This window comes from Phyllostomus hastatus, unplaced genomic scaffold (assembly GCF_019186645.2).
Source record: "Phyllostomus hastatus isolate PE091 unplaced genomic scaffold, TTU_PhHast_1.1 phas_contig_150, whole genome shotgun sequence".
NCBI classification, from domain to species: Eukaryota; Metazoa; Chordata; class Mammalia; order Chiroptera; family Phyllostomidae; genus Phyllostomus; species Phyllostomus hastatus.
In genome coordinates, this window is record NW_025333611.1 from 34,247,457 (window position 1) to 34,361,931 (window position 114,475).

Sequence of the window (114,475 nt, forward strand, 5' to 3'; positions counted from 1 at the left end):
AAAAACCCTTTTATTTTAAGAAATATCAGTTGGGTGTCAGAAAACACTCCTGAAAGGGTTTGAAAATAATTCAACAGTCTTCCAAAAAACAAGCAGATCTTAAGGAAAAGAAACGAAAACTGTCATTCATGGCTTGTCCCCTTGCACAAAACAGGGCACCCTGGGAGGGGGCCTTCCAGTTCTTGGTGGGGCAGTAATTACTACATATCTGAATGGTATTGTTATTTAAATCACATCTTGTAAAAGAGAGATTGAACTCTGAATCTGAGAGAATCGGGTTACCTGAGGCCCTTTAACCTTCAAGATTCTAAATTAGGATGCTCTTATTTTACATGTAAGAGAAAATAAAACATAAATATGGCAGAGAGCAGATCCAGGGTTAGAACCCTGGAATAAATGGAGTAGAACTCCGCAGATGGGGTAGCCAGTCTTGAAGGTAGCACCCAATGATCCTGGTGTTCACACCATGTTGTAGGTTCTTCCCATTTGTACCTGGGTTGGTGACCATTGGCATATAGCAGAAGGGATGTTTGGTCACTTTAGTGATTATATTTTAAAAGATCTCCATCTTGAATGCCCCCTCCCCGCCCCACACACTTTTCTCTTTGTTTCTTTGGGAGAAGCGAGCTGCTGTGTTGTAAGAGGCCTAGGTAGTGGCAAGAAATGAAGAATCCTGCCAACAGCCAGTGCAGAACTGAGCTGACCGTCAAGTAGGCGAGACTATCAGTGGCCACTTCAGCATCAGCTGAGTCACTAGATGACCACGGCCCCAGCCAGCAGCTTGACTGCGACCCCGTGAGAGCCCCTGAGCCAGAACCGCCAGCTAAGGGGCTCCCCACTTCCGAACCTCAGGAGTTTTGAGGCATAATAAACGTTTGTTGTCCTGCGCTACTAAATTTGGGGCTTTTTATGCAGCAATAAATCACTAATATACAGATGGTTAGACAATATGTTGAATTAATAGTGATTATAATTAGTTTTATTTTGATTATTGAGCCCAAAGGAGCACTGTGTGAACTCAGTGTTCTCCATAGATTTGGATGTGCCCATAGGTTATGTGGGCTGCAGCCGTCAGCACCTACTTGCCCGAGGAAGAGAAAACTTCTGCAGAGGAAGAACTCCCACTCTGGGAGAAGGGCAGAGGGTCCAGACTAAGTCCAATACTATAGCTTCTGCATCACAGTGGAGGATGATGCCGAGGGTCTGGTCTGCCCAGTCCCTGCTGTTGATCTCACAGATTTTACAGAAAGGGAGCCTTGAGTACAATCTGAAATAGCTATTTTTGCTAGGATCTCTGTGAGACACTGTTTGTCTTGGCCCTGGAACATTGGGGAGTGGCCTGAGCATGGAGGAAATGGAGTCTATCCGCACCTCATCTGACGACATTTCTAGTGGTATGTCATCACCCACGCCCAGTAGCACTCGGGGCACAGAGCACGGCTGCAGCTAAGCTCGGCACGGCAGGGCTTCCCTCACTGGGTGTGCAGCCCTTTCGTGTTCCTTCCCACACGACTGCTGCAGTCATATCTCAAAAAAAAAAAATGGACAGAAAGGTCTGTATTCATGAGCCCAACTGTGGTTTTAGGTTTGACTTGGAGGGAGATTGGGGTTGCACAGACACAAGGGCCAGAGAAATTGAGTTTGTACTGTTCTGTGATCCCACATTTGAGCGCCAGTCTGTCTGGTCCTGGATGCATGAAGAGAGTGGACCTTGACACTTTGCAGACTAGAAAAGGTAGGTAATCAAATACTCTGAACAATTTTTTAAGGACTTAGATGTGCAGGCTTGTACTTTGAATAGGTGTAATATCCAATGTGAAGACCCACAGTTTGGCTTCAAGAGATACAGGAGAGTTTTAAAATTCCATATAAATAATTAGATGTTGCTACCAGCTAGAGCAGCAGCGGGAATTCATACCTTGAAGGGAGTGTAAGCCAAGGTATTAAGAGCCAAGAAGAGAGAAAAGAGGATGATGGTATAAAGAACGACAGTGGGTGGCTAATTTAGGTTGAAGACAAGTGGATACTTTTCTAAGACGGTAGCATCTGTGTTGAGATGCAAGGGTTGGTAAGAATCCTATTACTTGAAAATCTGGGAAAAGAGTGTGCCAAGCAGAGGAGCGGTAAGTGCAAAGGCTGTGAAGTAAGGACAAGTGCATGGTGCGGTCAAGCTGCAGAGGAAAGGCCAGAGCGACTAGGACATAGTGATCAAAGAGAACAGCAATGGGACATAAGGTTAGAGAGACACTGGCGGACTAGATTATGCAGTGCCTTGTCGACAGTGGGAAGATTCTTTGGTTTGTTTGTTTTTTTGTTCACGTATATTTGAATCACAAGTGGAAAGGAGTTTGAATTAGATTCCAGGTGCAGTGAGAAACTATCAGAGTACATTTAAGCCGAGGCAGGATACAGTGTGATTTCTCTCATAAAAGGAGCATTCAGCTGCTGTGTGGAGAATTAACTGAAAAGGACACAAACAGGTCAATTGGCCAGAGCTAGAGTAGTCTCTGTGGAAGACATAAAGGGATGAATTCAGAATACACTTTGAAAGCAAAAGGTGATGTGACATTCTGCTGCATATGGGCATAAGGAGAAGGAAAAAGTGAGGATAACTCCTGGATTTGGGGACAAGACAACTTGGTGGCTTTGGTGCCAGCATTTAAAAGGAGGAAATTGGGAGGAGTGGGGGTTTGGGATGTTAAATTTTTCCTTTAATGAAAAAAAACACATGATATAAAAGTTGTGGTCTTGCCTGTTTCTGAGTGTGCCACTCAGTAGCATGGAGCACACGCGCCCTGTTGCGCGGCCATCACCGCCGTCCCTCTCCGCAACTCTTCATCTTGCAGAACCGAAGCCCTGTCCCTGTGGAACAGTAACTCTGCACTTCCCACTCTCTCCCCACCCCGAGCAGTCACCCTGCTGCTGTCCTGAGGAATCTGACGGCTCTGGGTACCTTCTACGCACGGGGCCACACAGCATTTGTCCTTTTGTGGCTGGTCTAGTTCCTCAGCAGAGTGTTACCCAGGTTCATCTGTGCCGTAGCACGGTCAGAATCCCCTTCCTGAGTAATAGCCCCTAGGGATGTTGCACGGTGTCCACACACCAGCTTGTTTTTCCATTCATCGGTTGTTTTATTGTGGAGGATGTTGCTGTGAACATGAGCATACAAATATCTCTTCAAGACCCTGCTTTCAGTTCTTTTGGGTATGTACCCAGGAGAATTGCTGCATCATATGGTAATTCTGTGTTGAATTTGTTGAGGAACTGCCATGGTATTTTTTGTTGGGACAGTACCATTTTATATTTCCAGAGGCAGTACACAAAGGTTCCCGTTTCTCCACATCTTCACTAACACTTGCTATTTTCTATGTTTTTATAGCGGCCATCCTGATGAATGGAAGGGGCAATCTCATTGTGGTTTTTATTTCTACTTTCCTAATAATAGTGATGTTGAAGATCATTTCATGAGCTTCTTGGCAATTTGTGTGTGTGAGTGTGTGTGTGTGTGTGTAATTATATATATAAAATTATATATATATAATTATATATATAATTTTTTTCTCAACTCAGGTTGTTTGGTTGTTGTTACTGAGTTGTAGGAGTTCTTTACTCTGGATATTGACCTCAGCAGCTGTGTGAGCTGTAAGTGTTTCCTCCCACTCCATGGGCTGCGTTTTCACTGTATTGACTGTGCCCCTTTTCATGCAAAAGTTTTAAATTTTCATGTAGTTCAATTTATTTTTTCTTTTGTTGCCTGTATGAGAGCTTAAAATAAACTTATATTTAAATATATTGCTATTTTAAACTTATTTTACAATATAAATTTGGAGGCAGCTGGGTATATGAGACTGAAGTTCATAGGAGGGGCCAGCATAAAATATGAATTAGGGATTAGCCACAGGTGGATGACACAGGGGCCACATTCCAATGCTGACAAGCTTGGGGGAGGCCTGCATGGTGGGCCTTAAAAATCAGAGACCAAGAGTAAGCATATAGGATGGTCTGAACATAAAAATTCTTAACTCAAAGCAGATCCTAGGCTGGTAGCTTCCTTGACAAAGGTCATTCTTTACCTTCTATGCGCCTGTCTACTGTTTTTTTTTTTTTTTTGTATCTGAGATAAAGTACCTGTGGGATGTCAGAGTCGTCTTCTTTCCAGACCCCTCAGGGCACCATCGCCCACCAGGGCACAGACCACAGAACTCTCATTGTCATCTTGTTCCCCAAATACCGTGTCCACGTGCTGTGAACGTTAACAGTCCTGTACCCCCAATGAAGAAGAGGCATGTGTCTCTCCACTTTACATTTTATCCAGTTCCAGAGATGTCCCTGCTTTGCTTTCTCCCCCCTTCCTAATCTACCACTAATGTAGCTCATGTAACCCCCCACCCCTTATGTCTCTGCCTCTGATTCTAATGTATAAAATAAGCTGCAAAACTGCCATTTTCCAGATCCTTTTCTCAATCCATTCAGATTTTGCTTCCTGGCAATTGTCAGCTCAAATGCACTCATAAAAATTCTCTATAGGTTTGGATGTTTCTTATGTTGATGCACGTGTGGATGGCATTTAAAGTCACGTTGTAGATGGAGTCACCCAAGGGAGAAGATACATAGGAACTAGGTCACCCTATGAGACAGTCATCTTAGAGTAAGATTCCATTGGAAGATATCGAGTAGCTTCAACTGAGTTAAATTTGGATACTTTAAGTTATTGATGATCTTAATTCACTCTTCTAAGCTAGATGCCAGATTAGGGTGGAAATGAGAAAGCCCTAGATGAGTAGTAAACCTGCTTGCCATTGTATTATTGCAATAATAACACTAACAATAGCCCGAGGCATGTCTGAGTTCTCACAACAGCTCGTGGGATACATATTTGTATTGTCCTCACTTTATAGACAAAGAAACCCAAAAGAAGTTAAATAATTTATGCAGGCGCTATAGTTAGTATGTAGTAGGTCTAAATGAGAACCCTGGCTGATCTGCCTCCAAGCCTGTACTCTTCATTGTGCACACTACACCTCCTTATCCTTAAAAAATGAAGGCTAGCCCTCAGCCCTTACCAGCTGACAATGTTTGATCTCCTTGGGCTTCATATCAGCACAGCCACGCCTTTGTGGTGGGGAATCTTCCGGGACAAATGGCACTGCCTTGGTTATCTTAGTTAGGCTGACCTGCAGTCCTTTTTTGAACACTCTGGATCTTTGCATTGTGCCAAATTCTCCTACATCACAAGTAAAAGAAAAGAAGGTAGATGGAGGTAGTATACGGGGATCGACAGAAGTCATCATGTTTTATTCCTCTTTCTCTTCAATCTGGATACTACAGTTTTTTGCTTCAATCTCACTTCCTCCATTTTCCTGTCATTCTGCTTGCCTGGATGGCAAAACCCCCAATCCGACCAGGAGTACACGTCATTTCTACCCTGGGACACTGGAGAAAATCATGCTACCACGTGACTTGGTGTCTCTATAAATTTACATTTCCAGCCACGGTTAGACCCTCAACCCATTTGACTCTCTGACAACACACATGTTTCTCCAACCCATGACGATTTCCCTTCTCTCCTGGACCTTAAGTCATCAGCTTCCATTGAGAGTGAGGAGTCAAATGCAAATAGCTCTCTGAGATTCTGCTTTGAATTATTTTTGATATATACCCAGAAGTGGAGTTGCTGATCACATAGCAATTCTATCTTTAATTTTGGGGGAAACCTCCATCCTATTTTCCATAGTAGTTGCCCCATTTTGCAGTTCCACCAACAGTGCACAAAGGTCCCAGTTTCTCCACGTCCTTGCCGACATTATGTTTCAAGTTTGAGATGGTATATATCTCACTGTTGTTTTGACTTGCATTTCTCTCGTGAGTAGTGCAGTTAAGCGATGCTTCATACGCTTGTTGGGCATTTGTGTATCTTGTTTGGAGAACTGTCTATTCAGATCCTTTGCTCATTTAAAACCAGGTTGTTTATTGTTGAGTTCTGAAAGTTCCTTTTATAATCTGGGCACTAATCCTGTGTCAGATATATAATTTGCAAATATTTTCTCTCATTCTGTGTGTTGCTTTTTCACTCTGAGGCTTTCTCTGACACTCAGAAGTTTTTACGTTTGGTGCAGTCCTATTGGTCTATTTTTGCTTTTGTTACCCACTGGTTTGGTGTCCCATGCAGAAAGTCATTGTCAAACTCGATGTCCTGAAGCGTTTCTTCTCAGAGTTTTATAGTTTCAGGTCTTCAATCTTTGAGTTAATTTTTATATATGGTATAAGGTGTAAATCTAAACTCACTCTTTTGCATGTGCATATCCAGTTTTAACACAACCATTTGTTGAAGAGAGTGATCTTTCCCCACTGTGTAGTCTTGGCACCCTTGTTGGAAATCATTAGGCCATATATGCGCAGGTTTACTCCTGGGCTCTTTATTCTGTCCCCTTGGTCTCTATGCCTTTCTTTATGCCAGTACCACACTGTCTTGATTACTGTTGCTTTGCAGTATGTTTTGAAATCATAAGGTATGAGGCCTCCAACTCTGTTCTTTTTTAAGATTGTTTTGGCTATTTGGGGTCCCTTGAGATTCCATATAAATTTTAGGATTTTTTCCTACTTCTGCAAAAGTTCCATTGGGATTTTGAGAGAGTGGACAATGAATCTCTAGATCACGTCAGTTACCATAGGCATTTCCATGACATTTGAGGCTTCCAATCCATGAGCATGGGAGGTCTTTCCATTTATTTGTATCTTTTTTGATTTCTTTTAGCAGTGTTTTGTATTTTAAGTGTACAAGTCTTTCACTTTCTTTTCTAGGTCCTACTTAGTTGTGTGTGTTTTTTTAATCCTCACCTGAGGACATTTTTTTTTGTTGTTGTTGCTTTTAGAGAGAGAGTAAGGGAGAGAGAGAAACATCAATTGGTCACCAGCACACACCCAGACAGGAGATCTTAAATCCCTAAACCAGGGATCAAATCTGCAATTTAGGTACGTGCCCTGATGGGGAATCAAACCTGCAAACTTCTGATAATGGGACGACACTCCAACCAACTGAGCCACACTGGCCAAGTCTAGGCCATACTCTGTTTTTTTTTTTTAAATTGCAAATAATTCTGTGATAAACATCTATGTGCATAAATATTTCATATATCTCTGATTATTTCCTAGTTGTAGAGTTAATACCTCAAAAAAAATCCAAACATTTTAAGGTTCTGAAACACTCTGCCAATTTGTTTTCCAAAAAACTAAAATAATTTACATTCCCACCAGAAGAATATTAGAGTGCACTTAATCATACCCCCATCAATATCGAATAGGGTCATTTTGTAATCTTTGTGGTGTGTGAGTTGAAAAATGGCATCGCATTGTCACATCAGTTAGTATTCTTTTGGTTACTTGTGAAGCAGAACACTGTTTTTTTGCACGTTTATTGACCAATATTTTCTTGTTTGAAAAACTCATCATTTCTTTTGCTCTTTTAACTATAATAATGATAATAATAATACTCATTTTTTCAACAAATATTTATTGAGCATCTACTATGCGACAAGCACTGTTTTAACTAGGATACAGAAGTGGTCTTCAGGGCATGCAGGGAAGCACTTCAATGAGGAAACGCAATGAAGAAGAAAACTAGCTAGGACGTCAAAGGGTAACAAGAACTATGGAGAACAATGAAGCAGGGATGGGTAAGGTTAGGACAGAGAAAGAACAGGACACAATTTAAAATAAAGTGGTCAGGTAAGGATGTATTAAACAGGCAACATGTGAGCAAAGACATACAGGAAGTAAGAGCGAGCTATGCAGATACCTGGGAAGAGCATTCCAGTAAGAGGGAACTTACAGAAGCACAGGTAGCATGTCACAGAGAGCAAGACCTGGGCAGCGGGACTACAGAAAGCAGTGGGGAGAGTAACAGGAGATGAGTCCGAGAGCTAAACAGTGGGGCAGATGGCAGAGGGCCCTGTTACTTAGGTGAGCATGCATTCATTCTCCCCACTCAGCACCACGGCATGTTTCTGGTCCAGCCTTAATACAATGGAATGATTTCTCCACTTCGTTTTTACACATTTCTTATTAACATTATTTCTGGGTATTTTACATCTATATGATTGTTGTGAATGGAATCTAGTTTTTTTCCAGAATATTTTCTAGCTGGTTCTATCTAGTACATAAAAAGTGGATACTTCTTACATGCCTCCACTTGAACGGAACCTATTTCAGTGTAAGAATTTTTAGTTAAATCTCTTGGATTTTAAAAACAGAATATCATGACTACAGTAAAACTCACTCAGAAGCGTTGGAAAGGGTGAGCACTAAAACACACGTCCATGAAGTTTCTGCTGACGGGACGCCTCTCGCACCTCACTCTAGTCTGCAGTGTGACGTTGGCTGTGAGCCTGAGACTGATATTCACGAGAAGCTTAGGAATTTGCTTTGTAGGCCAGCTTTTAAAGTAGTTTTAAAAATCAGGGACATACCTTGAATTAAACTAAATATTATTTGGGCATGTACCGATCAACTTGGCCTTTGAACCACCAAAGAGATAATCAGCTTGGTGCTTGCTGCCTTTCTATAAACAGATTTATAAAAGTCATCTCTTCGAAGCTATTGTAAAATATAAAGCACCCATACCAACAGCAATAAAAGGTAATTATCACATCCTTTTTATATTTACAAAAAGAGCATTTCTATTTAGGTGTTTAAATATTCAAACATCTATGTATCAAAAATAACATTGTTATCAAGCTAGAGTTATAAAGTGTTTTAATTAAATATTTATCAAAAGATAAGCAGGGCAAGGTCCCGGGCCTCCAAGAGGCTGACAGCCACGTGGAGATGGGGGTGGGGGATGATAAGAAAGGAGCCCACCTGATGAGGGCAACAAGCACCAGAAGAACACAGCAGAGTGAGCAGTCACTGCTGGTGGGACAACTTGTTGGGAGTCAGCATGACCTCCCTTTTCCGGGACGGCAGCCTAGCGCCTGGTGGGGTGGGTGGAATGGCAGACAGGCTGCATCGGCGGGGGAGATAAAAGCACTAGCCACATCAAGCTGTCATCTGTGTCCCCAATGACAAAGCATAAACTATTATAAGATACTCTAGTGGATTTTAAGCAAGAATCAAAATGTAGGATCAGTGTGTCAGTAGGATATAAATAACTATCTTATTTCTTATCTTAAAGTTTAAGATAAGAATTTCAAAATAACGGGTGCAGCCCTGGCCGGGAAGCTCAGTTGATCAGAGCATCGGACACCAAGGTTGCAGGTTCGATCCTCGGTCAGGAGATCATCCACTGAATGCATCAATAAGTGGAATAACGAGTGTGTCAGGATGTTACATCAAAGATTCATTTGAAAAATGTTCAGCAAAAGTTAACATTTGGGGAGATGCTGCCACCATACAGCATATTAAAAAACAGTGGCCGCCTGTCTCTACAAGCACGCCGTAGCCCTGGATGTGTTGCAGGGTCATCAGCAGTAGCTTGTCGCCATGCTGCTGTCAGAAAGCCATGGCCAATGAAAGCATGCCATCCCCAAGTCTCCACGAGTGCCTGCTGCCTATGTGGTCACCTCGGCCTGCCTACAACGTGGTGTGACACCGAGCTGACATTCATCTTCCGAGCTTATGGTAGCTTTCCCTTTTGCGCCGCTCATTCATGGAACAGAGGTTCCTCTACTGCTGGTCAGACACAGCCCCGATTAGAGAGGATACAGCTGCATGCCATGCTTAGGAAGGCGTGTTAATGGGAAGTTGTAAAAGGCTCCCTAGATGGTTGGCTTGGACAGCCTTCTTCCTGGGCGTTGACCCCCTGGCTCAACCGAGGGCACACGAACCATCTCTACCAGTCTAACAGCTTCGTGGTTTTGCTGATTCTATTTCCCAGGGAAATATCTCCTAAGCCAGTCTTAGGAAACAGGAGGCTTAGTCCTGTGCTCAAAAAGAGCACAACACAAGTGGCTCATTGAACTGTCTGTGAGCTACAGCTGCCGCCATCACAGAGAGGACCTGCATCAGTTCCCTTCTTAAAGGCCCATGGGCCACAGGAGCCAGGGCCTACTTGATCCCCTGCAAAATACTACTAACACCAGCCATCAATTCCTCTCAAAGGAGTGTATAAAATTTTCTGGCTAGGAATGCTGCATGTAGTCATTTGATTATAGCAGCACATGAGTCCACTTTCAGAGATGACTATAATTTGGAATGTACTGGCTCACTTACACACACACACACACACACACACACACACACACACTGTTGTCACCTGAGAGTTGTATTGCTACAATGATATTCTTTTTATTTGGAGAGCTGAGTGGTATGTTTGGAACTGAGTGTTAATCTTTATACACACTGATCAGTCCTCAACCAACATATTTTCAGTCTTACAAACCTGTTTCATCAAATGAATTAGTAAGGAGGACTGTCTAGAAATGGTTAGTTTAAAAAAATAAGGAGATTATCTGGAAGAGCAGTCCAGAACTTGCTATATGACAAGCATTTCTCGACAGCAGGGTCCGTTCATGGCCACAGCTGGTCCACCATCAGGAAGGTGGACCACTTTCCGTCACCAGGAAAGGCTTTGGTTTCTTCAGAGTCTCATGTATCCGTTTTCCAGTTCACCAGGTGGGGTGGAGATTTTATCAGAACACAGTTACTAGGACTTTGGGATTTTCTTCACTGTCCATGGGATCTCTTGGTTTTTTCCCAAACCTGAACCTGAAAATAAGATAGGTGCTAAAGAAAGTTAAATATTCAAGACTCTCTTCTCTAAATGCTGGCGTGACACTGAAAAACATTTCTCATCAATGAACAAGTAATTATGGTAACTGTTATACAAACCTCAGAGGTCTAGAGCTAATATTTTATGATTTTGAATATTTGAAGTCACTTTCTTAAGTAAACATAAAAAAAACCCAGAATTTAGTTTCCCTGTGGGAAGGATGGATTGGTAAGAATGAAGTTCTTGGAGACTTAAAGTTGATATCGAAATGGTGGAATCATTTCGTTACAAGAAAACAACTTATCAACAACAGGCACATTTCCTCGCGCTCTGTAGGGGACTGGAATCCATCCCCGTGATGAAGGCCCTCTGCTGTGGGCAGGCGCGAAAACATGTCATCTTACACAAGCTGGCAGTAGCCATAAGAACTGTTCCCCATCTAACGGATGGGCACACTGAAGTGTAGTGTAATTAAGTTTGCCCAAAGTCAAATTTCCCGAAATTTATGCAGATGTGGGATTTGAAGCCAGGCAGTTTCGTTGTAGAACCTCAACTTCTCCTACCACACCACCTATCTTTTAAATCTTTGCCACTCTGTGGTACCCTAGAAAGATACTTGGTTTTTGTCCCCATTCCCAATATGGAGCTCATAAATCTCCTGTAATTTCCTGAGAGATAAGGGTAAGAGAGGTATCTTATCTTGTCTTTTGTGCAAACGAGGCAACTCTTGGCTGGGCTCCCTTACGTAACTTCAGGATGGCAGCCGGTCGCCCGAACCAAGACTTGATTCATTGGAAGCCTAGAACTTTCACCCCACCCCGCAACCTCCATGGGGGAATACAGGGCTGGGGATTGGACTAATAATTGACCCTGCCTATGTCCATGTGATGAAATCTCCATAAACCCCCTAAACCCTGGGGTTTAGAGAGCCTCTAAATTGGCAAATGCACCCACGTGCTGGGCTGGGGGCACCCCCAACTCCGCCGGACAGAAGCTCCCGCACTCTGGACCCTTCTGGGCCTCCCCCTGTGCACCTCTTCAACTGGCTCTTCATTCGTATCCTCTACCATAAACCAGAGATAGTACAGCAAGTGTTTTCCTGAATTCTGTGAGTCCTTCTAGCTAATTACTGAACTTCGTTCAGGAAGGGGTTTGTGGAAGCACCAACTCTGTAGCCAAGTTGGACAGAAGTGTGGGTTGCCTGGGGACCTGATACTTGGGACAGGAATCTGAAGTGAGGGCAGTCTTGGGGGACTAAACCCTTGAACTTGTAGAATCTGATGCAAACTCCAGGTAGCCAGAACTGGTTGGTATCAGGAGGAAAAATCCTCACAATCTCATAGGCCAAAAACGATGATACTGAAGTGTTATATCTGCCACTGAAATGTCTTTTTCTGTAAACTGCTTGTTCATGACCTTTGCTAGCTTTCCTACTGGTTGTCTTTTCCTCTACTAATCACTAAGAGTTTTATGTTTATTAGGTATAAGTAGCCCTAGGTTCATATTGCATGTTGCAAGTATTTCCCTCCTGGCTTGCTGACCTTTGTCTTTATTTATGGCTTCTTTTTTTTTTTCTGTGTCAACAATTTCTAACATTACATAATCAGATATATCAATCTTTTCCTTTATGGCTCTTTGCTTTTCATATCATGCTCAGAAAGGCCTCCTCAAAAGTTATAAAAATTTTTATGCTTTCTTTTGTGGTGTTTATGATTTTATGTTTTTTAGGCCTCAATTTTTATTCTTTCTGGAATTTATATAGATGCATTTGAAGTAAGACTCAAGTTTTTAGTTATCCAAAATGGCTAGCTGAATGTTCTCACACCTGGTACGGAATAATCTAACTCTCCCCCACTGCTTTTGAATTGCTACTTTTCATCACATGCAGAATCCTCATAGTTTTTTTTGGTTTAATTCTGAACTCTAGTCCAGTGATTTCTATTCCTACACCACTAGCACACTGTTTTCACTGCCACTGCTCAATAATATGCTTTATTTTATGGAAGAGCTACTCTCCACTTATTATTCTTCTTTTTAAGACATCTCCTAGCCACTCTTGCATGCTTATTCTTTCTGAGGAATTTGATATCATTTTTTAAAGTTCCACTTACCATTTCACTTTCTGCATCTCCTCTAAGGTCTCCGGTAGAGTCATTCCAAAACTTTCAGGGAAAAACAGAGTGATGATTCCGATCAGGACGGTCAGGCTGCCCATGAGGATGTAGGGCAGAAGTCTGTTGTAGGCTCCTGCAAGGCACGGACATCACTTAGATGCGGGACGCTCCAAGGCACTCTCAGGAATCATCACGTAAAGGTCGGCAAGCAGTGTTTGACAACAGTTTTGAATAGGAACATTCCCAGGAGTTACAAAGCATGCAAGTTACACCATTTGTTTTTGGCAGATGCCATTGTCCTAGCATTTCCATTGTGATTTGCCTGCTTGATTTTGCATGATCAGAAGGTCTTTCATGTCAACTGGTATTCGCCAGGCTACTATTTAACCATGCGTCACAGATGTTCGTTTGATAGAAATCTTTGCTTAGCAAAGTTCACCTCTGAAGGCAGATGAAACTGGAGATAGGGGGATGGGAGAACATCAAGGGGAAAGAGGGTGACTGGGATGTTGCAAGGACAGGGATGGGCCAGCATGACTGGCGTGACCTTTGCTTTAGCCCCAACCAGTAGGCTGTGGTGGAAAGCTAGGTCTACAGAGTCATGAGACTCTATAAAAAAATGTAAGTGATATATATTCCACCCAATTTAAATAAATAAATGTCAGACACTATGAAAGTAGTGCTTTGGTTTCTTTTTGCAGCAACTCTTGGTTTTCTATGTAACTGGAAGAACCCCTCCAATTCTGCTGGTGCCACTCAGCAGAATAATAGCTCTCCATTTTGCTGCCCATTTGCATACAGAGATTACAGAGGAACAACATACCCAAGAATTTTATTTGACAAAAAACATTGATCTTGAAACTTTTCTGAGGCCTCTGTGTCACTAACAGGAGTAGTGATTGTGACATCAGAAGCTCTGTCTCAGACTCCTCCATTTTTTATGTATCAGTGGTCCGCTATGAGACTATAGAAGTATAATTTGGAGGTACAGGGAAGAACAAAGGGGAAATGACTCTATTCCACACAATAATGTGTTTTCTTGGGTGTTGTTCAGGGCAGCTGTGCAGAGGATGTTTAAGACAGGAAAATGTTTCTCTGAGGATTGCGTGTACCTTTTCTGAGAATTCATGTATTCTTTGTGTGTGTGTGTGTGTTTGAACTAGTAGGTAATCAATGGATGCCCAGGAAAAATAAGGAGGTGTGCATGCATCTCTCATCAGTAGGGTCCTCCATGAGGAGGATTAGGCTTGGAGCACCAGATAGTGCATCCACTGGACATCCCCCTAAAGTATCTCTGGGGTGTTATTTCAGCCTGGTAAATTGAATGATATAAAAAGTAAAATTTCCTGCATTGCGAAAAAATATCATAGTCAAAATGTAAGTGATAAACTAGGAAAAATATTAATTTTTATTGATTTTTTAAGAGAGGGAGAGGAGGGGGGAGAGAGAGAGAGAATGGGGAAGAGAGAGGAACATCAATTTGTTGTTCCACTTATCCATTGTTTGATTCTTGTGTGTGCCCTGACCGGGGACTGATCACACAACGTTAGTGAATTGGGATGACACTCTAACCAGCTACAGGGCAACTAGGAAAAATATTTACAATGTATATACAAAGGACTACTTTTTTTTTTTTTCCAATTACGAAGACCTCTCACAAATCAAAGACAAGGAGTTGAAAAAAAGACATTAGAAAGATGGGCAAAAGACATAAACAGTCAGGTTACTGAGAAATAGAATGTCAATAAATATATGAAAAATGTTCAACCTCATTATAATTAAAGAAATGCAAATGAAACAACAATACCCATTTTTCACATAACAGATGATCAATGATTAAAAAACTGGATAATTCCCATTGCTGGTGAAGATACGGAGACATGGGCACATTTCCTGTATTGACAGTTGGGTTATAAATTGGTTCCATATCTAGAGGTTAACTTGGCAATATCCCTAATATTTTAAAATTGCTCCAGCAGTCTATGAATCCAAGTATATCCAATCAAACAAACAGAGGGTGCAGGGACATAGGAAAATGTTCATGGTAGTATTTTTTTGTACTAATAAAAACCTGGATATTGCCTCAATGTCCATCCACTGAACTTAGTTAATGAAATTATGTATATACATACAGTGGAAGACTAGGCACTAACTAGGAAGAAGGTATGAGAACTATGTATACCAATAAAGATAGTCTGATACTATGTTAAGTTTAAAAAGTTGTGAAACAATATACATGTAATTTTTTTCTGTTTAATATATATAAACAAAATGTCTGAAGAGCTATTCACCAAACTGTCAATACTAATTATTTCTAGGGTTGTGATTTGGGGAGCTGAGAGAGAAGAGAGTACTTTTTCCAGTACTTTCTATGCTCTTTGAATTTTTCACAGTGAAAATAAATTACTTTAATATTTTAAAAAAAGAACACATAGCTAAGATGTTTCTCACCAAGGTATACAAAGTAGGGAGCGATGATGCTGCCCACCCTGGAGGCCATGGACGTGACCCCCACGGCCATGTTTCTGACCAGCGTTGGGTAGAGCTCGGCGGTGAAGACGTACAGCATGGAGAAGGCGGAGGTGATCCCGAATTTCCCTAACATCGCCAGGCTGATGGACAAGAAGTAGTAATCTGGAAAAGAGACCCCGTGTACACAGAGGCACTTTTAGAAGTGATAGTCTCAACTCAGTTGCTTTTATCTTCCTCTCTGCTTGAATGAGCTTGTTTTTTTGTTTTTGTTTTTTCACAATGTAAAGCTACTCCCCAAATAACACGTTCTCTGCAAATGTCTCAATCATCGACATGGACAAAGATGGAGAGAGTGAGGGGCTGCTTTGCACTTCACTCAACTGTTATTCTAGAAAATGTATACGTTCAGAGACCTGCGTCTGCTTTTATTTGTTACAGGACTTTCACAGTAAATTGTCAGCATGTTAACATAGTGCTGTTTAAATTTCAAAGAGAAGGACCAATCCTTTCTATCCCGCTTATTATTATTAAGAAATATATATTTCTATGTATGATACTACATGTCAATAAGCTGTTGCCTTAATGTTTTAATAACATGAGAGAGTTAGACAGAGGGAAGAGGGACGCATGTCCCTTTGCATGCTCTTTAACTGAAGCATTACAGACCCCCCAAATCACTGCATCTATATGGGAGCTGGTGTGTACCAACTCTAACACTCAAATATACACCTCAAGAAAAGGTTTGAAAGTATCAAGAAACTGGGAATTAGGGTGGTGATTTCAAGAAAGAGGTTTGAGGGTTTAGGTGAGTGTTTCTGTGAAGGGGATGCCTGGGAGCGTGAATTTTCCTCCACAGGTAATGATTTCCAAGTCTCTGAGGCTGACTCATCCGTTTGAGGGGTGTTTGTCTGAACACAGGAAATCACATAGTTAGCAATTATTTGTCTAATTGACTTATGAATGGTATTTGATGTAGAGGCTACATAAGTAGGGAACGGTGACCGGTAGTTAGCCTAAGTCAAGGTGTAGATCTTTCCCATTAGGCTGTTAACATTGGTTAACTTCTTACCCACAGGCACCAATTGAATTAGGAGAAGCACGCCTCCTCCGAAGAACAGCACGCCAGCTATGATGTAACGCCTGGGCAGGGTTCGCAGGAGCAGCCAGGCTGCAATGTACGCTGGAACTTCGATCAAGGCAGAGAGGAAGCAGTTCAGGTAGGCATCTCCGTGTAAATTAGGAGAGTTGAGAGACAGAGCGAAGTAACCCACTGAGGTTAGCATCCTAAAAGACAGAACAAAAAAACAAAATGATGAAAGAATGGCCTGAATTACCCTAAACTTTCCTAACGGCCAAGAAGTGGCCTATATTCTGTTTTCCAATAAGTAGCCACTTACTACTCATGGCTATTTAAAAGTAAATAAATTTATTTACTTTTATTTAAATAACATCAAATAAAATCAAAGAGTTCTTCTGGCACACTAGCCACACTTCAGTTGCTGAGTAGCCAGCCACCCGTGGCTAGTGGCTACTATAGCGGACAATGCAGGTAAAAACATTTTCATCGCTTTAGAACCTTCCATTGGACAGCGGGGGTCCAGCTATACTGATATGCAACAATACTGATATGCAACAATACTGATCCCAGTCCAGTTAATTTTATATGTCAGTATTTCCAGAACACTTTGCACACCCTCATTCCCTGTGAGCTATTGTTTGAAGAAAGAATGTATATCAGTGGACATAAAATCCAGACTTCACTCTTATCAAAAAATAAGAAAGGGAAGGAGGAAAAGAGGAGGAAAAGGAGGAAGAAAAGGAGGTAATACTCTGGGATCCACTTACTGTAAATTCCAATGGACATACTAAAACTCACTTTAGGGAAAAGAATGAAAGTCCCATGATGCTTCAAAGTATCACAAAGTGCATACCACATGTCCTGTCATTACAGCTGACATCCACACAAAAGCTTCTCTGTGGAAAAATTACTGCCCTAGGCAGACTCCCCTGTGCAGAATATACTTATTATTAGCACAAAAAGCAGAGGATATCTGAAAAACCTTTCCAGGACACAGCTGGATATTTTTATACATACTTAACTAGGTTGGGTAGCAGAGCAGCTAATCCAAAATGCAGCCAGAAATTAGACCTCATTGCTCTAGGAATCGTAGTGATTTTCACATTTGGTAGTAAGAGCAGCTCCGATAAAAACCCAGCGACTATGCTGACAGGTGAGAACTAAGGAGGCCTACCGTGAGAGAGGGAAGCCAGGTGCCTGGACACATTTGCTTAGTCATAAGCTCTGTCACCGCTTTCCCTGACCTGCAGAGCCAGACCATCCAATAAACAGATGAGCTGCCATCTGAGCCTGCTAATTCTGATGACCATTTTTGCTGCTGCTGTCACAGGGTAGGCACCTTCTTTTTTTCTTCTTCCTCATTTCTTGGCAGATCCATTATTAAATCTAGCATACAAGTTGATTCACTATTTCAATGTCTTGCTAGTTCGCAACTGGCAAGTATGAAAAGCTTGTCAAAACAAATACAGGCAGCAGGGATTCAGGTTATTCTAACCTGTCAATTGCCAGCAAAGCTTCAGGAAGCAGGAACTGAATTAGCATATCTGCTTCAGGGACATCATTAGTTTTTTTTTTTTCCTATCCTCATTTGAGGACTGGAGAAGGAGGAAGGGTGTGAGAAAGAGAGAGAGGGAATACCATTTATGTGAGAGAGAAACATTGCTCAGTTGCCTCCTGTATGTGCCCGGACTAGGGATCAAACCCGAAAACCCTTTGGTGCACAGGATGACACTCCAACCAACTGAGCCACCCAGCCAGGGCACATCCTTAATCAGTCTTAATCCTAATCACTTTAGGAGGGGAGGGACCCTTTCCTTGTGGGCTTACTGCAGACTTAAATATTGTTCTCCGTGACTTTTCTTTTTCAATGTCCAGTCCCATGAATTGAATTGAGGCATCTCCAATTAACTTAAAATTGTATAACTTTTATTTTGTTTTAGGAAGACCCAGGCCTTGCTCTGATGTTCTCTTGAATTAAAGCAAATTGGTCGAATCTTATGAGCTGCATGCCACACTTCCGGCTCACCAATGACTTACCATAGCAGCAAAGACATGATGGTTATGGTTGCAAGGTTCCTAGTCCTGAATAGGTCCAGAATGAAGGCTTTCTGTTGCTTCAGGGGTTTTAGCTCCTGTAGCTAAAATAATGCAAATAACCAGGAGATTAAGAGGTAGTGAGGAAGTGTCTTTGGCCATGACAATGAAGAAACAAACTTACGCATGTAACTCTAACTTTACCTTGAATATACTTAGAAGTCTGGAATTCTCGGGAAGGGGCATCTACATATATGATGCTTTATTTTAATACTTTAAAATGTTTGTGGCCCATTTCAGACAGAAATCTTTTAAATATATAACAATGGTTCTGCTGTCTCTTTCCAGAAAGCCTGCTAACGTAGCCTCACCCTGACTCGTGCTCCTTGCCCCGGGTCCAGAATCACCCTGAGCTGTGCCTGTTGCATGGGCAGAGCCATACGGACCCTAACCACCTTGAGGGCCCACTCTGCTTTCTATACTTTTCTTGCTGACATCTCTGTGTCAGAACAGACTTGGGTTAACTCTGGGACCTTGGGAAAGTTACTAGTTATCCTTTTTGAGCCCCCATTTACTTCTCTGTAAAATAACTGGGAGAAGATCAAATGAGACCATATACATAAAATAGCATAGTACTTGAGCTATGTGCATGCCCAGCACATTCTAACTGCTGAATGTTCCCGTGCCATGGAGGCAAAGGTGCTGGCTGGCAGTGGGGAGTGGCCGTTTCTTACTGCTGTTAGTGGGCTTCCCTCCTTTACTCCTAATCTACCTGTTAACTTGCCCTGTGTGAGAACCTAGCTAGCCAAGCTTATGCGCATTGAAACTAAAAGTCACAGGCTCTGAGGTGGGGAATCTCCTTGGGATGAAGTGCAAGGACTTTGTGGCCCCCAGGGTGCGTGTGCTATGGGGCTGGGGAGAAGGCTCCGTGAGGAAAGCAGTGAGGCCACTGGCCTTGCCTCTGCAGCAGGTGTACCCAGATTGCAGCACCCTTCTTTTGGGAAGACTCAGAAAGGCCTATTACCTTGTTTCTTCTACACTGTTTGGGGTGTGCTGCTCTCTGAGATGACAGCAAAGCAAAGACCCTGCTTAGCTGGAGGGAGGCTGCTGGGCTTGGGGAACAATGCCATGCACAGAGGGGACCCGGGGGTCAGGCCTGTGCTAACACGGTGCTTCCACAGGGCCCTTGTGAAGATGCAGATTGCCAGGTCCCACCCCAAACCTACTTTACCAGACTCTTTCTTGGGGCCCAGAGGCCTGGGAGTCTGTATTTTAAGCCCCTTGGGTGATTGTGATAAGCAGCCATGTTTGGAAACCTCAGGACAAGAACAGTCTTGTATCCAGGGCTTGTGCTTGGCCTTGTGGAGCCAGCATTTGGACCAGGCCCCACAAGCAGGTGGAAGGTGCTTCAGAAAGGAAGTCAGAGAAGCTTGGGATTGCTGGCCAGAATGATACTACTTTAGGTTCTTTCCTGTCCAAGTTAATGTGTTGCCCCTTCCATCAGGTAAGAAAGCCCAGGTAAGTGCATGCACTAGAGAGACCTAGCGAGACTTCTAGCTGCGTGAGCCTGGGCAAATTACTTCACCTCTCTGTGCCTAAGTTGCCTCTCCTGAGAAATGGGCCCACAGCTAGCATGAACATGAAATGAGCTGAACACAGTGCTTGGCACCTGGTAGGATCTCTGTCCATCAGCACCCTGAGCAGGCTGCATTTGCTGGCCCATGGCTCTGCAGATCCTCTGAAAGAGAACCCCACCTGGGAGGTGAGCAGGGGAGATGACCGGCCTCGGGAAAGCACAAGCTCCCGTCCTCACCATGGTGTGGTTCAGGTGCGGAGTGCCTCGTGGCAGGAAGAAAGGGGCTGTCAGAGCATGCGTTTGAACATTGGACTTCATTGTTACGTATCTATAACTCTACCTCTCATGTGCTTCATTGTTGCATTTATCCACGTAGTTCCAATCTCCGCGACTAGACTGTAAATTCCTCAAAGACAGGAATCTGACTGCATGGCCAATAAATCCCAGGAAATATCCAGTACAGCCCTGAGATGCAGAAGTGTTAGACACTCCCAATGTTATTTTTGCATCCAGTTGAACTGATTACAGTTGAGAATGGAATTATTGGTCTGAAGAGCGAAGGATTAAGTGATGTTTGCCCTGGCAGCCCTCTGAGAGCTTGGGTTCATGGCCACTGTAATTAATCCTCCAGCCATTGCCAGAGTATCTGCTTCTGTCAAAGGTCCTGGAGGCCAGGGATGGAGGAGGCCTTGGGGTGGAGTGTGGGCATGCCCACCACCCTCCACAGAGCCCTGCAGGCATGCAACCTGTCACTGTGGCCACCACTCTCATGTCCTGAGCAGCCCCTCCCCTTCTCTCAGCCAGGAATGCCCTGCCCCATCCTCCCTCTGGTTTGGACCTGCCTCTTCAGCCCTGAGTCACTTGGCTCTCTCTTTCTCTTCTGTCACGGTGTTCACTCCTTGGCTACTTAGCATTTCTCCCTCATGTCACCGTGTATCTTTCATCTAATCCTCTGGACGCTCTCAGGACATTCCACTGTCCTTAAACACAGGAACTGTATCTACTATTGGTTTTCTTTGGGGGCCAGCGCAGGGCATGTGCTGGGCTGAGAACACCGTGAGTCCTCTCTGACTGCCAGAAAGGGCTGCTGCTTCCACAGCATATCAGCGTTTCCTCAGGGCCTCCTGCCCTCAGGGCGAGTCCTCAGGCCTTAAAGCTCTAGACAAGACACAGCAAGACAAACAACACACACAGCTTCCTCGGCAGGCTTTGGTAAGAGCCAGCAGGGCTCACTGGGGGGGTTGTGGTGTAATGCCCCTCAGACACATTTCTCCACTCAATCTGGACCTTCAAAGATCACCAGTATATAGCTTCGTCCATGGTATGAAGGGATACCAATAAAAGGTTGGAAATGAACTTGCAAAAGGAAAGGGAACTGATATGTAGTTAAAACTTGCTCTCTGCTAAGCAGTTACACATATTGTCGCACTTAGTTCACACACAGCCCCTTGAGGTGGGTTTTGTCTCAGAACTCAGGCATCGTTTGTGGACAGAGCCTGGTACATGGTGGGTGAAGCGTATTGAACTAAGTTTAAATGCCATAAAATCTAGAATATGCGGCTGACCCCAAAGAGAAACATCTGCAAATGCTTACTTACCTCCACGGGATTAAAAATCACTGCCGGCACAGCTATGTTGTTCATTTTTGCAGCTTTTTGGATGATAGCTTCAGCCTCTCCAAACCTTCTCTGGGATATCAGCCACCGAGGAGATTCAGGAATAAACCTAGAATTCATTTTTAGTGGTTTATAATTTTCCACAATGGCAGGGTTTGAGACTATTAACTGTACGTTGGCCCCCGAAAGAATTTCTATTTTGTAAAAGTCTTCTGTCTTTTTAAAGAAAATCAGGGGACCGAGGCCTCATACAATTTCTGTTGATTATAAGAATAAATAAGAGCACCTTTGAGTTTCAAAGTTCTGATCAAATCACAAGACCGATCATCAGCTGTGCTGGAGGCCAGGCGGGGACTGCGAGGGCTGCCCTTGGCAGTACGTGCGTCTCAGCCAGGGCAGCTGGAGAGGGCCGCCGGAGACCTAACAGTCAAGGATGGCTCATGAGAGAAGCACAGCCTAATGCCTTCCACGTGTCCATCCCCAGGAGGCTCCCGGGTGTCCCAGCTGGAGATGCTCTCAAGTTTACTGTGGAAAGGACGGCTTCTGCTGCGGTCTGAGGAGCAGGCGGGTACGGGGACGCCAGCCTGTGCCTTGTCCTTGTGAGTGGCAGCAGATTCCCAGGCCAGGGAGTGCTCAAACCAGTTTTTGGGAGACACCCAATGTTGTTTTTCTTTAAATAAAGGTCTAGAAAGTTAATTTTTTAAATTATACAATCTTTCTGCAATTTAACTGATGATCAAACACAGTTGACTTCTCTTTGCTAATTTTTCTTTTTCCTATTTTTATTTCTTTGTAGCATGCACATATTAACTTACATTTTTTTTAATTCTTTCCTAATTTTTATGTCTTAGAATCACTTAGCCATTCTTCTGCCAGCTCTTGTTTTCCTTACCTATTTCACAGTCGTTAGTGATCCTAGAAAGTAAGTTCGATATAGCAGATTTGGAGGCTCCCTATGACTAAGTGGGCTCCTCCAGAGCCTCGGTACCAGTGCTTTCAAGCAAAACACGACTCAGGCAGTGGCAAAGCCCCCGCGCCCCGCCCCAGCCTGCTCACACCGCGGCTGAAAACTGAACCCGGTTTGCGCTTCTCCAGATGCGCCCTTACTGGGCCCCTGTAGCGGCTGCGATGACGTGAGGTCACTGACCTTCCGTAATCAGGGATGGGCGGTCCAGGACAGTAGCCCCTAACTGCACGTGGCTTTGAGCTAGTGTGACAAGGGCGACTGAGGAAATGGATTTCCAATTTTATTTCTTTTAATTTAAAAAGCAGCGTGTGGCTCGTGGCTACCGTCACAGTGCGGAATGAGAGATCTCACTGCACAGTCACTGCGTGCGTCTGGGCGCTTCTACTTCCGAGCAGTATCCTTCCGCAGCCAGGCTGTTCTTTACAGTGTCCCGCCTTCCTCACTGCAGGTCCTGAGGGCCACCGCCGCGTCAGGTGCCCGCTGTTTAGGCAGCTCGATATCGCGAGACTCTCCCCAGGTTGCATCTGAGGGCTCCTTCCCCGCCCCGAACCCGTACTCGGTACTCCGCTCGTGCTTGTGACCGCTTACTGCCAAGCCTTCTTTATAAACGGAACTTGGGGTGTAAAACATTCCAAGCCTCTTGCAGTGATTCTGTGTACGTTCCCCTCCCGTTTCCAGCCCGCGTACTCAGGCCGACCGTAGGCCCAGCCGTAGAACGCCCCTGTGTTTCGGTTCATGAAGAATCAAGTCTAGCCCGTCGTGTGAAAAGGCAGTGGAGCACCAAACGGGGCTGCCCACAGCAGGCTCTCTGTGGTTTCAATCCAGAGGGAACAGGGCGGGGTGTTGCTGGAGAGCCTCTGTCCCACACTGAGCAGGCATCCCCCACATCGTCCCAGGCCAGGGGACAGAAAAGCATCGCTTCAGGAAGGCCCACCCGTAAGGATGAGATGTTTGGAATAAAGCGATTTTGTTCTTAGAGGAAAATGATAAAACTGTTGTTTTAACCTTTTAGGGCGAGCATGCTGCTGGCCCCGGGGCTGCCTCTCTCTGGGTGGTGCTGACCCGGGACAGTGTGTCCACAGCCAGGAGCACTCCCGGCCCAGCCATGTGCAGCAGAGAAAGAACTCTCCTTAGGGCAAGAGTGAAGCTGCTCCTCAGGGGATGGGCCTTCTTGGCTGGAAACTCAGGGGCTCACCCATTAGAGTTCATCCTTGCTGTGCTAGTTGGTCCCAAGGCAAACAGCCAAGGTCCACAAATTAAAATCCCAACTAATCTCTTCCAGTCAATTAGAACACTTCTCTCTCTCTCTCTCTCTCTCTCTCTCTCTCTCTCTCTCTCTCTCTCTCATAGAATTATATTACTATAAGTTTGATTAGAACATATTTTAGAAGTACTGGCCTCTTATGCCAAAAGGACAACTAGAGCCAGGGAACATCAATGACAAATCATTCATCTGAAGAGGCAGAAAATAACCTACGAATAATCTTATCTTGTGTCTTCAGAGACCCTTGGGTCACCAACACCATTTATACTAGATTCAGTCAGCCAGGACATTGTGGGGAGGGTGTGATGATGACGGTGAGGATGAGGAGGAGGATGACAGTGACTCTCATTCCAGAAAGCTCCCTGATCTTGTAGATCTGGGGCACCTGCTTCCCTTGGAGGCAGAGCTGTGTCAATATGGCATGCCCTCCTTCACCAGAAGCTTTCCTGACTCTCGGACCAGGTTCCAGAGGAAACCTCTGAATCTGAATCGTAGCTAATCTTTAACGCACTGTCTCTCAAATTCCAGGGCAGTAAGGAAAAAAAAGGGCTCCCTCCCCTTATACATATCCATGCCAAAAATGGACGCTGGTAAACCACAGCTGTCTTAGAGGTCGTTAAAGGACAGTAGCTTGGAGTGGTTCCAACCTCAGACATCTGGTCCAACAAGGCCAAGATGAACTACCTATCAGCCTCTATGGCTGCCTAACACTCACAGTAAGATAAGAACCTTCTAGGCCACTTCCCAGGCAGTGTGTCAAAAGGACAGAGCAACCATGAGTGTGGACCTGTGAGTTCCAAAAAATGATCCAAGAAATGTTCATTGTGTGTAAGCGGGTAGAGATCAAACAGTTCAGTAAAATCAGTCCCTGCTGGGAGATTTGATTTTGATATCATGAAAGCAAACCAAAAAGAATTAGAGAGAGAGAGAGAGCAAGCCAGAGCCAGTAATGGAAGAAATCCCCTTTCCTCTTGCTTAAATGTGAAAAACCAAAGAAATGGGGAATCCCCAAAAAGAGGGCACAGATGAGGCCTTATTGCCCTTTCCTTAATCTGTTCTGTCTCCTGAAATCTCCCACGTACCACAGTGCGTGGAACTGGGGTTGTGTCTGCGGTCTTTGGGGTTCCCATACTGATGTGTCCAAATTGGGTTGGAGGGTTGAGAGTGGAGAGAAAATTTCTATAACAACTCATTCAACAAAAGTAATTCTCTCATCCTTCCAGACAAAGCGGATAAACAGGCATACCTTAAATGCCTGAGGACAGAAACTATGTTAGTTCAGTCCCTAAGGAGAAAGAGATATCCTAGAGAGAAAAGTGTCAAAAGAGCAGGGGAATGCAGTTCAAAACAAAAAAACTTGGCAGGACCATCTCCACAAATGAAAACAACCACCGACAGCGACGAGAATGGGGAGAGCCTGGGGTGAGAGAGCTCCGGGCCTCCTGAGAAAGGTGCTTTATGGGACAGTGGAGAATTAAACCCCAGCACACAGGCCGGCCTCAGCCAGCTCCAGGGAGAGGGCACTCGGTCAGCCCCAGGCTCTGGGTCCCAGGCTGCGCTGGCCTGCAGCAGGGGGCTGTCTGGGGCGCAGCCACACTCACCACCACAGCGGGACGCACAGCACCCCCGGCACGGTCAGCGCCAGCAGCAGCATCCGCCAGTCTCTGATGAAGTAAGCAAACAGTGGCAACAGCATGTAGCCAAGTGCAAAAAATGTGCACACTCCTAACGTAGAGAATATAATACGCACTGACTTGCCAAGAATTTCTGTGCCTGTGCAAAACAAGGGAGGAATATTAGCATTTTAACTTACTTCAATATTGGCTTTTCACATCATTACCTGGCAGAGTTCAAACTGTAGTCACTCAGGAAGAGAAAAGGTGTTTGCCTCGTGACCTGGGGCAGGTGCAGTCAGGGCGGAGGAAGGTGGGAAGGGACTCAAGACTTAACACCTTATGGAAGGTAAGTTTTCATGAGATTTTAAAGGAGCTCTAGATTTTTTTCTTTAAAGATCATTTTATGACATGGAAATAGCAGCCCCACCCCAGGAAGTAACCTCTTTGGGGAATGCCACATTTCCAAAATCCGAGCCCCAGGGTGGGGGACAGAGAAGTGTTCCAGGAGACAGTGGAGGCTCTTCTGAGGGGCTCTGAGGGGTAACAGTGAATTAGCTTTCCCACGATTCTCTGCAGGACAGATACAGACCATGGCCTGTGGGGAAACAGTGGAGTGGTCACAATTACTGGGTGAGGCTAGGACACTCTTCCCTACCCTTGAGCCCTGGGATCCAGCCGGCTCTGCAGGTGCACAGAGCAGGCCCCAGGGCTCAGGGGTTGGATTCCCGTGAAGCCACATCGTGCCCAGGGATCCGCCCCAGGCAGACCTCAGCCATTCAGACCAAGAAAAGAAAGCAGTGTTCTGCTGGCCTGCTGGTGACAGCCCTGGAGCTGGCCACACACCCAGGGAACTCCACAGAGCTTTCCCAGAGACCACAAAGGCCCAAGACTGCTTGGGGTGCGGGGCCCTGTTTTGGGAAAGGACACTCAGGGGGTTGTGCGTCCTGCATTGCTCAGCGCCATGACGGTTGGGGCTCGGCACTGTTCTTCCAGAGAATCCAAGAACAAGCTCCTTCTGTTGTCACAGAGCTCCAGGCCCTTTCCACAGAGTCCATTGGTGGTCCCTGGAGGTGGAGACCTGGGCTATGGCAACCACTCCGCCTTTTGTTTGAGGTCTTGCCACCACGACAGAGAAGGAGCCCAGGGCATACAAAGCAGACCATTCAAACGCTATTCAGATTGGCTTTCAAGAGAGATTTTCTCAATCATGTTTATATGCCCTGGGCACAGGCTAAGGAATAGGGCTAATTCCAGAGAAGCAGTAAAATGACCACTTCGGCTGGTCTCCCATGCTCACCGCCTACCTGTTCCCATCCCCACCCGCCTCTTTGTCACTCAGTGAGACTGAGCCACGTGGCTCCCTCTGCAACAGCCATTTCTGAAACCAGACTGATTGAAGCTGCCAGTACTGAGTGCCTCTCCCATCCTAGACTGCGGACACGAGACCCCACTCCCCAGGGCATCTCTCAGCCTCTAAGTTCATTTCCAAGGATCAGGCCTGGCCTCTTTGAGGACCGTGAATGTTATTTCCAGGTTTTTCTTACCCGGTTAATGACCTTCCTACCTCTCCATAGGAAGACTGCCCCTGCCACGGTTTCTAGACACTTTGCCTGTAGCGGCTGCGATTTGGGGTTGGATGGGGGTGCTGTATTCCTAAAGAGAGACTCAGAATGAAGCGGCAGAGGGCTGGGTTGTAGAAAACAGAAAGCGCACAGGACCATGTGAGAACCTCGTAGAATTGTGAGGCCGAGGGAGCTCCCTCCTGGCCCCATGACCCTGATGAGAGAGAACAGTTATGCCGCTGGGTTCCTGGATAAGCTCCCTCTCTAGGGGCAGGCCCCGGGCCGGAACAGAGTTGTTCTCATTTGGCTGAGTAATCACTGGGGACAGGAGCTTCGTAAATCTAGCTCTCTGCCTCTCTGTGTGTGGAGCAGCATGGATGGCACGAACCTGAATAGTTCTTGTTAGCATGCCTTCCTGCTCTCTGACTTTGGATAATCACGTTCCTCAACCATCATCATCATCGTCATCATCACCATCATCTTCATAGCTAGCATATTTTTTTTGAGTAGGTCCTTTGTGCCAGGTCCAAGACTAAGGGTTTACCTATATTGTGTGTTTAAAACTGCGTAACAGTTATAGAAGAATATTGCTTCTATTTTATATGTAATCAGTTGATATTTAAAGAGATGGAACAAATTGCCTAAATTCATACTTAATAAATGGGGCGGCCAGGAGTGTACATTTGACCTGTGGGTAACGTCTAGAAAAAGTCACCTGGAGGCAAAGCCTTGGCCCCGTCATGCAGTCTTTCAACTGAGGTTCCAGTGGAGACACGTGTGGGAGATCGGTGAGGCTGTATGTATTATCCCTTTTCCAGGCATGAGGATTTGCATTTTCTTTGCCCGGGCTGCTCGTTGAACCAGCTGGAGACCCACCAGCCTGAGGAACGCTGAGAGAGGAGCCCGATTCCTGTGGACCTTCGCTGGCCCAAAGCTGCTGCAAGCTTCCCGAGTGGCTGGCTGGCCAGGCGACGGGTGCAGGGGGTGGGGCTCAGGCTGTGCTGGCTGGGGCTCCTGTCCTGGCCTCTTCTACACCCAAGGCTTTTGCTCCCAGGGCAAAGCCCAGTTGGCCTTAGTCTGGTTGGGCCTCTGAGAGTCCCTGGGGAGTAAAACTCTGACATCTAAGCCAAAGGAGCAAGTTCTGGCCAGAGTGTTTGCCCACTGCCTGTCACCACCAACTGAATCTGAGCGCTCCCCCCATGAGGGAGTGACTCAGAGAGGGCCAGGCTCACTCCCACACCGAGCAGGCCCCTCTGTGGTGGTCAGTCACGGGTGCGGTCAGGGGCCACCGAACCCATTCCACAGGGCGAGGAAACAACCCAGGTGTCCACCCGCTGCTGCGTGGATGGACAGGCTGTGGTATGTCCATACACTGGGAGGTTGATTCGAGCTACATCACAGACAGACCTTGAAAATATTCAGTGGAGGAAGTCAGTCACAAAGGCCTCATGTTGTGTGATTCCATTGATCAGGAATGTCCAGGACAGACAAACCCATAGAGACAGAAGGTACGTTAGTGGTTGCCAGGGCCGGGAAAGAGGGGATCAGGGAGTGTCTGCTGACAGGCCCGGGGCATCTTTTGGGAGCGAGGAAAACATTCTGGAGTTAAACAAGAGTGGATAGCTGTGCAACTTTGTGAGTGTGCCAATAACCATTGAATTTTAACCTTCAAAAGAGTGAGTATTATGATGTGGAAATTATATCTCAATTTGAAAACATTTAAAAAATATGTGACTGATAAAGGCTACATAATGAAGATAGTTCAATTTTAATTTTGCCTGAGTGTCTGGGTCGCCAGAGTCATCAAGGAGGATGCAATCCCCGCATACTTATCAGAAGGGAGGACACACCCGGACAGCAGGGGAAGCAGAGCTTTAAACAGTCCAGCACACTGGTGCCCGCGCTGCATAGGAGGCTGATGTCAGGAGCCCCGGGGGGTGACCAAGTCAATGAGTCAGTCAACACCGCAGGGAGTTGTGTGTGAAGTAAATGCAAACAGCTAGTTATGAGGGATGCTGCTGGCATTTTACCCAAAAGCCTGTGGACAGGCTGAAGGCCTTATTTCTGGGAAACAGCAGAAGATTGTGCTGCCTGCTGGAGTGCGGGGAGGGTCCGTGTCCTTGGTCCTGAGTGTCATGCCCTCCTAACCCAGAGGCCCTCAGGCAGTGCCCCCACTTCCAGGTGTGGCCACTCTCTGTCCCCGCGGGCAGCACTGCTCCCTCCATCCCTCTCCCGGTCTTCCAGGACTCTGGCAGTTTTGTTGAAAAGCAGAGCAAGGAGGGGACCCACTTTGGCACCACTTAGTGGAAGGGGTAAGCCAGTTTCCTGAATGACTGTGGAGACCCTTAAACCTGGGGGTCATCACTATACAGTCTTGCCAGCTCACCCCGAGAGCCAGAGGGCAAAGTGAAGGCCTGGACAGAACCTGGTGGCCCAGACCCCGGGCGTGGGATCCTTTAGTCAGAACCAGGAACTCACTGCATCGGCCCCCAAACGCCAGGGGGAGCTGCTGTGCTGCTACAGGGAATCATCCAGCCTCAGCCTTCCGTGCCGCTGGCCCATTGCCCCTCCGCTGCCCCAGTGCTGATGCAGGAGCCCAGCTGGTCCAGCGGGAGGGTGGTTTTAGTGACTCTCTTAAGAAGGTTTAGACCTCAGACTCCAAAAGAAAGGGTCCCCTACCAGGACACTGGGTCAGCAGCTTCCCTCAGAGCACAATGGAGTAAAACTACAGCCAAGGAGGCTTCCAGAGTACCCTACAGCAGCTCTGCCCCAAGCTGATGGGGTGCCTGCTGCGCCCAGCGCCCTGCTTAGCTTAAACATCTGGGCTCTGACTGATCTATGATCTTACTCCCCACCCTCCCGCTGCTCAGCACGGGCAGCAGGGTGGGGACTAGGTTGCAGTGTCAGGGACAGCTGGGCAGGACTTGCCTGCAGGGGGCTTAGGGTGGGCTGTCCTCATCCACTCTTACTGGGGAGGCTCCATGGCCCCGGAGGCACCCTGTGCCACTGGAAAGGCCGGTCTCAACACCACCGCCCAGCAGAACCTGAGGGACCCAGCACCTGCCCCACCTGGCTGCCAATCCACCAACTGGGCTTCCCGGCTTCAACACAGTTCTCTGCCTTCTACCTCGGACGGTCCTTTCCATCCCCTTAAAGGGGTGTGCTGGCCTCTGGCAGAGCCCTCTGTTTTGAGGGGCCTGTTTAGTCTCTGGTGAGTCTCTGGCCCAAGCAGAGCCATGCACTGAGTTTCAGGTACTGAGTTTCAGGCACCAAAAGGAAGACAGATTCTGGGGGATATAGACCATGGGAACGATAGGCTTTGCTGTGCCCCCAAATCCTGTGTCCTGGGGGCCAACAGGCATCAGGAGGTTGCAGCTTCTGCCCCAAATCCCTTCAGCCTCTCCAGGTTCCTGCACCACTGCCCTGAAGCTCTCTGGGTCCTCTACACAAATGACCTTCTTCACAGAGAACTTGCCCCTCCTTCCCCTACAGAGGCCCCTCCCACTGCAGCCTGTGGAGAGCAGCGCTATCTGCCAGGTCCACGTGGCTTCAGCTCGCTCTCCCACTCCTCTCTTCAGGCGCTGAGGCTGGGCCCGTGGCAAGGGGTTCTTCACAAATGATTAAAGGGGTGGAATTTGAATAATTCCCTCTTGGCAACCTGACAAAGGGTGTACACATCCTCAACTAAGAAAACACCGTATTTCCAGAGCCAGTGAGTCATCCAGACTTCTAGAGGTGATCAGAGTCATCTTACCAGATCCAGACTTGAGGTGAGAAGCCTCATTAGCCTTTCATTAAGGGAGCACTGCTAACAATGACGCTGTGACCATGTGGACAAACTGGGACAGCACTGAGCCCACGGGGATATATTATCACACAGACATTATGGGATTTGGGGTCTATTGTCCCAGAGGTGCCCTTCAATTCCCCTCCTCTCACCTGTTCAGAGAGAGCAGGCGGGCTCAGGGAGCACGCTGGGGACTCTTACTTCTGGGGACTCCCTGATCCACTTTCCTGGAGTTCACCTCCCTTCCCCCACGGAAAAGCTGGTGGGTCCCCCTCATGCAGCCTGCTGTTTCCAAAGCAAGGCTGCTGCCGGGAGACAGGACTCCTATCAGCAACTCGGCTGGTCCTGCACATGACTGATAGGCCCTCAGGGTGGGCTCTGACTCGGGGTGAGAGCAGATCTGCGCAGCGATGGCGGGCTGGCACTGAACTCCTGCCTGACACCTGCGTACCGGCCACACCAGCTCTCTGAAGCCCCTCCCTGGGCCCTGCACAGCTGGCGGGAACACTCTCCGGCCCTGTCTGAGGCAGATAATCTCGAGCTTTCACAGCTCAGCTCACACACATCCTTGGACCATCCCTCCCCGAAGACCCCCACTCACTGCCTCTGTCAAGCCCTGTGCTCCTGAAATGTGTCTCAGTTGTAACGTGGCTGGTTCCCACCACCACACTTCAGGACCCGGTGCAGAGCCAGTGCCCCGTGAGCATGTGCCTTGCCTGTGGCAGGATCAGTGAACCTGTGGCTACAGTTCCCCTCACCCCCCACGTGCCCAAGGCTGGTCAAATGTTGGAAGCACAGTTCACAGGTTGAGGTGCTTCCTTCTGTGCTGAGTAAAAGCACTCCCTGTGCCCCCTTCAGTGCCCCCCGTTCTTCCTGGGCCTCTCAGAGGGTTGGAAGGAGAAGTCCCAAGGATCAAAAGGCATTCCTACCTAGTATGAAGGCCACCACGTAATTGGAGATCTGGCCCATGCCGACGATGACAAATAATACAGTGAACATCTCCCAGTTGACGGAGAAAATCTGCAGGAAGCTGAAGCCAGTCTGCACGGCCATGGTGGCGAAGAGGACATTCTTCCTGCCAAACCTGCAGAGCACACACAGCACAGAGCATGGCACGCAGCAGTCACAGTACAGTGTGTGGCATGAGCCGGCCACAGCGGCACTGTGGACATGGCCGCGGTGCAGAGTCAAGCATCGCCTCAGACTTTATTTTCAGGGCTAAGACAGACTTTTCTCCCTGCCATTCTCATCTGCCCAGGTTCTTCCTTGGTGAGGCCTCAGGCATCCATGTGCCCTGGAGTTACCCCGAGATTCTAAGCCTCCCGTGGGAGCACCATATCTCAAAAGCACAGAGCAGGGGGCACGTGGAAATCTCTTTAGAACGGGCCACAGGCAGAAGCTGTCGCCACATTTCTGGAAGGCAAATGCAATGCAAAGGGCAGGCCCATTTGATAGCAGCAGTGTGGGAATTCTGCCAGTCCAGCACAAGACTCCCTCCGTGGCCATGGTCTTCAACCCTGGCTGACTTGGACTCACCTTCAAAATCACTGCTGCTCGCACCCGCCTCCCGAGATCCCAATTGTCTGGGATGCAGTTTGGACATTGGGATTTAAACAGTTTTTCCAGGTGAGTCTAATGTGCAACCAATATCGCAAACCACTGCCCTATGGAATGTGTATCTTCCAGCAATATCCATCAGTGACCCTGTAGTTGGCTTAAGTCGCAATTTCACCTTCTGATAGTGACCGATGGGCGGAAGGGAGCACAGGTGTGAGCAGTCTCCCGCCCCATTTTCCAAACTCAGGTCTCAGGTTGTTGAGCTTGGGGTCCCACTGGGCTTGGTAACTGGGGGAGGGAACTCCACTCCTCTGGGAAGTCTCCTCCAGCCCTGGCATTTAGCACTCCCACCTTCTCATTCTGGTCCCCACAAAACACCCAGGGGCCAGTGGGGCACTTCTCCCAGAGCCCTGCTGCCGCCTCCTCCAGACTGTGGGCTCTGGGTCCCCCGGACCCTGCTCTGTGGCCCCTCCGTACCGGTCAGGGGCCTGACCCACAGCTGAGGTGGGTGCACAGTTAGCAAGTGGTGCTTGCTGTCTGGCCCCAGTTGGCTGATGGCTGCTTGTGGACGGATCACGTCACCCAAGATGGGGTGGGGTGGAGGCAGTGGTGACAGCAGCATGCCTTTTCTGAGGGGTTTGGTGATAGGACGACTCCATTTTCCGGTGGGTTCCGGAAAGGGGCTGAGGGCAGGAAGAAAGGACACATCATGGTTCCTCCTGTCACTGACTCGTGGCCCGAGGGGCCTCCCTTTCTCTGGAGAAGAAAGGGAGAAGGAGCCCTCTTGCACCTTTCCTCCCTCCCAGCCTCCTTACCTGTCTGATAGCTGCCCAGACACGAAGGAGCCCAGGAGCACGCCCACGAAGAACAGGGAGGAGGTGAGGGGCGTCTTCCAGTCTTCTTCACACACCAGGTTCCACTGTCAGGGAACACAGCATGACACGTGAGCCCAGCTCCCCGACAGGCCCAGCCCCAGCCCCAGGGAGTGTGAGGAGTGGCCAGGGCAGGCTCACCTTTGCTCAAAGGGCACACACCTCACAGCCCCGGGGGTGGACTGCTGACTGCCTCTTCCTGGGGCAGCCACTCTCCTCCCTGAAACACCCCTTCCCCTTCTGAGAGGGAGGGTGACGCCTGTGGCTCCGCTCACTTCGAACAGCGAGAAGTGAGCTGAGGCCCAGGCTGCGATGGGATGGGTGGCCCTCGGCTGCAAAGCAGCATGAAGCAGAGGTGGCATGTCTGCTTCAGAAGGCGTCAGAGGTGTCACAAACTCCTGAGGGGCCAGGCGGGGGCAAGGTCACTTGGTCCAGGTATAAAAGTTTCCTCTGCTTTGTTGAAAAGGGCACGTGATCTCAGTGGGGTCTGTGGTTTTGTGCTCTAAGTAGACTCCACTGGAGAACCTGCTGCTCCCTGGTCCATTCACACCAGAATCCAAGCTTGGGGCCCCATCCAGGGCACCATCCAGGACGCCACTGAGCTGCGGTAACTTATCTCCCATCTACACTCCTCCACCCTCCTTCCCAGAAGGGTAGGCCCTCCCATTGCCCAAGGCACACAGGCTGCTGTAGTCCTAATAAGAACCTACTGGTTGCTCCATAAAATGAGGCTTTCTACCAGGCTTCCATTTCCCCCCAGTTCTTAAATCAATTTAGCAAAATCTCAAAGGAGGTTGCAAAAATTTCAACATATTCAATGAACTTCTATTTATTTTTAAAAAGATTTTATTTATTTATTTTTAGAAAGAGGGGAAGGGAAAGAGTAAGAGAGGCAGAGAAACATCAATGTGTGGTTGCCTCTTATGCGCCCCCTACTGGAGACCTGGCCTACAACTCAGGCATGTGCCCTGACAGGGAATCGAACTGGTGACCCTTTGGTTCACAGGCCTGCACTCAATCCACTGAGCCACACTAGCCAAGGCTATTTTTTTAAAGATTTTATTTATTTATTTTTAGAGAGGGAAGGGAGGGAGATAGAGAGAGAGAAGGAAACATCAATGTGCGGTTGCTGGGGGTCATGGCCTGCAACCCAGGCATGTACCCTGACTGGGAATCGAACCTGCAACACTTTGGTTCGCAGCCCGCGCTCAATCCACTGAGCTACGCCAGCCAGGCCAAGGCTATTTTTTAAAAAAATAAACAAATGCCAATGAGTATGGGTCAGGAGGTTGTTGAGTGTGGCCAGATAACTGGTTCAGAGGAAAAGACTCCCTGCCACCCACCCCCACGTCCCATCCCAGCTCCACTCAGTGATGGTGCTACTTCCAGGGTGTTTGCAAGGCAATTCAGTTCTTAATCCTCACAACTTCCCTGAAACAGATTTTTTTTTAAATCCTGAGGATATCTTTATGGACAAGAGAGAGAGAGAGAGACATCAATATAACAGAGAAAACATTGATTGGTTGCCTCCTATACATGCCCTGACTGGGGATCAAACCCTCAACCTTGTGGTACATGGGATGATGCTGTAACCAGCTGAGCTGCCCAGTCAGGGCTGAAACAGACTTAAACATGAATTCACATATTTCCATCATACCTCGTTCTGCAGCAGAGAGAGGTATGTGTGAGGATGCGTGGAAGAGGAAGGTGTGAAACGAAAAGCCAAGGGAACTGGGGCAGACGGAAAGCACAGGGGAGGAGGGCCCACACAACAACCAGGCGGAGGGGCAGCTGGCCACCAGCTGTCCTGCCCTGGACCGCAGTGTACAGTGAACTCATTCTGCAGAAGCTCAGTGTTCCTCAGAACCGAGACCTGGAGAAGCCCCTCCTAGACACTTTCTTCCACGGAGGGGTTGCTGTGATGTTGAAGCCAAAGTCCTTGAGGACACCCCTGTCCTAAATAAAGACAGCAGCCAGATTCCTGAGGCGGCCTCTCCTGGTGCCGCTGGTGCTGGCCACAGGCGGGATGTCCAGGCACAGCTGTGCAGAAGAAAACCAATGTGGCCCAGGAACTGGGCTCTCCACCCTTCAGGCACAACCCGAGGAGAACTCGGAGACCCTGCTCGGAGTAGAGTTGCGTCACCCAGGGACCCCTGAATGGGGCTCAGGGAAAGGTCACAAACCCTCCAGAACTGTGTGGCAAGATTCATGGGCCTGGCCAGCCTAGGGATTGGGAAAGGTAAATAGGACGTGCGCCTGAATAAATGGCCACCCACTTCCCAAACTCACTGGCCAGTGTCAGAAAAGGCTTGGGATTTGTTCCAACACAGCGAGATGAGCAATGGAGACTCCAGAGCCTCCTGATGTGGACTGTGACCCATTTTGCAGAGGAGTAAACTGAAGTTCTGAGACTGGGGCTTGTTGGGAGCCATAGCAAGTAAAAGGGCATGCAAGTTACCAGCTCAGGTCTCTGAACTCAAACTTGTAGACGTCTCCAGCTTCGGACATGAACTCCAAAGGCCAGACAAAATGAACTTACTAAATTCCTTTCCCTACACTTTGTCAAGGTGTGTGACTGCAAGACGAGGGGTAGGAGGCCTCCACCAGAGCCTCCAGCTCCAACGGAGCCCAGATCTCAAGCTCGGCAGAAGTATCCGAGGGTCCATTATCGATCTTCACCATTCCGTCTGCTGTAAAGCAGAAAAGCTCCTCCAAAGATAATGTGGTCTCTCTCCTTCATGGTTTTTTGAACTTTTTCTGTCAGAACCCTGCCTTAGAGGAGAACAGATAAGAGGTAAAGACAGAAAGAAAAGAGGAAGGCCGTCAAGTGTGGTGCTGGGCATTGCATGAACAAAGGTCACCTGCAGGACTGGCCATGTAATTTGTAGGTGGCATGCAAAAGTGAAAAGTCAGCAACCCTCTTGTTCAAAAATTAAGAATTTCAAGACATCGCTATCAGGACATTAAAAGCAGGCATGGGCCCTGTGTGACTGCACAGGTTGCTTGCCCGTGAAGTCTGCTCAAGCAGTGGCTCGGGCTTGATCCCTTTGGGGACTGGAGTGGGGACAGCGTCCTGAGCTGGGGTGCTGGGAAGGGTGAGGTGTGGGCCAGCTCACCATCGTTCTCTCTCTGGAGGCCGTGTAGCCCTGGCTCGAGGTCCTCCTCCCTCTGGGAAGAACAGCTCAAGAAGCCTTGTCAACGGCACGTTTCACAGGAGGCGACCGTATGTAGTGTGTGCATGGCAGCCACCTGCCCAGACCCCTGCAGGCTGCCCTCGCCCTTCAGAGGTCCCATTCCTGCCTGCCTGCAGGGGAAGCCAGCTGGACCTCATGGCTCCCCGTGGTTTGCTCCAGGGCCAGGTCCTCTCCTGGGGAGTTGCTGTGCCCAAGGAGTCTTTTTAGAAAGCTGTGAAGGGCCTGGTAATAGGACACAGGATTGGCAAACAAAGTTCCAGCTGGGGCCGGCAGAGCCACAGTCTAGTAAATCAGCTGTCAGTCTGAAGAGGGGCCTCCTTCTCCATGGGGCTATCCTTGGGGAGTCCAGGTCCTGCCTGTCCACAGCCCCTTGGGATCTGAGGGGTGTGTCTTGGGGGCCCAAGGACAGGGCCTCAAGGAAGTCTCTGTGTTTAAGAGTGACCTGACAGGCTCAGTGGGAGACAGTCTTCCCCTTGATGGAACAGCTCTGAGCCCGGGGTCTCTGTGCACATGTGCGCTATACACGCAGGCACACATCTACACGGCCAGCTCAGAGGCTGATGGGTGGCCCGGTGAGTAGCTGGCTGGCATTCCTCTGGACCTGTGATTTCAGGTCACACCCTAACATTTCTGAAATATAACCGCCCCACATACCCTGGATGGAGTGGATTGTGGGAACCGACTGGCCCACGCTGAGCAGGGTGGGGGTGCCCAGTGTGTCTTCCCTGGGTGACTGTGTCCTTCTCATCCTCAGGGGCTCCGACCAAGATTTCCCAACAGAGCAGAGTGAGCTCTGTGTGGCTGGACCATCTGGCCTTTAGCTCTGCTTTAAGAAATAAAAACCCAAGTCACCAGGTAAAAGGGGACAGGAGGTCACTCTTGCCAGAGAAGGGTGTGCCTCTCATCCCTCCCGACAGTAACAATGGGAATGACAACTAGGGCGGGCTGAGTACTCACTGTGTGCCTGGTGTGGTCTCATGGGACCTCAGAGTTGCCACATGAAATGGGCACTCTCTTTATTCCCATGTACAACTGAGGAAATGAAGGTGCAGAACATGGAATAACCAGCCCATGTTCTTGTGGATCGGTAAAGGGACTTGCTTAATCATTTATCCAGCCGTCATTGAACACCTGCTCTGGGCCTGACTCTGTGTGGGGCACAGAACAGACATGGTCGCAGCCTCCACAAAATTCAAGGTCAAGCATACTTTATAGGACGGAACAGGCATGCACGTGAGCATGCATGAGCCCAGCAGGCCGGGGTGGGGCGGGCTCTGTGCTGGGCCCTGGTGCCCATGCTCTGTATGCTCTCTGTCTGGAGTGGAGAAGAGGTGCCCCTTCCTCATTCTCCTCCAGATGGACGGACTGCTAAAACGTGAACCTACTCACGTAACTATTTGAGGTAACTAAAGCTTGCACATGGTACGGGCTTAACACATTGTTGACAAACAAATGTTCAGCAATTAGGAGTAATGGAAAATAAGTTTGGTGTCATATAGTGTGGAAAATGTGTGGTGTCATATAGTGTCCTTTGAAAATCACCCTCAATCTTGAACTCTTCAGGTAGCCCAAGTTTTAGCCTTTACCACAGCTGTAAAGGACCACAAAGAACTGTGCAGAACTGAGAACTTGGGAAGGCAGCTTGATGCTGAGCAAGGGGCACAGGCTGTCTTCGGTCCTGCTAACAACCATGAGACTTTGGACTGCTCACTCACCTGTCAGCCTGCTTTTCATCTTCAAAGGGAGACAGTAATACTCCTTTGTGGGGAGGCTGTGGGCACTGGACAGAGAACGTAGGAGAGTGTCTGACACAGTGCCTGGCACATTACAGGTCTCATTACATGGCAGTCCCCTTTCCACTGACTTCACACCCTTGTCCTAAGCAAAACAACGACTTAGAATGAACAGCATGAATGCATAAGCAGAGCAGGTTACAGTTAAACCTGAGTGAGCAAAAGAGATTCCCAGAAGTAAGAACTTTGTATTCTGTGACCAAAGAGCTTTTACAATAAGGTACAAAATCCCTTTATCCGTGGCCAGCAATCCCAGAGATGAGAAATTCACATTAATCCATGTAAGAATGAAAAATGGATTTCAATTGCATCCTCTTATAGTTATTTTTCATTCCGGGGGGCAGGGAATAAGAAGTAGTAGTTAGTTAATAATAGAATATATGCCACCCCAATTTCTTCTTTATGACTTAGTTGTGATTGAAAGCTGGAAATTTCTTGACCATTGGGGAAAAAGAAGCTGGCTATTTCATTCTTTTTTATTGTAACAGCTATATTAAGACCTAATTCACATGCCATAAAATTCACTCTTTGAATGTGCACATTTCTGAGGCATTCAGCACAGCCACAGAGTTGTGCAACCGTCAGCACTGACTAATTTTAGAATGCTTCACCACCCAGCGCCTGGCAACCGCTCACACACTATCCATCTCCATGGATTTTCTTGTTCTGGACATTTCTTGTAAATGGAGTCATACAATACGTGGTCTTTTGTGACTGGCTTTTGTCACTGAGTATAATGTCTTCAAGGTCCATCCATGTTGTGTAGCACGTGCTAGTGCTCTGCCCCTCTTTATGGTGCAATAATCTAGCAATCCATGGAAATGCATTTCATTTTGCCCCTCATAGGCTGAGAGAGTTTGGGTCGTTTCTACTTTCGGGCTGGTATGAATGATGCTGTTATGACCTTTTGTGCATGAGATTTTGCATGGACATATGTTTTCATTTTTATTGTGCTTTTAGAATATATGTAGTAGAATTGCCGAGTCATGTGATAAGTCTACATTTAACCTTTTGAGAGACTCCCAGATGTTTTTCTAAAGTGGCTGCACCATTTTACAATTCCAATAGCAATGAAGGACGGTTTCTTTTTTTTTAATTTTTAAATATATTTTATTGATTATGCTATTACAGTTGTCCCATTTCCCCCCTTCAATCCCCTCCCCCCTGCACACCCTCTCCCACCCACATTCCCCCCTTCGGTTCATGTCCATGTGTCATAAGTTCTTGAGCTTCTACATTTCCCATACTATTCTTACCCTACCCTTGTCCATTTTCTACCTACCATCTGTGCTACTTATTTCCCCCTCTCTCCTCCTCCCACTCCCCTGTTGGTAACCCTCCATGTGATCTCCATTTCTGTGGTTCTGTTCCTGTTCTAGTTGTTTGCTTAGTTTGTTTTTGTTTTAGGTGTGGTTGTTAATAATTGTGAGTTTGCTGTCATTTTACTGTACATGTTTTTTATCTTTTTCTTAGATAAGTCCCTTTAACATTTCATATAATAAGGACTTGGTGATGATGAACTCCTTTAACTTGACCTTATCTGAGAAGCACTTTATCTGCCCTTCCCTTCTAAATGAAAGCTTTGCTGGATAGAGCAACCTTGGATGTAGGTCCTTGGCTTTCATGACTTGGAATAGTTCTTTCCAGCCTCTTCTTGCCTGCAAGGTCTTTTTTGAGAAATCAGCTGACAGTCTGATGGGAACTCCTTTGTAGGTTACTGTCTCCTTATCTCTTGCTGCTTCTAGGATTCTCTCCGTTTTAATCTTGGGTAATATAATTATGATGTGCCTTGGTGTGTTCCTCCTTGGGTTCAACTTCTTTGGGACTCTCTGAGCTTCCTGGACTTCCTGGAAGTCTACTTCCTTTGTCAGATTGGGGGAGTTTTCCTTGATTATTTTTTTCAAACAAGTTTTCGATTTCTTGCTCTTCCTCTTCCCCTTCTGGTACCCCTATAATTCACATGTTGGAACCTTTAAAGATGTCCTGGAGGTTCTTAAGCCTCTCCTCATTTTTTTTGAATTCTTGTTTCTTCATTCTTTTGTTTGGTTGTTTCTTTCTTCCTTCTGGTCCACTCCATTGATTTGAGTCCCAGTTTTCTTCCCATCACTATTGGTTCCCTGTGCATTTTCCTTCATTTCACTTAGCGTAGCTTTCAGTTTTTCATCTAATTTGTGACCAAATTCAACCAATTCTGTGAGCATCCTGATCACTAGTGCTTTGAACTATGCATTTGATAGGTTGGCTATCTCTTCATCGCTCAGTTGGATTTGCTCTGGAGCTTTGATCTGTTTGATCATTTTTGTTTTGTCTTGTCGTACTTGTAATGTATGAGGGGCGTAGCCTTAGGTGTTCACCAGGGCAGGGCCACCCAAGTTGCTGGGTTGTGACGCTGTATGTGGGGGCAGGCTGTGAGAGGGAACAGTGGTGCCTGCTCTGCTCTCTGTTAGATATTGGTCCCTTCCGCCACTTCCCCCAAGGAAACTGGGCCTTTCTGGTGCTGATTCCCATGTGGGTGGGCTTGTGTATGTTCTAGGACCCTGTGGGTGTCTCTAACAAACTCTCCAGTGCACCTCAATCCCCACAGGTATCCCCAATTGATGTGTTGAGGCTTTATTTCCCTGTGCTGGGACCCTGGGTTGCACAGTCTGTTTTGCTTCCCAGCCTTGCCTAGTTTATGTGCGCACGAATGTGGGACTCCTGGGTAAGCCGGCCACCTTGTGCAGTGCCTCGCTTCACAGTTGCTGCCTCGCTGGGTCTGCCTGTTGCCATCCTGCGCCTGGGGTCTGCCAGCCACCGCCTGCATGCCCAAGGTCCGCCCGTTTCCATCTTGCGAGCCCGGTGCCACCATTTTTTGTGCCACAACCCCTCTCCACTCTGCCTACCAGTCTGCATGAATGTGTCTATTTTAACTCCTTGGTTGTCAGACTTCTATACAGTTCAATTTTCTGTCAGTTCTGGTTGTTATTTTGTTTTTAAATTGTTGTTGTTCTTATTTTGGTTGTGCCAGGAGGCACAGTGTGTCTACCTATGCCTCCATCTTGGCCAGAAGTCAAGGGTTTCAATTTCTCCCATTCCTACCGACGTTTGTTATTGTCCTGTATGTCTTTAATTTTAACTGTCCCAGTGGGTATCGAGAAGTACCTCACTGTGGTTTTGATTTGCATTTCCCTAATGATGAATAATATTGAGCATCTTTTGTGTTGACTCTGTAGTAGATCAATTTGGAGAGTGTTGCCATCTTAACAATATTAAATCTTCTGCTTCCTGAACAAAACATGCGATCTCTTTCCATTTATTCAGGTCTTGAATATTTTTTTCAAACATGCTTCCAAAGCTGTTTTTTCAGAGCATATTTTATGTTTTTTTTTTATTTATTTGTGAAGAACCTCCTTCAGTACTTTTTGTAAGGAAATACTGCAAGCAAAAATTTCTCTGTTTTTGTTTATCTGGGAATATATTTCATTTTCAAAAGACTGTGTTGCTAGAGATGAGATTCTTGGTTAACATCATTGTTCTTTCAGCACTGTGAATATGTTATCCTAGTCCACTGCCTTCTGGTCTCCATGGTTTCTGACGAGAAGTCAAATGTAAATACGATTGGGGTTCCCTTGGATATGACAAATCATATTTTTCTTGCTGCTTAAAGAAGTTTCCCAGACTTCCAGTCAAGATGGAGGCATAGGTAGGCATGCTTCACCTCCTCACGCAACCAGAGAAAGAATTACAGCCAGATCTCAAAAACACACAGAACCGTCAGAAAATCAAGCTATATGGAAATCCAACTAAGGATTTAAAGAAGCCACATCCATCTAGATAGGAAGGTTGGGGCTGTGGGGATGGGACAGAGAGGCAGAGGCAATGGCTGTGGATTGGGAGGGTCCCACATTCACGTGTAATGGATAAAACTCAGGAGGAACACCTTGGGAACGAGGGAGCCCAGCCCCGACCCAGACCACACAGCCCAGGGTTCCAGAGCTGGGAAAATAAATCCCCATTACCTCTGGCTATAAAACCAGTAGGGGTTGAAGTGGTAGAAGAAACTGCCAGATTTTCAAGCTTAAACGGCCCCCGCACAGATTTAGAACTATGCAAATCTCAGGGTAGCAGCTGGAAGGGCGCCAATCACTACGGGAGGCAGGTGAAGTGACTGGAAATGGGGTGAGTGCCGGGCAAACCTCCAGAAGCCAGGCAGCAGCACTGTCCCCTCTCCCAGCCCCGCCCCCCCTCCCCCAACACAGAGCCACAAAGCAATGAAGTGGGTTGCCCTGCCCTGGCAATTATCTAAGTCTCTGCCCCACACAAATGCAGGGAGGCTGCCAAATTGAGAACACACACACACACACACACACACACACACACACTCCAAATGAAAGAACAGACCAAAACCCCAGAAAAAGATCTAAACAAAATGGAGATAGCCTATCTAACCTGATCCTCTAATCTCCTGGCTGCATTCACCAAGAGTTAAGCCTCTGCACCTTGGCGCTCAGGAGATTGAGGTGGGCTAAACCTAAAAATGTTCTCAGTATCTTTCTTCATATTAGAGGTAAATAAAAAGCAACCAGAGGTGGAGAGGCCTCAGAGAAGGGTTCTGTGGTCATTGGGAGGCTTGCCCAAAGCAAAGACCCAGGAAGTTTGAGTGGGAAGGCAGGGGTGGGGGTGGAGCGCCTGAGGGAGGGAGAAGGGGCACTCAGGGACCTGGCTCTCTACTTCCAGCCCAACGTGGAACACATCATGGCTCTCCCAGGCTCCACACTGGGAATGTGAGCAAACGGAATGGGGCCTGTGCCACTGTGAGCCTTCCCTATAGTCCGGCAGACACAGAGCAGGAACCACTAGCCTTGGGCTGTCCATGCCAAGTGCTAGGGCGTGTGAGTCAACCCAGCCTCTCCCCAGAGCCTCCCTTCTCTGTGCACCATCTCTGTTCCACACGGGGATCCTTCCCTTTCTCTGGGGCTCTAGAAACATGCTTGCCACCCCACCAAGGTTTCAGACAACAAGGCAGGCCTGCTTGAGCCCTGAATATAAATCCAGTCTGGCCTATCCCAGGGGAGAGACTTCAGTCCTTTCAGGGGCTTGAAGCATTTGTTGCTGCTCTGATCAGCTCTGCCAAAGCCTTGTTTTTGACAACACGCCGCCCCACCTCCTAGATTGTGTGAGGTTTTGGCTGCCCACCACGAGGGGCAGACAAAGTCTGTTTATCCAGAAACTTGGCAGGAGGTGTGGATGAAACAGTCTCTGGACAAAAGCACATTCGGAGATCGTGGTGGCCATTGTCAGAGGAACATAGTTGAGAGGCCACAAGCAGATTATTTGGGGTGTGACAGCTGTCAAACAAATAGGGAAGCACATTCAGGGCAGAGCTAGGGACTGCCCCTGAGTCTCCTTTATTTGTTCTCCAGCAAGCTCTTTCTGAAGCACCAGCTGGAAATAAAAGTCTTGCTGGTGCTGGCTGGAGGCACAGGCCCCCACACCTCATCCCCTTTGGAATCTGCCAGAGGGCAGGTCTGAGTGAGAACTTGGTGAATTCACAGGCTATCTTGATAGTAAAGCTGTCTGTCGGTCTCCACAACGGCTAGCGGTATCTCAAGGCAGCCTGCCTGCACGATGGAAAGAAAACTTCCTAAACCTGCTTACCGCTCAAAGTCTCCATCTTTGCCAGAGCCCAGCCAGGCCCAGCCAGGCCCCAGGGGAGGGACGTCTCTGTGTGCTGCCAAATGCACTCCGGTGCCAGACGCCAGGCTCAGTCTGTCTCGTCCTCCCCTCCTTTGTTGCTCTCAATGACTCTGGTAAGCGTCCTGTCAGCAGAGCTGATGCCTCCACATTCTCGTCTCCTGACTTTGGACTGCAGGTGGAAATCTGTGTCCTGCTCTGTCGATGCCCTGACCCCAGGTCCCAGGAAAGACATACAAGGCTAGTGCCTCTGAAGGTCTAGGCCCTTTGCTGGAGATTCTATCACCCTTGAAGGTACAACCACCAGCCGCTCCACCCACGGGTTTCTAGAGGAAGCACCCAGCTGCTGGAAAGGTTACAAGTCTGTCTGGTGAGGAAATAGCCCTGCCTCAGGCCACTGGTGGCTTGCCACAGAAGGGTGGCTCTTACTGAAACCAGGCTCTGCCAAAGCCTCTAGGGCATGGGGCCTGGCTCAGAGGTGACTGCCTCATTTTCCCAGCCCACGGACTAAAGAGGATCCACAGAAAAAGAGGGTATGTGTGAGGCAGAGGCGGGCCCACGATTAGACCCTGGCCAGAAGCTAGGCTCACCCCCACTGCTCAGCCTGCGGCCCTTCTCAGGCATCTAGTCCTGGAGAGCAGGGCCCTCCCTGCTCCTTCAGCCTCGGGCCAGAGACCTCTGAGCTTCCTCACACATAGGGCTTGGCTCTCTGGGCGCATAACACTGAAGGGCTTTGTAGAGGGTGCTGCCCGTGGAGACGGCCCTCGCTGCTGCGGTAGGTCTCAGTGAGAAGGACTCCAACGTGTGACAATCTGAGACACTCGGGCCCCTTGCTTCCCCCAAAAGAAACTTCAGTCTCAGTCTGCTGGGCCAGATTCCACACACTCCTGTTGTTTCTGCTTGTGCGGTGACTGGCACGCCTCGCCCTGGGGCCACACACAGTCCTCCTCTAGCCCTGGCTCCAGAGACGGGTGAAGGACCTTAGCCTGACTTTTACACTCTTTATCTTGAACGTGAGGAACAATTTGGGTCAAGCAGGCACCACTGAGGCAACAGAATGAATGAGGAGAGTATTATATAACTCACAGAACAACATAAATATGCGTGAATCTATACTGATATAAAGTAATAACCATATAGATAAATATCACATGGGAGTGAAGGGGAAGTTCTTCTTTGCAGGTCCTGATTGATATATTGGAAGGGATGAGGAAGATGCAAAAATCACCACTAGGCAAGCGCCGCAGAAATAGCGGTTTTAGTTCAAGTCCTGTGACAGATGCAGAGAAACAAGAGATACTTTGTACAGCCTCAGAGTATCTTCCCTGAGATATTTACTAATGATAAAGGGGAAAATAGTAGCTGAACAGTGGAGAAACCCAGCAGACACCGACATAACCAAGGGACCATGAGGCAGGAGACAGCATAGGAAGAATTCTGAGACGCAATACTGTTACTGTCCAGCATTTAGCACCCTGGTTGCTAGGAAATGCTTTTTACCAATTAGGTAGAATAAACAGTAAACTGAGGCAAGGAGGAGGAAGGAGACATGTCTCACATGCTAACTCAGAGGTCCTGAGCCTGGTCTGATAATACTGCCAGGTGTTCCAACATCACAAGAAACACTATGTTAGCAAGAAAGAAGGGAAGTCCTTGAAATTCTATGTAGTGTTTCCACAGTCTGGGAGAGAAAGCCTTGAAACTGTGCTTTCATCCCAAGGCCTGAATGCAGGAGACGTTGGTGCCTAATGAAAGAGCCCATAAAACAACTTTGGTGAATTGCCTACCTCTGATCACTATCTGTTTTACAAGGGAGTCCCTGATGCATACAGAAAGAGTCCATAAATAACTTTGGAAACTGCCCCAATTTTAATTAACTGCCTCCTGTCACATATTTGTTTTACAGCAGGATGAACAAATGGACTCTGGAGCAAGATAAGGATTTGGGGTAACAGACCCCCACACATACCTGAGTTTGGGTAGTCACATTCCCCCCAGGAGAGTGGGTACCACATTTACCCGTTAATCAACATGTAACTTTTTTTCCTCCCATCCTACCAACTATATAAGTCCTCAGAACAAAGGACTTGCTCTCTCTTAGGGGCTCTGGGTGCTGTTGGCTCTCGGGCCACAGGGCCTCTGGCCACCTGGCCTCAGGCTGCCCAGGGGCTTGCCACCCTGGTCTCCAGCTGCTCTTCTTTTGTCGCCCTGCTTTGCCCTGAAACTTTGCCTTTCACCCCCTACTCTACCCAGTCCTGTTCTCTTCCATGGGAATGGGCCACTCTTAAACTGATTACATGCTAATAGCTTTGTTGATCTGTAATTCTTTACATGCGTCAGCAAGAAGAACCAGGTCTCTCCCGTCAACAACCAGAGTTAGCATCACCAGGACACACCCCTTCTACGGTATTCTTACCAAAACACTCAGAAACTCAATCTTATCATGAGACAAACCACACAAATCCAAACTGAGGGACACTCCTCAGAATAACCGATAGGTTCATAGAAAGTGTCAAGGCCATGAAACATGAGAAAAAACGGAGGAACTAACCCAGATTGGAGACTAAAGAGCCATTACAACCCAACACGGTACAAAACCCGGGACTGGATCCTAATACAGAAAAATGACATTAGTGGGAAAACTGCTGAAATTTGAACAAGATCCAAAATTTAGTTAATGATATTGTAACCAATGTTAATTTCCTGGTTTGAATAAATGAATTATGGTTATGTCAATTGTGACCATTACAGGAACCTGCGTGGAGGGTTCATGTGAATTCTCTGCTATTTCCACTAAACCAAAGATCACTTCAAAATAAAGTTTAACAGAATGTAATTCTTACTGCACAGGACAAGTGAATCAAACTTCCCCAGCCCCCAGAAAGAAACCACCCTGGACACACAGAGGCAGATGCATCCGCTGGGCCAGTGTGCCACCTCTCACCTACCCACTCGTCCACTGATGGGCACTTGGGTTACACCCACTTATTGGCTATTTTGAATAATGTTGTAATGGCCACGGGTATACAAATATCTCTTCAGGTCCCTGCTGTCAATTCTTTCTGTATGTATACCAAGAAGTGGTATTGCTGGATCATATGGCAACCCTATTTTTAATTTTTGAGGAACTGCCATCTGCATTCCACAGTGCCTGTACCAGTCTGCATTCCACCAGCAGTGCTGAAGGGTTCCAGTTGCTCCACATTCTGCCGGCACTTATTTTCTGTGTTTTTAAAAATAACACCTAGCCATCCTAATGGGTGGGAGGTGATATCTCGTTGTGGTTTTGATTTGCCTTTGTATTCCCCTAATACACAGTGGCATTGAGCACCTTTTCACACACCTGCATCTGCTCGTACAGGTGAGGAAAGTGAGGCTTCGAGCAGTGTCGTGGCAGCCTGAAGTCCGCCAGGTGCTTAGCGCCGGAGTCAGAACAGATGCTCCACAGCTCCTCCTATGCCACCAACTCCCTGGGGAGTCACCCACGCTAGTCACCCTGGGGCCTCTCCCATCTTGCTCCCAAACACCACCTGCCTTTTATTTGGCTCCCACCACTCAAAAAGGAAGCAAGGAAGGGAAAGGCTCATGAGAAAAAATCAAACCCTGCTGTGTGTGTGTGTGTGTGTGTGTGTGTGTGGTGAAGTACATCCCCACAGCAGGGCACAACAGGGCAGCTATGGACTTGGACCAGTGGCTACCTACCCCTGACACCTGAGGTGGACAAAACCAGCAAGGAAGGGCAAAGAGACTGACTGATACAGCTGTCAGGGAGGGCTGCGGCCAGTGGGGCCAGCTCCAGCTTAGCCGCTGACGACACTTCCAGAAACTGAGGTGGGATGAACTGGCCCCCAGCCGTAGGTGGCCCTGGGCCAGGCTGTGGGCAGGGGGTGGGCAAGTGCTAGGAGGCCCTCCTCAGGGATCAAAGCCAGAGAAGCAAGGCCAGCTCAGGGCCCAAGCGAGGCATGGCACCAATGCCAGTGGGAGGCTGTGGTTGTCCCCAGGCTGAGCCCACTTTGCACAGGTCCTGTAAATTCCACAGCCACTGCTCCTGGCTGGCCACCAGTCTCTTCCCAGGCAACTCCCACGGCTTCCTCACTAATCTTCTCGCTTTTCATAGTAGCTACAGTGAGCTCTTTCTAAAAACACTAATCTGGACGTGTTACCCCTCGTGTAGAACCCTTACTATTCTCAGGAAAAGTCAACATCTCTACATTCCTACAAGACCCACTGTGAACTGCCCTCTGTAGGCATTTCTGGCTTCACCTGTCACCTTCTGAGCTCCAGCCACCCTGGTCTAAGGAATTCCATTCCTGGAATCTGTCATGTTCATTGCCTGGATAAGCCCTGCTCATATTTCCAGTCTCAGCTCCAATTTTATCCTTCCCCTCCCCCTTCTTGGAGTATTTCTTCACCCTGTTATCCCCACAGAGAGGGTAATATTTTTGCCCCAGGTCACACAGCAAGCCAGTCAGGATTTGAATTCAGGCTCCAGGACCCTGTTACTACCCAAGGTTGATGTTAGCCCTCTCTGGAACATGGCCAGCATCCCCCATGGGCCTCAGCTTTGAGATGCCTAAGCCTGATGCTCAGAACAAAGCCAGCCCAATGCCTGAGGATTGCCACATTGTGCTGAGGGAAGGGGATAAACAGAGGCCACCCTCACAATTTTCTTGGGAGGAACATAGAGCAGAGGAGGGGCCAGAAGCTGGGGAATCCTACCTGCAGGATTGGTAGCAGGAAACTAGTCTGTGAGGATGCCCTTCTCAGAAGGCAGTGTGCCCCTGACCCAGCAACTCCTGGCTCTTACCAGATGCAAGGCAGGAAATGAAGGGGGTGAAGTATGTGTGTATCTGGATTTCTGGAACTTGGAAAACCTGCCACCAAATCACTTAGGATGCTAAGGAGCTAATGGCATAGGCTGGATCCCTTGTCCATCACCGGGCCCTGTGCTCAGGGGTGTCCATGTGTCTGTCTCTTCACGTGTGCCTTGGGACCACAGTTACTCCCCTCTGACTCCCTGCACTGAGCTTGCATCAGCAGGACCTTTGCTCCTTTCCAGAGAAACTGGAGACTCCAGACAGGGCCCCAAGCCTCACCACAGGCATATGGCAGAGCAGTAGGCCCCTGATGCATCCAGAAGCCTGTGGCCAGGAACCAGCAGACCTGCCCCTTTGTGTCTGCACTTGGGCTCAGCGGCGTCCCCTACACCCCTCCTCCTGCCTGTGGCAGAGCTTGACTCAGCCTGCACATCTGGAAAGCCTGGGGCTGGGCCTGCCTAGGACAGCATCTTGAGAAACAACTTCATCTGTTGTGAAACTCTGAAAGGAAAAGACCGTTGGCGAAAATACTCCCTTCTCCATCTTCTCCATGCTAGACAGAGAGATCAAGAATGAGCTTAATGTGAACCCTGTTCTCTCGGGCTGCACACCTGTGTTAGAAGCATAACCCAGTGGCGGGCCAGCCAGAGTGGGAGGTCTCGAGGGGGACTGACACAGACCGAGGGCTGCTCACACACCCACCTCGGTCACGATGGTGGACAGGTAGACATCCTGGCTGAACTCCCAGCCATCCAGGCAGCTCTCCTGCTCCAGCTGCTCCAAGTCCACATCGCGCACCGGCTCCAGCCCCAGCGCCGAGAAGTTGGCGATCGCCGCGAGTCGGTAGCGCCGGCAGCTGTGAGGCACCAGACGGCCGTCCAGCAGCCGCAGCGGGATACTGTGGTTGCGCCAGGAGCTGCTCAGGTTCGCGCTGTCCGGCACCCGGCAGCGGTGCTCCGGGGTCCCCGCCAGGAACACGACTGACATACCGTTGAAGCCGTTGGGGATGATGCTGGCGCTGAGCAAGAAGAAGACCAGGCGCTGGAAGGGCCCCCACTCGCCCAGGAAGGCGGTCACCTCGTCGTAGTCCCGCATGCTTTCCGCCGCCGCTCGGCAGCTTGCAACAGGGGGCGACGATAAGAGCGTTCCCCGGCGCACTTTGCGCAGCCGAGGGCGTTACCCGAGCGCGTCAGAGCGTTCTGGGGGAGGCCGGCTGCGGAAACCGGGACAAGCCGCGGGGGTTCCCGGGAAACGTGCTGCGGGCTTGGGACCGTTCGTGGGATCTGGACGCGAAGCTGGAAGCCGACGCAGAAACTCGGGACCACACCCCCTTCGCGGCTGGGGCTGGGCAGGGGCGGGCAGCGGAGGGCGTCCCGGACCGCCGGGGTGGGGCTCCGGGGCGGGCTCCGCCTCGGGTCCCGGCTTCCCGCCGCCCAAGACCCCGCTGGGGACTCTTCAGGGCCTTGGAGCACAGCGAGGCCACCTGCGAATGGGGGAGGAAGCTCGGCTCGAGAGCCCTCCGCGTCCCCCGCGACCCCGAGGAGCTGAGCAACCCGACCCAGGCCTCGGAGCCGGGCCTCACTGGGGAGAGCGGGCGAAAGGGAGGGGCCGGGGCTGGAGAGCAAAGTCTTTGAGAGGTCGGCTCGCGGCCCTCACCGTCGGCCTCTGCCCCTTGCCCCGGGGCACGGGTCTCTCCGCGGTCCCTTCCGATCTCGAGTCGGAGCTCTGCTGGCCTCCAGCGGGCGGGACGCGGACTTGAGTCAATGGAACCGGTGCTCCGGGGAACCCTGTGCGGGGACAGCGCGCCCTCTCCTCTGGCACGGGCGCCGCGCTAGTGTCCGGCGCCAGCTGACAGGGCGCCCACTCCCCAGCAGTGCCAGCTGGGTTTGGTCACCAGCCGGCGGCACCCGGGGAAGCGCCTACGGGACAGCCCGGAGCCTCACCTTGAAAAAGGGAAAAGAGGTCTGGAGCCCGGAAGAGATGGGCAAGGTCACACTGCGTCAGAGAGTGACTGGGACGAAGGGAGGTCGGGGGCAAGGGTCATCCCAGGGTCTCTAGACAATTCAATGCGGAGCCTGGCCCACTGTGAGAGCATTTAATGGAGACGTTGCTGTCACTATTCCTGGATTCTGCTTTTGATCCCTATGGGGCAGCTGCCAGAGCCTTCTGGGACTGGAAGGCCTCCCGTAGGCAGAATGGACCGCCCCCAGTCCAGGAACTGGGAAGGAGGGAGCAAGGAGCAGATCCAGTCTGGCGCCCAGATCGAGCTGGGTAACCAGAGCAAGGACCACACACAGCTGCTCAGCGTCCAGGCCTAAGGCCCCTCTGCTGTTGTGTGAGCTAGCCTGCCTGGGGGTGCCCATGGCGCCCTGACGCCCATGAACTTGACAGTCTGAAGGGCGCACCTTTTTGGAGATTTTGTACAAGTGTGTTTGCTTCTCCAAGCCCTGGTTAAGAGGCCCAGCGACATTTCCGCCCCATTTTTTGTAGCCTTCTCTTAGCCTGGCATCCCACTCCCTTGGCACCTCAGTGTAACTGTCAGTATTATTGCAGACAGCTCATTGTCAGGCCATACGTCCTGATGTGCCAGGACAGCTCTGATTAATCCAGTGCAATTATTAAAGCACTTCCCTTTACTTTTAAAAGTATCCTTCATATATATATATATATATACACACATATATGGTATATATACTATATATAGTATGTATGTATATGTATATATATTAGGTCCTCAAATAACATTTCATTCAATGCCACTTTGTTATAATGTTGATGAGGGGAAAAAGTCAATTCCCAGCCCAGGCCACTGTGTGTGTGGTGTTTTCACGTCTGCCTAGGTCTGAGTGAGTTTTCTCCAGGTCCTCTGGCTTCCTCCCACATCCCGAAGATGGGCATGTAAAGTGCATACACGTATCTCAGTCACCCCAGTCTGAATGTGTGTGTGTACATGTGTGCGTGGCCCTGTGATGGAAGGGTGTCCACATCCTGAGCTTCTGGGATAGTCTCTGGCCACTCATGACCCTGATCTGGAAGAAGTGGGTTGGAAAATAACGCTTACTTGTTTTCACTAATTTTTCTTAGGCATATGTATAACTCGCATTTACTTCCACGTTTACTATTAGAAGTGTTTGGGTCTTTTTTTTAGAAGTTTGGTGTTGTTTTTTGTGGCCAGAGATATGTTGTGGGAAGTTAACTCTTGTTTATATCAATTAGCCTATGGTAAAGCTGGTTTCTTTACATGTGGTTTTGCTTAAAGTCAAAGTTTCCAAGAACCTATCAATGACAGTAAGTGAGTACTTACCATCATGTGGTCACTACCTTACTTGGCTATTTAGCTTGGATTTCATCCCTTCTCTCTCCCCCACTAAAAAAGCAAAACTTGAAACAAGAACTTATGTGGAGGTAGTTGATCCTGAGTAGTAACCCTAGGGAAAGGGGTGAGGGCCAGGGGGAGCGAAGAGGGAAGGAGTCAAGGCCAACACATACCATGCCGTGAGCTGGCCATTGGCCATGGGCAGGATCAGTGCTGGGCTGAGACATAGCGGAGCTAGAGGCCAAAGGAAAAAATGAGCAATACTGACCCTACCTTTCCTTAAAATGTTTATACTTCAGTCATATGAATTTTTATATTGACTTTGATTTTTTAAAAGATATGAAAATATTATTAACCTTGATTATTGAATTTCTTGGTGCCCCCTTCAGGTTTGCACCAGAGGTGAGTGCCCTCCTCATTTCACCTGCCTTAGCCTTGCCTCGCTGCTGTGGGTGACTGGCATTCGATCCCACTGGGCCCTTACGAGAGCCGTAGAGAATGAGGAGGTATATGCTTCCTAGTTCTGGCTCCGCTGGTCGACTTCCCTGCACTTCCAGGTTGACCATGTGTGACAGCCAAACAGTATCATTCAAATAAACTTTGCCATTGCCTGTGAGTGTATGTAAATCCATGCCTCAAACCATGTTTGCCATCCTTGTGGCATGAATGCCCAAGTGCACCCCTTACAGCTGGGTCCATGGGGAGAATTTCCCTTGACCATTGTCCTTTAGCACTGCCCCTAAGCAGGGCTGTGTTGCAGTAACAATCTATTTTTTGGCTAGTATCAAAACAACCCGTCTGTGAGTCAGGCCTGAGAGTGTTTTTCCTACACCAGCTGGTGACAGAAAGCCATCCCACAAGACCACAGCTTTGAGTTAAGGGACAAGTGTTGGCATGACTAAGGGGTGTGGCAGAGGAGTCTGAGCATCCTGTTCATTGACTTCTGTGAGCCTGGTGCGCTACTCAGTCCTGATCCTGCCTCTGTCATTTCTATTATAAGGTGGATTGCTGATGCGCCTGCCTAATCTTATGACTGGATGGAATCTGACAACACCCAACCCATACTAGACAGCTCTGGTTTCACAGACCCTTGATGTTCCATTGCCATAGCTGCTTTTTGGAAAAGGCAAAAAGCTCTCTGCTGCAGAAGGCATGACCTTGCTCTGGAACCCTGGAGATCTGCGCTGAAACTCTTTTCTTAGGGTTTATCAGAGACCCTACCCAGTATCCTTATCACCACAAACACCTCTAGCACCATCCATCTGCTGGGTCATACAGACCAAATGGCAGGGAACATCATACTATACTTGGACTCACTGTAGAGCTCTCTTGCTCTGGGCTTTGCTGGCACCCAATAGGCACATCAGAGTAATGTTCCCACCAAGCGTTACGTCCCTTTATCAGTGGTGGAGGGGATAGGGGACAACAACTAGTCCCCTGTTTACATTACAGGGCATGACCTGCAGGCTCCAGACTACTAGACCCCTAGAAACTTAACCAACTTGCTTCAAAATAATATGAGATGGAAGAATTGAGTGAGGATATAGATCAAATAAGATTGGCCATGATGGTGGTCCTAGGGTGGGGGTGTCAAACTCATTTTCACCGGTGGCCACATCAACCTCGTGGTTGCCTTCAAAGGGCTGAATGTAATTTTAGGACTGTATAAATGTAACTTAGCCAGGTAGAAGCAAGGTGCTGGGCTGGATAAAACAAGGTGGAGGACTGGATTTGGCCCATGGGCCTTGTGTTTGCCACCTGTGTTCTAGGAGTTCATTTTATTAGTTTGGCTACTTTTACATACATTTAAGTCATTGCAGAACAAAAAGGTAAGAAAAAAGTTCACCAGTAGAGCCGGGCCTGAGTCTTCATACTTTATATCTTCCACCTTCTTGCATGTGAGTCCCTTACTAGGGCATCTGGAGGACTCAGTCAAACTAGCATTATGCCCTCGGTACAGAGAACCATTATGATGTTCTATGGCCTGTGGGCTGAACCCGGCCCTCCACCTTGTTTTATCCGGCCCGGCCTGGCTCCTGTTTCTACCCTGTGGCAGCGCCGAGCTCCTTGCCCCTAGTTAAGGAGTAGTTACATTTATACAGTCCTAAAATTACACTTGGCCCTTTGAAGGCAACCATGAGGCTGATGTGGCACCTGGAGAAAATGAGGTTGACACCCCTGTTCTGTGGAATAGCAGGACAATCAAAGTCACTAAATACTATGTTGTGAAAGAGAGCAGGAGAACTCACGTGGCCCCGGGACAAGAAAGTACTTACTGCTCTTCATCCCACATCGAAGCCTACAGCTGTTGATGTTGGTGCTGATCTCCCAGGATGTGGTTTTACTTCTAAATGAAGAAATTGGTCAAAAATGTGAGGGGGTTACAGCTTCCATTTGGCCTTTCCTACCATAAAGGCTCTTATTTAATGAGATGGGGGTAAGTGCTGGGGTCTTGCCAGCTCGAAGTGCTTGGATCCCAGTTAGGCACTTAGGGACTAGGAACTACAGTGTGTGTCTGTAGACCCACTAGACCTCCTTGCACGAGAACTCATTCACCACCTGGCTTTTAAGAGCCTCCACTCTGACTGGGCATCTCCCGTCCTCTGGTGTCCATGTCAGCACATACCCTGAATCCATAGCCTTTGTGACCCCTCAAATTCACATGTTGAAGCCCTAACTCTCAATGCAATGGTATTTGCAGATGTGGCTTTGGGAAATACTTAGGGTTAGATGAGGTCTTGGGAGTGGGGCCCTCATGATGGAATCAGTGCCCTTAAGAAGAGACACCAGCTCTGGCTGGTGTAGCTCAGTGGACTGAGCACCAGTCTGTGAACCAAAGGGTTGCTGGTTCGATTCCCAGTCAGGACACATGCCTGGGTTTCAAGCCAGGTCCCTGGTAGGGGGCATGCTAGAGGCAACCACACGTTGATGTTTCTCCCCCTCTCTTTCTCCCACCCTTTCCCTCTTTCTAACAATAAAATAAATATATTTTTTTAAGAAGAGACACCAGAGAGCTTGCAAGAAAGTGGCCATCTACAAGCCAAGGAGACTCTCCAGGAACTGAATCAGCCAGCAACTTGACTTTGGACTAAGCAGCTTCCAAAATTGTGAGAAGTAAATTTCTATCATTGAAGCCACTCAGTGTGAGGTATTTTGTTATGGAAGCCTGGGCAGACTAAGAGAGCCACCAATACCTTGTGGGGAAATAATTATCAGATATACTTTGGACAGCCCAGGAGAGTTCTTCCTTATGGAGACTTGGTCTCCTTTTCAATCAGTAGGTTCAGAGCCTGTGAAGTAGCCTGGATTTGGGAAGTTAATGAAGAAATGCTACTTTCCACTGGGGCAGCTGACATCAGGCTTCTGCTCCCTAGCTCTTGATTTTGAGGGTGAGGTTGCCATACATGTAACACCCAGGTATCTGCCCAGTTATTTAATCTCCAGGAATACCATGGTCTATTAGCCATCACTACCAACCCCATGGGTGGATGCAGAATGGTTGCCACTTCGGTTTATAAATATATCCACCCTCCCTCTGTTGATTCAACATCGCCACCCAGCCCCTGCTATCCTGGAGTCCTACCATCCGCACTGACACTAAGCATCCTTTACCTGTGCCTTTTTGTGTTGGCTCAGAGGGGGGAGTGTCCTCTGGATTTGCCTTGGCAATATAAACTGGTGATCAGTTCTCTGGTCCAGGATGATATGTACAATCTAGCATTCTCACTCCCCTGTGTGTTCTGACTCCTTTGATATTCTGTCAAGAAAGTTCTGGCTACCTCATTTCTCTAGGCCATCACTGTATCCGAGTTTCTCAAAGAACCATCTCAGAAGCATATGAAGAAGGTTTTACATGTCCTTGCTTGAATGTTAAACCTAGAATAATGAGGGTTCCAGGTTAATACATTCCCGTACGCTACCCCTGTTTCAACTAGAACATAAGTCCTGTCACTTTTTCAATGCTTGTGCTGTCTCCTCTTGGCTCAAGAGCTGTGTTTCTAGCAGCTTAGGCTGTGCTGAGAACTAAGCGTAGGTGTGAGTCTGAAGGCAATGAGGGGAGATAGGGGAGGATCTTAAGCAGGACAGATAAGCAGTGTCTTTGGAGCCACTTGCCCCAGGAGTCTCGGCAGGGATTCCAGGCCAGGAGAAGCTGCTCTCCTACAGAAAGGGGGAGAGATCCGAGGCTGCTAGCCTTGAAGGTTTAGGGGAATTCTCACAACCTACCCAAATGTGTCTATTCCGTGTTCCAGGGGCCTATGCATTTCCAATCAGGGCCACGCCTTTGTCATAAGAGACCCATCAGAGCTATGCCCACAGCCTTTTCTGGTGGCTCTCCTACTGTTCGAATTAAATCAGTTAAATCCTGGGCTTGATTTCTAGCACCATCTTCCCTGTGGCTGCAGGAGTGGGCATGAGGCTTCCTGTCTTACACACACAGTGTGCCTGCAGTTTATAGTTGGCTGACGTGGGTGTATCATTTCTTTTGTAAGGCTTCTAAAGAGCTTAACAGAAGCTAGTCGGCTCTACCACCCAACAGTCACCATTGTCCTCATGAGCCTTACAATCACCCTGTCCGAGGAGCCACAGTGGGGCTTTCTCATCCTTGACATTATTGATGTGTTACACCAGATAATTTTTTGCTGTGGGAGTTGTCCTATGCATTTGAGCTGCACCTCTGGCCTCTATTTACCAGACGCCAATAGCACTCTCCCCTAGTCATGATAAAGATGCCTCCAGTCACTGCTACATGTCCCCGGGGAGGTACAGTCTCCCCTGGTTAAAACACACTGACACGGAAGCAGTGTTTCGTTTCTGCTTAGTCACATTCCAACCTACCATGGGGAAGAGTTTTGATAACTGTATGCCAGAGATTGTTACTATCCTATTTACCATCAGCAGTGGGGGCCTTATCTCTATTAGAAAAGTCATGTTCCCATTCTAGAATCCCTTCCTTGTGCCCTGACCCAAGTGGCTCAACTGGTTGAGTGGCATCATCCAGCAAAGTGAAAGGTCACTGGTTCCATTCCCAGTCAGGGCACATGCCTAGGTTGCAGGTCCAGTCTCCTGTAGCAGTGTGTATGAGAGGCAACCGATGGATGTTTCTCTCCCTTTCTTTCTCCTTCTTTTCCCCTCTCTTTTAAAATAAATACAATTTCTTTAAAAATAATTCCTTTCTTGTAAGTTTGCCTTCTAGACTGCTTCTACTTGGGAGCAGATCTAAGGGAACAGGAGTAAAGGACTGTGGAAAAAACCACTACGAGTGTATAGCCTGCGGTTGTTCACAGCTATGGGGACCTGGGGGAACGAGTCTTAGAAATATCTGCCTAAGGTTCAGAAGTAGGTGTCTCTATAGGTCCCTTAGGTGTCTATCCCTCCAGGGGTGCCCCGCTAGGTGTTAACACCCCCACACAGGTGTCCATGTTGAGCAAGTGTCTGTAGGTGCCCCGAGCCTCAGGGTCTGAGGAGTCTGGGAGCAGAAAGTGAGAGTAAACAGTGCAAGTGAGACTGGGACACTGAAGGAGCTGGTTGTCACAGCAGTAGCTGGAATAAACAGTTGCCTGGAGACTCTGAAGCCATGAGCCATATGCCTGTCATGCTATTTGGACAGGACCAGGGAGGACACAGCCTATGCTGCCCTCACTGGGTGCTACCCAGGAGCATGAGAAAGGCAGGACCCTTGTAGCTTCATTTACATGTTCAACTCTCATCTCTGCTTGTCATAGAACTGCAGGTCCAGCTGCCTGCCACTACGAACTCGAGAGACAGGTGCTGATGTAAAGGAAAGTGGTTTCTTTTGTGCTGGCCACCTGGAGACGGGGGACTCGAGTCACAAAGCCCGTCTCCCCCTCTCAGTGGAGGCAGAGGTTTCCATAAGGAGGAAGAGGGGAATGTAACAAAGAGTTCAAGGGAAGGGGCTGCAAAGTTCCCTACGTGCAGACAAGCACAGTCCATTCCGATAAGACAAGTGACAGTCCAGTGCGTGTCTTCCTGGTGTAGGTGTCCTGGCTTCACATCATCCTGGTTCCAGGGATGATGGGAAGCAGTTCAGCAAGTCTCCTGGAGCTGGGATGCCTGGAGGTCGGGGTCTCTATCTCTTGGAGCTAGTTCCTAAGATTGTTATACGAACGTGCTGTTCACGTACCAGCTATACACACTGGTCAGAGTCGGCACTGACAGAAACAATGCCAACAGAATGGCGGGGCCAACAATCCGATCCGACCCGGCCCGGCTGCATGCCTGTTCTAGCTGAGAGTCAACAGCGGGGAACAAGCCAGTCGACAGGCCACCTCCTGGCAGTGGAACCATCTGATCCAACCCTGACAGTTGCTCACGTGAGCCCTAAATCAGAGGTGGGGAAAGGCAGAGGGATGAGGTTGGGAAGGTTGGCAGAAGCAAAACCATCCCTGACTTACAAAGTCTTCATTGTTACACGGCTTTAGATTTCATTCTGACTCCTCAGAGGGAAAACCTGATGCGATTTCTGTTTTTAGAAAGATCCCTCTGGTGGCCAAGGTGAGAATGCAAAGGAGGAAAGAGGGCAGAGACAGAGACACTAGTGAGGAGACCATCCAAGATGGTGATGATGGTAGTGGCCAAGGAGATGAATTTCGGAGCTGGTAAGGAGGTGACAAGGACAGGCCTTGATGACCAACTAGACGTGAGCTGAGGGTTGCGGGGAGGTAGGGAAGATGCCAAAAATGGGGAGCTGGGTGGATGAGTAGTTGGTGGTGTTTTTATCTGAGATGGAAATGTAGGAGTAAGAGCACATTGGAGAGAAGATGAGGAGGTGCATTTGGGATGTCTTGAGTTTGGGTTGTACTTGGGACACCCATGTAGCGAGGCCCAGGCAGTCAGAGGTGTGGGTTGCAGATACATCTTTGGGAATGGTCAGGACTGCACAGTTCCTGAGGACTTGGGCAGAGTTCTCTGAGGCCGAGGTCACCAGAGAGCAGAGTCAGTCAGGGTTTCTGGTTGGAAGCAGGTTCCAAAAATTGACAGCAAAGTTGCACAATCTGTGGGGATTAGTGAAATCTGCTGCGGAGGTGGCTCTGGGGAGCAGGGGTGGTTGGCAAACCAAAGTGGAGTCCTAGCAGGGCAGTCTGCTTAAGATCAAGCCTGTAGGACAAGATCCACCCCTTGGCTGGGCCAGGGTGGCCTCTGATCTCTGTTCTGCCAGACCAAATCCGGTGGGACTGGGCGAGACCACGAAAGGAGGGTGGGGCATTTGGAAATCAGCCCAACAACACGTGGTACTCTAGAGAAGGAGCAGTTGAGGAGGAAAGCAGGAGCCAGGCCAGAGCTTGGAGGAGCCTGGAGGAGCCTGGTGCCTTGGCAATAGTCGGGAGAGGGGATGGGAATGCAGGCTGAGAAGGAGGGAAGGAGGTGTACACAGCATGAGGTAGGGGGATGGGGCTGAGGGGTGAGAGACCACACCAGCCTGGCAGGCTCCCGCAATCAGAGACAGAGAGCTCTGGGGACCTCTCCAAGCAGGTTCTTCCCTGTTTTACCTCTAGCCATCTCTCTATCTGTCTCCTCTACCTCCACTTTATCCCCTGCCCCATCCCTATCTCTCTGCCAGTCTTCGTCTCTATCTCTCTCTCTGTCTCTACCTCTCTTCTCCATCTCTGCCTCCATCATCTCAGCAGCTCCAGGAACCACAGAGCAGCTGGAGAGCAGCTGGGATAGCCATTTGCAGAGCTTATGATGTGATCTAGGGAACCAGTCAAGCAGGCGTGGGAGTGGGTCCATGCGTGTCAGAGTTTATGATAAGGTATTGTGGAAACTGCCTCGTCCACTCTCAGACCCAAAGCTCCAAGGGTCACCTTGACTCAGCCCGGCTCCCACCATCCCAACCCCCACAGAGGACCGGGAGCCCAGCGCCATGTGAGGCAGAGACAGGTCAGCAACCTTCAGAAGTGGCCCCCAGTCAGTGTCACCAGACCACCGGTGGGGCAGGCAGTGTTCTCCAGGGAAGGTGAGTAGGTGAGGTTGCCCTGGGTGCCCTTTGAGATTAGCTAACCAGTGTGTGACCTTCCTGAGCTCATCCATGAAATGGATATAATCATTGTATTTCCTTTCAGGTTGACATGAGGATCAAAGAAGAGTAAAATCAGTTCATTAAGGGACTTGCAGGTGAATGCCTGGGACTCATGGGTTCCTGTCACAGTTGTTGTCCAACTCGTGTCCCTTCCTCTGAGTCTGTGGCTGTGCCTGGCTTCCTGAGAAAACGTGCCTTAGGCCCCGGAGAACTGCCGAGAGTCCTTCCACCAGTCCTTCCACCGTTGCTGTTGTCAGTGACGGGCTGCTGGGTGGCGCTCAGTTCTGAGCTCGGCTCACTGGGCCTGACTGGGGAGACACACCTGCTCATGGGGCGCTGGTCAGTTGCATTTCTGAGCCCTCGCGGCTGAGGCCAGCCCCAGGAACAGGCCTCTGGCAGCCTCTCCTGGGATTTCTTGCCTTTGCCTTTGGCCACAAATAGTCCCTGTCAGACAGGAACAAAGATGAAAGTTGGTTTCTCTAGGGACCCAAATAGAGTTTCCCATTGGTGGTGGGAATAGAAGGACAGTCCTTGCCGGTCAGAGAGACCACCTGACCACCCTCAACCCCTTTTAAACTTCCGACTCCCTTTAGGGGTGCTGAGGAATATTGTGTGGGAAAATGGTAAATCATGAAATTACCCCGAGTTGCAAAGATTCTGAGGCCCAAGGATACGAAGCTGTAGCTTGGGGTAAGAATGAGCTGTCGGAATGGAGCTGGAGTGCAGGTGAGCTGGGTAGGGAGACCCCGAGGCAGAGGAGCTGACGGGGTGCTCCCCAGGTGGGCTGGGGCACTCTCTGGGCCCACAGCATGGTCCTCTGGGCATCACAGCCCAGCTTGAAAAACTGTCCGCTTCCCTCAACTCAGCTGTTCATGGGCTGTGAGCCCAAGGCCAGGCTACTGTGCCCCCTAGAGGGGCTGGGTCTTGGGCCAGGAAGGGAGGACTTCTGGCATGACGCAGCCTCTAGCTTTCTTCTGCCCTCACCCCTTCCCTTGAATCTCAAGGAGGAAGGTGGGGCAATAAGAGTGTCACACCCAGAGCTAAAAGAAAGGTCTCAGTTTTCGCTCCAAGCTCCTTGGAAGGTCAAGGGAGGCCATAAGAATCTGGAAGAGAACTTGATGAAGCTGAACCTGCAGATCAGTGTGAGTTATGGGGATAGCAGTCAGCAGGGGCTGTGTGTCCTGGGGCCTGTGGGTGGGGACTGGGAGTTTAGACTTTGTCCTGAGAGCAACGGAGAGCCAGGAGTTTTAATAGAGGGCAGTGACAGAATCAGAACTGCATTTTAAAAAGCTCACTCTGCTGTTGGGTGGAGAGGGGACTAGGTGGCCAGACAGGAGACAGGAAGGCCAGGCAGGAGGCTATTGCAGCACCCAGGCAGGAGAATGTGGGCTGGGGCTGTAGCTGTGGGGGCCGAGGGGAGTGGGCTAGTTAGGGATTAGTGGAGATGAATGCAGCCACACCTACTAACTGGTCTCCCTGCTTCCACCTTTGCCCCTCACAGCCTATTCATACAACAGCCCGGGTGATTCTGGTTAAAACATAAAAGCCCAGGTCATGCCAGTCCTCTGGCTTCTCATCTCCGAGTGAAACCCAAAGTCCTTCCTGTGACTTACAAGGCCAACATGGTCAACTTGCCTGTCCCCACCTCTCTCTGACCTCATCTGCTACTCCTAGCCACCTCACTGACACCTCTCCGGCCATTTCTTCACTGTTCATAGGACAACAAGCAAGCAATGCCTCCTCTCCCTGTCCTGCTTGGGACCTTTGTATTCCCTGCCCCCTCTGCCTGGGCTACAGTTTCTTCAGGTGCCCACACAGAGGCTTCCTCACCACCTCAGGTCTCTGCTCAAATGTCACTGTATTTGTGAGGTCTTTCTAAATTCGTCACATGACAGGATCACTTATTTTCTCCAGTGATGACCTAATTATTTCCTTTATGGCACTGCCTATAATCTGTACTTGTTTGTTCAAAATGTTTTCCTAGGAGGTAGCGCCAAGCCTGGAACACAGTAAAATCTTAGTAAATAAGTAGTTGAATGAGTGGGTGGCAGCTGCCCTCAAGGAAGAAGGTGGTGGGAGGCAAGGAAGCCCAGGCTGTGTCTGTGTGTGCACTGGCCCCGGGGCTCCTACACTTCTCGGTGCCTGGACTAGCTCTGGGCAGGACAGAGGTAGGTCTGGCCAGGCTCTGTCCCAGCTGCTGACGGGGTTGTGGAGGGGATAGAGTGGAGGGCATGTGGATGGGAACTGCTGCCTCTGCCTGGGCATGGGTAGACCAGGCTTGGCTCTAGGGAAGGGGACAGTGGAGCTGGGACTTGAGGAGTGAGGAGGGGCTTGCTGGATGAAGAAGAATAAAGGCATTTTGAGCTTGGGAGAAGGCCTGAGGCATAGGAAAAGACAGGACGGCTCAGAGAGTGGTGAACTGCCTGGTGCAGCAGGGGAAGTGAGGCCAAGAGATCAGCAGCCTGAGGTCAGAGAGGTTTCAAATGCTAGGCCTGTAACTGATCAATCCGGGCCTCCATCCTCACGGCCCTGGGGGCCATGGAGGGGTCCATGAAGCAAGGGAGTGAGAGAATCCTCCAGCTGCCCTGAAATGGGCCCCAGAAATGCTTAGGAGGCATAGCTTCAGATAGAGTGATGGGTGGATGGGATGGTTGAGGTGCGGGTTTAAAGGATGATGTCCCAGTCTCTGGTGAAGGCTCTGGAGGTGGGAGCCTGAGAGGGGCAGGTTTGGGGACAATGAGAGCTCAGCCTGTCCGGGTGGGTCGGGGCACTCTGAGTTGGGGAACCTGATCTGTCTCTCCTCCTGCCTCATCTCAGGTCCAAGACCCTGGGTTACAGAGACAATGTCCCACAGGGACCCTGTCCCAGGGTTTTCATGTCCATTACATTTGTGCTCGGCCCCTGGGCTGAGATGTTTGGGGCACTAGGCTGAGACTAAGTGAACCACAGGGAGGACAAATCAGCCTGACAGCTCTGGGCGCCACTTCTGTCAACTACTGTCTCCCCGGCCGACCCCTCCCGGCCGACCCCTCCCCGGGATGCCTGCGTGGACAAGGGCTGCTCCGGTGGCCGCAGCCCTGTGAGGGTCGAGCTGTTGGTCTTGGGGGTGCCGATGGTGCCGCGGGAGATCAAGGACCCTTCAATTTGGGAGGCTGTCTCCGTGGGAGGAGGGGGTGACTGCGTGTCCCGGGATTAAGGGGAGCCCCGGCGGCTGGTGACTGCGGCGCGGCGGGTGCAAATGAGGCGAGGGAGGGGCGGAGTCTGCCGATTTGGGTCTGAGAGCCCGCTGGAGGCCGGTGCCCGTAACTCCGTTATATCTCCACTCGGTTCCTGCGCCTTCTGGCTTCCCAGGCTGCCCGTCCTCCCGTCCATCCCGCCTATGACAGGGTTAGGCCCGGACAACGGCAGCAGTCGAGGCCGGACGGCGACGGATGGGCCAACGCTCCCACTGTCCCACCCTACTCTGACGCGGCCCGGAGGCGGCGGGGGAGACCCGGAGTACGCATGCGTGCGCCGATGCGTGCGCGTCGCCGGGCGGGGTGGGGCGGGGCCTCGCTGCACTGCGTATGACCCGGGGAGGAGCAGAGCAGTGCAAAGTTGGGGAGGCTGCGGCCACCCGCAGAATCAGGCCCAGGACTCCAGGCCCCGCTTCTCGCCTCACGTCTCAGGGGCTATGCTCCCTCAGGGAGGGTGGGAGTGGCGGGAGAAGCTTTTGGAAGTAATCCTAAGAGCAAAATAAGGCAGGAACAGGAGATCTACAAGAAGAAAACGGAAATAAATATGGATGAGACTGCGTACTCGGCACCTGAATAAATGCTACAGTGAGCCCAGGTCACAGTATTCCCCGGGAGGAAAGGACTCTACGCCAGCTCTCAGGGAGTCTGTAGGTCCAGGGCGACCCCAGCCATGCTTGGTTCAGAGGCTGGTTTGCTTGTTTTCCCACAGCCTGGCACTCTGAGTCTAAAGCGGACCACTGAGCACGCTCAAGAACAGCCTTGACACGTTTGTAAACGAGGAACAAGTTCTTTGTTAAACGGTGGTAATTACATCAGTGTGATATTGTCACTGGAACAGGAAAATAGATCAGTGGGGTAACTGATTCTTACAAAAGGATTCTTACAAAAATGTGAAAAGTTCCTATGTTTTCTAAAGTTTAAATGACCACCAGAAAAGAGAGTGAAGGGTTTAGAGCATTTCACACAAGAACTCGTGAAGAAGACCACTCTTCCCCTCTGCTCGCTCAGCACCCAAGAACAAACACAATGTGTTGAGTGAATATTCATCTCGGGTAATTAGACAAATGCAATTTAAAGCAACTACAGATCGAGTTTTACTTAGGTTGACAAAAGTGGGGAAAAAATGTCCTGTGTTGCAAGAGCACAAGGAAATGAGTACCGTTGTGTGCTGATGGTGAGAATGTGAACTGACGACAGTCTTGTGGTTTGTGATGGTACAAAATTGACAATAGCACAAGCATGTGTATTATTCGGACTCACTAAATAAACCAGCACCAAATAAACGAGGCTACTTCCAGTCCGGAGGAGAGTTGCACGTGACCGGGAGTCCCGGCGCGTCCTTGGGTGTGCGCACTCCGCTCACCAGCTCTGGCAGCGTTAACACTTTTAAAGAGTAAGTCCGTACCGGCGTACATGCTACCAAGCTGTGCTGAGTGCTCTTTCTGAAATCTTCCTCTTTATCCACACCCCACCCTGCTCCGCCCCGCCCCCCGGCACTAGGCGCACTCCCTGGTGGTGAGAGAGGGGAAGGGGAAAGAAAAAAGGGGAAAGGGAGGAACACCAGGAGAGAGTTTGGGAAAGTGCAGGGAGACAGATACTGCCCACAGAGTCCCAACCTCTGCCAGTCATACACACCCCTAGGCGCAGTCTCTCCTGTAGCTGCTAGGGGCTGCCCGCGCTCGTGCTGGTGGCCAGACAGGGCCTTTCTTGTCTGTGTTCACCCCTGCCACACCTTTGCACACACAGTTCCTCACCCTGTGCAGCTCTTCCTCTGTATTTCTCAGTTCTCAGCTGACACCTTCCCTGACTCCACCGAGGTCAGAGCTTTTGGCGTGGCATCGCCATATGGCACCCCAGACGTTGCCTCTTTGAATAGAACTGCCCCTTGTGATTCACTCCGCCATCCACCCAGGCTGTGGCCTCCTTGCTCTGCGCAGTGCCCATCTTGCTCGTCGTTGCACCCAGTGCCCAGGACATGCTTGGAACCTGAACAGAGGGAACCCTTGGAAGCCAGGGCCTGCGCTGGAGGGAGACAGGCTGAGGTACTGCCGCGGGCGAGCCCCGGTAGAGGGAGTTTATTAGAGAGGCAGGGGCAAACAGATATTTACACAAGCCGCGCAGGCCATTAAAAGAAGCAGAGGCAGGGAGGGGGCGTTCCAGGAGCAGCTCAGACGAGTTCCACCTTGGCATTGGGGTACACCGCCACCACGTCATAGCCCTCCGGAGGCTTGACGCGCGCCTTGGCGTGGCTCTCGCAGTACAGCCGCTCATCCAGAAAGAAGTATCCGCGCTGCTTGAGGTTCAGGCCGCAGTCGCTGCACATGAAGCACTCGGGGTGGTACAGCTTGTCCCGCGCCTTGACGATGGTGCCCCTGTTGGGAAACCAGCAGAGGACAGAGTCGGGCGACAGATTAGCAAGCACTGCGCAGCCCAGGGCGTCGGGCACGTCGGGGTGAAGCGCGGCCGCGTGGGGAAGGCAGAGGTGGGTACTCACACAATGCCGTGGCCGCAGCGTGTGCACTCGGGCAGCCCCTGCAGGCCGCTCAGCGGGGCTCCCAGCTTGCTGGTCGTGGATTTGAGGTTCCGGGGGCCACCAGGCCCGGGCCGCTCCCCTGAAAGCGGGAGCGCGGGTGGCATCAGCCAGGTTCGGGCGGATGGAGGTCAGAAAAGGTAAAAACCGCACTTCTGCGGGATGTGGGGCTGAGCCGGGCTTCCGGGGACTTCGGCACGCAGCCCGGGGAGGAGGTTTGGAGGGCGTGAGGAAAGGGGCTACGACCGGGTCGGCGCCGCCAGGGATGTGGGACCACACCGAGAAGAGGGAGGGACGGATGGCTAGGAGGCAGGACCTGGGGTCGCGAAGGCGCCGCTTGGGGGCGGCAGGGGGACGGCCCGAGGCCTTCAAGGAGTGGGAAGACGCGTGGGGACGGGGGAGAGCGTCTTACCGCCCTCGCTGGCCTCCAGCATGCCCTGCAAGTAGCGGAAGGAGCCTGACTGCTTGGGCTCCGCAGCGGCCGGGGGCTCGGCGGGCTCCCGCAGCATCCGGTACACTTCGGAGCCCAAGTCGATGCCGCCGTCTCGGCTCTTCGGGAGGCCTCTGGCTGGGTCAGTGCTGGGCGAAAGAGATGCGCGAAGGGACAGGGTTGCAGTGCCAGCCTTCACTCTGCCCGCTCAGGGGTCTGGTGAAAGTTTCATGGGTCAGAATGCAGGCAGCTGCGACCCACGGATCAAGCGTCAGGGTCAGGATGGGACCTAGAGAGATGTGAGGGATCAGGGCTTAAGAGGGGATCTAGGTGTGGCAGCAAAAGCCACATTTCCGGTACTACCTGTAGGGTGGAGACACATGCAGGCTGCTCATCTGGGCCAGCAAGGCCGCCTCATTGCTGCTGCCATTGTGAGGGGCGGGGAGACGAGGTGACTGCCCATAAGGAGATCGGCCATTTTCGGGGCCAATCCCCGAGGCTGAGGACCGCCTGCTGGTGGTTGGACTGCCATCCTGTGAGAAAGAGAGAGGCCTGAGGCACGGGGAGACCCTCTGAGGTAGGGCCTCTGGCCATTCCTGGTAGACCCACTCCCTCCCCTGCCATGCTTGGGCCTTCTTGGATGCCTGCCGGCTACCCCTGCTCTGGCAGCTCTAGGCGATGGTGCCCAGGCAGGGAGGGCGTCTGTGGGGAAGGGCTGAGCCTTGAGCCTGATTCACCCCGCCCCCAAACGCCCATGGAAAGTCAGATGCAAAAACCCAATGCCTGAGGCTCAGCCTTGGCTCAGGAGCCCTGCGTGGTTCCACCACCAGGGGGCATCCCCAATGGCTCTATGAGGCCAGCACAGCTGGAACAGAGTGTACGGCTTCCCTGTAGAGGTGGTCCTGGTGCCAAACCTCCCTACCTGCCAGAGACGTCCGGGATTCTGGATGGGCAAGTGGCTAGAAACAAAAAAGTAACTCCTGTCCTGAAGCCAGGAAGGGTCATCAAACACTGTGTGCCCACGGGCCTTCGGTGGGGGAAGGCTGAGACACATGCAGGCTGCTCATCTGGGCCAGCAAGGCCGCCTCACTGCTGCTGCCATTGTGAGGGGCCGGGAGACGAGGTGACTGCCCATAAGGAGATCGGTGTGCCAGTGTGCCCTTGTGTGGTCAGCCCCCTCTAGGCTTCCACCTCTACCCCCATTTCCTGCTCCCCAGGCCAAATTGGTGGCCTTCCACAGGCATAGCAGATGAGGGGCAGAGGCAGGGCCAGGGTTCAGGGCTGCCCAGCCACTAACGCATGGCCAGTCTGATGCCATGGCTGAAATGTTTTGGGGAGGAGTGCCCCAAACATGCCTCCTCAGCCCATAAGAAGGGGAGGATCTCTGTGGGTGTGGGTCTCAAAGGGGACCATGGGTCCCTGTCCCCACAGAGTCTGGGGCTGTGTAGGCTCACGTTCACGGGCACACAGCAATGCAAACACAGGCACACACACTCTCACAAGTGTGTTTACAGACTTACACACGATGAGGACAACACACACCAGCCCCACCTACATAACCTAGTCACACACACTCAGAGCCAGTGCTGGTCACCCTGGGGATGACCACTGTGGCCTCCATGGCTGGAACAAGGTTGGTGGCCACAGCAGCCTGACTGAAGGCCATTGAAGGTGGTCTCGGCCTCAGCCTGCAAGGTGACGTATAAATTTCCCTTTGCTCTGCTGTGGGGACAGGGACGCTAGGTGCGGAGGGAAGGATGCCTAACCTGGGGGAATGAGCCTGACTTGAGCTCAGGCTGCCTCCAGCACGGGGGCACTGCCAAGGCCGCAGGGCTTTGCCAGACTGCCCCTGCTTTCCGCAGGCTCGCAGCTGGGCAGGAGCTTGGGGAATGAGAGGGTGGGCCAGCAGCCGAATGGGGGTGATACCACCACATCCCCCACCCCAACGGACAAAGGAGAAGGTCTCGAACTGCCCAGGTGGGCCCCCATTAAGGATGCGACAGCAGCAGGAAAACTCGTGTTCCCTCTGGGCCCAACATGAGCCCCTGGGAAATCTGAGCAGTCAAGTACTTGTGTCTGGGGGCAAGCAGGCAGACAAGGCTGGCCTGGCCTCTAATGGGGACCAGATGGGCCATGGGGCCATGGGGGCAGGGCTGGGCCTGGTACAGAGGAGGCTTCAACAGGAAGGGGAAATCAGAGGGACCTGGGGGAAGGAGGCCCTCACTCATGCCCACCCAGCGGGGTGTGAGGCTGTGGCATGGCCTCTCTAGGTCTGAACTCAGTGGATAGGGCATAGTGACCTCAGTCTTGATTCGAGTCCCAGCTCTATCACTCATTAACTGAACAAGTCACTTCACCTTTGAACCTCTGTGTCTTCCTCTGTGAAATGGAACATATGATGAGCTCTATGTCATAAGTTCCTTGTGGGGATACAATGAGACGGTTGCATATAAGGCATTTAGCATAGTGCCTGCCACAGAGCAAATGCTTGTTGGATAAATAGCTGTCATGGGCATTCCTGAGCCCCATTCCTGGGTCCCCCTCTCTGTGGTGGTGCACCTGGTCCCATGTGCTTGCGCACTCTGAGTACCTGCCAGCTGCTGATTCGGTTGTTGAAGCCTCAGCTGGATTAGTGAGCAGGATGGGGGTAACTGCCTCCTTGCTCATCAGCACCCATGTGACTGTGGTCAGAATGTGGGACACTCAGCTTGGACAGAGGTGGGTGCTGAGTCAGTGGCACCTTCCAGAAGCCAAGCTCCAGCCCTCTGCTAGTCTGGAGAGAACAGGCTGAGTGTGAAGGGCTGCCTGCTGCACCTGGCTAGCCTTAACCCGTCTCCTGGTTCTCAGCTTAAATGCCACCCTCTCCAGGAAAACGCTCCTTGTCACCATCCTTTCTCCACTCTGGACGGTGCCAAGTGCCTCCCGTGTTCCCACGTGAGGCTCAAGAGGAGCACCTCCTATAACCCTACTCGCAAGGTCGGCCTGAAGCTCCAGTTGGCCCTGTTGCACCCCACGTGGGGTTGGTACCAGGGCATCTTGTGCTGGTTTTAGGGCCAACTGTGGTTTTCTGCTGCTCTGTTGGCTCCAGCTGGGCCCACCCCCTCCCCCCTGCAGGCAGAGGGTGGGAACAGTGTGGGACAATGGGCCCTGTGTCTGTGTTACTTTGGATACAGCTTTTCAGGGGCTGGGTGGGGGAGTTTCTTTCGCCACCCATGGAGCTTATGACCTTTTAAGTACAAAGGCAGGCAGCCCTGTTGCTTATGGAAAATCCCTTTGCTTCCAGCCTCAACAGCCTGGTCCTAGAAGAGGTCATGGGGACAGGGGGAGTTGCTCTGCAGTCCTCAGCCCCCAGGGCCCACTGGCCCCGAGCCTTTCCTAGAGACCCAACAGAGCAAGCTGAGGCCCCTTTGTCCTACCCATCCTGGCCTGAGCCTCACATAGTGGGCCTGTGCTCCGCTGCTCAGCTCTGTCTGGCCCATGTCAGGTGTGGCTGACCTGCCACGTGTCTCCCCCCCTCACACTCTCCCCCTGCTCCTACAGGCCCTGGGTTCATGGGACTACCAGAGCAAGGTTCTGAGACACAGGTGTGGCCATGAATCTCTGCAAGAACAGCTGAGGTTCTGGATAGAGCAAACCAAGAGCCTCTTTGTGACCCTGCCCTATCACCTTACCCCTCACCTCTCCCCTCCCACCCCCTGGGACCTTTCTTTCCTCTGATCTATGGTATACAGACTCACCTTTGGGCCTTGGTATATGCTTCCTGGCACATGTGTTCTTTCCGTACTTTTCCCTACCTTATTCTTCCTCCTTCGGGTCTTGGCTTAGATACTCCCTCCTCCAGGAAGCCCTCTCTGATTCCTTGATAGAGTCATGTGGACTTAGACCCCTGGCTTCTACCATCCCAGAACTGGTAAGTGTCTCTACGCTTCCAGAACAGGTACTCCCTGGCATGTGATAAGCATCTGACCTCACCAGCAAGGGAAAGGTAGGGAGCAAATGTCAGAGTAAGTTGGAGACTGGGATAGATGGTGAGGGACAGGCCACAGCAGATCTTCTCTTCTGATACAGCGAAGCCTCCATAGCAAGAGTGGACACAGCAGGCCCAGCAGGCTATGGTCCCACGTGCTCGGGTTCACGGTTCTAGCTCCATCACGCACCAGCCCAAACTCCACCTTGCCCAAACTAGGTGACATGGGGATGTTGAGCTGGCTCTGGATACTGAGGTCTTGCCAACTGGCTGCCCCACAAGCCCATAGCAAAAAGAGGTCACAGAGCAGCCTGGATCCCCTCACTCTCCTTGAGGACAGCACTGTGGCTGCGACTCTTGTCATACGCAGAGGTGACTGAGCAAGTAGTCCTCCAGCCTGAGGTCTGCTAGGCACAGTCACAGGATGGCCAGGAGAAAATTTCAGCATTGGACAGGGCAAGGGACTGCCTGGCATTCTAAGGTCAGCCCTGTGGCTCCAGCCAGGTCGGTACCCAAGGCTAGGATGAAACGGAAGAGCCCCACATTGCCTGAGGTCACTCCATAGCCTAGTGACATCCTCCTGGTCTGGCACCATTGGGCACCAGAGTGAAACCCAGCAGGGTGGGTGGCAGCCCTGAGCCAAGGCCTGGCCCAGTCCCTCCTTACCACGGACACCTTAGTGCCAGACCCAGGGCTTGCTGGAGTACACTCAGAGCCCCCAGCGGGTGCCCATCACCTGGGGAACGTGGGATGGGGCTGGGCATGGCCCAGAGAAGCCTTCTGCTTCAGTCTAGCCTGGGCATCCAAGAGCCTCGGTGAGGACATCCAGTGCAGTTAAACTTGTGGTCCAGGCCTGGCCCCTCTTCCTGGGCATGCTCTGAGCCTTTACATACCTGGGCCTCGGGCTCAATGTGGATCCTGTGTGCCTGAGCCTTGCTGTCCTCTGGGGTACCGGGCCAGCTCCTGCCTTCAGGCCTGTGGCAGGAATTAGGATGGTCAGATATTTCTGCTTACTATGCCTGGGAACTAAGGCCCAGAGGGGCTGGGTTCTGGGTCCAGAGACACCCAGGGCTAGGCCTGGCACCCCTGTATGGAGAAGGACATCACTTCAGTGCTTTCTCCTGTGCCTAAATGGCAGCCATTGTGGCAGGGAGACTCTAGATTTGCCAACCACCTGGGATGGGGCTGTGTGTCCCAGCTGCTCCATCCCTCTCTGGTCTGACTCCCAGACAGGAAGCTGCAGCTTCTCCATTCTTCTACTGTCTCTGTGGCCTACCCAAATAAGCTCAGCCCGCAGGGGGGCCCCCTCCCTGCAGGGTGAGCCAGGCCCCTCATGTCTACCTGCCATCCCCTTGTCCCCTCACACATCCCCTCACCCCTCTCATCCGTGGGCTCTGGGGTAGGCTGAACGGAGGAGGCTCGGAGGGGCACGCCTCCCTCCTGCTGATGCTGGCAGAGTCATCACCAATGTCTACCCGGCCCAGATGGGAAACAGGCCATTAGGAAATTCCTGCTTCACCATAGAAACCAGAAGCCAAACACCACTCAGGAGGGAGAAAAACATCGTAAACCTGCCATAAGCAGGGCAGATGGGCGGGCGGAGAGGCTACAGGCCGGGGCCCAGGCCTGCCACTCAGTAGCCCTGTGGGGAGGCAGGTGGGGCGGCGGGGGCGGGGGGGTGGGGCATGCGTGGACTTTGGGCTGTCCGGTGGGTGTGAAGGGAGGCTGGGTAGACCAAAGGGGAATAATGTCCCCACTTCACCCCAAAAGGCCTCCTGGGGTTTCTTGACCGCTCACCAGGGGGCCAGCCGCTCAACCCTCTCTCTCTCCCCCAGGCAGCAGAGGGCTTTTAACACTTTCTGCACGTGTACTCCACACCCACTCTGCGCTTCCTCACCTTTGCCCATCCCTCTCTACCCGCAGCCTTCTGGGGGTCTGTGGCAGGGACCTCTGCTGCCCCTGGGGCAACACTGCACTCCTGGCATCTGGTTCCAGGCCTCTCAGCCAGGCTACTGGGTGACCACCCCAACTCAGCTCTTATGAGGCCCCCCACCACAGAGAGCGCTGGGGTATGCCTGACAGGAGTGTGGTGGCCACCTGCCTTCTGCTTCCCCAATGTTCTAGCCAGAAGAGAAGTGCAAGTCTGAGGTCTGAAGGTCAGAGGGCACAAAGTCCCTGGAGTCACGAGGGTGGCTCTGGGCGTCAGGTCAGAATGAAGGGCTTATTCAGGCGTCCGACTGCACGGCCAGGCCTTCACTTCAGGCTGCGCAGGGGGCCCCACCTGCCACCGTTAGGCAAAATGACGGCCTAAGGTGGGCTGTGCGAAAGCCTCTGAACCACACATAATAGGCCACAGAGGCCCCGCTGGAGGCCCCAGGGCTGGAGCTGACGCTGGGCCAGTCCCGGCCCCATGGAATATGCCCAGCGAGTGTGGGTTAGCTTGAGCTGTTGGACACCTGGCTTTGAGTTCCAGACCAATAGGCATAGCAGGGAATCTGGGTCTCTACTTCATTCTCCATCCTCTGGAAAAGCCCGTGGAGGGTCAAAGCCCTCCTCTGTACACAGGAGGCCAGGGAGGGCAGCTGGGCTGGGTGGAGCCCATGTTGAGGGGCCTTGAGGGCCCAAGAGCAGCATAGGATAGGTCCTGGCAGGACAGTGAACAGAGTCGGGGGCCTTGCAGGTTGGAAGGTGCCCAGGAGAAGAGAGGCTGACCCAGAGGATCTACGTGGCCCCTGTTCTTGATTCCCAGCATCTGCAGGTGTGATCACTGGGGGCAGGGCTGGGGGACAGGACCCCAGGTTTTCACCCTGACTGAGCAGACTTGGTATGTCATCATCACTCAGTCCCCAGATCACAAGACAGCCCCCTTTTGGAGTTGAGGGAGCACAGGGCTCTGAAATGAAATCACTCGCTGGAGGACCATAGTTCCCATGTGCAGAGCTGGGCCAGGAACTGTGGTAACAGAGAGTGTGCTCGCACCTGCTCCGTGGCCGGGCAGCACGTTGGGCTGAAACGCCAAGAGTAGAACAGGTCAGAGGACCCCTGGCTCCATGCACACCAGGCTCGGAACAAATGACCAGGGAAGGAAGGAAGGAAGGGGGCCCTCCACCCTGCCCCCACCCCACCACCCTTCCCTGACATCATTGCCTCTGGTAACCTCCTGACTCACACCCTCTGTGAGCCTCCCCCCTCTCACGCCCCCGCCGCCGTCATCCCCAGCCCCAACACCACCAGGGCTTCCCTTATTCAACCAGGACAGTCAAGGCTAGAGGTGAGTCAGGGCCCAGGAACCCAGCCAAGTGCGGCGGCTCTAGAGGCCACTTGTGGCCAGAGCAGTGCTGAGGTTTCTGAAGTCAGCCTGCGCCTCAGTCTGGGAGCGGGTGATGGATGTGACCCTGCTTTGTGGAGAAGGAACACCAGGCCCACAGAGGTCATCTGGGGAGCCTAAGACCCCAGGGCCTGGAAGAGGACCAGTTCTGTGCTGCAGTCCCCACTCTGGGGCCTCTGCACCATGGGTCAGGTGGTGTGCACATGGCCTGAACTTAAGGCTGGAGCCACTTAGCACAGAGAGCACAGCCAGGGGCCTTGACCCCAGTCTGGACACCGACCTGGGCCAGACACAAAAGGGGGCTACTTCAGAAGCCTTCCCACTCTGTGTGTAATGGCTCTAGGCCGATGGGTCACCCCCTCCCTGCCGCCTCTAAGGCACGGCTAGCTGTGCTGTGGTTTGGGGAGGCTTCTCCCACGCATGTCCAGAGTGGGCTGTGGAAAGTCCCTGTTAACAGTGAATGTGACAGAGCTCAGCACTTATGTCTGACTTCCCTGGATCCAAGAAAGACAGGGGCAGAAGGATCCTACTCAGCCACAACCCAGCCGACTGCCATCGGAGCTGAACAAAGACCCAGAGCCTGAGTGACCTTCCACTAGACCATCTATCTATACGGTGCACACGGGGTGTGGTGACTCCCCACTCTCACCCCTGCGATGGGCTGTGTCACATTACACTGTCCATGGCATCCAGATGTAACCAGGGTGGAGGTGTGGGCCACAGTGGAGACAGTGAGGTACCGCAGCTATGGGGCTGGCAGGAGTGCTGTGCAGCTAAGCACACGCAGAGGAGCCTTTGGGAGTGAGAAACGTGGGAAGCCAAATTTGCTTCCCAGCTCCCTCGATGTGGGACTTGAAGCCCTCTCTAGTCGTTCTGAGCCTCAGTTGTCCCATCTGTAGATTGAGGACTATATTAGGTTTTACTTTATCAAGTTGGTTTGAGGGTTCAATGAATAAGAAGCTTCTTTGAAATGGTCATCAAGCTGGTCACGTGAGGGGGGAAGGGATTGAAGTCACCCCTCCTGAGGCTGCCCAAGCAAGGTCTTATTTCAGCTCTGATTTTGGACTGCCCACTGCCACAAGTCCCCCAACACACGTCCAGCCCTGAGTTAAAACAGGGCTTTTTCCCTTCTTAAAGTACTACCCATACCCAGCGCCTGCCAAGCCCCCATGAAAGCATTCCTCCTTAGGACAGGGATGTCCCGCAGCTGAGGCGGTGAAGCTGTGAGACCCAGCTCACTCAGCCTGCTGCCCACCCATAACTTACCCTCCCCTTAAATTGTTCCCCATACCAGTGGCCCTGGCCCAGCCGGCCCTGCCCATACCTGCTCACGGAGAGTGTGAGGTGGTCGTGGCAGCCCTTGATGCGGTTCTGCGCCTCCAGGTGAGTCATGAGCTCCGTGCTCTCACCGTTGATGGCCTGGATCAGGTCTCCAGGGCACAGGGCCGCTAGTGCAGCCTTGCTGCCAGCATGGACCTGCAGGCAGACAAGCTAGATGACTGGACACTGGTCACTGTGTGGCCTTGCTGCAGGCTTTGCTCTTGACCCCTGCAACTACTGGAAACTAGCCAGTGTGGCCCTGCTGCCAACATGACCCGTGGGTGGGCAGGCCAAGAGACTGGCTGAGCTCCCATGTGGCCTTGCTGCAGACAAGGGGGATATTACTGCCGCAGCTTGCGTATCTGCCCGAGGATATGCAAGGGATGCACAGGGATATACGTGCTCCTCGATACAGACAAAGCATGGACATGTCATGGATACCCTGCATAGACGGTGCCCCCCCAGATAGATCACATAGTGGGCCCTCAGCTGACATTCAAATCCTTCATGACCTTGGCTTCCTACCTGTTTCACCCTCACCCCACAGTCACCTCCACCCACCCACACTCTATCTAAACCATCTGAATGCCCAGGGGTACTCACGGGCACCAGGTCTGTCTTACCTCCACACATGTGCAGATGCTGTTTGCTCTACCTGGAACATTCATTCTTTCCTATGACCCCAAATCCTTATTACCAGCTTTCTCCTCCTCATCCTTCCAGTCTCAGCAGAGAGGCTATTTCCCCGGGGAGCCCCCACTCTGGCCTCTCACCATACCACTCTGTCCCACTCTGTTCAGTGAATGTTGTTAGCGCCCCACCCTAGGTCTGGGGCATCACCTCCCCACATTTTCCAGGGCCCTCTACTTCTGGTTGCCAGCCTGCATTCCTGGGTCACAACTTCACCTCCACTTCTTCTGCAGGACAGGCACGCAGGCCACCCAGGGTCACCACTGACCCCAGAGGGTCGAGTGGTGTCCACAGCCGGAGCCTCTTAAGCAGTGCTGGTCCCCAGATGAGGGACCCTTTGAGGCTGGGGCTGGGCTCATGGGGAGGCCTGAGGAGGCAGCCCAGGGAACCCTTCACCCTGTCCACAGTCTTGGCACAGCCTTTGGAAATGGACACTAAGCACCCTCATTCTTACCCAGTTTCTCCAGCAGAGCCCAGCTGTGGCTCAAGAGCTGCCAGTCACCTGTTCTTACTGGGGGTGGGGGTCGGGGGTCCGAGTTTCTGGAAACCCAGCCAGGTTCAGCTTAGCTAGTGCCCAGTACTGAGTGCACAGAGCTGAGGTGCTGGCAGCTCCTTAGCTGTAGTCCTGGTGTGCGCACTGCCTGAGCTGACCTGCCCCAAAATAGGCTGCCCCAAGGAATGTTCTGGAGCATGACACCTACAGCCACCTGCCACCATTAATGCTCACTCACATGGCCTGGGTACCTGCACAGGCCTGTCCTCCCTGGGGAGGGGCCCACTGGGCTCCATCCCACCCTCCCCTCAAGGCTCTGCCCCAGGCCCCTCTCCTTCATGGATACACATACGTGCTCCATGACATGGCCCAAGCTCAGCGCTTTGCCCACAACTAGCTCATGGCAACCTCTCAAACTCCTGGTGAGACAGAGGCATTGTCCTCACTAATCACAGACAAAGAAAGAGAGGCTTAGGAGGAGGGGCAGCTCACCCCAGTCCCCACCCTGGAGAGGAGTCCTCTTCCTCAGGGGGGCCCATAGCTGTAGGATGACTCAGCCAACACAAGGGTTCATTCAGGCTCCTGTGGGTGGGGAAGTTCTCGAAAGCAGAGGTGGCTAAACTCCTGCCAGCTCCACTAGCCTGGAGAGTTCTGGTCAGACAGGGCGAAAGGCCAGGAAATGGTGACTCTCACAACCGACTTTCCTTACATTGTCTTGTTAACTCTGAAGGCCAGCCCATTTGCTAGGTGAGTTAACTGAGGTCCAGAGAAGGGCAGAGGGACCTTCAATTGATAGATAGGAGTTAGGATTTCAATCCAGGCTAACCGGCTCCAAGACCTATGCTCATAACTACTGTGTACTTCTCTGCAAAAAGGGAGGGAAGGAGAGCGTATCCCAGGTCATCGTGTATAATGGCTTATCTGGGAGAGCGAGTAAGAGCAGGCTTGCAACTGAAGCATTGTTAGTGAGTGGAGAGAGAGTGGAAGAGATAAAGTCAGAGAAGGAGCAGGGGCCAGACCTGTGGGCTCAGTAGGCCCAGGTAAGAAGCTGCCATTTTTCCTAGGTAGGTGGGAACCATGGAGGGCTCTAAGCAGGGAAGTCACAGGACAGAGTTGAATTCAAGCCCATCCTTCTGGCTGCTGAGTGCAGGATAAACAGACAGACGGAAGGGAGGCAGAGAGCAGTGAGTCAGCTGGGAGGCTGGGGCATGAACCAGCCCCTCACCTGCAGCCGCTATGACATCCCCAGCCCCTGCTCCACTCCACCTAGCCTAGAGGCTGTGATGGCCAGGAGCCAGAGAGTCAGTGCCATGTCATTCCATACAGTCACAACAAGCTCCAGACGCGTCTGGACTCCTGTCCCTGCTCTGCTTCTCTGGGCACACCACCTTAGCCTCTCTGAGTCTTAGTGTTCCCATCTGTAATATGAGACCAGAAGGAGTTCTCCCTTCTTAGTGCTGCTGTGAGGACAATCTGGGATCATCAGGGCAAAAAGCTTCCATGGGGCGTTGGGCACACGGTGGTGTTCATTCCAGGCACTGGTTGCTGGGGAGCTGGGACCAACACCCTGCAGGGTGTGGCCTGGAACGCTGTGGATGCGCTGAAGCCAGCAATCTCCATGGTGTGTGGGGAAGGAGCCCTGGACAATTTATTGGAGGTTGTGTAGGCTAAGGTTGCAAGGTCCCGGCTATGCTAGGCAGCCAGCCTCCTTCCTGTCTGAGTGTGGCTATCCCTGCTGAGTGGGGGAGGCCCTGGAAGCATGGGAGGGTTGGGTCTCTAACCCCTGCATGTGGGGACTCCCACTCATCCTCAGTGTCTGCGGACTTGCCCTTGAGGTATCTGCTGGGCACGCTGGGACCTGTGCCTCCCCAACCCCGTAAATCTCCTCAGATCCCACCCAAACCCAGGCTCAGCCATCCCGGCTCCTCAGTCCTGAGCTGCTGCTGTGTGACTTTGAGGGACAAGGTAGGGCGGTACTTCCAGGCAAACCATCTCCCAGTCTATCTGCTGGCCAGGAGCCTGCATCACTATCAGCTCCAAACAAGGCCGCTGCCGCCACCGTGACGTGTGGAGGCCTTTCCTCTGCCGGCAGGCAGCCGCGTGGGCAACAGATGTCTCTGCTCCCTGCCGCCTGTGGCCGTCAGCCGCCGCCGCTCAGCCTGTCAGCGGCCTCACGCCCAGGGTGCCTGGCCCACCGGCTGGCCTAGCGCCCTCACCAGCCTGCCTCTGCAGACACACAGCACGACACACCCAGCAGACACAGATGCTCACACACTCCCCCCTCCAGCAGGGCTCCCTAAGGGAAATGGGAGATGAAAGGCTCCCGGACATGCTGAGGGCCTAGCTCACTCAGCCCCAGGGGCCTGGCAGTGTGGGGTGAGGGCAGATGTGGGAAGCCTCCCAGGACAGCTGGGCCTGCCTGTCACCCTGGCCCCCAGAAAAGGGATTCCATGATCCCACGCTCCCCCGGGTGACCACCCCCCTCCCAAGAACTGGACAGATGTCTGAAAGTCCAGCCAGCTTGGTCCAGCCCCCATGGCGAGAGATGGCAGTAGAGTGAGGGAGGGTGGTCTTCAGGTCTCCTGACACAGGCCCCCGGAAAGGCCAAAGCAGGTGTGTGGGAGCAAGGATTGGCTCTCAGATGTTCCCAGGTCCCCTCCCCTCTTCCTTCCAGACTGGGCCTGGGTTTTCTCCTTGTCTTTCCTCTAGGCTGGGAGCCCCCATGGGCCGAGTCTGAGCCCCCTGTTCTGGCCCTGCAAACTATGGGGTCCCAAGGCTGGGCCAGGATCCCATCTCCCCCAGAGTGGGCACGCTCTCTGACAGGGCCCGAGTCCTTTCTTCTGCCTCTCTGTCCTCAGATCAGCCTCGGCCCAGGGCTGTGCCCCCTTCTCTTCCTCCTCTGTCCTGAGCCCGGGGCAGTGTATGGTCCTGGAATCTTGAGGACCTGGGCTGAGTCTACCCTGGCCCCCGGCCTGGTGGGAAGAGGTCTCACAAGCCTTTAGTCACACATCCCTTTCCCCTGGTTACTTCCCCTTAGGTCAACTGAGGTCATTGATGAGAGACTGACAAAACCAGAGTGGGCAAGTGAACGGATCTTTCACTTTTCGAATTCAGGGAGGAACCAGCTCCTCTGGACATGACCATTGATAAGGGGAGGGGACTCCCCATCATTCTGCCCCAGATTTCAGATGGGTTCAGTCTAAGCTGTGTTTCTGAGCTTCTGTAGATCTGTCCAGACCCCTGGCCCATGACTGCTGTCCTTCCCTAGCCTGCAGTGACTGTCCCAAAATAAGGCCAGCAGGGAGGCTGGTGTGTGAGCCCGTGAGGTGTTCCTCAAGGGATAGGGCAGGCAGGCCCGGGGGAGGGAGGAAAGGGGGTTGAGGCGACACTGTCTGGCCTGGAAGCCTCCTCTACCTTCTGCGAATCACCCAGGTAAACCCTTAGCTTCCGAGCCTCAGGAACGTCGGGGATACGGGTCCCAGGTGGATCGCGAGGACCGGGTCTCCGATCCAGGACCTCCCCGCCGCCCCGTGGCTACTGGACTCACCCGAGAGATCGTGAGGGGCGCGCTGAAGTCCCGGCCTCCCACCAGGCGGAAGCCCCAGGGCGAAGGGCCGCGCAGGGTCACGGAGTGGGGCATCGCTGGCCGGAGCCGCAGCGGGAGCCAGAGCCGGACACTAAGGAGCCGCCGCCACCGCCGCCGCCGCCTGGACGCTGCGCCCCGCCCCCGGCCCGCCCGGTCCCGGACCCCCCTCCGCCCGGCCCCCGCTCCCCGCGCTCCCGGATTGGCCCCGCGGCGGTCCCGACCCTCCCACTTCAGGGGGCTTTGAAGACCCGCCCCTCAGCCCTGGCGCCTCCCGCCTCGCACGCCCTCGGGGCTCTCGGAGACCCTCGGGCCGGGACGGCCCCGACGTCCCGGATCCTGCCCCGGCTTGCGCGGTGCGGGCCGTGGATCTGAGCCCGGCTGCGGAAGCTGGGGCACAGGCCCTTTGAAGTAGCTCCTTCGGGGCGGCGCCCAGCGCAGGGAGGGATGAGGTGGGGGAGGGCAGTGGCGGCCCAGATGGGGGATGGGGCCGTGCCTTGCTCAGAAACCTCCTCAAAGTTCTGGCAGACAAACCTGCACCTCCATCCCTCGGTGCTGCGAGTCCTCCCAACGGCGAACACTGTTGAGGAGCCCTGCGCTTGAACAGGCCTGGGGTGGGGACACGCAGACCCAGTGTGACAGCCCGCACTGCCCAGTATGGGGGTGGGAGCAGAGCAGGACGGCTCTGGTAGAGGTGGCTCCTGACTTGTCCCTGCTTCCCCAGGACACTGAGACTTTCTCCAGCACAGTCCTCTCTCCGGGCTTCCTGGGAAAGGAGCAGCTAGGCTGACTGGGGCAGTGGCTGTGCTTCCCGGAGGGGAGTGAAGTGCCCGAGGGGAGTGGATTTGTGTGCAGCCCTTCACCTGGGGCCCTTCCCGGTCTTCTCCCCACTCCCTACCGTCGGACTCCAGGGATGCCCTTGAGCAGCCTTGGCAGGTGCCTGTCTTGGCCAGGGCGCTGCCCACCACCCTCAGGCTCTTCTGGACACTGTGGGCCTGGCTACACGGGGGTAGCAACAGTGTTTGAGCCTCCACATGCTGGGGACGTCCCTAGTTTAGCCATTCTCAGCAACCCTGTGTCCCCTCTTGGCCAAGTTCCGGTAGGGGTTCTGTCCTCATCAGGCTCACAGGCTGTGGGGTGAGGTGTGTCTGGAAGTCTTTAGCACTCCCAAGGGGAATGGCTGCTGGCGGGGCCATCCAAGGAAGGGGGGCACCCTTTGGGGTGCTGCTGTTTGTTGGGCTTGCAGAGAAATGGGAGGGGTATGTGTAGCAGTGGTGTGGGGGGGGGTGTCCATACCCCCAGCACCTCAGCCACTGGACACCTAGCACTGTGAGCGGCACAGGTTTCTGGGGTCCACATTGACACAGTGGAAGGGCCAGTAGGAGAGGTGGTGTCCAGATGGTCTCTCAGAGGCCCTTCGCCAGAGGCTCCCTAGGACTTGGATGTCACTGAGTGACTTGGGGAGTGGGTCATCCATCCCCTATCACTGACTGTATAGGGTGGGCTCAGGAGGGAGCCGCTCTTCCACAATCTGGTACATGAACTTGCCCATTTTGTTGTACAGTTTCTGGAGCAGTTCCAGGGTCCATGCCAGTCATCCCCCAAAGGAGGCTCTTTTAAAAAAATATTTTATTTATTTATTTTTAGAAAGAGAGGAAGGGAGGGAGAAAGAGAGGATGAGCAACATCTTGATCAGTTGCCTCTCATTCACGCCCGGACCGGAGGACCAAAGGAGCAACCCGGGCGTGTGCCCTGCCTGGGAACTGAACCAGTGAACTTTCACTTTGTGGGATGATGCTCAACCAACTGAGCCACATGGGTCAGGGCCCCACAGTAGGTTCTCGATGACACCTGTACTTGAGGACATCAGAGGTCCACTTCGGATAGGCCTGAGCTGGTCAGGATTCTGGATTCCATGGATGCCTTCCTAGGGTCCATGTTGTAAGCTCAGTGCTGAGGGACTCTGAGCCCAACCCATCCCAGTTCTTCCTCCAGGAAGTCCTCAAAATCTTCTTTTTGCTCTTAATGGCCTTGTTGCTAGGGGATTGCTGTGTTACTGAATCCCTAGCATGCTGGGGCACCAAGCTAGTACAGGCAGGTACGGGGTCTGGGCACCCCCTCCAAGGTGCAGTGTGGTAGCTAGGTCGTGCCTCACTCTGCCCCAGTGGCCGCCCTGCTCACCCCACAGCCCACGGGCATCTTTGCTGCCAGATATAACTGGCAGCTCGTTCCTCAAATTCTTTATCCGTGCACCACGTACTGAGTCCCCTCCACACCCCCGGCCGTGCCTGCCCCGGGCTGGGATCAACAGATCCCTGGGGGCAGGGCTGCATCTGTCTTATTTCTTCACATTTTCCCAGCACCTAACACAGTGCCTGGCACACAGAGGCATTAAAAAGAACGTTTGACATTAACAATGTTATCACTGCTATGGGAATTATTATCTCAGCTCAGCGCTTGGCCACAGCCCAGAGAGAGGCAGGGAGGGCAAGAGTGGGCTTTAGCTCCTGCTGCCGTGGACATCACTCCCAGGGGTCCTGTCTTTCAGAGGAGCCCCAAGCCCCAAGGGGATCCGGGCACCATGCCCAGAGAGTCTGTGCCCAGCCAAGTCTGTCCAAGGTCAGAAGAAACCACAGTGCTTTTTCCTCAATGGGTTGGCAGGTACTAGCAGGAGCAGGTGCCCTTGAGGGGTGGAATTGAGGCGGAGCCTCGGGAAAGGGGAGGGAAGGGCTGGGACAGAAACAACCTCAGGTGGAGGCTCAGGCCAACTCAGTGGACTGGCCGGAAGTGGAAGCAGCCTTGGGTGGGGGGAGTGGGGGATGGAGTTGGTGGAGAGCCCTTGAGGAGCCCTTCCTGTGAGATGCTAGGGGCTGACCGGAGAGCTCCAACCCTGATCTGCCCCGCCCTGGCCCAGGGTCCAGAAGCCTCTGGGTGGAGTCTGCCCCGTTAGGGCTCTGCCACCAGGGACCTCCTCCAAGGCCCAGGACCCTCCTCCCGGACAATAGCCTGCATCCCAAAGACATTGGGGTTCTTGATGGGCATCCTCTCTTCATAGGACACCCAGTCCAGTCCAGGGCCCCTGGGGGCAGCCAGGGAGGAACCCAAGTAGCCCCCATTGTGTTGTGGCCTCTTGGACCAGCTCCAGGGATCTGGCCACCCAGGGATCTGCTCCCCAAGAGGCCTGCTGGTCAAGAGTAGGAGCCTGTGAGTCTGTGGGATGGAGAGAACAGCAGTGGGGGGCAGGACTAGATGGGGTGCGGCCGCAGGGCCTTCTATAAGGCTAGGACTCAGCCCTGCAGGGACAGGGAGACACAGCAGGTGCCAGGCAGGGTTTGAGGGGCTCTGAAAGGGGTGGAAGCAGCCAGGGGCGTGAACCCCAGGCCACATCCAAATGGAAAGTCTGGGGTGGCGCAACCTGGGAGGCAGGACGAGGGCTGATGCCCCACGCACCCTGGGACCATGGACTACGTCAAGGAGGCAACAGAACTGGCCTCTGAGCTGCGCTGGGTGCAGCTAAGCACACAGGAGAGGGCGTGTCCGTGGAAGGGAGTTTCCCAGCTCTGGTTTCGTCCCATTTGATCCCTCAACAAACATTTATTGAATGCATGCTGTGTGTCTAGACCTGATTAACTAGTCTTGGAGTTGTGGCGGGGACTCCCCATGCTGCCTGGCCTTGCCTCCTCTGGGGCTGAGAGGCTAGGAGCTCCAGGGGGTGCCAGTCTCTGAGGGTCCCAACAGGGACAAAGCTGATTCTGACAAGTGGAACCTAGTCACTTGTCAAAGTCCAAGTTCCAGAGCAGACACAAGCACAACCAATTCTCCTCAGGAAAGTGGACCCTGAGGTGGAGAAGTGACCACTCTGAGCTCCCATAGCTTCTAAGCGGTGAATCTAAGCTTCTAAAACAGAGTTATGTTGGTGGCCTTATGCCATGTCCTTTGCAGCCAGGACTAGATGTGTCTCTGTCATACCTGCAACCCCCAACAGCACCCCTGTCAGACCTGCTTTGTCTTTGTTTTCACAGAGAAAACCTGTCTGCTCTGGGACTCAACAAAGGGGCTGCCCGGCAGCAGGGTGGAGGCTGGTTTACTCAGCTGGGCCCAGGGAGGCCCTGGCCCTGACCCTGGGAGCGGAGGGGGTGGGGAGGAGTGACATCTCACACAGAGGGAGGTGGCAGATGGCTGGGACAGCCTGGGTGGCTCATTCCAGTGCACATAGGGAAGTGACAGAACAGGCGGTGGCAATGAGACCCATGAGACTGAGGACTGTGCACCTGGGGGCTCAGGAAGGCAGCTTACCAGGCACCATGGTCGCCCCCTGCCTCAAGGACACCCCATCCTTACCCTCCCTCTCACTTCTCTTCCAGGCCGGAGGGTGCAGGCAGCCTGCTTCAGATCCCTCAGCCTCCCGTAGCCCCAGATGGAAGCCCAACCCAAAGGTTCTCAGGTTCCCAGCTTCCCCGATCCTTGAAGGCTTTTCTTGCAGAGAAGGTGCTCCTTCTACAAATCAGCTCCTCCGAGTAGAGAAGCAAAGGGATGGGGAGCGACTGCACTATGTGCCCATCCCACGCCCTGGACTCTCCGGTCCCAGCCTGCCCCTCGCTGTGCTCTGGGTCAAGCAGGGTGCAGGGCCTTCTCTTCTCAGCCCAGGGAGGGACACGTGTCCACAGGTGCAGGTGTGGCTCTACCCAAAGCACGGGGACGACAGAGAGGACACGAGCATGGGAGGCCACCCAGGAATCCAGTTCCCGGGGCTCCTCAGACTCACGCTGCTGCTCACCTACCAGTGTGGGACTCGCTGCCTGGGCCTGGACGCCTGTCCAGCTCGGACTGCCCAGTCCCCGTGCACACAGACCCCTACATTCAGCAGTGGCCTGGCAAGGACACCCTGGTCTTCTGGCTGAGGAACCTTTCCTCTCCCTGACACTAGAGCTGCCATCCAGGGCCGCTCAGAGGGCTGGGGACATCTAGGCCATTTCCATATTTCTCGGCTCTCAGTAAAATGCAAATGGAAGAAATGTGAAAATAGTGTTTTAAGAGTTATGGCATATGAACCCCCAAAACCCCAAACTGGGGTCCTGAATAAACACTTCTCCAAAGAGGACATACGCATGGCCAACAGACATGAAAAGATGCTCAGCTAATCATCAGAGAAATGATACAAATTAAAACCACAATGAGATATCTCCTCACACCTGTCAGAATGGCTGTCATCATTAAGTCAGCAAACTTGTTGGCGAGGGTGTGGAGAAAAGGAAACCCTCAAGCACTGCTGGTGGGAATGAGGATTGGTGCGGCCACTGTGGACAGCAATATGGAGGGTCTCCAGAAAATTACAAATGGAACTGCCTTATGACCCAGTGATTCCACTTTGGGGTATGTATCCAAAGAAACCCAAAACACTAATTCGAAAGAACGTATGCAGCCCTCTGTTCATTGCAGCGTTATTGACAATAGCAGCGTTATTGACAATAGCCAAATCTTTTAAAAAATCACTGTGTGTACCTGAGCAGCCTAAGTGCCCATCCATAGATGAGTGGATTAAAAAAGCAGTGGTATATTTACACAATGAAATATTACTTGGCCATAAAAAAAGAATAAAATCTTGCTGTTTGTGACAACATGGATGGGCCTAGAGGGTGTTATGCTGAGCAAAATAAGTCAGATAGAGAAAGACAAGTACAAGACAAGGGTTCCCCTTGTACGTGGAATCCAAAGGACAGAATAAATGAACAAACAAAACTGAAACATACTCAGACACGGAACAGACAAAAGGTTGCTAGAAGGGAGGGGCTGGAGAGACTGGGTGAAAAAGGTGAAGGGACTAAGAATACAGATCGGTAGTTACAAAACATTCATGGGGAGGTAAAGTGAAGCTGAAAGAATACAGTCAGTAATATGGTACTAACTGTGTATGGTGTCCCATGAGCACAGCAAATACCGGGGGCAGCACTTGGTGGAGTGTATGACTGCATGACCACTGCTCTGTACTCGGGAAACTAATTCAAAACACTATCAAATGTAAACTGTAGTAAAAATAAAGATATCTATTCTAAATAAAAGAATCTGCAACTGCATGGTTGGAGCTTTCCTTCTTCACACATGAAGCCCTTTTAAAGTCACAAAACTGGTTTCAGTTCTACAGGAGAAAATACTGAGGCACTGGCCTCAGAAATATCTAGTTTTTAATCCTAGTTCCTCGCTCTGGCTGATGTGGCTCAGTGGGTTGAATGATGGCCTGTGAACCGCGTGTCAGAGGTTTGATGCAGTCAGGGAGCATGTCTGGATTGCAGCCAGGTCCCCAGTAGGGGGCATGCTAGAGGCAACCACACATTGATACTTTTCTTCGCCTCTACCTCCCTTCTCTCTAAAAATAAATAAATAAAATCTTTTAAAAAATCACTGTGTGTACCTGACAGGTTACTTAACATTTCTGAGCCTTTGTCCTCTGTGAGACGAGACAGACAATACTAACTTCTGGATTGGTGTAGTAAATTACAGCACCGAATACATCTGCAGTATTTAGAAATAGTAGCTGTGGAGGTAGAGGCTCATTCATTCAACATTAAAGAGTCTTCTAAGAACCGAGCACTGGGCGAGGCACAGAGAATACAGCCAGCCCTGTGTACTGTTCACGGAACCCTAGTCCAAATGGACACAAGTCTTTTCAGTGGTTGGTATTCTGGTCAGTGGAGCTGGTAGGAATGGACCATAGCTTGTTTCAAGAGCGTGGGTTCCCCCCTTGGCCTCATTACCTTTCCCGACAGAGCACTCTAGTGAGATCGTGTGCCCCCACCTCTCCCACCCTGTGAGTCAGAACTCAGTGCCGGTGCAGTCGGCCTCCAATCTTCAGGGCGGGGGAGGGGCACGCAGCCGGCAGGGAGCAGCCGGTTGCAGTCTGGGTGTGGAGCGGGTGTTCCCGCTGCTGCTGCCGCCGTTGTTGTCTTCCAGCCATCTTGCCTCTTTGTCATTAAGGTAATGACGTTATACCGTGATGACGTCCTGCTTTAGAGAAAGCAAATAGACGTTTTCAACACCTGTGCTGTTTTCATAAATAAGTCAGTGTATCCCTACACCTGTTGGCTTGGTGGGGAAATAGAGCCAATTTTCTTCTCACTGAAAATTAGAACACAGTTCAGCCAGCCATGTTTTTGTTCTTCCACAGCAGAAAGGTAAGTGTGCAAGGAGCTGGTAAGTGTGGGTCTCTGACAAGTAAGAAAAGCAGGGATTTAAATGCACAGTTTCCAAAAAGAAGCTTCATTCATCACATTAGAACCAATTGAAATTGTATGAAACTTTATTTAGTAAAGATGCACCTTAAATTATTGGACAAGTATGGGGCTAAATATTACATGTGTATAAATTTTGAGTAAATTAAACTTTTAAGTACACAAGGAAAAGTTTGATACTTAAAGTCAGGCTATTGTTGTTTTTAATAAGTAAAACCATATCCCTTATATTTCTTTTATGTAAATTTAGAATTACATATGTGTTAACATATTTCAGATTCAGACTTATATTTCTAAAAATACTCAATAAGACAGAAACATCTCACATATTATATATGTTTTTCCCTGAATGGTGTTATTCTGTGTTTTTTACTTTTTAAGTATCTTTATGACTTTCTGTATTTTGCAGGGTCATATTCCAACAGCAATAAGCATGCCTATTCTTTTTATTATGATAAAATACTATAAAAATAAATATACATATACATGATATATTTATTTTTTTTAATTACTCTAATTTAAATTAATTTTGTATTAATATTTTTAAAAATGTGGACCCTCAAGTAACCTCAAAAACAGGCTGGGAATCATCTGACCTAGTTTCCTAAATGTTACTATTTGTACAACTTCCTGCTTTTTTGCCAAATCTGTGTATGACCTACATCGAGTATATTTTAAATCTTATCTTTTTACTTCAAAAGATTAAAAATGTATACAACTGTAATTGGACAACAATAAAATAACTAAAAAACAAAAGATTAGTTGAAAATGAAAATTTATATACTAATTCCACTTCAAAAATAATAATAATTATCAAGTAGGAAAGAAAAACATAAAATAAATGTAATTAACATAATATTAAATTCTAGCTGAATACCATTGTTTATTCAAAGGTTCTGATCCTGAGGTTTCTTTACTTTTTGTTTTAAAAGGAAGAATGCCAGGAGTCTGAGGGGGTTAAAGATAACCTAGCACCAAACTGAGAGTTTCTTTTCATAATAATTAAAAATGCTGAAGTAGAATTGGAAGGGAATTACACGATGATAACGTGAATCTGTATCAATCTCGGTGCCCTTGCTGCTCACAAGCACTTCCTATGCTATTGCGTCTCCCAGGCTTTGGGGACCTTTGGTCTAAGCCAGTGCGGGCGAATGAGTGAGTACGAGCACCTCCAAAGACTCCAGAGCTGCAGCGCTCACCGTTCTGTTCACGATGCTTCACAGGGATCACCCAGGTGACTGACTGTGCATCCCAGTCCCTCCCATCCAACTTCACTCTCTCGGCCCCGCATGATCCTTGTCATCACGTTCCCTTTTCCACTCCAGCGTGTCCTGACTTGGGACAATCCACTGTAGAGTCAGCAGGTGGATGGTTCACCTGTCCATCCTTTTCTGAGCACCTACTCTGGACCTGGCTCTGGGGTAATGACTGGAATACAAAGTAAGACAGTTCCCAGCCCCCAAGAACTCAGGAAGGGAAGATCAGGGCGAGGAGGGGAAGGGACCACTTAATGACGACACCAAGTGATGCGCTGCTCAGATCACAGGGCAGGAGGACAGGTGAATGAAAGGAACCCGGCAGGTTCCTCAGTGCAAAGGGCAAGCAGATCAGCTACTCAGTGATGTAAGAACCAATGAATCAGCTCCTCAGAGGCTGGTAGGTCTTTCCCAGTTAAAACAATGTATTGACCTGCATAGCTACCTATTCAGGGAGCTGGGGTGAAAAGGATTAAAGTGAAAAAACACAAACAGTTTCTGGCTCATATTTCTTCTGTAGTTATAAGAAAACCTGCCCTGCCTGGTGAATCTGTAACATGTAGGTATAGATAAAAATGTTTGCAGAGGAAGAATACTCTCCACAATTGAGTAGTTTTAAAACTTAAATCAGATCATATTACTTCCTTGCTTAAAACCCTTCCTGGGTTGATCGTTGTTCTCAGAGTCAAACCCACACCCTTCCCGTGGCCCAGGAGCTCTGCCCTTTGTCTGCAGCCCCACCTCCTGCTGCTCTCACTCCAGCTCACTCAGCTCCAGCCACCTGGGGCTTGACTGTTCCCTCTGCCTGGAGCGCTCTTCCTCCAGAGCTTTACACATCTGACTTGTGTGGAGGGACAGGCCCCCTGAGACTGACAGCAGCCCAGAGGGAAGCAGCAAAGCCAAGAGGTCAGGAAAGGGGGTTCCTGCTGATGTGACAGAGCAGCCAGGCTATGTGCTGCGTGACAGTAGAGACCCTGCCTGCTTCACCCCTGCTGTGCCCTGGTGTCTGGACAGGCCCAGCATGCTGGGTGCTGCTGGCTTTTTCCCTGCAAAACCACTTCTGTTACTGTTGGGAGCTCCCCTAATAAAGCCCAAGTACTGCACCACTACATGCTTCTCCAACTACAGGATGCCCTGCCCCAATTCTGTGCAGAAAGGATAAAAACAGAGTGTCCAATACATCTTTCTGGAGCATCAAATTTATTACTAACTTTGGAAGAACCAAGTACTTTAATAAGAACCCCCACAAACATGGGAGCAAAGGAGAGCAGGGGAGGGGAGAAGGGTCCCAGGAAAAACAGTCCAGTCTGAGGTTTCATTAGGTGGGGGCCCAGGGGTGGACCTCGGCCCCCACCTAATGAGGACCACCTAATGAGGCTCTCTTCCTGACCCCCAGGGGGCTCCAGGCCATCCTCCTTAAGATGCTCCTGAAGGCCACAGAGATGCTGTGAATCCCATGCAGGAACGCTGTGACGGTTTGCACACGTCCATCATCCACAGGACCAAGTCCTCTCACTGGTGCACACAGGGTGTGTGTGTGTCCGGCAGTGCTCTCACCCGCAGCTGTCTGTGTGCCGCCTCCGGCCGTCTCCCGCACCAGTGATGGGCCTCCTTGGAGCTCAGTAACTCCAGGCTCAGCATTTAAAATGCAGGGAGTGTGGCCCCATTGATGTGACTCAGTGGGTTGGGTGTCACCTTGTAAGCCACAGGATCCCTGGTTGGAATCCTGGTCAGAGCACATGTGTGGCCAGGCTCCTGGTTGGGCCCAGGGTCCTCAAGTTCTTCTTTAAAATATATCTGCTGCCCTGGCTGGTGTAGCTCAGTGGATTGAGCTCGGGCTGTGAACCAAAGTGTAGCAGTTTCGATTCCCAGTCAGGGTACATGCCTGGGTTGCAGGCCGTGACCCCCAGCAACTGCACATTGATGTTTCTCTCTCTCTCTCTATCTCCCCCCCCTTCCCTCTCTAAAAATAAAATAAATAAAATCTTTAAAAATTTAAAAAAATAAAATGTATCTGCTGTAGGCGGTCCACAATTTTTACACATTACATCAGCCAACGTAACTCTTCTTTTGTTAGTGGACTGGCTACAGCAGATACATTTTAACAAGAACCTGAGGATTCTCCGAGCCACCCTCTTTCCACAGTGGCCGGGGGTGAGAGGCAGAGCTTGGGGTCCCACCACCCAACTCTGAAACGTGCTGGCAGGAGCTGCTGCTGCTGCTGCTGCTGTGGGTGGTGGGGGAGTCCCAAGGGCCACGCTGGAGGGCTGGGCTGGGAGTGGTGGTTCCAGAGTCTGGGCTGGGTAGGGGAGTGGTGGTCCTTGCTTATGGGGCGGGTGAGTGAGCGGAGGAGCTGGAGTGCAGGCTGGGTGGGGGTGGGGGGTGCGGGCATCGTCTCTCCTGGGGTGCAGGTGGATGAGGAGGAGCTGGAGTGCAGGCTGGGTGAAGGGAGGGGGACATCCTCACTTCCACTCTGGGTGGGGGATCTTTCTTCCCGGCTTCCATGCCGCCTGGGGAAGGGCTAGAGCTTGAGTCCAGGCTGGGTGCAGGGCTGGTTGAGGGAATGGAAGTCTCAGCCTCTTCGCTGCAGGAAGTACTGGTGCTGGAGTCAGAGGAGGAGCAGGGCCTTACCTTTATGGTGTGGCCCTGCATCTTGGTTGTCTTCATCCTGAGGATCAGGTACCTTCCCATGACCCTGTTGTATTTCTTTTGTGTCAATGACTCCCGTATTTCTCGCTTCTTGAAGCCCATGCCCTTCATTATTGTGGCTACCTGGGGGTCAATGTCCCCCCAGGGTGGCTCACTGTAGGGCCTCATTTCCTCGTCCTCACCCATGTTCACCCATGTGTCTTTCCTGATGTCATCTAGGGTGGGTCTCTGGCCGGGGTCAATAGTCAACATTTTTTGTAACAGATCTTGAACTTCCACTGACATAAAATCTGGTAGGTGCAGCTTTTTACTGTGTATTTCTTTTAGCACTTTTATCTCGCTGTCCTCCACAAACAGCTCATCCCCCGTCAGCATGCGGTAAAGGATGACCCCCAGACTCCAGACATCTGCCTTGGGGCCATCGTACACCTGACACACTAAAGTCTCCGGCGCCATGTAGGCGAAGGTGCCACAGACAGTTGTCAGTTTATAATTGGTAAAGTCTCTGCTGAAACCAAAGTCGGCCACCTTTACATTGAGGTCCTTGTCTAGCAGGATGTTTTCTGGCTTCAGATCACGATGAACGATGCCTTTGCGATGACAGTAGTGAAGGGCTGAAATCATTTGCCTGAACATGGGCCTGGCTTCGTGCTCAGTTTTGCGGCCGCACTCCTCCAGGTGATCGTGCAGGTCGCCTCCGCTGGCGTGTTCCATGAAAAGTATATGTTTGTCCCGGGTGGTGATCACTTCAAACAGTGCAATGTTATTCGGATGATGTAAGGTCTTAGGAGATTTCATTTCCTCAAACTCTCTAGTCGAGTCCCGCTGGCTAAGGCTTTTGAGGGCCACCTTGGTCCCAGTGAGGCTGTGCCGGGCCAGTTTAACTTCTGCAAAGGACCCCTGGCCAATTGATTTAAGGGGTATATAATCACCAATATGGTGCTTCTTATTGCCAAAGGTGGCTGCAAAGTCTTTAGACATGGTGGCTTCAAAATAAAACCCAAATAATATATAAAATTAAATAAAATAAAATAATAAACAAAATTTTGAGAAAAAAATATAAAGAAAATAAAAATAAAAAGATCAAAAGAATAAAAATAACAAAATAAAAATCAAAATAGAGAATACAAGTTAAAAACTTAAAAAATAATTAAAAATTTGTATGAACAAATTATAAAATAAATACATAAAATACATAAATAATATACAATATATAAATAATATATAAATATACAAATAAGAAAAATATATGAATAATATATAGAAATATACAAATACTGTATAAAAATGCAAATATGTATAAAATATATAAATATACAACAATATACAAATAATATATAAACAAAATATAGAAATAAAAATGTAAAAAATAAAATTAAATAAACTGGAGAAACTCAAATTGAAAAAAATGAGAAAAAGAAAAAAAAGCCAAATAAAATAAAAAGGACAAAGAAAAAGGAAAAAAACCCAGAAAATGGAAAAAATAAAAGAAATGAACAAAGCAAAAAACAAGAAAGGGAGAAAGTTTGTCCACGTCCAGCAGGTCACCTCAGTCAGCTTCCTGGGCTCTAACGGACAAAGACCTCCACCAGCCAGGAGCTTGAATAGGAGCAGTGGGTCCTTATGAGGTCAGAGCAGGAAGTAGACCAATGGTGTCTGGGGATAAACTACAGTGGTTTTCTCACTTTTTAATCTCATGACGGTTTTACTCTGGATAAAAAATAAAAGGGTCCCCAAAGAGGTTTTTTACAATGTGGGATATTAAAGATTGATATTTACTTTATTAGAAATGACAATCTGTAAGATGCAAAAAAAAAAAATTTTTTTTAAAGGAAAAATCTGGCTTATTCTCCAGTTCCAGGTCTCCATTCAAATACTACCTGCTTGGAGAGGGCTTCCCTGAACCACCGCTCCTACCGCCTCCCCCAGCCTATCACATTTGTCATCTTCACAGCCCTGACTGCAGGGCACCTGATTCCTGTCTCTGTCTGTCCTTCCTGTGAAGGGAGAAGCATGACCACAGTGGTCCCTGTGTCCAGCACAGCAAGTGGCAATGAAGTAAATGTTTAATAAACATTTGGTCCCTGGATTAATAGAGTTTGGGGAAACAAAAGAAAATATGGCTGACTCTTTAATGAAAGTGGGTCATAGAGTATCTTTAAAAATTCATGTCTGTCCTCACTCAGCTTCTGGGGCAGATAAGACAGGAAGAAGATAGGCTCAAAGTGGGTTTCCAGGTGTGTGGGCACTTGGTGAGCCTGAGGAAAAGCCATCTGGTAGGGGCCTTGCTGTAGAGATTAAAGAAGCTGATTCATCCCTCCAGAGGTACTTGCCAAAGGAGGCAACGAGTTGGGATCCGCAGTGAGGCTACAAGGTACTTTCACACTTGGAACATCCGTTTGCACTTCCACAAAGACCTCTCAGGGGACCCTGAGTAGCCGTGTAGGTAAATGTCTGTGCTACCGAAAGGAACCATCTCTGGGGAGAGAAATGATGAGGAGGCTGGTTACTTCACATGTGTGACAACACTTGGAAGCCTCTGGGTGAAAGGACCTCTGCAGAGCTACAGAGGTGAGGTGACATGTTGGGTACAAGTCTGCCCTTTTATGGCAGCACAGAGAGAGCAGACAGGACACTCAGGGGGAGCCTCTGGCAGGTTACAGTCAGACTCATCCTCAAAGAAAGCTTGCTACTGCAGTACATTGAGTGTTTTAATCATGTGCATAAGTTATTAGTCTAGTCATTATTTTCCTTCAATATTGCTCTCCTAAAGTCTCAACTTTGCATTTGGGGTATCTTGAATGGATCTGCCTGTGAGGTTTTCCCTCTACAACACTTCAGTTATTTAACTTTTACCTTAAATCTGTGACACTCGGTTCCTAAGCATGACCATCTCTGTGGCTGAGCTGATTGGGACCAAATGGGGTAATTTCATCAGTTCTAGACAGATGTTCACAAGTTACAGTTGGAGATCAGAATAAGCTCAGGAAGGAGAAGAGAGAATTTAACTAAAGCTGCCAGTGTATGAATTAATTACATCCATTTATAAAAATGGTATTGATAGATACTTAGGAAATAATATCAATAGAATAGCACATTTTCTCAGGATAGTGATCTTTCTCAGCAATGTAAGTACAGACTCAATGATTAGATTTTTAACACAAAACTGTCAAGGCAAAAGCCAAACTTAGAAAAAAAAAAGAAAGTGGCAATTGCCTTTTCAGCGTGCCACATCAATTATGTGATTGTGATGGGGCCCCCACAAGCATGTAGCTTTTTTATATTTTTTCTTGACCTTATAATTTTCTTACTTTGGGAGGGAGGTGGGCAGTAGAGAATTTTATTACTTGTTCTCGGGAGGAGGAAGGGTTCGTTTGCTTTGCTGAGCCTGGCCCTTCCTGAAAGAGGACCAAGTGCCCAGACCCTTTCAGTGGGTCCAGATGCGTCCTGGGAACTGCTCCTTCAGATCTGATGCCCTTTCTCTGTTCATCACATCTCTTTGGGCTTTTCTTGAACTGCTTCACCTCCAAAGCCTCTTCTTCCTCAGGGGATACCAGGGCCCACTCACAGCTCAGGGGCCATGCTCAGTGGAGTCCTTCCCAGGTCCAGGCCTGCAGGCTGCCCAGAGCAACCACCGCTCGTTCCAGGGGCCTCCCAGACCATCCCAAGGTTCTGGTTAGATGGATGCTGCACACGGAGCCCCAGGAGAGCATGCCTGAGTCCAGCCTGGGGCTCAGGACTTCTGGTCCCCTCACACACGAGCCGTGTGAGCGCAGCAGGGTCAGCCCACTCACTGCCCAGTGAGTGCCCTCGCTCACAGTTCCCTTCCTTGTGCCAGAGTTCTCAGCTTTTGAACTTGTTATCTTAAGAGATGCCTGTCACTTCACACTGGCTGGAAAGATAAAATGCAAAGTCCCTAGGGACTGATTTGTAAACTACTGTCCTTTCAGTGTATCACCTTGATAACACAGTGTTGAACATTATAATGTAACAGAAGACAGTTGAACTGTTACCGGATGGGGGGGTCCTGCCCCTGAGTCTGTGGGTCTGTGGAGGGCCAGCGGTGTGTGTGGGTTCCTGACTTTGTGTAGGAAAGACTTCACAACATAAGTCCAGGTGACTCTGAGGGTATGTTTATTAAAGTTGTGGAGAGTGAAACAAGGAAGGGCTTAACATATAAGAAGCAACAGAGAGCCCAGGCTGGTATGGAGAGCAGGACCAATAAAATGGCATTGGTCTGGTCAAGATAGCTTAAAGTATATAAAACAAAGTGGAGTCACTCATGTCAACCAAGATGACTACCAGTCAGCCATGACACTTTGGTTCAAGAGGGAAACCACCAAAGTCAGAGCAGACACATTTGGCAAGGAGACACACCTGAGATATCTGCACGTGTGATCAGAACAGCCACGTCTGCAGAGCGGGCCCACCCATAGATAGGCTCCTGCGCAAACTCCTCACTCACCATCAAGGGGGCCAAGGCACTGATCAAGAGACTGAGAAGGGTGGAGTCCACCACTGTCAAGGTATAACTGAGGCAGGCTCCAGACCACTGCCGAGACAGCTGAGCTCCACCCACCAGAGTGCTACTCCACACCATGCTGCTGTCCCTTGGTATTGGTTGCTGGAGGCTCTGCCCTGCTGGACTGAGGTCTGCCCTGCTGCCCACCTGGCCCTAGAGATCCTTCCTTGCAAGACGCTGACAACTTCCTTGCCCACGGTTCCATGCTGCCTCCTGGAACTGCAGACTGAGACTCTGGGACTCGGGTTCATTATTCCCCATCGATAGCTGTGTGTGCATTATATTAATCTTAGATTGTTAGAGTGTGAGTAGGATGTTAATATATGTTGGTATTCTACTTTGAGTGAGCCTGTGTTCGATAAAAGCTGAGTGAAGAACATAGATACTATGTGTGACTCTTGTCTGTTTCTTAGGGCCGGGCTGCTGAGCAGGCAGCTAATCCAGTAGCTGCCTGGCTGACTTACAGGAAAGACTATATTACAAACCTACACTTATAACAGCTGAGCTGCCTTAGCTCACTGGGAAGTCAGAGAAAAAGTGGGCTTAGGGGACAGGTTCAGGGGAGCAGTCTGGGACAAGCTGCTGGCTGCCTAAGCCTTAGAGTTTAGGAGATGCATTTCTCTGGGGAAATAAGTGGGGGGAGAAGAAGGGAAAGGGAAGGGTGCAGGCTGCCCCCCAGAGGGAGAACACACACTGGCACTCTTGAGGCTTCGTCTTGAGGCTTTTATCTCTCTCTTGCAGGCTGGTGTGTCTTAGGGGAGGTCTCGGGAGGGTTCATAGAATACGCATCAGTTTTCCAGGCGTGCCCTTTCAGGGTCAGTCTCCTCTGATTGGTCAGTGGCAGGGCAGGGGATCTTCAGTCATTGCAGCTGGTCCTGGTGTCACCCACCTGGTGTTGCTGCTTTTCGGAGCCTGGAGCTGAAACACAGCTGAGGCCTAGATGTTGCCTCCAGGGAGGAAAGGCCAGGGGAGGTGAGGTTACCCTGAGAGTAGGGTCCTCGTTTCCCAGCTTTGTTCCCTGCCAGGCACTGGAGGCCTTCCACCCAGGTGACCATATGCACCTGGCTGTAAATTGCTTGCCCACTGTGTTCAGCTGTCTGCCTCAGTTTCTCTATTCCACTCACCAAGGAGTCCTCCACTTCTCACTATCCTGTCTCAGAACCACTAAATCACTCTGGGCATCCTAAATAGAGGCTGAGGTGCTACAACGAAATTGCTTGCCATTTCAAAATAAGTGGCTTTTGGACATTTGCAGGGTTTTCTCTTGCTTTTGACAGGACACCTCTGTGTTGTGCTCTATCTGACTGGCAAAGAGCCCCACTGTGTTGAGTTGAAAGAAAGCAGCTCAGGGCACCATCGATGACTTCTTGAGTAACCACTGAGTGCAAAGCATCTTACACTATACTGGCTAAGGAAACCACCTTTCTCTTCGAGGGAAGGTGCACTTTAAAGGTTAAATCCACACAAATGGAAAGCCTCATTTTTCAGTCACTTGTATGAGCACAATGCAAATAGACAGGTTTGGGGCATATAGAGGTGTCCCGTTACCAGGTCTACACGAGGGCACATCTTGGCATCCAGGTTCTGGTTCTATAAATTGTCTCGGAGTCCCCTCCATTTAAAAATGGCATCCAAGTCCTGCAGGCACTGTAGACAGGAAAGAGGATGCACCCACTGTTTGTGTAGAAGAGCATCGCAATCTGACACTGACCAGGCTGCACCTGTGTTCATGTCTAACCTGCTAACCTATTGACTATTCCCATAATGGTATGCTTAGTACCTTCTTCTGCAGCTCACCAAAAGTTTCCAGGGAGCAGTGTGGTCTGGTGTGGGAGCAGGACATGAGACAGACAGCCTTGGATTTGATTCCAACCTCATCACTTACTCATAGTCCTCTCTCTGCAGGTAAGGACTATGTGGCTGAATCTTGCTTCCAGTTCTTCATCTCTAAAATGAACATAATGGTATTGAATTCATATAGTTGTGCAAGGAAAATGAGATCAAGGGTAAAAAAGGTCTGTAGAAAGCCTGAAAGTAATAAGTATTCAAGAAACATGAGTAATTTCCCTATTTCTTTCCCTTTGATTTAAAGTATATTTGTCAGTGGATGAAGGATGCAAGGACTGCAAGCAAGTGTGATCTCTTTCTCCTATGAATCATGCATTTTGCACTTGAAGTTCATTTCAGGTACATGGCAACTGTATACAATCATGGACATCTCTTGAGTTGTAAAATGCTTTAGTCACACTGTGCATTGGTCATACATTTAACCAAACTAGATACTGTCTCTCCAGCTGAAAGAAAGGTTCTTGAGCACGAGACTTGCTTGAATCTTCTCTCAGTGCATTTTTAGGGTATACTTAAAGTGCTCAATGTATAGTTTTCCAACGGCTAACTTGAAAACATGCTAAAGGCCTGTGAACAGACCATGACACCCCTCTACTCATCTACAAGTTTGCTGAAGGCAGGCACTGCCACATACAGGTCCTACTGAAGGCCCAGGGTGTGCGGGACTCTGTCTTCACACAGCAGTTCCTCCAGTCTCATTGGCCACTATGTCATGTCTTACTCGTCTCAGCATTCCTAGACAGAGCATTGTGTCCTCTTGCACAAAAAATACTCTATCTATGTTTGACATAAAAGGATAAATAACATGAATGTTGGTGGGAAAGAAAGACTTGCATATAGCTCCATGAGTTCCGTGGGTGCAGGTATAGACAAGGGGAAATATGGTCCCAGATGATCCAGTCAGCTCTGGCAATCCGGGTCTTGTGGAGCTCTTTCAGCTTGGGGCGGGCGGTGGGACAGTGGTGCTAATAAACAATAAAAAAGTAAATGAATGAAAATAAATAAAAGAATGATGGCATGCACTTTTATGTTATATTCAATTATTCATCACATGCTTTTGGGAGCCTCTCATGGGTCAGAAACTGCTTCAGGCCTGAATACAGAATGGTGTTTGTGAAGACCCAACACGCACGGCCCCTCCCGGAGAAAAACTTCAAAGATTTCAAGTCCAGGCTTCCTGTCTCCACTCCTTGGGATGGGCCTCCACAAAGACCCACACTGCATGCTTTTCTCACTGGTGTGGAATAGGTCTTTGGCCCCAGCTCCTGAGGGACCCAGGGACTACAGTGAGATGGGTGGAGGCTTCCTCAGGAGTCCTGCTGGCATTGGCCTCTCTCCAGCCTGTCCTCCCTGCCCCATGCTTCCTATCTCTACGGCCACCCTCTCCCCTGCAGCACCGACCACTGTGTCACTGATGGGTCTTGGTGAAGCGTCCTGTACAGTCGTGCCCAGCACTGCCCAGTGGGGCCTCTCATGGCTGAGTCACAGGTTGGCAGGGACTGTTAGGCTGACCTCACCTCCGGGTCTGGCTGTGGGACACCCAGCTGTTGCCACCTGGTGTGGCTGGGAGAGTGGAGTAGAGCTCCGGGGGGTAGCAGCAGCCAGCTGGCCCTGGGTCTGGGAACCCAGGTGCAGGGGCCACAGGCATTAGGGCAGAAAGAGCCAGAGGAAGGCCTGTGGCAAGAATGGGCTGGAGCAGGGGCCATGAGTCAGCCTCATGCCCTGGGTGGCTCTTTTCTTGGCTCCCAAGGATCTCCAAAATTCTTTCCCATGTACACTCCCTCCCAGGGCCAGGGCTGTGGCTGGGCAGACCCAGTGGTGGGGCTGAACACCGCACACCCACCCACAATGGCCAGAGCACAGGTGTGGCTTGAGCCCCCACGGACAGGATGCCTGATCAGACCGTTTGCTGCCTGTGACACGGCCGTATTGGCGACCAGGTAGACTTGCCTGAGGAGCAGGAGGGGGCATGCCTCTCCCACAGGAGGAGCCAGGATTGCTCCAGGAGGTTGTGCAATGAGACCTTCAGTGAGCTCAGGGAAGAGGACAGGCAAATGGCGGGCTTGCGAAGCGCGGGAAGGCAGCCCGCCCAGCCCCCTGCGGTGGGCAGGCCCCGCGGAGACTCTGGGTCTAAGACGAAGACAAGCCGGCCACAGAGAGCTGGGATGCGGCGTTCAGACAGGGAGCGCTGCGGCCTCCGAGGCGGAGGATAGCCTTCTCCCTGCAGAACCGGAGCCGGGGAGAGACCCGGTGCTGCCCGCCCGGCCCGCGAAGATCAGTCCGCCGGCCCAACGCCCCCGTCGGCTGCACAGACGCGGGTGGGGGGCCCCCGCTGACTCGGGAGCCGGTCGAATAGTTACTGACTTAGGGGTTTCTCTAGGATTACAAGCTTTATTTACCATTATAAAGTCCGTTGATTAAGAGATTAAGAGGAAGAAATGGAGCCTGTGGTCACTGCAGAAGGCATTTGATAAAACTCACCCGTGTTTACCGTGCCATGCTGGAAAACCGTGAAGAGAAGAAAACGTCCTTAACATTTCAGAAAACATCCCGTTAACCGAAAGCCGGCGCTGGACTCACCGCGCTAACGCTCCCTTCCCCTCGGGGCCCGAACCGCGCCCGTCCCACCGCGCCCGCGTGGGGCTGCTCGCGGACCTGTGGACCTGTCGGGCGGAGGAGGTGAAACACCCGCAGAATGGATAAATAGACGAAATAAGTATAAGTGACAGAAAGAGTCAAAACGATCGTTATTGGCAGATGGTATTGTCATTGTGTCTCCACAAACTCAGGAGAATCCATTGAAAGTCCATTATAACTATACACGGATTCAGTCAGATGGAGCAGACCGAGATAAATTCATTTACAAAGATTTTAATAGCTTTGAAAAGCATAAGTCACAACTAACTAGAAAACGTGATGAAAACAATTCAATACTGACACATGAGAAATATCTGGAAACCCAGGTCAGTGGAAGGCATGTCAACTTTGCTCTAGGACAGGCATAAAGGGAGACAAAATAGAGGCATATGGCACGTTGCTAGAAAACTCAATGTTTCAAACGTATTAATTGATAAATTCAATGCAATTCCAATCAAAACTCATTTGGGTGTATGTCTGGGATTGGCAAGAGATTCTAAGCATTAAATGAAAATAAATATGGATAAAAAATTGGATTGAAAGAATAATAAAGTGAGATTTATCCCTGAGACATCAAGGTAATAATGCTAAAGCAATTTAGAGTGTGCTGGGAGCTTGGAAGAGACAGCTGTATCAGTCGAACAAGAGAGAGTTCGTAGCCTGTGATGCAGGAAACGCCTCGCTGCAGAGGGTAGAGAGTGGTCTGTTGGGCGAATCGCCTCGGAGCCAGTTGTCACCTGTACAAAATGCAGTTGTAACCCTATAATCTGGAGACTGTATACGTCTCCAGATTATAAAATGAATTTCAAGTTGATTCAAGATCTATGTTTCAGTTTTAGCAGCGTGTTTTCATAAACTATTCATGTACTTAACTCAAAAAAGGGCTGGGAGACAATATAGGTAAATAATTCTATAGTAAGTAACTTTTTATCACAATAGATACTTTAAATATATTCTTCTGTCACAAATAGATTTTAAAAATCTCAGAGAAATGTACTGAAAACTGTTGATAGCTGTTTTTGCTGGGGATAATAAATATATTGGAATATTTACCTTTGCTAGGTTATGTGTTTCTGCATTGTTTCAATGTTATGTAAATAAAATTTGTGTTGTACCTGAAACTGGAAAAGTGAAGGCGAGAGAACGGAAAACAAAGGCAAGAGGAAAAGAGAAGCGCAGCGTCTCACAGAGTGTAAACGCCCTCCGGTGGCGTCTCCCACTCGTTGCCTGCATTGTCGCCTGCTCCCAGTGCTGTCATATGCTCACTCCTCCACAGGGTAGGGACTCCATAATGCACTGTTCTTAGTTTTGCTGTTAAACAGTCAGTGGTCTTGTAAATAATTGAGGAAACAAGAATACATATTTTAAATTTACTTATTATATTTACCACTACTGTTTGTTTAGAGCTAAATTTCCATTAGATACCACTACCCTTTAGCCTTAAGAGCCCCTTTTAACATTCCTAGTAGTGTAGGTCCACCGGCAACGAACTCTTTCAGCTTTTAAACTTTTAATCTGAATATATCTTTATTTCTCATTCTCTTTTGAAAGATCATTTTTCTGGATAGAGACTACTACTAGGTCGATATTTTTTTTTCAAAGCATATTCAATATACCATTCCATGTTTCCATGTTTTCTGGCTTGCATTACTTTTTTTTTTTTTTTTTAATCCTTACCCGAGGACACGTTGATTGATTTTGGAGAGAAAGGCAGAGAGAGAGAGAGAGAGAGAGAGAGAAAGACAGAGAGAGGGAGAGAGAGAATCATTGCTTGGTTGCCTTGAATAGCAGCTGGCCAGGGATCGAACCAACAACTTAGGTATGTGCCCTGACTGGGATTGGATCTGCGACCTTTTGCTGTATGAGACAGTGCTCCAACCGACTGAGCCACCCAGCCAGGCTGGCTTACATTACTTCTGATGAGAGGTAAATGGTGCTTCTTATCATTGCTCCTCTTAACGTAATGAGTGTGTGTGTTCTTTCATTGTTTTTAATGTGTTCTCTTTGGTTTTAAGATATTTGATGATGATATGTCTGGATGTGGTTCCTCTGTATTTATTCTGTTTGGAACATGTATTATAACCCATTTTGGGGGAAGATGAGTTAATTTTTAAAATGAAATTTAGAATATCAGTCTTTTTAAAAATTTTACTTCAATTTCTTTCTCCCATATCTTTCTGGGACTCAAATTTTATGTATATTAGATTGCTTGATATTGTTTCAAGATTACTTCACTGAGGCTTTGTTCATTTTTTTCCAGGTATTTTTCTTTCTATGTTTTCATTTAGGTAGTTTCTATTGCCTTGACTTCAAGCTCGCTGAACTTTTCTTCTGCAGTGTCCAGCCTGCTGTTAAGCCCACATAGTAAAATTTTCATTTTGTATATATGTTTTCCAGTTCTATAATTTCCACTTATTCCTTTTTTTATAGTTTCGATTTCTTTGCCATGGTGACTTATCTGTTTATTTATTATGTGCATGTTACCATTTAAAATTCTAGCACGTATTTATAATAGCTGTTTTAAAGTCCTCATCTGCTAATTCCAATACCTGTATTATCTCTGGATCTGTTTCTATTTATTATTTTTGCTTCTGACTATAGGTCACACTTTCCTGCTTCTTAATAGGTCTCGGAATATTTTATTGCATGCTGGGAAATGTACATTGTTGAGAGCCTAGGCTGTGCTGTCTTGCTTACAGAGTGCTCTTACTAGGTGTTTAGTTGGGTTCTGCTGAGGTTGAGCATAGGCTTTATTAGGGCAGGTGTAAAGCGTCACCCACCTGTAGGGCTGGAACAGCTCTGTTCCTAAGTTGTGGGTTCTCTAAGATTTCAATGAAATGCTCTGGGCTTTCACCAAGGTCTTTCCACGCTGGCTGGCCAGCACTGTGTGGCCTTTGAAGTCCCATCAGCTCGCAGACCCAGAGTTTGTAATCCCCCAGGCCCTGTGTTTTCTCTCCCTGAACGAGGGCAACTTACATAAAGCCTCAGGGGGACCTCCAGGCAGAGTCCCGGAGCTCCTCCTCCTCCACGCAGCCCCCTCATCGGTGGTACCCTGTGCTGCAAGCTCAACCTCCTTACAGCCTCTGTCTCTGATCTCTGTTTCCTCCACCCAGTGCGACCAGTGCTCATGTTGGGTCCTCTTCCCTCTGCCACAGTTTGGCAAGCGCACCAAGTAGAGAGCTTTACTGAACACGGAATTCACCTTGTGTGTCTCAAGGAGCAACGCTATTTCATGTCCAGTGCCTGTAATAGGTTGGTATAAATCTTTTATCTAGTTTTACAGTTGTTTGTGGTGGGGAAGTAAGTTTATGACCGATTACTCAGTCATGACTGGAACACAGTAAAAGTTCCAAAGGAAAAAGGGCAGGAAAGGAAAACATGGAGCCCCACCTCGGGCTGTGGATCTAGCTCAATGCGCTTCCGAGAAGCTCGGCTTTGGCCGAAAGCAGCTGGGCCCGTGGGGCCGCCTCTGCAGTTCTCTCTAACCTGCCATTAGGATGGGACTGAGAACACCTTCCGGTTCTGCTTATGATGTTAGGTTGTGTCAGACTAATCCCCTTGCTGAGAAAAACTATAAAAAGTGCACAAGAATATAAAACAACTACTCAGGGGGGCATTGGAAAACATCTGACAGAACTAAGAATGGGAGGACTATGGTCCTCGAGGGAAGGGAATAACCTGCAGTGAGCTCCACATTTCCCCTGACTTTCTCCCTGGGGCCCTCTCCCACACTGTTGTTGGGGGCAGGGGTGGGGACAAGGACCAGGAGGAAAGCATGCATCTTATCAGACTGAGCTGGAGGGGTGGGAGTTCAGGGATGCAGAAGAGGCTGGAACTTTGGGAGGCGGGCGATTAGAGAAAGAGAAAACCACAGAGAAGGAGCCCAGTGACTGCACACACATTCCTCTGGACTTATTGGCCTAATTGTAAACAGCAGGTTGGAGACTAAAGAACCAAGCAGAGATGTGAGCAGTGACTAAGCGCATGGGAGACAAATTGCATTCAAGGCCTGCCCAGGTGGAGAGGCCTTGCTAACCACCCAGGCTTTCAACTGAGTCCCAGAAGAGTCGCACCCTAGGAGAGAGGGCCACATCTTGAAGAGGAGCTATACACGAGGGCAAAAAGAGTGACTGCACCAGCTAAAACACAGCATGAAACCAACCCTTGGGAGGAGTAGGGAGATCAGTCAGTCTGTATCCCGCCCGCCAGAAGATAACTTAATCTGCTTTTATTGGGCGAAGGTAACATCACCCAGAGCCTTTCCAATTTCCACCAAAATGGGTTTCTTTCAATATAAAATTATGAGACATGCTAAAATGTAGGACCAAATGACTGACAATCAAGAAAAAAGATAAATAATGAAAATATACCCACAGGTGTTTCAGAAACAAGGAACTGCAAATGATTATAATTAAAATATTTAAGAAATTAGAAAGAAAGGACTAAGTAGGAGAACTTAAAAATAAAATTGCAATATATAAAAGAGAATGAAATTGGCATATACAACTGAAACCAAATATAATGTCTGAAATGAAGAACTCATAATATAGGTTTCTAGCAGAAGGGGCATAGCAGAAGATGGGATAAGTTAACTATAAACTATCCAAACTACAACACACAGGTGAAATAAAAAGAGAAGAACAGAAATAGGAGAAAATAAGAGGCATGTGAGGCATTGTCAGACATACTAATGTATGTGTAAGTGGTATCCCAGAAAGATGATTAAAGAAAAAACAGCGATATTAGAAGAGATTATAGCAAAGAATTTTCCAAAACCAATAAAAGATATCAACCTACAGATTCAAAAAGCTAAAAAAAGAAAAGAAAACCCTAAGTAAGATAAATACAAAGAGAACTACACATAGGCCCATCATAGTCAAACTCCTGAAAAACAAAGGAAAAAACCTTAAAAACAGCCAGAGGGCAGATGGGCAGGCACACTACCTTTAGTGGAGCCATTACAAGACTGTCAACTTTCTCTTCAAAAGAAGTGGTGGAATTTGTGGACAATGGAATGGTACCTTTAACTAATAGAAAGAAGAAACCTATCGACATAGAATGCCTTACTTGGTAAAAATGTCTTTCAAAAACGAAGGCAAAATAAAGATGTTTTTGACAAACCAAGGCTGAATTTGTTACCAGTAGAACTTCATTACAAAAAAAATACTAAAGGAAAATAGTCCCACATAAAAACACGGAATTACAAGAATTGAATAACATCAGAAAGGGTTAATATGAGGGGAGAATAAATAAATATGGACTGTATAGAATGACAATGTATCGTTTCACGATAATGCATTGTAGAGTTTATAACACACGTGGAATTTAAAATATACAATGACAACAGCACAAAGGGTGGAAAGGATTAAACGGAATTCATCTGTTCTATTGCATTGTTCGGGCAATGAAGAAAGTTCTAATTTAATCTATAGATTCTAGTAAGTTGGGTTTACATATGGGATCCCTAGGAAAACTTCTAAACAAAGAAAAAAGAGTGCCTACATAAAAGCTGATAGAGGAAAAAAATGCAGAACAAACGCACATCCATCCAGTCTGCTGATACAAAGCAAAGGCACCACGGCATTTTGGTGGCGTGAGGACAGTCCTCTCCATTAAGTGGTTCTGGGTCAGTGGGACATCCATTTGAACCTTGACCGCCCATTACATCAAAAAACAACATATCCGATATAGTGGACTGATAAAAATTTAGAACCTTTGTTCATCAAAAGACACTACTGAGGAAATGAGAAGTCCAGTCACAGACTGAAAGGGAATTTTATCCAACAAAAGATTTATATCCAGAATCTACATAGACTACAAATCAGTAAGAAAAATGCAAAAAACCTCACAGAAAAATGCATAAACATGTGAACAGACATGCCATTAGAAATAGCCAATAAACATATGAAAGAGGCTCAAAATAACTAGTCACCAGGGAATAGTATTTAAAATACAACGAGCAACTGCTGCACTGCCACCAGGATGACTGAAGTTGAAAAGGGTGACGGCACCAAATATTGGCAAAGACGTGGAGCAACTGGCGCGCTCATACATTGCTGCTGGGGGTGTAGTTTTGGGCGACCATCTAGAAAAGTGGTGGGAAGTAACTGCTCTGGCTAAATACATGCATATCCCACCACCTGGGCTTCTACTCTACATAAAAAGTGCTTGTTTCCATTGAAAGACGCGTACAAACACATGCAAAGCAGTTTAATTCAAAATAACTGAGAACTGGAGACAATTCAAATGCCCACCAGCAACAGAATAGCTGAGTTGTGGTGTATTCAAATTATGGGATTCTAACAGTGAGGACCTAGAAGGATGTACCATCAGCAACAGTATCACAGCCATAATGTTGAGTATTAGAAGCAGACACAAAAGCATATATTGTATAATTTCCCTTCTATACAGTCCACAAGCTGACAAAAGTAACCAAAGGTGAAAGAAGAAAGACGAGTGGTCCCTCTGGAGGGTTTGTGGACCATGATGGGGCACAAGGGAGCCTTCTGGTATTGTGGGTTACATGAATTTGCAAGTGTGTAAAACACAGTGAGCTGTGTATCAAGACATGTAGAGTTTATTGTATGCTAAATACCTCTTCATAAGGAAATGTTGAAACCAAAGTTCACAGTGGCACTGGCAGCTCCTGCCACCCTACTCCTGCTGGGGCATCTGTGACGTTCAAGTAGGAAGGTCTGGCTCTCCAGGGGTGCAGTGAGGCCCCACCTGGCTACCCCAGGCCTCCCTGAGTTAGCCATTCCCTCACCAAGGATTTGCTCCTTCGGTCTCCCAGACCCCCAAGGACCCCCTGGCTGACTCCTGGGGGAGACCCTCACTCTGTACCCCTCACCTGACCACTCTGCAAGGGAGAAGCCCCTCCCGCAGTCCCACTCCGGCAGCCCTGTTTCCTCACCTAGGTCCCTGCTCCCTTTCTTACCCCGCCCTGCAGGTATCCCATGCACCGGGTGGGGGGTAAACCTTGTCAGATCCTCCCGTCGTGTCCCTGGGCACCCAGGCCTGGGCAGAGGCGGCGTCAGCCAGTGTTCACGGACTGACTGAGCGGGAGGCCTCGAGCTGATCCAGAGTGGAAGCCCTTCCAGGGCAGCGGGGTCACAGCCAGTCCCTAGGCCACATGGGTCACTCAGCGGGCTCTGGGGCGGCGGTGCGTGCTCAGCCAGCTTTCCTGGCCGTGATCCTCCCTCTGGCGCTATCCCTTCGTTGCGACCCCAACCAGAAGTCTCAAGACAGGAGATCCTGTTGACGTTGCCCGTGCAGGTGAGCAGCCAGGGGCCCGAAGGGGCGAGCAGAAGCCATCCCACACCGAGGACGCCATCTAAGGGCTAGGTCACACCAGGACAGGGCGAGGGCTCCTCGCTTAGCTGCCAGTCACAGGAGAAACGCAGGCGAGGGCTGCTTGTTCCCGCTGGGCAGCCTCCGCCTAAAGGGGCGCATCTCAGCAGGAGAGCCAGGCGCGCTGAGCCGGCCGGTGCCTCCGCCATTCTAACCTGGTCGCATTCTGGCCTGTGGGTGGTCGTTCTCCTCCAAGGCTACAGGACAACTGGCTACGAAGGCCCCGTTGTCACCCGCGGCTGGTCAGGGCCGGGGACCCTCCCAGCATCCTCCCTGCCTTCCCTACCACTTTCCTGCGGCCCGGTAAACACCTCCATCAGCCTCAAACGCTCGCGCTTAGGAAATGCTGCCAAAGGTCTCAGCTAAACCTTGGCAGGTAGGAGCCGGGCCCAGGATCCGGCCCCGGGCTCTTCTCGCAGTCTGGGGCCGCTCCTCCTACGGGCGCCCCTCGGCGGGCTCCGTGCGCCCTCTGCTGGTCGTGCTCGCCTTTGCAGATGCAGCCTGGTAGGACCAGGGCCGCCGCAGAATTGCCCCCAAATGTCCGCAGTCTTTCCCTGGGACACACATCTTCCGGTGTCCCGGGATGGAGTGCAGAAAAACATCTCAAGTCTTGGTGAGGGCAGGGGTCAGGCTGGCCTGGAGCTGTTGGGGTCAGAGGGCACTGCTCGCCCCCAAGGTGGTTGATGCTCAGGACAGTCTGAGGGCCCGGCTGTGGCGGGAAAGTGGAGAAGTCTCCCCTTAACTATGCGGGTCATTCACACTTCAGCCAGGGAGATGCCCTGTCCCAGTCATCCCTGCTTCCCTCTGTGCTTTGACTCCTGCAGATGGTGGAGGTGGACACTTTCCTGATCACACACCTCAGCTTACTGGTTCAAAGTCAGGGACAAGGTCAGGTTCTGGTCCAAATGACACCAGGTTCTGATTCTGGGTCACGATGAAGGGCAGAGCCAGAGTATAGAGCACAGAATCGCCTCCTCCTCATGGGAGGATTGAAGTCCCAGGGGCTCCCCACACACCGCCACCTGTGTGCCTGTGTGTGCCCCTGTGTGTCCAGTGGGTCAGGACACAGAGGATGACGGTGGGCTGTGTCGTTCTGTCTGTCAGGCGCTAGAGGCACAGTGACCGTTAAGCTTCTCATAGGTTCTTGCAACTGCTGCAGACAGGAAAACATGGAGAAAGTTACACAAGAGAAAGTATCAGCACTAACTGCCAGCAGATGTAACCTTGTGTCATGGAAACTAGTGAACTGTAGCTCAGCCACGTTCTTCCCGAGAGAATATAAGATGGACTTCAGTGGGGCGTGGTGTGTTGGATGCATCAGCGAGGGTGAGGTAGCCACGCCCCTGGAGGCAGGAGCTCCCTGGCCTCCCCGGGCGGGTCAGAGTCCTGGGCAGTGCCCCACAGGCTAAGAGACAGAGATCCTCAGCAAGTTCGGTGATTGTGTCTACTCAGGGGATGGTGGAGTCAGAGCCACAGCCAGAGCTGGTACAGGCAGGAGAGAGCCTGCAGGAGGAGCTGCAGTCCTTGCAGCCCCCAGGAGACAAGCTCCTGTGATTATGTGGAGGGAGTGGTTTTGTATAAGTGAGCAAGGACATCCCTTTTCCAGGACATTTTATGTTCACTGACTGGCAAGTTGTGATGAGCATGAAATTCTGCACTGTCTGTGATGAGTGTGGAGCTCCAGGCTTGCGCAGGGCAGAATTTGCATAACTCAACTGGGCGGGGGTCATTCATGGATGGATTGACTCACCGTCTCACTCCGAAGAGGATATGGATGACTTGCAAACACATGTCACTGTAGCAAAAGGAAGTGGGAAATGGGGCTCAGGGGCCTGGTGGTGTTAGTGAACCAGTGCCCAGACTGTCACTATATGGGAGGGTTCCTTGTAATGGAAGGAGACAAGACCGAGGAAACCAGACGCCCTGATTGGGATTCCAAGTTCGTCTGGACCCCCGCAGCATGTGGGTGCATTCTCTGTGGGGGGGGGCAGCTTGCACTGTGGGGGCTGCACTGACTGCCTTCTGCAGAGCCTGCTCCAGGGCAACAGTGCAGAGAGAGACAAAGGGGAAGGGAGGGCCTCATCTCCAAGAGGGAGCTCAGGACAGGGAGGGGAGCATTCACCGTTTGCCGGATGAATGGGTGAGTGAGTGAGTGGACACGTAGCGCTTCCTCGTTACTGACTGTTAAGGCTGCTCACTTCTCCCCTTACGCACTGTCACTCCCCAGCCTGGTGGCCACCAGCTCTCATCTCCACTGGGCAGCAGCCCCTCCCGCTCACCTCTGGGCTCTGCTCCTCCTTATCCCCCCGCCCCCACAGTAGGCAGGCAGGGGGCTCTCCCTAAACCCCCATCAATAGGATCCTGCTCCTACCTGGACCAATACTGGGGTGCTGCTTGCTGCCTTCAGCCTCCCATCTAAGCCCTTTTGTGTAGCCTGGGAGGACTTGGCGATTTGGAGGTGAGGCTGCCCGGGACTCGGCAGCCTCACCTCCATTTCTCCCCTGTCCTTGCTTCTCCTAGCTTACTGACATTCTGACAAGACCCCCCAAAATAGTGAAATCACTGAACTCACAGCCTTAGAAACAGTGGATAAGTCAGATGTCCAATAGCTATGCCCCACCCTCACCTCGTCCTCACCCATTTCTCATGGCTCCATTTGGGCTCAAGGCTGGGGAAGGAGAGATGGGCTGGGAGAGAAAGGGGCTTCTGTATAGTGGTGATAATTTTTAAAAGGATGCTTTACACTCTATGCACCAAAATACCAGGACTCACCCCCGGCCCTCCAGGCATTCGCACTGGCCCAGAAGCTTCTTGCCCAAGACGGAAGGCAGGAGGGGAGCTGAGGTGTCTGCCCTGAGGGCCTGCCTGGTCCTGCTGGGTAATTGTAGCTCCTGAGGGCAGGGACCAGCCCTCTCCACCCTGTAATGACAGCCCAGTGTGGGCTGGCTCTGCTGTCTGGGCTGCAGAGTCCATGGTGGGAGCCGCTGGGAGGGCTCCTGTGGCCATCCTGTGGGGTCAGGCTTATCTTCTGCATTCACCAAATGGGCTCAAGGATTTGGGGGGGGTGCAGTCTCTGGGCACGCATTTGGCCCTGTTCAGGGCTGGCCCCACAGGCTCCTGGGGATGCTGCCAGATTCTCTTCCTTCCCCAGGGTCCTGCACCAGGCTCTGAGACCAGACTTGCTGGAAGGCCTTCATTCTGAAGCAGCAGGACCACCACTAGGTGGCTCCACTCAAGCTGCACCTCCTGCCCTCTGTCCTTGGCCTTGAGTTAAAGCTCTGGGACAGTTGCCACACACCTAGCTTTTCTTCAGTCCCTAATGGGAAGGGCCTGGAGGGGAGGGTTGGCCCTGTAGTCCAGCGAACAGCTATGTGCTGAGTGTGCTGCTGACGGGTGTGGAGGGTCAACAAACACAGCTCCCTCTGGGCGACGTTGGTTAATCCTGGGTCTCGGCCCTGGGGAGCTCCATGGAGGGACCCGGTGCTCATAGAGCCTGGCCAGGCCTCCCGCTGCTGTGGTGGTGGCCAGGACCCACTAGAGGCAACCACCCTCCCCCCACCCCCAGTCAGGCTGGCCTCAGTGCCAGCAGTGGAGCCTGCCCGCCCATCCCCCCTCCCCATGGAGGGGCCCCAGGTGAGTGGGGAGGGCAGGGGCAGGGGCAGGGCAGGCCGAGGAGTCTCTGTGCAGAGGGAAGACCTGCAGCCCACTGGCCCTCCCATTCCCTCAGTGGCCTGTCCATCCAGCACAGATATTTCTTTGTCATCCCTTCTGAAGAGACGCCCAGCCCTTCCCTCAGGATGGAGGTGGTAGAGAGACAAGTCTAGCCTTCCTTCAGAGGCCATGGGCCAGTGATGTTGCTTAGGGACAGCATGGGGGCAGGGCCTCATCAGGCAACGCTCTTGGCCGCTAGGGAAAAGGTGGCAGCTTGTCCCTGAGCCTGGGCCCGAGGAGAGGAGCGGCTCTGGGACCGGGACTGGCAGGCAGCGGCTCCTGGAGCGGCCTTCCCTGGCCAGAAAGGCCTGGGCCTTCCCTCCCTGGACAAGGGTGCTGCGAGGCCTCTGTTCTCCTGCTAGTGTCCCCACTGTGCGGAGCTTCTGTGGCAATCCTGGTCCCTGAATCCCCACGAGGGCCTCAACTGCCCCCAGCAAATGCTTGCGGAGTGAATGCAGAAGGGACACAGTGGAGTCCTGGCCAGAAGGGAGGTGTGGCTTTGCTTCCACCATGGATTTGGGGAAAGGACTGTGACCTGGCTGTTCAAGGTGGCAGTTTGTTCTGAAGTGACACACAGAAGTCTGCTTAGTGAGGTCTGCTGGAGGCCACAGTGGTGCCAGGTGTACATCCCTCCTCCCTCCTTCCCTCCCTCCCTCACTCCTTGCACTTTTGTTGCCCACCCCTGTCTGGGTCCTGGGTGCCAGGCCCCGTGCTAGAGCTGGAGACGCACGCAGTGAGGAATAGGACTGAGGCAGCTCCCCTCTGAGGGCAGGCAGTGTGGGGGAGGGAGCAGACACGAACAAGGTCAGGCTACACACCTGAAGTTCACCCACGAGGAGCGGTGGGGGCTGTGTGGGAACCTGGTTCAGGCTGGGCCTGGGCTTCTCCAGGCACCCCCTTGGGGAGAGGAGGGCTATAGGCAGGAAGAATGACACAGTCAAAGGCCAGGGAACTGCAAGATGCCCAGGGTGCTGGAGCCCCGAGTGTGAGGTTACACGTGGTGAGCGCGGCCACTGGGGCTGGATGAGGGGACCAGGAGCCTCCGTGAGACCTATGTCTATCCTGGGGGCAGAGACACCTTTGAGGGGCCCCTGTATGGGAACGACAGGGACAGGATCACATTGTTAAAATGCCACGGTGCCTGTGGCGTGCAGGATGGGCAGAGGGAGCTGAGCAGGAGCTGGGGGCCAGGATGGAGGTCTGGGTGAGCCACGCTGGTGCCCTGGATTGAGATCCTCCAGGTGAGATCTTCAGTAGGGGCATGTTGGGGGAACATGGGCGTGCCTGGGAGGGGCTGAATTCACTTCCTGAGGGGAGGGACATGCCAGAGCAGAAGCATTGCGGGTGGTGAAGCGTAGGGTATGGGGAGCGATGAACTACCTGTCGAGTGGCTGCAAAAAAAAAAGGCTATACATGTCTGCAGTGGGCCGGGCCGGACGTTCAGAACCGGGAGTCACAGATGTACGGGCACCCAGTAGCCCGTGCAGGGCATGAAGAGATGTGAGGTGTAGAGCATTGAATGACGCCCCCTGGAAAGCTGTGTCCGTGTCCTGATACCTGGGCCCTGTGAATGTGACCATATTTGAAAAACAGGACGCCAGACAACAAAGTTAAGCATCATGAGATGACGTCATTCTCATCACCCCCGTGGGCCCCACATCTGATGAAAAGTATCTTTATAGGAGAAGAGAAGATGCAGACACAGCTGTGAGTGGGGCCCGGACTCTGAGGTGCTGTGGGGGCTGTCGTCGGGCCTTGGGCCATGGCTGTGTGGAACGAGGCGTGAGGGAGACAACCGTCCTTTCCTGGGGCAGCAAGCACCTGTTTGTGGTGGGATGAGGAGGCGATGACGGACAAGACCGCACATACCTTACATGCTCCCTGACTCCCAGTCCAGTGCGGAGGGTGGGGGGTAGCTATCAATCAATCATTCAACTACATCAACAGTGGTAGAACTTACAAAGCACACAGGGTCTAAGAGGCTGTTCTAGGAGGTTCTGACCTGCTTAGGGAGTGAGAAAAATGCCTCTGAGGGGGTCAGAAGGATTTAATTGGGGAGGAGGGAACTTTTTCTAGACAGGAGAACAGTATGGCCAAGGCCTGGGAGTGGGTGCAGAAGGAGAATAGCCAGTTGGAGGCACTGGAGGAAGGTCGGTGGAGCTAGAGAGCTGAGCATAGGCCAGGCCACAGGGGGCCTTGCAGACCACTGTTAGGGGTTCCAAAGGCCGGTGCCGTTCACTGAGCTGAGAGTGATGGGTTCGTGTCTGCATTTTGAGGCCTGTCAGTGTTGCTGCAGTGTGGAGGAGAGGTGGGAGGAAGCGAGAGTGGAGGGAGCAGCCAGCTAGGAAACTGGTGCAATCTTTCAGGTGCAAGAGGAGGGGCTGGAATGGATGGATTTGAGAGAGGTTTAGGTGGTAGGGCTCACTGGGTGGGATATGGAAGGACAGGGTCTGGGGGTGAGGCAGGAGGCATGACTCCCAGACTTCTGGTCAGGGAACCCATGGGTGGGGTGTGGCTCCTCCAGCGCAGCAGGGAAAAGAGAGGTGTGGAGGGTTAAAGGGGAGAGAGCATCAACTCAGGGCCCGTGGACACTCAGGTGGAGACGTAGACTCTGCAGTCCATTGTACGAGTCTATAGCCCAGGAGTCAGGGCCAGCGCAGACAGAGAAGTGTGTGAGTCATCTGTGCAGAGGAAGCAATTATACACAGAGAAGAGGAAAAGAGAGTCCCTAGGCCTGAGCTTTGAGGAACCCCTACCTTCACTGACTAATGGGGAGAAAGGGAGAGGAGAATGTGCTTGGGGGGCGGAGTGGGGAGAAGCCTGGGCAGAGGTGGCCAGAGGGGACGGTGGAAACCCAGGGATGTGAGTGTTCCAGGGAGGCAATGGCCGGATGCTGCTGGCCTGTCAGACACCACTGGCGGCTTCAGCAGATGAGGACTGAAGAGTGACTTGAATTTAGGAACTTGGAGGTTACAGAGAGTTTATTGAGACCTGGTTTGCCGTAGAGAGGGAGCTGAGGAATGGGAGGGAGGTGAGGACCAGGAGACAGAGGGCTCTTTCAGGGGAATTGGTGGGGAAGGAGAGCGACACTGCAGTAGCTGGGGGTGGGGGGTTGAATGAGGGTTTTTTTTTCTGTAGCTACAGGCTCGGACATGTTTGTAGGTTGAGGGAAGGATCCATTTGGGAGGGGAAGGTTGACCATTCAGGAGACCACAAGGCTAGCTCCCAGAAGGAGGAGAGGAGGAGAGCATTGGGTGGGCCGAGGGTGGCATAACAGGATGTCATGGATGCAGGAAGTTTTCTGTTTGGGTTTAGCTGAGCTCTGACTAGTGGCTGACGCAGGCCAGAACTGCAGCTCCTTCTGTATTTTACCTGTGGTGTGTATTTCTGTGTGTGTGCCCGTGCCTTCCCAGCTCTGGGCTGCCAGCTTGGACAGTGCGTCCTGGGGAACATCCATCCCCACAGTGCCTGGGCAGAGGCTTGGAACCTCCCACTCCGGGCTCACTCCCTGATGAGATTCTCAGATGGATTTCCCCTCATTCATGTCCAGGAAGGATCATAGAACAGGCGTGGGAACCTGCCTGGCCACCAGGGCCGTTTCCAGCTCAGGCTGAGGTTTGCTGCATCCCTGCCTTCATTCCCTCCCAG

General features: G+C 50.6%; 3 protein-coding genes across 5 annotated transcripts; 1 reads left to right on the forward strand and 2 right to left on the reverse strand.

Annotated features, from left to right (window-relative positions):
- Positions 1-7,520: 7,520 nt before the first annotated feature.
- Positions 7,521-50,625, reverse strand: SLC22A4 (solute carrier family 22 member 4). 2 transcript variants are annotated; one of them, XM_045828989.1, is made up of 10 exons: positions 49,400-50,625; positions 33,164-33,267; positions 31,721-31,875; positions 25,428-25,599; positions 21,578-21,704; positions 18,407-18,507; positions 16,361-16,575; positions 15,271-15,453; positions 12,817-12,952; positions 7,521-10,701 (listed from the first exon to the last, which is right to left on the reverse strand). In XM_045828989.1, exons 1-10 carry the CDS (start codon positions 49,790-49,792, stop codon positions 10,626-10,628), a joined length of 1,662 nt encoding a protein of 553 aa, XP_045684945.1. In that variant the 5' UTR covers positions 49,793-50,625; the 3' UTR covers positions 7,521-10,625. The 2 variants fall into 2 exon arrangements, with proteins under 2 accessions (XP_045684945.1, XP_045684938.1); XM_045828982.1 differs by having other exon boundaries at positions 7,521-10,719.
- Positions 50,626-62,087: 11,462 nt separating this feature from the next.
- LOC123812961 lies at positions 62,088-85,029 on the forward strand. Its single transcript, XM_045829924.1, has 2 exons — positions 62,088-62,219; positions 83,993-85,029. Exons 1-2 carry the CDS (start codon positions 62,088-62,090, stop codon positions 84,527-84,529), a joined length of 669 nt encoding a protein of 222 aa, XP_045685880.1. The 3' UTR covers positions 84,530-85,029.
- On the reverse strand, positions 65,337-79,778 carry PDLIM4 (PDZ and LIM domain 4). 2 transcript variants are annotated; one of them, XM_045829002.1, is made up of 7 exons: positions 79,593-79,778; positions 74,867-75,018; positions 71,108-71,189; positions 66,611-66,780; positions 66,230-66,396; positions 65,782-65,899; positions 65,337-65,659 (listed from the first exon to the last, which is right to left on the reverse strand). In XM_045829002.1, exons 1-7 carry the CDS (start codon positions 79,683-79,685, stop codon positions 65,455-65,457), a joined length of 987 nt encoding a protein of 328 aa, XP_045684958.1. In that variant the 5' UTR covers positions 79,686-79,778; the 3' UTR covers positions 65,337-65,454. The 2 variants fall into 2 exon arrangements, with proteins under 2 accessions (XP_045684958.1, XP_045684966.1); XM_045829010.1 differs by lacking the exon at positions 65,782-65,899 and having other exon boundaries at positions 65,452-65,659.
- Positions 85,030-114,475: the final 29,446 nt, after the last annotated feature.

What these genes read in the sequence shown, in the direction of transcription:
- SLC22A4 (XM_045828982.1), bottom strand. Translation starts at nt 49,792, where the DNA reads ATGCGGGACTACGACGAGGTGACCGCCTTCCTGGGCGAGTGGGGGCCC. An exon ending in TGATTTTTAATCCCGTGGAG is followed by an intron (nt 18,508 to 21,577) that starts GTAAGTAAGCAT and finishes GCATTATTTTAG; the next exon opens with CTACAGGAGCTAAAACCCCT. An exon ending in AATTCAATTGGTGCCTGTGG is followed by an intron (nt 15,454 to 16,360) that starts GTAAGAAGTTAA and finishes TCTCTTTTCCAG; the next exon opens with ATTACTACTTCTTGTCCATC.
- LOC123812961 (XM_045829924.1), top strand. Translation starts at nt 62,088, where the DNA reads ATGAGTGGGTGGCAGCTGCCCTCAAGGAAGAAGGTGGTGGGAGGCAAG. An exon ending in TAGCTCTGGGCAGGACAGAG is followed by an intron (nt 62,220 to 83,992) that starts GTAGGTCTGGCC and finishes CTTCTCTTCCAG; the next exon opens with GCCGGAGGGTGCAGGCAGCC.
- PDLIM4 (XM_045829002.1), bottom strand. Translation starts at nt 79,685, where the DNA reads ATGCCCCACTCCGTGACCCTGCGCGGCCCTTCGCCCTGGGGCTTCCGC. An exon ending in CTCACACTCTCCGTGAGCAG is followed by an intron (nt 71,190 to 74,866) that starts GTATGGGCAGGG and finishes TTCCTGCCACAG; the next exon opens with GCCTGAAGGCAGGAGCTGGC. An exon ending in CATGTGTCTCCACCCTACAG is followed by an intron (nt 66,397 to 66,610) that starts GTAGTACCGGAA and finishes TCTTTCGCCCAG; the next exon opens with CACTGACCCAGCCAGAGGCC.